Below are 121,896 nucleotides of genomic sequence, written 5' to 3'. Positions count from 1 at the left end.
GCCATTTCAGGGAGCCAAAAAAGAGAAAATGGATTGCAATTATGAGAAATTCTGCTTCAGTCACAGCCATATAAAAATGTGTTAATCTCTTAATGTATATAATAGGAAAGATGCAGAAGTAGGTGCAGGAATACTATGTTTGACACCACTCTCCTCCCAGAAAAACCTTTCTTGTGTTGTATCTGCTAAATACTGTCCTATTTCAGTTGCCTTAGGGAGTGAGAAATGTGTGAAGAACAGACCTGACCACTGACCACTCAGCTCTGCTTGTGAGGTCTCTGCTTTCTCTTTTCTCCTAGGTTAAGCTTTAAGCTTCTCCTCCTCACTCAGCACTGACCCACAGCCCCAAGCACAGGCACACTCTTGTTGGCATCAGACCGATGCCAAATTGTGCAACAGGTTCACTGGCAATAAAAGGGGAGGGTTAAACCTGGGAGTGATGCATAATTACTGACAGGAATAATTTCTTGTTGTTCCCATCCATTTTTTTCCCCCATAATGTGTTTTCAGCACATCCCAAAGAGGTAACTGCATTACAAGCTTTTGTTAAGAAGCAATGAGGAACCCTTTGAAATTGTGGGGGCATGTCCAGTGTGTGCATCTCCTTCCCAAATAGCTGAGCTTGAACAGCACAGAGATCCCTGCAGATGTGCTATCCATAGGAAACCCAGCTCAGAAATGTTCAAGCTGATGGCAGATACGGGCTGGCTCTGCAGTTTGGTCAGGGGTGACTCTGGTGTTCCTGTGCACACCCAGGTTTGATATTCCCACGGGAATACTGGGCTGGATCATTCGGGTTCCAGAGCTGTGCACCCCTCGGTCTCTCGGGCTGCACCATAGTGACACACACCAAAGGAGTCCCCATCTCATGTGGGCTGGCACATTATCCATGACTCCCTGGAGCAGCAGCTGTGTTAGGGCAGGTCTAGCCTGGCTGTTTGCAGCGGTTTTATCGATATTTTAGAAAATCTTATTTAAATTGGTGCAGTCTTTCAGGTTAGCTGCAGTTTTTGGAGCAAATGTATCTGTACAAAATTTACCTTCTCCTAAGCTAATGGCTCCACTTCAAACCCCATGGTTATGACATAACTGAATCAAGAATCCAGGAATTTCTTTCTTGGATTTAATTGTTGGGGGTTTTTTTGAAAAAAGACTAAGCTAAAAAGAGGAAAAGAGGGAAAACCTCAGGGAAGTCCTGTGTTTTAGCCAGCACTGGTTTTTTTGCACTCCAGAGTAATAGTGAAAATTCAGTTCAACACTGGCTACTGAGTTAGGTGTCAGTGTGGGGCTGGCAGAGCCTGTTTGGGCTTGCTTGAAGCAGCAGCCTCCTCAAAGAGAGAGATTTCTGGGGAGCAGGGCATTTTCAGATGCGGAACTGCCATGTCTCAGTGGCACCTTGGGGCTCAAAATTATGGTTATGTTGGCCACAGTAAAGCAGCTGGGTAGGAAAATGTATAAAAACAAGATTAATAATTATTATTAATTTTGATTAGAGTAATTAGTGAATGGCAGCATGCCTAATTAGCTCTTGGGCAGTTACTTTTTGCTACCCAAATTGTCCTTGCATTGCAATGACATAGTCTATGGAATCACTCTAAAAGATTACTTAGTCCTTTGGGAGCTCTATTTAGAAGACACAGTACACATTCCAGTTACTGATTTTATTTCAGGATATCATTGATAACCTTGAGTTAAGATAGGAATGGTTATCTCTGACGTGAAATCCTGAGCCCGTGAAGCTGGTTAAGAATTTTTGTCATCAGCTTCAAAGTGGCCAAGTTTTTGTCATTGATAATGACAAGGACTTTTTTTTTTAAGACAGCTTGGAAACAACTACTATACTACTATTGCTCAGACCACAATATTATGTATATGTGCTTGAATCAATTCAGAATGAAAAACAGGTGAAGAAGGGATTTTTTTGGCATTCATACTATTGTATATATACAGATATTAAAATTATAATTTGTTGGTTTGTTTTGAGCTGAGCACACAGAAGTTGGTTTGTTGGTTTTTTTTTTTTTTTGTGGTTTTTAAATAAACTTTAACATCTTCTCACAAGAAATAGCAAATTCAAACATCATTTGACATGAGCCTGAAACCTACCCGGGTGTTTTTACAGCCCTGCAGAGGCCCAGCCTTTGCTTTTAAAAGAGGTATTAGTCAGAAAAGCAAAAACCAAGTGTTATGGCTGAATTAGGAAAAATGCTAGATGACAGTAGCAAACATTGTTTTGTTTTTGTTGCTGTATCAACCAGTGCTGAGCACTGTGTGTACTTTGGTGCCTTTCCTCTGGGCAGGAAATGTTCAGGAAAGAGCAAGGAGGAGCAGGGACTGGGAAGAGCTTGTGTATGAAGGAAACCTGACAGAGCAGCACTGGAAGAGGTGGCTTAGAGGGGATGCAAGAGCAGGTTAACTGGCTCTGCTGAACAAGCCAAGTGACTCAGACGCAGTGAGGAGATCTCCAGCATTACAGGGGATGGAGTCTGCCAAGGAGGATGTTGCCAACTTCAGAGCTCACCCTGCCAGGGGTGACCGTAACTCTAGAAGGAGGGAGATATCTGATTTGTTACTTGGCATACTCCTGATGTATTGTCCCTGCTGCTGGCCCACTCCTTTTCCTAGTATTGGTAAGGAAGTTGAGATGCTTGATTCTAACAGATTGATTAGATACGAAATATTTTGTAACGAAGCCAACTAACGACTGGGATGTCTTTCTGATGGGCGTGAGAACTCAGGGTGTAACCTTTGGAGAGAAAACTCCTCAATTAGCTAAAAATGCCACCCTAGCTGAGTCAAGAAAGATACTCCTTCATCCTAAGTTAAAATCTAAATTACATTAATTGAAGAGTGTATAGTTCCTCAGTTTTATGAGTAAGTTTTATGAGTTTTATAAGTTTATGAAAACTTATTGAATTGCCATTTCTTATTCACAATTGTTTTCCCCACAAATATGTGGACTAAATTTGTAGATGCAGTAGTAAATGCTAGTTTGGAAGAATTCCACTGGATTTATTGCAATTATTCTAGTTGCGCCTTCCTTAGTGAGTATAGAATCAGGCCCTGTATGCACAAGTTTTCTACTTTTAGACCTGAGGGAATATAATCAGGATCCTGGCTGAGGTTCCATTCCAGATGAAGTCTTTCATATGCAGATTATAAAATCAGTAAAAAACAAGCTTAGTTTGGCAGGGACTTCAAAAGAGACCTTTGGATGATTTTATCAACAGCAGAAGAGGCAATTCATTCTTCAAGCTAGAAATCAACATATATCTCATTTTAGGAGATATATTTTGGTCTGTACTGACTGTATAGATCTGGTTTCTGTGTGTAGAGAAAAATACCATATTTGAGAGAATTTTTCTTAGGACCACTTCAGGTCTCTGTAAACACTTCTGCCCTCAAAAATCTTATCCCCTTATCTCAGAGAAACATTTTTACCCAATGTATTTAGATCAATAGTTTTGGTTTATTTATTTATGTTGTCTTGTCTCTTTGACTGCCTAAAGCTTCAAATAAGATTTTAGAAGCTTATCCCAAGTTTCTGTATTTATTCTGTGGGAAGCTTGAACATTCTGTTAAGGGTTGTGGTTTGGATTTGTAGATGCTAATGCAAGAAAGCTCCCAAGGAATGCAACTTCTCTCAACTCTTGTACTGCAAGAGACCTCATAACCTCTAAGGAAGGGAGTTAAAACCTGGTTTTCTCTTCAGCCCTTGCCAGGAAAGCTGCCAGCCAGATGGATGATCCATGGTGGATGGTCAACAATCATAGTTAAAAGGTCTGTGTGCTGCCATTGCTTTTCAAAACTTCATATTCCCCAAAAGAGCACAAATAAACAGAGAGATAAGGGGGTGGGCATGGATGTCTTCTCCAAAACAATCACAGAATATCTCAAGTCTTGTTGGCTTGCACAGTGTGTACGCAAGAGCCACAGTAAATGCTGCCCTAACATCCACTCTCCCAGTCAGAGGGTGCAAGCAGCTTCTCTCAGGTGTGTTTGAAAATCTCTCAGATGACATCTGATGTTCAAAAGTTTGGTGCAGAGGAAATATTTTACCAAGATAGTAAAAAGTAATATTAAAATAACCCTACATGCAGTTGATAGAGTTTGCATTAAAGGGAGATAACAAAGTATGGCCATTTTTCTCTCCTGCAAAAACAAAAGTTCTACCTTCCCCCCCTGCTCTACACCCAGCCTGCCATTTCAACAGCAAAATGTTTGGTCTGGAATGAGGTCCAGTAGAAAATCACTCCTACTATAAGTTACTAGAGGTGAAGGATCTTTTATGATTCTATTCTGAGGAGGGATGAGGGAGCAGGGCAAGCCCCTTGCTCTATCTGCTTGCCCCAAATTCAATGATGTTTCCACAGGGAGGTCTCTAAATGGTGCTTTCCCCTGTATTCCTAGCTTCCACATGGGTTCCTTTTCCTTTTTTCCTCCCACTGGTCCAAAGATGGTCACATTTTTAAGGGTTTGTGAAAGGAACGGCAGAACAGGCTCAGGCTCTGGAAACACACTGGTCACACCTGAAAGAAACAGTCAGCTACATTTATCCACATGTAAGGAGAGCAGAAAATCAGGGTCCCTGCTTCAAGAGCAGCTGAGCAGTAGTTTCTAGAAGCAGGGCTAATTCAAAGGTTATTAAAGGTTTTTCCCATTGCTGTGTACAGTTAATTTCACAGCTTCCACACTTTGAAGTGGATAACTTGTATTATTTTTAATGAATCAAGGTAAATGCTGTCAGACCTCCTAATGGTTGTTTCTATCTACTATACCTTAAAAATGTACATATGTATCCTTCTTGGTTTACTGCCAGTCAATCAATGTTAAAAGCGTTGACATATGGATGTGGGATTTTTTGCTGTCTTTAAAACAGGATCAACGATATTAAGGTTTGTCATGTAAGTAGTTGAAATAAAGCAGAAAAACCCAAGAGCTATTTATGTTTTTTTGGATGACATCTGTAATGTGGGTGGCATAGAATAAAAAGTAGAAAATTTCAAAGCTGTTCATAGTTGAATGAATTGACTGAGCATATATTTTTTAGCAGTTTAAAAGGCATTAGTTATGCAAAGTTCAAGCATGCAAACAAAATAAATACATGAACTAAAGATAAATCTATGAACTGGCTGCACAAATGTCGATCCATTTATTTGCTCATTTTCCATTCCCACCCTTTTTTCTCTGGACTGTTCACTCCTGAACAGACTTTTTGCTGAAACTTGTAAACTGCCTGAAAAAAATAATTTAAGAGATCAGCAGCTCCCAACAGAAGCCTCAATTGCTCTTCACAGGATGCTTTTTGTTGGCTGAGTCTCTGCAGGGACCAAGCAATCCTGATGGCCAGGTTGACCTGCCCTGGCAGTGCCCAGCTCCATACTGCAAATAGATTTTAGGCAAAAGAAAAGAACCCTGCATCTCTCGTGTTCCAAACAAGCGTTTGGCAGCAGTGACTCATGCTGCCATAATGCAGGGATAAACATTTGGAAGACATAAAGCTGCAGCTTTAGAGATGATGGCAGGAAGTTTGCTGCATGCAAATGTAAGATGCCACAAAGGAGAAGCTATCAAGGGGCAGGGCAGAGAGGTACCTGGCTTTCAGGTCCATCCTCTGCTCTGAACACAAGGAAGAGCCATGGAGAACATGCTGTGTATGTAGGGCCTTGGAAAGTGGTCTCTGGCAGGGCAAGATAAACCACTGCTCCCCAGCACTGGTGAGTATCAATTACTTGTGCCCCAGAAAAGGTACAGGATTAAAATCAGCAGCTCCTTTCCCAGTTTTTGTCCAGTTTTGTACGTGCTGGCTGTGAGCTGCCCATTAGCAGCTGACTGCTCAAAGGCAGCACACTGTGCTCAGGCTTCCTGCTGTGCGTGTGGGCTCAGAGCAAAGCTGACTTTTTCAGAATAATGGCTTTCTTGAAGGAAAAGGTAGTTGTAAAAAAAGAGTATTTCTCTGTATTTGATAATAATTACTCGAGAACTGTAACCTTGTCTCCGTTTTTACACTTGCTGAATGAGGATTCATTGAAGAGCCCATGCCAGGAGATGTCTCAGAATAAAGGAAGGATGTTTGCTCAGTTGTGCCCTTCCAGCAGTGCTCCTGTCTCTTCAGCAAAGGTGTATGGCCAGCCTGACCATTTCCAGGGGAACTGGTCATCCTTAGCAAAGACCCTCCCAGGTCCTTTTACAGGAATGCTTTACAGAACCTGCTGAATTCCCTTGTCTTTGTGCCATCCCTTCAGTGCAGGCACTGAGTGCTGTAAGCCGAGATCACCAGACAGCAGCATGGCAGTTGCTGCAAAAAGAAAAACCACTAAAAGCCCTTCCCACAGTTTCAACTACATTGAGGCAACACTCAGCCCACAGAAAAAAGGTTTTACTATTTTAAGCCTAGACTGTTGTTCCAGAGAGCTGGTATATGGTATTTTAAATAAGATAATCAGACAGGTCAATTCTTATGATAGTTAAGTTTTTAAAAATTCTTGGGGGTTAAGTTCAACATTTCAATACAACATTATTAATTCTTCTGCTGCTGTTGTTTCCTAAAGCACTGCAATAGCAAAGGTCTGGCATAGACAAAAATAACCAGAAATATTGTGAACACCTCTAGGAATTTCACAGTAGATATACATGCAATTGAAGTGTCCAAGTGATATGGTGCAGAATAATTATTTAAATAACATGCTAATCTTCACTGGAAATTAGCAATACCATTTCAAGCAATGCTAATCATAAGCAATTACATGGAATTATCTGGTTACTTGCACTGCCAACAGAAAAGTTAATTATTTCTACCCAAGACAGCAGCCGCAGCTTCAGCACATTCCCTTTCTCGCAGTTTTTGGAGCTGCTTTCATCTTCCCAAGCTCTAAACTTTGCTTTGCTTTTGTACTTCCTTTCTCTAAAACTTAAAATACAGTATCATATATATATAAAATGACAATAGTATAATAAAATTATGTGAGAATTTTTCACAAATAGCTCTACAGTTCCATTTTCCTCCATGTCTGAAGTTGTAGGATGCGATGAGCAGTTGGGAGCCCAAAGGACTGATGTATTTAACACACACTGTGTGCTGGAGCTTTGCATTTTCTGACCATCTGTGCAATGACAATTTCTGGGTGTTCAGTGCATTGAAGGCTGCAGGGGTATCACAGGCTCCATTCTTTCTGTATCACTCAGCTAAACTAATGAAGATAATAGGCATAGAAAAATCCCCTCTTAGTCATAAAAGGCCTACAAAATATGCAGACTTGACACCCATTACAGCTGTGCAGACTCCTGTTGTGATTCTTTCTTTATTGACCTTTCCTGAAATTTTTTCTCTCTAAAAACATTTCTTCAAACTGGATTTTATTTGACCTTTGATAAGCATTAAATCAAAACCAAAAAACTCAAGTGCTGTGGAAACCATAGTCTCTCATGTGTTGATTTCCAAGGGCATTTTCTACAGATTTTTTTCATCTCTTCACCATATTTCAAAATCTTCAGTTCTTCCAGCTAATCTGAGAAAGCTCCATTTTGCTGCCTGCAAGGTTAGTGGGTGGTTGGGTCTGACATTCAGTACTGAAAGTCTCAGATCCAAAATAATGTGTTCAGTAGCTTGTCAACTAAATATAATGAAAAAACAAGAGTCTTATAAAAAGAGTACTTGTAACTTGTGGTATTAAAGCATACACATTTTAATGGTTTCTTTCTCAGTATAAAGAGTAAAAAATGCAAATTACCAAAAAAGGGTGAAGGAAGATGAAAGTGAGAGTTGGGCTCTAAGTATGTTGAGAAAATGACTGAGGAAATGAAAACAAGTGGGAGAAGCTGAAGAGAAAATTTGTTCAAACCTGTTTAAATACAATGCTGTGGTACTTGATGAGTTGGTGGGATTCCTGTCTTCACTTCTTGGCCAAAGGATCTCTGTGTTTTCTGAGTTCCACTCCTCCCTCTGGCACACCCACATCTCACTGCCAAGTTCAGTGGTTCAGTGGTCCAAGTTCAGGGCTGTCAAAATGTTCCTCACCCCTGCAGGTATCAAAGATACTGCTAAGGACTCTCCCTGGTACCAGAGACATCTCATCATGCAGTGGCTCTCTTCCTACTGCAGCACTTTCAGCAGGGGCTTCAATTTGTTCATGTTCCTGTCATTTCAGTGTTTTTTTTGTTTGGAGAACTACAGTTCTGACAGTTGTGATTGTAACTAATAAACCACAGCCTCCTCAGAGGCATCTCAGCTGAAGTAACTTCGAGTGTGATCTTCCACAATGAAATGTGGCTGCTGTCTGTAGAGTGACAGTAAAAGCTGTGCTCATGTTTTGCTCCTCCAGACCCATTCCCTCAACTTATGAGGGAAAACAAGTCTTATCTGGCTGTCAGGATTGCAAACTCAGGCTGACATCTGAAAACTGAGCTGTGCTCTCCTAGCATCATCATCCACCCCCAGCCTGGAATTTGTACTTCACTCTTAACTTTGTTGATGCTGAAGGCAAAATTATCCACCATCATGACAATGACATCCGTTGTTGTTAAGGAAATGCCTTCAGCACAAGGCACTATTCTCAGCTTTCTCAAAAGTAATCCTTTGTATTCTCATCTTTCATGCTTTTCTTCAGCCCAAGGCTGATTTTCTTCCCTTGTGAAAATGTAGCTAAATACTGACCAGTTATTAGTTAGATATTTTGGCTCTGGATGAGGCAGTTTCACTAGATAAAGCTTTTAAAGCTTTTTTTTGGCTACTGGACAATTTATAAATAACTTCTTTTAAACACTTTCAGAATTCTACTCATCTAGTCTTTTGCCGTGACATTGGTTTCACTGTTTTTACAGAAAGTTGAATTTCTAAATATCTGGAAATCTGTATGGACCACACAAAGTGTGGGACAGTTCTCGAATTCTTTTAAAATTTTTAAATTTGGGGAGTTTTTTCTACTGCAAGTCTTTCAAGGAGTCAAATCCTGAGTATTTTTCTTGCCCATCAGGACTAGTGGGAGGTAAGTCTCTGGAAAAGACTTTAGAACATTGTTTCATAAAGGGAATAGAAGATGATAGATTCATACTCTGGCTTTGAGCAAGAGTATGCTGTTCTGTGAGCAGTAAAAATGGTAAAATAAGGTTCCTATAGATTTTTACATTTTCACATTACTAGACATTTACAGTCTTCTGCCCTTGTTTCTCTCCTCAAATCCTCCAACCTGCCCATGGCCCAAACACCTCCCACTCCTGTGCTGTGGTCCTTCCAATGACCCTCTGTTCCATCCTGGAAGCATCTCTATTTCCCTCTTCCTGGTCCCCCCTAACCAAGCTGCTGTGTCCTGCAGCTGTGTCCCTGTCTGTTCAGTACTGCATAGACAGGAGGGAACAAGTGTGTCCTGACTGGGGTCATCAGGCAGCTCAAGTTGTGTCTCTGCTGCACTGTCATTTTCCCCTAAAACCACACGAGCGCAAGTCTGGGGAAACCTCTGCTCCTGAGGTGGATGTGGTTTGTATTTGCAAGCTGGTTAAAAAATTCGTTGAGGGGAGGTGTTAGAGGCAGTTTGATTAGATTGATCATTATCTTCCTAAGAAAATGTCCAAAGGCACTAATGAGCTTTCTTTGTGTCCTAAACTTAAAAGATGGTGAATGGTCTAGCAGGGAAGCCATGTGAGAAACAGCTGAGTCACTTGGCTTATTGAGCCTGGAGAAGAGAACACTGAGGGGAGGCCCCATCACAGTCTGCATCTTCCTCATGAAGGAGGGGGCCAGGCAATGATCTCTGCCCTCTGTGCCCAGTGACAGGACCTGAAGGAGCAGCAGGAGGCTGAGTCAGGGTTAGCTGTGTATTAGGAAAAGGTGTCTCACCAGGGGATGGTTGAATACTGAACAGGTTCCCCATGAACGTGGTCACAGCACCAGCCTGCAGAGCTCAGGAAGACTTTGGACATTGCTCTCAAGCACATGGTGTGACTCTTGGGGCTGTCCCTGTGCAGGACCAGGATCTGGACTTCCTCTGAGTCCCTTCCAAGTAAGGATACTCCATAATTCTATGAAACTGCACCTGAAAAGTTTCCTTCACTCCAGACATCAGTTTATATTAGGAATGTAACTCCCGCAAATTCAACAGCAAAAAAGGGTCATAGATTTCCCTTACCAGTTCATGTAGTACTTGTAACCACTCATGTTGATTCCAAGACATGGACAAGGCATATTGAAACTAACAATAAGTAGAAATTTCCCCATTATTTTTTCTGTCTATTAAGTTTAGAGTAAGTTTGATTAATGAAACCTGAATTCTCCTCTGCTGGATGCTGACAACCTCACTGAGACCCACACCCACTAACCTAAGTGTGCACCTGAAGAGGAATTAGGGAGAAGCTGGCTGTGAATGTTTAGTTCTATTTTAATACCTGGGAAGTATTATAATGACATAACTATGTAGGCAGATCAGATAAATATTGACTTGTGGTTGACAAAGGGATGTTTTAAGATACCCACCGAGTGCTGGCCCCAGCCATGCGTTTTCATTCCTACCTTCCTGCTTTTCACTGTGCCCCTGGATGAGATCCTATCCCACAGGCATCAGTGGCAAGGCTCCCAGATGCACCAGCAGGGGTGTAATTTTACTCTTCAAATTAATATGTTACAGATTTTTGTGCATGTTGACACATAGGTGGACAAAATAAGAATGAAATAATTTAGAAGACTCTTTCTGCAACACAGTGAAAACAACTCTGAAGGGACTATTATTTGAATGCATTCAGCCTTACTGAAATCAGTCTATGTAGAAGGAATCAAGAAATAGAAATGCAATTTTTAATTAAAATTCCGTGCCTGTAGATTTTTCATATATCCAAGGAACAGGAAAAAGAAGACAAATGTTTCCCAAATACTTATGAGTGCACCTTTTAAATTTTACAGCTATTAAGAAACAAACTCAGAGGCAAACAATAAATAATTCCCCCAAGTAAAAGAGTACACATAACCTGCACAGGCTGCCTCCCTCCTCCGTCCCTGTGAGCTGGTTCTGCTGGCAGGGGAGCCCTGTCATCATGGCCAGGGCTGAGTGTGTGCACACAAACCAGCAGTGAGGAAAGCACGGACACGTGATGTCACCTGGAGGTTGGGCAAACCTCTACTGATAGAAGATTGTGTTTGGAGAAGATAAAAGAAAATGAATCACACAAGCAATTAGATGAGATCTATGGAGTCTACCCTGGAGTGTGGATTGGGGTGATGAAGAGCTGGGATTCCTGGGATTCCTTACAGAGGCCTCGTGCCCCTGGCCATGGGCTGGCCTGGCCCCAGCCCAGGCTGGGTGATGAGATGACTCTGCCATATCGAGAGCAGTGGCACTTGTGGGGTCTGGGTGAGCATCTCCCACAGACAGCCCAAACTGTGTCACAGGGACACAATGACTCGCTAAAAAGTGAAGGAACATGGCTTTGGTTTCCAAGTGCTCTGGGGAAAAAAAAGCCTTGATGAAATCTTGCATAAGTTAGGGTATTTGAGCATGGGGAAAAAATGCAACAAACTTTAAAAGAGTCTATGTTGAGCAAATGATGATTGTGCAATCCTTTTACAAAATACATTTCTGGGAATAGAAATGGGCTGTTTTAAAATGAAAAAAAAATGCATTGATGGAACTGAGGTGCTAAATATTTCAGAAGTAGGAATCGGCAGGTATCACCTGCGGCAAGGTTTGCAGCCCAAGAAATTGAGGGGCATCTTCCAAGTGATAACTCCTCTTTTTCTCTAGGAAATTCCATAGCTGTATTTAATGGAGAAAATATTTAGAGATGTATCCTTATAGGTGTACATGTATATGCGATGTATACAACACAGGTGCACAAATATTTGGGAAAATAAATAAAAGGTGATTCCAAAACTGGACAAAATGAAACTGGGGACAGCTCAGGGTGTATTTTACACCCGTGAGATGAATTAATGGAAGATGAGCCCATGCAGAATGGCATCCACCCCTGAGTGTTTTTCCCAAAGATCTTGGTGTGATTCAGTGCATTCTATCTTTACGTTAAGAAGATAGCAGGGAAAACATCCTGGCAGGAAAAACACCAAAGATAAGGAACACATTGAATGTCCTACCCTCGCCAGGGGAACCCGCGGGGCTGGGAGGAGGGGAGGGGATGGGCAGGGCCCGACCGGCAAGGGGCGCTCCCGGGCGGGGCAGCGCACCTGTGCGGGAGGGGCGGGGCACGGAGGGGCGGGACAGCGCACAGGTGCGGGGCGGGGCGGGCGCACCTGCCCGGGGCTCCGCGGCCGGCGGGGCGAGCTGCGCGGAGCTGGCGGCAGCATGGCCCTCCTGCTGGGCACCCTGCGCAGCTCCCAGCCCGTGGCGCGCTTCCAGCGCTCCTGCGGGCTCTTCCCCGCCGGCGAGGAGAGCGGCGGCAGCGGCGACCCCGCGGAGGAGCCCAGGGAGCGCGGCGCCTGCAATGGAGCGGGCGCGCTGCGCTGTCCGGCCGGCTCCGGCCGCGCTGCCCCCGGCGGGGAGCGGAGAGGCCTTGGCTCGCAGGTGAGTGAGTGAGTGGGTGAGTGAGTGGGTGAGTGAGTGGGTGAGGGCGGCGGGGGGGAGGCTGTGACTCAGCAGAGCCGCCCCCGGCGCTGTGCGTGCACGGACGCCCCGGGAGGGTCCCCCCGCATCCCGCCGCTGCCCGGGCCGGGAGGAGGGAAAAAGGGCTCGGGCTGAGAGCGGGGAGCGCTGTGCGCTGCCGCAGCCCGGCTCCATCCCGGCCCGTCTTTGGGCTCCCCGCGCTCCCCCGGGATGGGGCGGTCCGTGCGAGCGGGATTTGCCTGCAGAAGGGCCTGGGCGGCACCGCAGCCTCGCCCCGGGATGCGGCTGCGAAGGAGCAGGTCTGTTCCTCGCGGGTCTCTCGCCGTGCCGTGCCGTGCCGTGCCGTGCCGTGCCCCTGCCCTCCGCAGGGCTGTGCCCGGCCCCGGCCCTGCCGCCCGCTCCGCGCTCCGGGCGGCTCAGCTCTGCTGATGGAGACAGGCTCAGCTCCCTGCGCTTCCCGCTGGCCTGGCAGGTCGCGGCTTTTCCCGGCACGGTCTGTAATTCCCCTGTGTATCAGAAAGGAACAGGGAAGGGGATGATGCAACCCATGTGTACAGGTCGGGCGACCTGCTTTTTCTCTTACTGTAATGACTTGAATTCATTAGCAGATCCCTTTGTGGTGCCTTTTGGAAAGCAGGTGTGATAATGGGCTTCCAAACTCTGCCTGCAACATAAACCATTCATGGACCAGCCATGAATGTCACAAGTCTACCACTCCTTCCCTTCCGTGCTATTTTACTCTTCCCTTTTCCACATCCAGTGCTCAGCTTCCCATTTCAAGCATCTAAAGTTCTTCCTTAGCTGCTGCTTGACTCTTTCTCGATTAGATGTAGCTCAGTCTGTTCGCTTCTGAACTCATTAGCTCTGTTTTGGGTAAACTGTGCAGATTATTCACTAAAAGATTTATTGTCGCTCTTTGCTTTTGAACAGTGACGTAGTTCATGTAGCAGTGTTGATACTGAAATCCTGTCCAAGTTAATGCTCCATGAATGCAGCTGTTCACCTTGAGCAATTGCTTTGGGTTTCATGAAGTAAGGCACAATTACCTTTATGTGAAGGGCAAATATTTTTTGGGTGAGACTCTATGAAACTTGGAGATAGAAGCAGAAGGGTTTGTTTCCACAGAATTATGACATTTGCTTCTGAAACATGAAAGTTGGGTTCAAACACCCCCAAAATGGAGATGGGACAAATAGATTAAACAGTGTTTCAGTGAAGTGCTAGAATTACAAAGACAGGCTCTCTCTGTTCCTTTTTATTGAAACTGGAAGTGAAAAGTCCATTTTTACCAGGAGAGTCTTCTGTAACCCAACAAGAAATGTGAAAATGGAATTTGCATCTCCCTTAGGCTAAGGCTCAGACCCCCTGCTTTGTTGCTAAATGACCTGGGGTTACCCTGATGTATCTGCAAATAAGCAGGTTTAGGAGTCTCATTTACATAGCAAATTCTTTGGCCATGAATTCTCTATGGACAGTGGCATTTTCTTGCTGCAAGTGTTTGCAGAAAGGTGCTAAAGCGCTGCTCCTGTATCTCCCTCCTGGAGCCTTGTGTGGCTCTGTGTGCATCTATCCCTTCCTGAAACTTGGGAGTTATCAAGTCCTTGTCGTCAGGACAGTTGATTTCTATAAGGTAGTCACTTTCACACTGCTTTGTCTCTACTGTCACAACTGACTTAAAGGTCCTTTTTTGTAAGTTCTTGGACAGCCACTAGGTTATGCCTGTAAAGCCAGAGCATATTGCATGTAGTGAAGAAGCTGTGAATGGCTCACTGGACAATGAGACTGCCACAGCTCTGTGTCCCCAGGACATCCCCCTTCTTCCAGTGCCAGCTCTCAGGCCCCTCCATCTGACTTGGGCTGGATCGTGCACCAGGGTGGCCCAGCTGGAGAGGCTCTGGGGAGAGGGAGCTAAGGGCTGGTAGTTTGGCAGGGGATGGACACACCTGGTAGGGGAAGATACCATACTGCACTGGAGACAGGTTGTCTGAAAGGGCTAAAAAAGACAGAACAACTCTTCCTCTGGAAGAAGGAAGCTTTAAATTATTGCATACGTTTGTGCCAGGAGTGCTGCTCACAATTCATCTTCGTTTATGTATAACCTGGAGATTAAATGTGTGTTTAAAAGAAATAAAAGCCACAGGGCCTGATTACAATGGCCAGCAGAGGCATGAGTGGCTGTGTGTCTGAATCTTAGTAAATCATTCCTGCTCGCCCCATAGGAGTTGCCATGAGATGAGACAAGAAATGAAATATTTAGATGTGATAGCTGTGGCTGCGTGTGTTTCTTAAATAATGGATCAGTCACCTAGCCCATGTTCTCAATGTTCCTTGGTTACCAGATCATTTAGAATCACTTTTTAATACCTCAGGTGCAAACTTTAGTGTCTGTGGATGATACAAAATGGTGCTAGTCCAACACACTAACTGGATTTACAGCCTGGCTTGGACTAGATACTGAATCTATGGGCTTTTAGTGGAGAAACTGTCTGAGTTTATTACTACAGAAGACAAGAGAGCAACTTCTTGTAATTATCCTGTCTCTGGCTAATACTAATTTCTTTTCTGTACTGCTTTCTCTTATTAGTTTGTTTCACAAGGAATTTATTTTTGGAACAGCTGAAAGGTATCTTTTCCTGACGCTTTGTAGGAAATCCTCAAGCTGTGCTCTTAAAAGCACCAACTTACTACCTGAAGCTGATGTTCTGTGAGTGGCCAAATAAAGGCCACATAGACTTAAAAAGTGGAGCTTTGCTTATCTCTAATCTCCTGGTGGACTTTTGCTCCTGAAATTGATAGCCTGAATGAAAGGGTACAAAGGAAAGAAACAACCTTCTATTCAAAGTTCTTTGTAGAGATTTGTTTGTCTTTCTCCAGTTTTCCTTTCCCAGATGCTTTATCATTTTGAGATCTGTCTTCCTGCCTTTGAGAGAATACAGTTCATGTTTACACTGTAGTTATTCCTTAACTGTCAGAACTGCTCCAAACTGGTGCAATGTTTACAAACTGCCTGATGATTTTCAGTGGTTCTTGCTCATGCTGAAGGTGAGGAGGATAATAATCAGAGTAACAGAAACAGAGAAGGTAAGTACAAACTGCACATCCATCTCAGATATATTACAATTCCCAAAAATGTGATCACATACTTGCAGGATATAGATGAAAACACCGTTTTTGCTGTGATGGGATGGGTAATTTGAAACATGCTTGCTCTAGAGCCTGAGCCATGGTCTCTCTCCTGTGGTGATCCCTTGCAATAGATTTTTGCATCCACCTCAGAATCTTGATTTTTATTTTTAAATTGTTTTGCAGGCTTACTTTGTTTCGTGTTGTTTCCCTTTCCATGCAGCAGTAAGGTAGCTGAGGTAGGTTCAGCAGGAGAGGCAAACCCTTGTGAGAGAAGCCCATGAGCACTGCTAGGAGAACAGGCGGCAAGGCATTTCTGCCTCAAGTGCTAACACTTTGTCTCCCTAGAGAATACAGCCGAACTTTTGGAAGCTCCTCAGTTTGGAGCTGCAGCTGGGGAAACATGAGATGCAGTTTCCTGTTTCAATGGGCTGAGCACAAGGCTCACATTGCCCAGCATCGCTCCCGTGCTCTGGTGCTCTGCTCAGATCTCCCCTGCCTGGCGGGGCTGCCGAGGGAGCTGCAGCATCCTGCATGTGTCCAATTCTTGGCTTGAGGTTTGAGCAGCCAGTGAGGGACAGTGTTCATCTCTGTGAACGCGATGGTTTCAGCAGAGGGTTTTGGCCAGCCCTGAGTGACAGTAGAGCCACATCCAAGGTTCAGGTAGTGTGTGACAACCCTGTGAGAATCTGTTAGCACTGGGTTTGCTTGTCCTCAGGGAGCAGCTTTACATCCCCTCTGGAGAATAGGCTGCAAAGGCAAGTGCGTGCCATTTGTTACTTCAGGATCCTGCTGCAGAAACACCTGGAGCTAACAAAAGTTAGTGATTTATTGCTGATTGCTATAGATATCCTGTGTGGTGCCTGCTGCTGAGAGAGGGGGTGCTGGCACAGGGGCACATGAGGGGCCGTGCTGGCAGCCCAGGTCCTCACACTGATGATGATGATGATGTGCTTCATGACTCAGTGCTTCATGGCTCACAGCCTGAATCATCTTTTTGGAGGCCACTGGACCTCATAATGAGGAGCTGTCAGGATCGTGGGATTAATTCCAGTGCTTGGAGGTGAGCCACTTACTGCTTTATAATTCTGCTGAGTGTCTTGGGCCATTAGTTCAGATATCAACCAGAATAATAAAAGTTATTCTGCTGTCATTTTTCTCGCTTGGGTCTCTGGAGAACAGGAGTAGATTTAACAGACAAGAAGTCAATGTGTTCTGGAAAATTCCATTGGGCAGCCAGTTCTTTCAATTTACCTCATTTTTATGCTCTGCACGGAATGTATAGGGGTCATCTGGGCAGTGGAAGGTGACTAATGACTGCTATGGCAAGCAAATCTGAGGTCTAGAGGGTACAGGTAGTGTTTTCTAAACCATGAAATTTTTATTTAAAATGTCTGTTCATTTTCCTTCTTTGAAGGGTTTCATATCAGTCTTCTTTGGTTAGCACCTGTAACTTACTTTCCCAAGGTAAACTGCTATTGGTCTAGATGTGGAAGACTGTGAATGCTTTAATATGGAGCTAAATTGCTGATTTATTCTATTACTAAAATTTTGGAGTATTTATTACTGGATATAAAAATAAGAAATATGTTTAATCCTTCCCTTTGAAGACAGCTGGCAGTTGCAAGCTGCTGTTAATAGGGTTTCCTGAGCCTGTGGGTTCTGGCACTCAGGAAGTGGTCGCTATCACCCCAGGCCAGGTCATTTTTTATCCCCTTTATGGCTTACTCCACTGGATGGAGTTATGACTGATTTCTTAAATCAACCAATTTATGAAGTGTAGTGGCTTTAGTGTTCCCTATTGCCATTTCCCTGTGCAAAGTGAGAGTGTTGGGGTGCTTCATTTTACAGGAGGAGTCTCTCAGACCCCAGTTGTGCCACAAGAGCAAAGCCTGGATGTTTGCAGTGGACAGGGTTCAGAGGCATTAGCAGTGAGGAACCTGTTCCCTGGAAAATGTGCAGCCCACCCACCAGGATCTGTGGCATGAAGCAAAGGGCAGAGCAAGAAAAGACTGAAAGAAAGGTCTAGGGAGGAGAAGGGAGTCCTTGCAGAAGGGCAGCTGACAGCCATGTCACCTGCAGGTGTGAGGCGCCAGGGTGCATTTTGAACTGGGACTGACTGAAATGCTCTGAAGCTTGCAAGCACCTGGCAAGAAATGTCCCCAGAGCTGTGCCAAGCACTGCTGGCCGGGAGAGTGCCAAGGGGGCTGCAGCCACAGACTGCCTCATTCAGTGGGGTGGGGGATCCAGACCTTGGAGCAGCACTTGGCAACATCACGTTACATGTTGGTGTCCTTGTGTGTTTCTCCATCACAAACAGAGCTGACATGGGCATGACCCGCATTAATTGCAACTAATAATGAGGCAGCAAGAGAATGGAGAATACCTTATCTGCAGGTCTCCTCCCGGGGCGGGCTGGCTGCTGAGTTGTCCTCCCGTGTGCCTCTCCACAGCCACAGCTGCATTTGGAGCACATCCCTCCTCCTTACAGGGGTCTGTGCCTTGTGGGAGCGCATGGACACTGCACCTGCATTGCTGTGATGGTACTTAAGCCAAAGCTCTGTTTGGCACTACCTTAGGAAACTGCTCTTTATCTCAAAACCTGGAAATATCTGCTAGCAAAGAAGTCACTTCACCCTGTGCTGGTGCCTGATTGTAAGAAATTAAAATAGTTTAGTTGTCTGAAAATGGTACGATGTTACTATGTTTATGTTCCAGAAGCCTTGCTGCTCTGTGCCTCTCAGAACAGATCTCTGCCATGGAACTAATCTTTGTGAAAAATTAGCTGACTGGCTTCATGATGCTGCTGGGTAGAAATAAGTAATTAATCTGTGGTGTCAGACTTCCAGGCTATAGTTAATTTCTAAAATAAAATCTTAAGGCGAGAGAAAGCTTTTTGCTCTGAAAAGAAATGTGCCAGCAAAGTCCTGGTTTTCCATGGTCATTTGCCATTCCTGCACGTTCCTGTTGGGTTGGATTAGGTTAGGTTGAGTTCAGCTTCTCTTGAGGATCTCCTCAGACCTAGTGTACTGGGGCAAAAGTGAGTGAGAGTCTTCCCATTCCTCCTCCTCAGTATCCCTGCAGAACACCTTGGGTATCCAGCAGCCATGCAGGCCCTAGTAAGTCTCTGACTCATTTGGTTTTGGCAGGAAGTCAAAGCTCAGAGGTGGTGGTGCTGGAGGGAGATGGGTGAGTGTGTGGGCAGGGTGACCATCAAATGCTGTGCTGCTGGAAAACTGCTGCTTTGTGGCACATCCTTCTACCCAAAAACAGTTTTAGTAACACTGTGTCTTTGGAAATATGAAGTACAGTAAGTTACAGGGGAATCTGATATCTGCTTTGACGCTGGAATCCCCATCTTTCTCAACTGCCTAAAATTTTCTTTCTCTGTTTCTTGTCTCTTCCTCCCTCTATCCACAGATGCTGGTGCAACCTAATCCTTAAAATTCTCAGACATTTCCAGGTGCAGACTCTGTGTTGCACCCCACAAAATTGCAGTCTAATTCTTGTAAATTAAAATGCAATTAAATAAACCTGTTCTTCCACTGTAAAACAGGGAAGAAGGAAGCCTTTTCCTTCTGCCCTTCCCTCGCCTGCCTCTCTTGCCCTGTTGTTTCCATATTGCACAAATTTGCCAGTTCTTCCTGGATTGTGGGAGGATGCTGAAGTGCATGAGAAGCTCACCCACATCTGTCAGGGCTCCTGAAATAGCTGTGTCCAAGCTGCCCAACCTCTGCCTGGCAAAGCAGGGCTTAGGGAATGGAGGAGGTGTTCATGGCCCTATTTATGCTGCTGTTGTGCAGCTTTCTTGGCAGAAAAGTGCTGCTGACCCACATCAGCAATTCATAACAAAAGTGTCAGAGCTGGGCTTCTGGGGAGCTACTCCAGCAACTGGAATGATCATGAGAGGAACAGCTTTCCACAAAGAGCAGGCAAGGAAATAAATGCAGAGGTGTTACCCTCCATGTCAGAAAGGTGTGTTCAGGTGTGTGCTCAAAAGTCTAAGATCATGGTGGAAGGTAGACCTATTGGAGTTCCTCAGAATTATACTGCAAGAAAAGGGATGAAACACAATTCTGTCCTGACCCTATGACACCACTGTGCGAAGGAAGGTCAGGCTGTCTTGCCTTTTCAATAGCAACAAGCAAAAGCTCCAAAGTGTATGAGCTGGTAGGTTTGACTAGAGGATCTTCAAAGGTCCCCTTCCAACCTAAACTGTTCTATGATTCTCTGAATAATGGATGTCAACTCTCCAGGCATCTGCTAAGAAAGGAAATACAGGAAGTTAAATGGCCTACGAGTTTGAGTGTGACAATGGACACCTTTAGCTGGAGGGTGATGAGAGTCTCTTCAGAACAGGCTTCATAGTCATGTGGAAATCACTAGCTGGAAATGTAGGTGTGAGAGGCATGATGCCTGTCAGATGAATTTAGAAGAAGGTGCAGTTAGGCTGGAGGATGAGAACAAAAGTCAAATAATCTTGTCAAGCTGAAGGTGTGGTTAAAAATTGACTTCTATTTAATAGGTGCAGATACTTATTGAAAAAGCAGGTGTAGACTCAACTGTAGAATGGAAAAATAGATGTGGTAGAGATTTCATGGAGGACAAAAAGTTGTTTAAAATTACAGGTTTGCCATAGTTCAATTGTGACAAACCTCTGAAAACTGCCCACAGAATGAATGGCGTTGTGCAGGACTGTTCCTTCAGCACTGCTGAAGTGTCACATCTGGTCCTTGGGCTCTGTAATTCAAGACAGGCATGTTAGGTGTGCTGTGTCTGGAAAATGCTCAGTACCCCTTGTAAGAATTACCAGGTGATTAGGGAGTGGAAGAGAGGATGTTTGTCGTTTTTTATTGCTTGTAAAAGCCTTCTCCTGTGTCAGTCTTCACAGAAAGGAAACAATTTGTTCTTTGTCTGCAGTAGATAAGAAAATAGCAATAGGTTTCAATTTCAGCAAGAAAGTTTCATTTCAGACTGGGTGGCAGAAGAGCAAAGCACTTGGAGATTGCCTGGAGCAAGCAGTGGAATTTCCACCTCTGGTTCTGTAAGGACAGGTTAGACTAACTTCCACCAGAGTGGTGGGGTGTAAGCCATCCATCCCTGGTGGACAAGCTGGACCAGCCTCGGTTTAGGCTGTCAGGAAATGTGAAGCTGTTCTTTCCAGTGGCTGCAGGCATGGTCCTTCACAAACAATCTCAGCCTCCTTAGCAGCCTCTCCCCTTTCTGAGACAGACGTACTTTGGTTTCTTTAAGACAGCTTTCTTTAAGGAAGGCAATATAATCAATTTTTCCTTCCTTGATTCTTCCTATTAATTACCTAAACAAATGCTCTGTCAACTCTAGTCTTATGTTATTCCACTTTAAATTTAAATGACTCGGCAGATTCTGCTTCTATGTGTGTTCCTTCAGCACAAGGATGGAGGTTAATCATGCTACTTCTAGAGCAAGACACAGAAATAGACTGAATTTCAAGTTTTATCTCCCAAATGCTAATCAGAGTGGAAGGGAAATAATATGAAAGTTAAAAAATTAAATCCTACATGAAGTGTGAAGTGCCTGAACTGTGTTTGGGACCCATTCCAGCCTCAGTGTGCTGGGTGTGTTGATGTGCAGGTGTGTGTACCTGTCTCAGCTGACCTTCCTGTACAGGCTGAAGGGGAGACTTTAGTGAACACAGACTGGTGTAGGATGTGGTGACTGGATGAGCATTGTGCCCAGGGGGACAGCATTGCTGGGAGACCTGCATGGACCTTTCCCATTGTCTCTGGGTGGTCTCAGCCTTTGGTCTGGCAATGCATAGCCCCTTTCAGCCTGGCTGCTTCCAGCCATCCCCGCTGCTCTTGGCTGTGCAGCACTGCTCTTCTATTGCACCTTGCTGAGGGTTTTATCTACTGGCCTTTTGGAGTTAAGAAACTGCTGAAATACTGCCAGGATTCTGCCTGATTTTTAGGCTCCCCACTGGTTCTTTGACTGAGACCACTGGAAGTGCTGTGACTCTCTGGCTTGGAGCTTGAGCACTGTTATGCCTCTTGCAATGATTGTCTTGCTTCTGCATCAGCTGATGGTTCCAGGCCACATCCCTGCTCATTAGGGCAGGAGTGCCTGCTGCTGTCTTTGCTTGCACAACAGCTGGGGCTGGATGTGTCCTGGTCAACAACAGGACCAACAGCTCTTTGCAGCCAACAGCAGAGCTGGACAAAATGCTATAACATTTAAGGAGGACTTCCTTGTGATTTCTGTTTGTCTCCATTGCCACATTTCTGAGGTTTTGGTTGACTCTAGGTGTCCCTCCAGCAACACTCTGTAAACCTGGACAGCTATTGAAAACCATCTGTCTCATGTTCTGCAGAGACTAAAAAATTAATTACTTGTTTTAAAGCATTTAAACGGAGTGGAAGGCTGCACATTGTGTGAGCTTGGTTAGGTTTATTTTTGATGCCTCGAGGCTCTGTGTGTACTCTGTGGGCACTGTGCGCTGTTGTCCTGCCCCTGCTGTCTCCTGACATCTCTGCAATGCCTTCCATGACTCTGGATTGCTCCTTTGCTGGCTCCCCTCTCACCCTACCATGGGTGCTGTGCACCCAGCAAGGGGCTCATGGCCACACCAGGATCCCCCCTGGGGCACAGCCCCTGTTCCTGGACACCCGTTCCCTCCTCGTGGGGCAGTGGCTTGCAGTGCTGATGCTCTCAGGGAAGGTGGATGCACAGGTTCTGGAGTGGTATTGGCTGCTCTTGGCTGCTTGTTGGATCTTCAGGAAACTCAATGTGTTTGACGTGCAGCTGGATGGAAGAGATGAAGCCTTTGATAATCATGGGTTTTGCTTTTTCTTATTTTCCAAAAATCTCATTACCAATATTTATTTTTTGTTGTTGTTGTGACTTGGTAGGCTCCTTTTTTAACTTGGCACAGTTAATAAACATAAAGTGATGCAAAACTGACTGCTTATACAGAGTACTCCAGTACAGAAGGCTTTTTCCCACTGGTTTTACTGTAAACAGTACAGTCTTGTGGGGCTGAATTGTCTGATTTATATTGCCTTTGTGTACAGCAACATCTAGACTGGATTTTTTTGTTTTGTGCCTGATTTTTGGTGGCTTCTCTAAATTTAGAACACTTTCTTCTACCGCATTAAAAAAACTTCAAGTGAAAAGTATGTAATGTGTTAATTAGGGACTTTGGGAGGGAAACTCTTAATCTTTTGCAAGGCAATTCTGTTGGAAGGGGAGCAAGGGACTTCAAGAACTCCAATTAAGCATGTATATCTTCTGAAAGATCCGAAGTAATTGAGAGCTGAGAACAGAGTGTTGGTTAATGGGATCTCTGGGTCAGACTCTGGGCCTTAGAAGTCTGATGCTGCACAGCTTGTCTCTAGAGCCAGGGCAGGAAAAGCTGGGGCCTGTTTTGTTCTCTGACAAGAGACCTCCCAGAAGAATTGCAAGGAGGAGTATCTTTGCACAGTTCCTTTTTTTTTTTCCTAAAAATACATTTTTAATCTATTATGTTAGTGGCTCAGCTGCTGTTCCTTTGTTTCAGCTTTGAAGGCTAAACTACAGATATACATCCTTTCTAAAATGATGGATTCCTCCTATGCTGTGTCATTGTGTGCTATTGTATCCCCAGGGTCACCACGGTGTTGGTTTGCCCTGTTCTGCTGCCCTTGTAGGAATGTTTTGGGGATGCTCCCATGCTCCAGGGAGCTTGGGTGTGTGCTGTGGCAGCACCTGCTGTGGGTGAGCCACCCCTGTGCAGAGACTGCAAGTGTGGGATGACCTGCAATGGCCATTTTTGTGCCAACAGCTGGGTAGTTTATTCATGGAGACTCATACATCCGTGAGAGTTTCTAGTAGTCTGAGCACTTGAGGTTTTACAAAACAGATATTCTGTAGTTGATGAGAAGGGTAATTTTTGTCAAACTACCTGTGTCTGTGTCTGCAAATGTTGAGACTTATTACATCTTGTTTCTGAAATGCTCTAAAAATTCTGACTTTATCTACAGCCTTAATTGCTTCCCATTAAAACCTCTTTGATCCAGACTGAATAGCAATGGAGGTGGATGGAAGGGCTGATTTGCTGAAAGGGCTTCAGGCATTGTGGAAGGCATCAGGTCACCGCAGTACATTAAGAATAACTAAGTCTAAAGATAGGAGTTACTTAAAATTAGAGATTGAATAAATTTCTGGGAATGTTAGATGATGTTAACACAAATAATGGATTTTTCTGCACTGGGGTTAGAATGAGAATAAAAAGGGAAGACACTTCACAAAGCACTGCACTCTGTTTTCTGCAGAAATGGTTGATGGGGATAGTAAATGTGAGCTGACTGCAGTCTGAAGGTGCCTGGGGGAGGCTTGCCGTACTTACAGTGCTTTGGAATCATAACAAGTGCAAACACCACTTTTTTACCATGCACTACCAAGCATCAAGTGGAGTAATTCTGTGGTACCCTGCATGTCTGACATGTAGCTCTGTTTTTCCCCTGCCACACATTGGCTGTGCACAAATGCTGGAGTAGAGTTAAAGAAAGGGTGATGGAAACCCAACCAAATGTGTGTGTGTGGTTTCTGATAGAAAAGGAATGGAAGAAAAAAAGAAAGGTTTTAAGAATCATTTGAAGGACTTGGACCTGCCTTCAGCCTGGAAATACTTTTTTAACTTCACATTTCTTTTACAGCCTGAAAACCGTACTTTTCCCCACAGAACAGTTACTGGAGCTAGAAAGTTTTATCCCTCATCCCATGAGGTTGCAAGTCTAAAAGCTTTACCTTAGGGATGTGTCTGATCCTCTCTGAGCTAAAGCACACAAGCACATTATTCCCAGTACCTCGGAGATTAATGCTGCAATGATGAGTTGGTGGTGCCAGAAGAAGGCTTTCTGTGGGGCCGTGTTAAGTGTCACCAAATAGAGTTTCAGGATCTCAGACAGAAGCACTGGAGTTGCTAATTGAGCTGGGGCTGTTTACTAAGTGGCAGAGACTTGAAACACTCAGGCTGATTGCTCTGTCCTGCAGCCAGCCACAGCAGAGCTGTTTTCCTAGAGGGATGCCAGTAACTCATCTATGACCTGTGTGCCTGATAGAGGGGGGAATACTCCTCTGACCCTGGCATTTCAAAAAATGTTGACTCATCTTTTCTGTTTGTTGGTGTAAAAATCAATTAAAGTTGTGGGGTTTTAATGATAATTGAATGGATGCAAGCTCTTTCCATCTTGCTATTGTCATCTCTGTGCAGTTTGCCTCATCTCTGCATTAAAAGCAGATGAAGAGACTGGAACTTCTAATGGCTTTTTCAATGAGTCACAAGTGCGTGTCTAGACTCCTTAGGCAATTTTTATGCTTTCTCACTAGCACACAAGATGAGAGTTTCTCTTTAGTAAACTAGTTACACAGCCAGCTCCAAGCATAACAGTTTTCATATTTTGAGAGTTTTACAAGGTTATGTCAAAGCTGTATCTTATTGTGTCTGTGTGGAGACCTTCATGATCCCTTCTCAGTTCCCATCTTTAGGAAGTTCTTTTGTCTTGTATTTATATAACCAACTTCCATATTTTGATTTTTTTGGGAAAGATGGAGTGAGACTAAATTGGCTCCTTTGCTCCTCCCCTGAATCAAAACTCCTGTCTATTTGTCTATCTCCTTATTTCCTCAAGTGATAGGTATACCTACAAAATGTGATTCACTTGCCTGTTGCTCCTGCTAACAGTGTGAGGCTTCTTAGTGGTGTCCTAGTCCCAAATGGCAGCACCAGCAGAAAATCTTTTCTAAACACATTCAACATGTGGCCAAGTTCATGGCCTAAGCAATGTGTGTTCTTGTATGGTTTCCCAGCTCTGGAGGGCTGGGTGCCACCTTTTGGAAGAGCTAAAACAAACACTCTTAGGTGAGGTACATCCAATGAAATCATCCAGCTGCCAAATCCAGAGACTGAATGAAATTTCATGCTAAATAAAATGAATAAATAAAGTGCTAAATTGTCGCTGTTTACAATGTTTCTACTAGAAATGCTTAAAAAGACAACGTTGTGGTTAAAATGTTGGAGTGAAAATCTGATGGTGGCAGGTGCAGCTCTTTCCTCTCCCCACTCAGAGCCCTGTGTTCCCCTGGATCTGCTCGTGCAGCTGTGGTTGCTGAGCCCAGTCCCACGTAGCAGCTGAATCTTCCAGCTGTGGCACCTCAGTGTGGGGTGATCCCAAGAGATCCTGGCACAGCAGCACGGGGCAAGAACTCTACTGGCACAGGGAAGAACTCTGCTCACTCTGGCTCTTGCCAGCATCACCTGACAGCAAATTTCAGGGACTATAATGAGGCAAATTTTAAATGAAGTAGCTCAGTATTTGCAGTTTAAGTTTTTCACCCCAAAATGCATTTCCAGTGAAAGCAGTGGTGGCTTTGTATACTGATGTAGAGATTTCAAACTTAACACATCAATATCTTTTCTGAAAATAGACCTGGTTACCCTGGAGGAAAGGCTGATCCCATCTGTTGAAAGTCTTTGTCCATGTGACTGCTACCTAAGTTATTCTGAATAGATTTTTGCTCTGCAGGAAATGTAGCTGTGCTATCACTACAGTCTTCATTCCAGTATAAAAGTTGAACTTCATTGATACTTTTGATAACAAACGATTTGGTTTAAGGACTTTGAACTGTAGCATTTACAGTATTTTAAGTGTTATATTTTTCTACTTCACTAAAACAGTAAAATTCTCTCATTTCCAGGATTGCACACAGAAGTATATTGTGAAGAACTACTTCTACTACTACTTATTCAAGTTTTCAGCTGCTTTGGGTGAAGAGATTTTTTATATCACTTTCCTTCCATTTACCTACTGGAATATAGATCACTCTGTGTCTAGAAGAATGATAATTGTTTGGTCTGTAAGTATTTCTGTGATTAATTTAAATTTTAATTCTGTATCCATAGCAAATGAATATTTAAGAACAAGAACAACCCTTCAAACAAGGAAAATCCCTTCATACAAAAGAAGCACCAGCACTATTCATGAGTAGCTCGTGTTTAGGAAGAAAAGGCATTGCAATAATGAGAGAGGAGGCGAGAGGCATCATCTGACTCAGGGTTTCTTCATCTCTGCCACATCTTGGACTGACTTTTTTTCCAGTGCAATCACTGACTGAGCTGCTTGTGATACAGTTTGCACAGCACAGTTAGGAAAACACTTCCCAAAGTGTCATAGCATTTCAGGGACTGTTTTTCATCACTTTAGGAAATCTTTCTCTTATTCTCATTTATTATGTGTAATTTCATACAGTTCTGGCTTGGTAGAAATTACTACAAACCTGATGGTAAGGGGATATGCAGGCTGCAGTGGAATAATAAGCAGGGTGTTTCTGAAGTCACTTCAGGGGGGGAAAGATCAGATTGTCTGCTGAAGGCTAAGACTTGAAAGCATTGATTTGTATTAATATGAGAGCATTCACAAATTAACTGACTTCAGCATTGCTTCAGCATGGGTTTGGTGTACCTAGAAAATGTATTTCCATTGCAGAACTGAAAAAAAGCAGGAGATAACCAGGCACTTTAGGCCAAGACTGGCTGTTTTGTCACTGCCATTGCTCTTCTTGTTTTTGATCAATTATTACTGCCCAAATAAAACCATTTTAGGACAGAGAAGAGAGGTAGGGAGCACCTCTGCCAGGTGGCAGAGCCTGAAGGTTTAGCTATCAATCTACACTGATTTAAGAAACTGAAGCTTGGTAAAAATTTAAATATTATATCCAAGTTTATTTCTTTACAGTGAAGCTTCTCTGTGATCTAGTCAATTCTGGTTAATAGTATTTTGTCTCTTGACCAAATAATATGATAAGAAATAATGAAACAAACTTGAATTGGGTCATACACTTCAAATACACCTGGCCTTGGACAGAAGACATCAATAGCTCTGTGCCAGTAACCTTAGTCAATACATTTTATAAAGAGAACATGAAAAATAACTTGCAGATGAAATTTAGAAGTAGGTGGACACAGTATAACTAGAACTGGGTTTTGGCCAGGAGTACACCTACAGCTTCTGGAAACATGCCACAGAAGAAAATTCTTAGTCACTGCCTTCTGGGTTTGCATATTGCTCAAAAAACCCGAGCCTTTGGAGTTCTTTACATGCCTTTCTGTAGGCTTGCCTTGCCTATTCCTTGCAAGGATTTCATCTGAGTATTGGCCAGATCTAGTCTGACTTAATTAAAGTATCTGATATTATGATAATTAATATTATTTTTCACTTACTGAGTTGTGGAGTTTCACTTTATACTGAATGGGGGTAACTGTTTTAAATACACAGGCTTGCGATTTTTAAAACCTTAATTATATTATATTATATTATATATATATTTAAAACCTTATATATAATTGTGAAATGGCAAAAAAAAATGTCTGTGCAGGCCATGTGTTAATGTTGTGGCATGCTCAGCTGGGAGGATCTCTTGTTGGTGTTGGTCTGTCTAACAGAGTCATAAAATCAGAGAATGCCTTGGGTTGGAAGTGACCTTAAAAATCACCTACTTCTACAAAAATCACCTACTTCCATCCCCCCTGCTGTGGGCAGGGACACTTTCCACCAGAGCAGGTTGTTCCAAGCCCTGTCCAGCCTGGCCTCAAATGCCTCGGTCATGGATGTGACATTTGGCTCAGCTCCATGGGACAAAGCTGTGCTTTTAACTAAACTGGAGATTTTTGGTGATGGAGTTTTGAAGAAATGCCTCTGAATGCATGATGATGATGATGTAGAACTGTGTTAGAGGACAGTAAAAATCCAGGCAGCCTCACAGTCTCTGACAACAGCTGTGAGTGGAGGGCTGGGAAGAACGTGAAGGGATAATTGCAGCACACAGACATATTCTGCAGAATTCTCTTATCCATCTGGGGAAAGGAGCTGGAATCAAAGGGAGAGCCCTAAGGGAAAGGTAGGAGTAATTCCCCTTTAAAGGGGGTGCTCAGGATGAGGGGAGGTTTTAGTGAAGCTCTTCAGAAGGGAGAGAGTGTGGACCAGCAATGCCTTTTCCAAGAGCCTGGGGCAAAGCACACAGATATGCTGGGAGCATGGTTGGCAGGGATGATGATGACACCGAGGGTGACACCACTGGCCAGGAGAAGTGGCTCTGCAGAAGTGGTGCTGAGGGTGGTGCTTTTTGTGCTGTTTCCCACTTAAACCTGTGGGTTTCTGCTGCAAGCTAGAAATGACAATGTTGGTGTCTCGGGATGAATCAGGAGAGTTTCTTCCCTTAAAAATTAAAGCGGCATTAATGCTGTTTACAATGACTTCCTGCCATCTTATCTGTAATAGTTTATGTGGAGCCAGTCACCCCCATTTGAGGAAGATAATTTCAAACTGGAGCAGGGCCAGGGACGATTAAAGAACAGACTATTTTCTGGGCAGACACGGAAAGCTTAGATAAATCCTTAGCAAAATGAAGTTGGAGAGAGAATGGGGCTGGCTGCAAAAGCCATGGGAAGGAAGGAGCTTCTTAAAAGAAAACTGACACAAGAAGAAACATGCATAAGGCAGTCATAAATAGTTTCAGTTGAAGCCAAAGGTTGTGAAACAGCTCTAGAAGGGTGAAGGGCAGAAAGAAAAATTATAGATTTTATTTCAGCAGCAGCAGAGGAGTGGACTTGGAACCCTGGAATGTCTTCTCCAGCCCTGGATCCCCAGAGCCAGCTGCTTGTGCTTTTCTGTTCAGGTGGATGGCTGTGGGAAATACTGGCTGTTGTTTCTTCCAGATGCTTTGGCAGCTCAAAGCAGCACGTTGTTCTCCCATGGGAACTTTCCTCTGAGGATTCAGAGTGTAGTGCAGGCTTTACCTTTACCTTTGTGGGCAGATGGAGGAAATAACTGTATGAAACCTCTGAGCAAGGTGCTGAGTTAATAATGAAGGTGCTCTGGTGTCTTTGCTTCTCTTCTCCAGCAATTTGAAGCAAACACTCTTGAAACTGCACAGGTCAGGCTTTGATGCCTGTGTGTCTTGTAATTTCAGCCACGAAGTGCAGAGATGAAAAATAACTTCACACAGTCCCCAAATGTAATTTAAATTTACTGTGCATCTCAGCTCGAGAAATGAAAGCTCACTTTGCTTCTGTTTGTTTGTTTGTTTGTTTTGTTACTTTTTTACTTTTTGCACTGCTTCAGATTAGAAATCTTTATTTTGGTAGAAACCTGGAAAAAAATACTGTTTCATTTTGCTATTCAGCATGCCTGGAAATCTCTTTTTTTCTGAGGTTTTTTATTCCTCAGATCACATCTCTTTATAGCCTATAAAACTTTAATTTATGTGATGTAAATAAGAGCTGGCCAGCATGGACTGTGTTGGGGCAGGCGTGGAAGCTTTTGGCGTGTGACAGTGATAAGCTGCTGACTCGGGGGCAGGTGGCACCTCTGAAGGAAGGCAGAGTTTGGGTGACTGGTGATGCCAGGCTGTGTGTGCCCCTCGGGGCTCCCTGGGCAGCACTGGGCAGGGACACCTTCAGCAAATGTGAGAAGGTCCTGGGTCTGAACCCACAGCAGTTCAGTTTTGCATCCTGCTTTTCAGAGGAACAGTTTTCTAAAGGTTTTGTCAGCATTTAGTTACTCAGCAGTGATGAGCTCTGAACTCCCTGTCAGGGTAACCAGGAGTTTCCTAATCAGCAGGAGTTTACCTGCAATTGTGATGCCACTGATATTGCTGTGCAGTGATGGAAAACACACCTGAAAGTAAGCTTTGGGTTTAACAATTCTTATGTTTGTTAGTTTTAGCACCTTTGCAACACTTCACTGAAACAAGCCTGGAACTGCTGACAAACACAGTCACTTGAAAGCCAAGCTCTTTAAAGCACCAAATATTGCACTGCACAAGAACATGTATCCAGTGTATTCAGACACATAAGTAACTACGTGTCAGAATACAAAAACAAATGGTGTGTGCAAGTTGATAAAGTGTTGATTGAAAGGGAATTTTGCAAGAGCTGGTAGCTGTACTCCACCCTTGAAGAAAAAGTGCCAATAAGGCTTTCATAAGTGAGACAAACTGTGAATCATTTAAGGTGAAGTTTAAATTGGAAACCTTTTGTATTTCAGTAGAACTTCTAGTGTAACAATTTGCCAGTTTTAGATGTTAGATGACAAACCAGATCAATGTGACAGTACTTTTCCCTGCTACCAGGAGCCAAATTTCCTTCTCTAAGCCCATTATAAGATAGTCAACTACGTTATAGATTTTGTCTAAAGGCTTCTTTTAAAGTCAGAGTGACTGTGTTAGGGTGTTGGATGGTTGTGCTTCTGCAGGCTCGATGCTCTACTCATGTTGTTCTGGTTTTGTATTTCTGAAGCCTGAATTGAGACCAAGTCCTCCTTCCACACACACATATACATACGTATGTATATATATATGTATGAGGTTGGCTGGAGACCTGCCTGCTGGATTTGCTGTTCCCATGGGTTTTTCCAAGGGTCTACCCATCCCACCATCTGAATATCACCTTGAATGTCCCATTGACCCTGGCCAAACCCTTGGTAAATGTGAAAAGTTCCTGTGCAGCCAGCACAAGGTTGATGTATTTTCTGGGAAACAATACCCATGCTGGAAATGGCAGGTCCTGGAGCTGTAGGAGAGCCAGGTACCCTCTCCCCCAAGGTGTGTGTGCCTCGGGGAGGATCCCAGCCCTGCTGCTGGTGTTGGCACATGGGGAGCAGCCCGGTGCTTCAGGAGGGGATGGGGAGCAGGACACAACCCGAGGGTGGCTTAGGGCCCCAGGCTGGCAGTGTCTGGGGCTCCTCTGCTCTGCTTCCTCCACCTGGGCTGCTGCCAGGGCAAGGGGCCAGCAGCGCTGCCCAGTGACTTCCATGGTGTGCTTTCCTGAAGCCAAGCCTTAGTTCCAGGGGTTGGAGTACCACCTCCACAAAAACATGCTCTTCCTTGCCCTGTTCCTCTTTTACTGTGAACCAAGTGATGCTGTGGAGGGGGACAGTCATAGCTAGTATCTGCTGCAGTGTTTATGTGCTCACGTAACCTGCGGGATGCTGAGAATAGAACAGTGCAGGCTGGGTGCTTGGCTTAATTTCTGTATGGTAAATCAAAGTCACACCTGCCTCAGCAACCACACAGAGTTTTTGTTTCTGCTTGACTAATCTGCAAATATTTATTAATAGTAAATCCTTTTTTTTTCCTTCAGTATGCTTGGTCACTCCTATCAGTGCACAGTGCTTGTGAAAGAAACCCAAAGTAACATAATTTTCAAACTATAAATTTCCTGTCTGGGAAGATGACATGTTACTGCAGGCCATGGTTTCTAGAGCCAGGTTATAGAGTTTCTATTTTGGAGCTGAACCAGCAGATTCAAAGTCAGGCTGTCATGCCGTGAGTCTCAGGGAAGAAGTTGCCAATGCTATTTGACCACGTGTCTTCTCTAGAATTTTGTCTTGTCCTTTTAATAGATCAATAATGAAGATAAGGACAGCAGAAAAATCAGAAGTTGAAAACAAATATGATCTGGTTCCCTTCTGTTAGCTGAAATATTACAGAATACAAAAAGATTTGCTCCTCCTGACCTTCATATGCCAGTGGGAGCATCAGATGTGTCCATCCTGTGCAGAGGCTGTAGCAGGGCAGGGATGAAGGAGGATGTCCACACACAGCACACCTGCAGCAATGAGCAGGTTTCCTCAATCGTGCCAGGCTCAGGGTCTGGGCAGCCGCCATAGGAATGTTCCACAGGGGAAATTGCACTCTGTGACAGTGCTGCCATGCCTCTGCTCAGGGAACCGGTTTAGTTGTGTCTGTCTGCTCCGTGTGTCTGCACTGTGATGGTAAATCTGCTTCCAGAGCTCTTGCTTCCTGTCATGGGAGTGAGGGGAAACCACTGCAAATGCCAGACAACACCTGCAGGTGAGAAAAACCTCCTCTTAGATGGCTGACTTACATGCTAGAGGTATAGGAATGTCAGGGAAACAGGTCACTTCATGGCACTCAGATGGTCAGAGGGAGGGGAGCAGCCCCTCACCCTAGAGGGATCTCCAGCAGATGTTGGAACAAATGAAGAGGTATCCACACCTGTGTGGATGCTAATGCTCAAATTTGGTTCTATAGTTGTTCCCTAAAGCAAGATCTGGTAAAATGCCAAGATTTGTCCTGTTTTTCCTGGTGTAAAGGCTCAGGTGAAGAAGTATTTTTGGAGATAGACTGTATAGATGACTCAGAGCAAATTAAGAGGAAGCTCTCAGAAAAAGACTACAGAGGCTGTCTTGCTGCTATAGCAACTGCCAATTGCCTTTGTGTAGTAAAATGTAATGCTGTTCACACAAAGTGGCAATAAAGCCTTGCCTTTCCTGCACCTGGAGTCCTGGCTTACTGTAAAGGGTTCCTACTGCCCTCAGCACAGGCCAGCCCAGGTGTAGTGGGAGGCACCACAGTTTGAGGAAGGTCATGGGTTTAATTTGCTTACAGTTTTGGGGGGGGGTTGTTGGTTTTTGTTTGTTCATTTACTTGTTGTTTTTTTTTATTGCCGCTTACCTTTGTTGCAAAGATTTTACTTGGAAGAGTTCAGAGTAATTTTCATTGCAATGGGAGAACATGGATATCCATGAGAGAAGGGCAGGGGTGGGCACTGCTGGATGGGTCCCACTAGTGCTGCTCCTGCCGTGCCCTGCGGCACAGGGCTGTGCCAGGGAGGGCACCCCCCTGCCCGGGGCAGGCAGCTCTGCCAGAAGCTCTGTTTGCTTTGCTATGCTGTGAGCAAAGAGCCAGGGCAGAGCTGTGTCCCCTCATCCTGGCAGTGCCAGGGCAGAGCTGTGTCCCCTCATCCTGGCAATGCCAAGGCAGAGCTGTGTCCCCTCAGCCTGGCCGTGCCAGGGCAGAGCTGTGTCCCTTCAGCCTGGCAATGCCAAGGCAGAGCTGTGTCCCCTCATCCTGGCAGTGCCAGGGCAGAGCTGTGTCCCCTCAGCCTGGCCGTGCCAGGGCAGAGCTGTGTCCCCTCATCCTGGCAGTGCCAGGGCAGAGCTGTGTCCCCTTATCCTGGCAGTGCCAGGGCAGAGCCGTGTCCCTGCAGCTGCTGTGCACAACCTGTGGGGTGCAGGTGACACAGAGAAGCACCATTTGTGTAGGGTGGCCTTTAGCAATGTGCACCTGCTGTCATTCTCTCAGGGAGCCAGCCAGTTCAGATGCTGGGGGTGTTTTACCCCACCCACAAGTTTTGCTTCTGCCACATAATTCAGGGCAATGTGTGTAAAGTCACATGCACGATACCCAGATAAGATGAAGGCAAAGGTCTGGTGCTTCAGAGATCGGTGCTTAGTCTGAGATTATTCTGGAGTCCCCTGCATGTTTTATGGAGGTCGTTTCACCTCTCCGTACCATCTATGCAATGTGTTTCTAAAAAGTAGAAGGGCCAGAGTTTAGTCTGGGAGAGCGTTGTGAGGATGCCTGGTATTTTCACTTACCCATCCCACCCCCAGCACTCAGCCTGTTTTTCACCAACACAGGAGTCCTAGCATAGCCTTCATTTTTGAGATGACTCATTTCCTTTTCTGCAATGCTCCTACGTTCTAGTACTAATAATACTTCCACAAGTGGAAGTCATTATTATAGAGGACTGCTGATAAACTGGCTCATCCTACCTTACCTCTCAGATAGTATCACAAATGGCAGCCTCAATGTTTTATGTTCTGCCCGAGAGAGTAATTTTTCTTTCAACCCTGGAATTTAATTAACTTCCAAACATGTGCCTGCATCCATTTGGAAACTGATGGCATTAACTAAATAAACCCACACAGTAGGTTTTTCAAGGATGTTTGTTCCTTGAGCCATTGTTTACTGTGAACAGCCTGGGGCAGGGTATTCACTGTCTTCCCTGTGCTGTGTCCCACCTGCTGCTGATAATAAAGCAGTAATGTGATTCACATGGTGAGGAATAAAGGCTGCAAAAGCACCAGTGGTCACTTCTCCAGGCCCTGGTGCTGGCTGTAAGTTTAACACTCTCTGGTGTGTGCTTTGCTGTAGAGAGAGGGATGAAGGAACATGACTGGCTTTTTCCTGGTCCTGACTTGTCAATCCTGATTCCTACCATCTTTCTGTTAATGTGAAACCATTTTTTAAATGGCTAATGGGAGAGAGAGGGATGCAATGTGTCTGGTAACAAATGTGGCAGTGGGTGATTGTGTTGCTGTTCCAGCATATGGCCAACCCCAGCAGCAAAGGAAGGATGTTATTTTAAGCCCCCTCCTTTGCTGGTGGAAGCATGAGAAGCAGAAGAGCAAGCTGTCTCACACAGCAACTGAGTTTTCACAGTAGACACCAGTTAACCTGATTTTGTATTAAAAAAAAAAAAAAAGAAAGGAAAAAGCTTTGCTTGGCTTTGTTTTAAAAAGCCTCCTCTGCCTACATGTGGCTAGATTATCTAAAGGGGTGGAGGGCTACAACAGAAAGCAAATACATCCTGCAGGGGCAGCACGGTTAACTTTTCTGAGATGTCCCTACTGCGGATGCTGAGAGCCTGCTGCCTTTTGGATGAGGGTGCTAAGGAGCCAAGGATGCCCTGGGCATGGCTGATGGGCAGCACCTCTCAGGGATACTGGATAGCACTGCCCTTGCCTCTGCTTCCCTTGCTGACCTGAAAATGTGACATTTCTCCTAAAAGTACTGTGTTGCTATGCTCAGAGCTAATTAACACAGCCCTTTCTTAAACCTTTGGTGTCCCAAACAGGGAATAAAAGCCTTTTACTGGGGAGCTGGGCAGGAGAACTGGTACCTCATGTTGCTTGTCCAGTTTTCCCTCTGTGAGGATGCCAAGGCTGTCATTTAATAACCACGAGGGTGGTGCATCCCAGCAGGGCTCCTGCAGCACTGAGTGCTCTGGGTGGAGTGGGAGCTGCTGCCACTGGGGGAGAGCTGGGGCTGGGCACGGCTGGGCAAGGCAGTGATTCGAACGTGGGGGCTGGAAAAATTTTGCTTATGGCTACTTTCTTTGCAGTAGAGGGGTTGTAAGGGATAGGGAGGAAACTTAAACTTCTCTGGCATGGGGTGGGAGCCAGCTGTCTGTCTCACACTGTCCTGTATTGCTGAATCTCATCAGCCAACCCTCCTTTTGGTTCCTCTTCTGCTCAGGTTACCACGCGGTGCAGCAAAACCACCACTTCCTTTGCTGGCTGAGCTAATGGAAACCCCTTTAATAATTCAGGGAATGAATTCTCCTCTTGGAGGGGTGGATTCTGCAGGAAAAAGCACAGAAATACAGGTGGTTCTTGGGTGGGCTGCATGGGGATTGCCTGCGCTGACTGACAGCCCTGTGGCCTTTCCTGTCCCCAGATAGTGATGTACATAGGCCAGGTCTCCAAGGACATCCTGAAGTGGCCTCGGCCCCTGTCACCACCTGTCGTGAAGCTGGAGATGAGGACAAATGCAGAGTATGGGATGCCTTCCACCCACGCCATGGCAGCTACAGCCATCTCCTTCTCCTTTTTCATTGCAACCATGAACCAGTACAAGGTAGGGGTACCAAAAGAAAACAGAAGAAGGAAAAGAAAACACATTAAAAAGCGAAAGCCTGTGTGTGCTTCCAGCAAGCCACATAAAGCTTGCAATTCCAAAGATGTTGCTACTTCCAGAGGAGTTTTGTATTTATTTTCACAGATGTGTATTCTTCCCTGTGCTTACCAGTAGCTGGTCAATAATAGACACAAAAAAAAATTTAGTGGAAATGTCCTTTTGGTATTTTTATTTGCATGGCCTCCTCCCAGAGCCACTGGCAGGCTGCACTGTCCTGCTGTGGTTTGGTGGGCTCACTGTGCTTTGGCACGTAGGGTGACCACGGAGGGAAGCTGCCTGGCTGCCAGCATTTTGTGCTCACCCCATGCCCACCAAGTCAGTGCATCACAATGGGACAGCGCTGACTCGAAGGGAAGCCAAAGGAGCTCTGTGTCACATGGTTTCTGTATGAAAGGAAAAGCATCCTTGGAAGTTCCCTGGCTCTCATCTGTGTCAGACTAACAGCACACAACATGATTGGAAAGCCTGCTTTTGTCAGAGGAGTAACAGCAACTGCACTGCACTGCAGCTGCAGGCTGCTTGGGGAAGTCTCGTCATTTTTACTCATCTTCCTAAAAGGTTTATTTCCTGGAAACTAATTTCTCCATGATGATTATTTTCATTCCATTTAATGAATCCAAGCCTGTGTTTCCTGTACTCTAGCAGGAATAACTTCCTGGCTGCATTGTCTTTAAGAATGCTTCTCGGCCCTCTCAGGGCATAAACCCTTGTAACCAAGAGGGATCCTGCTCCCTGTGTGGTAACTGGTCAGAGCAGCTTGACAGTGGGATGGGGATGAGGAGCCATAAGAGGACATACTTGTCAGCCCTGGAAGGCCACATCCATCCCATGTGTCAGAGCTGCCAAGAAGACCCAGTCAGCATCGCCTTCTCTTCAATCCACTAATGACCAGTGGGACATGCAGCTCTTCACAGGCTGTCTTGTGCTTCTTGGAAACTGCCATGAAACAATAAAGCTGCTGTCAAATAATTAAATGATTTAATTGCCTCTATTGAGACGGAAAAATATCCCAGTACATTATGCTGCTATCTTCTCAAGGTGCCCTAATCATCAATTACTGATCTGGACTAGCTCCCATGCTGCCTGCTGTGGGAGGAGTCAAGTGGGTGTAAATGTTCCAAAGGCTTAGAGAAATGATGAAAAGTAGTGTTTTATGAATTGGGAGTGACATCTGCAGCTGGGTCTGAGCTCTCTGTTCAGAGGGCTGGAGTATGCCAGGGGAAAGGGTCAGAAGAGAGCTGTTATGGTTAGAATTTCCACAGAAGCATTTTTGTGTTGACCTGTGGTCACCCATGTCAGTTGTCAGCCTCTGGCAGAAGATGGAGACTTTTTGTCCAATAGGATGAATTAATTGCATTTATTTCTATTCTGAGTTGGTTTATTTTTTGCAGAAAAATCTCCCTTATGGACTGAGAGGACTCCAGCAGCCCATTCAGTTTCAGGGTTTGAACGAGTGGATTAAGAGCTAATATGTTAAGCTTATTCTTCACCAAATGTGGGGGTTTTCATTTTTAAATGTTGATTTATTTAAATGCTTCTTTCCATGTATTCAGGCTACTCAGAGACGGCATTAAGCAAAAACAGCTTAATAAGAAGATGACTAAGTGTCATGGGGAAGAGCAGTCCTGACTGCTGTAATAGCTGGATTGTGGTTTCAGCCCAGAGGTTGATTCTCCCCACTCAGCCCACTGCTCCAGGATTATTGATCACTTCTGGTCAGACCCTGCAGCTGTCTCAATCCCCTTGGCTGAGCTGAGACTGCAGTGCTACCTCAGGCGTGGCTTGTACAACATGCTGTGCCTTTTTCCTTAAGCTCTTTAACACTAACATGGTTTTTGCAGACATCTATTGTAAGGAACAATTCTGCAAATAGCCTCTATTTCAGAGTTCTCCACAGTGAGACCAGATCTTCCAGAATCGGGCACCACAGGTAATGAAATGACCTTCTAGCAGGTTGCGTGTTGATTGAGGGGGGGCCTTGTCTCAGGTCACATTAATCTCTTGAGGAAAGTACAGGAGCCTCTTGCTAGCACAAGACCCTTATGTCAGTCCAGCTGCTCGGTTTAATGGGTGTATGTAATTTTTTTTCCCCCCCTTTCACAGTATCCATTTGAGCTCGGCCTGGTAGCAGCATTTGTGTTTTCGACGCTGGTGTGTCTGAGCAGGCTCTACACAGGGATGCACACAGTCCTGGTAAGGATGTGCCTCCAGCTCTGCTTTCCCGCAGCAACTCCCATCTCCCGCTCTCCGGCTGATGGATCGCCCGCCTCGGCCGTGCCACCACGGCAGCGGATGAGCCGTGCCACCGGATCTGGGGCTGTGCACCAGAGGAGCAGTGAGGAGAGCCCGGGGCTATCGCAGTCGGAGTCCGCAGGGGAGGGATTTACAGCCCGGGGAGCCGGGTGAGGTCAGCGCGGCATCCCCGCGGCAGCTCTCCGTTTCGAAATGCTAATTGCGAGGAATGCGCTTGGGCTGCTCCTTGGCTCAGCCCTTTGTGCAATAGTATCGCTGTTTCCAGCCAGAAGTGCCGGGGCCGGCCGAGCCTGGGAGCGCCAGGGAGCAATTGCAGCTCGGTGACTCGCGGGGTGAAGCGCGGCGAGTGAGCTGCCCTGGAGGACCTGGGCAGCGGCAGGCGCAAGGCACTCGGAAATGACAGGTTTCTTGTTTTCAGCTGGAAGGAAACTAATTCTTAAGGGACTGAGATGTGCAAATACTTGGTCTGAAAATAATTATACGATGTCTGTGACTTTATATGACAAACTCGCTGGGCACAGTTGCTTAGAGACATCAGTGCTGCTTTAGGAACAAGTTTCAGTGTGCCTGTGATAGCTGCCTCTCTCCTGACAAGAGGAAACTTTATTGATCTGTTATATATAGTGGTCAGAGCTTCCCAAACGTGGATAAAACCTTCTAGCTAGAGTTGTTGGCTGCATATGCATAAATAATTGAATCTTTTTTACTAAGTAATAATTATGTTTGTAATGAGACTTGATGACTGTAAGAAAGGGAGCCCTCATGAGATTAAGGTTAGCTATAAAATATAGCTTGACCTTCCCTTTCAGGCCAGTGGATCAAAACATCTTACATCGAAGCTGCAGACACCCTTTCTGGGCTACTGACCTTAAGTCAATCAGTAAAAATTCTTTGCATACTTCTCTTGCTGGCCTGTCATAATGGAAGACCCCTCTAAATTTAGATGAATTTTAGGGTAAAGAAGAAAAAGACCATTGTGCTTTTGACATGATAGAAAAGGGCTGTAAAATAAAATTCTAAAAAAAGGTTTCTTAGCTGAAGTGTGAGCAATGCTGCCTTTCAAAAGGGCAAGTGTGCTTGGCTGGGGTCTTTATCCTGTGTGTGCCTTGGTGGGGATGGAGCTGGGGAAAAGCCCAGTGATGACAGCTTCCACATGCAGCCCCTCTCTCTGCAACAGCTTATCACCCACAATGACTGGCTCTGCTGAACTGATGCCTGGAAAGGCTGACCTGGAACAGACACTAGACAGATCAAAAGGAATAAAATAGGTATTTATTGAAAGGATACACTGTGGGCAATGCAAGAGCCTGGCCGGGGCTACACCCAAATCAAATCCAAGACAGCTCCTGGTCATGAGCCTTTACATTTTTTCTAAGTTTTGGTTCATTATATGTTGGGATCAATTATCCAACAACAGCCCCATGCCATGAAGTCTCAGCCCCCTGGCTTGCCCCTTTTCCCTCACTGTTGCCTCTGCTTTTTTAGGTTCCAGTTGTCCTTGATTCTCTAGCAAGGAAGGAATTGTTTTGTCTAACTACCCAGTGAAGAGAACTTACCAACACCTAATATCAAGTTTCAGAGTTACACACTAGGCAGCAGAGAATCTGAAAAATACAAAAGCTAAAACCCAAGGCACCAGTCCTACCTGCAGTTCTTTGGGGAAGAGGTGCAGTTCAGAGCTGTTTGTGACCCTTGGTGGGACAGCTCCTGGGGTCAGAACTGCTGTTCAGAGCTGTGATGTCACAGGGCTGAGGCACAGCAATGTCCAGCCAAGCCATCGGCTGGAAGAGCCACTGGGTTTTTAACTGAGGCCTTAACAGAAAGGATAAAATAATGTATTAAGTATATCATGTATTAGCATTTTAGTAAAGCAAAAGAATGGGTAACAAATATCCATGGACTTGGTGTAACTGGATTTTTCCTGTCTGAGGAACCAGAGGGCAGTTGCATTGTGCTTTCCTGCAGCTCCAGTGCAGAATCTCATCTTCTGTAGTTTCAGCTCTACAACTCTGTTTGCATTTCAGCACTGCTGGCCTTGTTTTTGAATGAGGAGTGGTATCAGAAAAAGCAGTGATGTCATTAGAAGAGATATTACCATTAAAAACCTCCTGGAGAGGCAGGCAGCTGGTGTGGGAGCTATCTGCATCCTTCCAGCTGTACCAGAATGAATATTATGCTCAGAAAAAACGAACAAACACCCATGGCTGGTCTGTAATCTGGACAGCACCACCCAGCCAGAGAATGGGGTGGCAGCAATGCACTCATACTGCTGACAGGTAAATTAGTTACAACCACCCATCTTCCACCCCTCAACATCAGAGTGGCCCATGTGCATGGAAAAATGGGGGAAATGCAGGGTCCTTTCTTGTGGGTACTAAACGGTGGAGTCTGACGACCTGGTAAAGAGGGGATCTGGAGTTACCTGGAAAAGGCAAAGTAAAAAAAAAGTAGAAATTTGGACACATTTTGAAGAAGTGAATCTGTAAATTTTTAGGGGTTATTTCTGAGAGACAAAAAGCAATCGAAGATGATAAGACTGGTAATTGTTGTTTCCCTTTTTTTTCCCCAGAGAGCTGTATTTTAGTAAATAAGACTTTGCTTTCCATTGTAAAACACTGGCCCAATTTTTGGTCCCTGACTCAAATCAGGGACTCACCTCTGCTGAAGCCATTCCCTCCAGAGCCAGAGCTGGTGTGGTGAGACCCTCACTGGCACTGCAACTGCCCTGAATTACAATAAATAATGTCCTGAGCTGACCAGCATGGTCACTTTTTATAATCATCTAAAAAAACAGCCCTGAAGGGTTTTTTTCCCCCTGAGATATACCCATTTAGTGTTGATGTATTTATTTCTGATTACACCTCCCATGGGGGACAGGGGTGGGTGGGGTGGGGTGTTCTGAAGCTCCCACCCTGTCCCTTTGCTGGGCTGTATTTCAGGTTTTTTCATACTACCATTAATACTGAAATTATCTTAGATGTTTTAAAGCTGATAAACACACAACATAATCACAGTACCTTACCCACTGTATAGTACTGTCCTTAGGAGTGGAGTTCAGGAGTGTGAGTAGTGTCTCACACTGAATGAAAGTGTAAGGGAACCATGTACCAGACAATAGGAAAAGAGTTCTTTTTGCCTGGATTAGCAATATCGGGGAAGCAGGGCAGGCGTTTGGCGCTGTGTGAGAGCAGGGCTGAGCTGCATGGCAGCGGAGGGGCTTTAGGGGAGGTAGATGGAACCTGGGGAGGACTTGTCTGTGCCGAGGGACCTGGAGCATCCCAGCAGGACAACCGGAGGTTTTAAATTTTGCAGGTATTACTGCACCTTGAGCAAAATCCGTGCCTGCCCTTATTTAAAAATTCCTTTATAATTGCGGGCTTGGCGAGAGGCTAATCTGTTTACACAGGCAGACAGGCAGGAATGTGCTTCCTGGGTGTGCTAGGAGCTGCTCCACCCTCGGGAAAAACTCGGGTCCTGCTCCGGGGGACACAGCAGGGACCCTGCACAGAGCAGCTGTTCTCGCAGAAATCGGAGCCCCCCCTCCTCTTCCCATCTTCTCCTCAGTATAACAAGCAGGGGGGGAAATCATTATTTCTGGAAGTGTTGGGCTGGATCTTGCCCACATCCTCTGGGTGTTCAAAAAATCAAACCTGCCCGTGCACACTGGGACTGAAGGGAGCCACCACAGCCAGCCACGGCATCTCCTGAGCTCTGCAGCAGCTTCTAGTGAGGAGTTTCCAAAATGAGAAGCCCAGATATTGGTGGATAGGGGGAAAACAGAGTAAACCACTGGCCTCCTATATATATAGATATAGATATAGATATAGATATATAGATATTTACTTACAAATTGTATACATGTACTACTGTACTGATAAATTATACATTATAAAATATATATTATACATTATATGTATTATATTATATCATAATATATATACATTATAAAATATATATTTTATTATACATTATACATTATAAAACACACAAAATTAACCAATATAAGACAAAGATGAAATAAGCACTGCTTTTAAAAAATGCACATTTTTTTTACTTAGGAACAGTGCAAAAAGTATGTTCTCCACCCCCCCAGCCCCATGGGTTGCTTTGTGCACCCAGTTTGGAGACCACAGGTACAATGCTGCTGGTCGAGGTCCTGGTTGCTGTACTGGGGCTGAGTGGGAGGATAACAAGATTCAGAAAACTTTAATCAGGTTTGTAAATAGGGACTGTTTGCAACTGCATCTGGAACTGCTGGAGTCAGCTGGGTAAGTCTGACCAAAGTTTTGTGAGGAAATGTGAATAGTTGGTTACATTTCTTTAATTGGAGCAGAAAAGTATGTGAGCAGCTTTTGAGTTTTGCTCCTTGATCAGCCATGGAGGGGTATACAGGACTTTTTCTTCTAACATGAAATGGACAAACATCTGTGTGGGAAATGGATATACAGAGTGGGGATGGGATTTCCAAGCATCAGTGCTGGGAGCAGCCCCCAGCTTTTTTGTGCTGAGGCAGTTCTTAGAGTTGGGCTAAAACATGCTTTTTGTGTAAAGGTATCATCTAGGAATTGACATCAAAACATGAATTACTGTAAAGTAAAGGTATATAATATAATGGTATTTTATACACTAGACATCCATGATCAAGTTTGTGTATTTCCATGGCCAGCCTCGTGTTTTGGATGAGGGAATAAATGGAAATTTGTGTTTGGAATATGCAAAATGGCTGTAAGAGTCCTTTGAAACCAAATGTGCTGTGAATCTAATGGAAGTTATAAACAGCTGAAGTTCAGCCATACAGGAGTAATGCATTTATCAGGATGTCATTAGATATTTCTGTTGTGAAAAACTCCCCTCATTCCTGCCTAGCTCAAAGGGAAGCTCACATAAATAATTTTCAGACTGTGACCAAGCATGGTAGTAGTCAGCTGTCAGAACTTGTGAAAAAGATACAATCTTAAAAGAGGACAATTCTGTCTGTGACTAACTTCAGCTTTTGCAGAGCATTTTGTGGCTGTACTAACACTGCTGCCTCTACGTGACACTTGAAGGGCAGCACAGGAAAACTTGTTTTATTGCTTTTTACCTGGCTGCTCTCATACAGATGGCTTTTGTTAGGGGTTGCCTCCTGTCTGTCAGCTTTGTGGCTGACAACAATCAAGTTCTCAAAACACCTTATTTGCCTCTGTTAATAAATTAGGGTTTAACTGTATGCTTGCTTCAGGCACTGTACTGAAAGCTGGAATTCAGAGACTTGGGCAACAAATTTCTCTTTGCTGTATTCGTGCCTGGAGGTGCCTCCCTCCCTCCCTCCTGGCAGAAACCAAGGCACACGCACCACGTCCCACTGCTCTGCACTTTCCATCCCTGGAGCTTGTGTTTCTGGGATGGGAGCCTGTCCCTGGCAAAGGACAGCATCTCCCCCTTTATGCAAAGCAAGCTAGGGATAATCACACGGATGTGATGAAGTTGCTCGTAGGGTTATGGGAGGGAAAGGGTTTGTGTGGAAGCAGCTCACTGCAATGTTGTCCCTGAGATGGAGTTGTGCACGTGCCTTTTCTGAGGATGCAGGTGGAGAATGCCCTCAAAACATGAGAGCAGGTGAGGAGAATAATGTGTGGCCACAGACACATGCATATGCATAGGCTAAGGTTGGGTTTGTGCATTGTCGTGTTTTGTTTAGCACAGGCTTCAGGTTGTCCCTGCACATGGATAATGCCATCACTGGATTTAGGGTGTTCCTTCACTGCTTTGCCCCACCAACGCAGATACTAGTCTTTTATTATCACCCAAATACCTGGTTTACCTTCTGGGCCTCACAAAGCCTTTTAAAATGTGATTTCCTTACAGGATGTGATCGGAGGAGCACTGATTTCGGCTGGGCTGCTCGTGCTCTTGTATCCTGCGTGGGACACAATAGATCACTTGCTGCTAACCAGCCCCTTCTGCCCGCTGTTTTCCATAGTTGTGCCTCTTGTCTTATGCTACAACTACCCCAAACTAGACTATTACAGCCCCACCAGGGGAGACACCACTACGATCTTAGGAGCAGCAGCTGGAGCAACTGTGGGATTTTGGTTAAACAACCAGTATGCTGCTTCAGCCTACACCAGCAAAAGTGTTCAGCCTGGCTTTCCTGCGATCACCAGTACAATGGTGTTTGTGCTGGCCAGGTTCCTCGTAGGGATCTTGGTTGTCCTGCTGACACGCTGGGTCATGAAGAGCGTGGTCCTTGGCATGCTGGGCTATCGGTACAAGTTCCCCATTCGTGACCTGGCAGCACGGAGACGCCTGGAAGTTGAGGTGCCCTATAAATTTGTGACGTACTCCTGCGTTGGCTTCACGGCCACCGTGATTGTGCCACTGTTGCACGAGCTGCTGGGACTGATGTGAGCACAGCTCCTGCTCGCTGAGCCACCGCGGCACCACCGCTTCGGAGACACCATCATCTGGGCTGGGGACTCCACCACAGAGGGTCTTGTGCTTTTCTGCACTGGGGTGGTGGGTTTGGCTCTGGCTGGATGCCAGGTGCTCACCAAAGCTGCTCTACACTCCCCTCTCTTCAGGGAGAGAAAACATGAGAGGGTCATGGCTTGATACAAGGGCAGGGAGAGATCACTCAGCAGTTTTACTGTCATAGGCAAAACAGATTCGACTTGGGGAAATAAATTTAATTTATTACCAAACTAATCACAGTAGGATATTAAGAAATAAAACCAAACATTACAAACACCTCCACCTACCCCTCCCTTCTTTCTAGGTTCAGCTTCCCTCCTAAAGTCTCTACCTCCTCCTACCCACCATCACAGGGGGATAGGAATGGAGATCACAGTCAGTTCATCACATGCTGCTGCTCCTTCCTCCTCAGGGGTAGGACCTCTCACTCTCCTCCCCTGCTCCAGCATGGGCTCCCTCCCACAGAACACAGCTCTCAAAATTCTCCAATGTGAATTTTTCCATGGGCTGCACTTCTTCACCAGCATGGGTCCCCTGAGGGATCAAAGTCCTGCCAGGACCCTGTTTCAGCTTGGTTTTCAAACCCTTTTTAGGACATCACTCTGCTTCAGTGGGGGGGTCCTCCATTGATTGCAGATGGAACTCTGTTCCCCATAGACCTCCATGGGCTGCAGGGGCACAGCTGCCTCACCACAGGCTGCACCTCAGGCTGCAGGGGAAACTCTGCTCTGGGTACCCAGAGCATCTGCTACTCTTCCTCTTTCATCTATGATCTTGGTGTCTGCAGAGTTGTTTCCCATATCTCCACTCCTCTGACTGCCTGCAGTTGTGCAGGTTTTTCCTTGCTTCCTAAGTCTGTTGTCCCCAAGATGCTGCTACTGTCACTGATGGGCTCAGCGCTGGCCAGCAGTGGATCTGTCTGGAAGCCAGCTGGCATTGGTTCTGCTGGACATGGGAAGTTTCTGGCACCTTCTGAGAGAAGTCACCCTTATAGCCACCCCCTGCCACTACCATGCCCTTGCTACACAAACACAAAGCAATGGCCTAAAATATCTGACTTGGAGGAGTCATGGGAATTGCTGTGCACAAGTAACTTTGGGTTAGAAATCAGTGACCCTGCTGTGTCCCTACGGTTTCCCGTAATTAGACACCCTTTGCCCAGGCCACTAAATATGACAAGTACACAGCCAAAATCCCTGCCAGAGCAGTAGCCATGGCTGTTTTGCTGTGGGGTTGCTGGGCAGCAGGGTTGTGCCTCTGCCTGGCTGGCTGTGGAGCTGCTCCTGAAGCAGTAGAGCAAGCTAAAGCAGGGTTCAGGTTTGGGGTATCGGGGAACAAGTTATTGGTGGGGTGGGGGGAGAGGTGACCAGCCAGAGCAAAGAGCCATTATTGGGCAGAGCTCACAGTGTCTTCTGATGGCACTGCCAGACCAGGCTAGTTCTGTGTGGATGGTTTTACTCATTATTACAATCTAAAAAAAAAAACAAACCCAAAATATAAAAGAGAAGGAAAAGCTAACACAAAATGTTTAATGTGATTTACAACAGAGCCTCCACTGAAAGATCCTCTGCCTACAAACAACTGAGTAGAGTTATTATCACAACACTGAAGCTTGAGTTCAAACTGTTTAACTCCAATTTAACTCCCCTGGTTAGGAGAAAGGAAAAAAGTCCTTCCTGTCATGCAGGGCTGACAAGGAGAGTCCATAAACTGCATTGTGGAAGATGCTGGGTAGTGACTCTGGTGACCACAGCATGTGACAATGATAAGATGCCACCATTCTCTGCTGCTGCACAACATCACAGTTGGTCTTCCATGCATCCTACAACACTGTGTGTACACTTGTAGAATAGCAGGGAGGCGTGTCCAGAGGAAGGTCACCCCTATAACTCATGCTGCTTATTTAAAACAATGTATTTCAGCTGTTGGACCAATGAGCTGTTGAGAAATACAGCAGTGAATGTGGTCTGCTTGGCTAGGAAAATGTACCGTGCTGTTGCTGCAGAGCTTCAAGCACGGCCCCTGTGCCTTGCCTGGCAGAATGTACAGTGACAACCAGCTTTCTAGCCATGGCCACTTGTCTTCCTGGCTGCGAGAAAAATGACCCTGAAGAATGGAAAGGAGGTGCTTTGCCATCCACTGACTGCCTGGATAAACATAATCAATTCCAAAACCGTAGCTGGGAGTTCTGTCTGAGGAGTGTGAAGCATGCACGTGAAAGAGCTGTGCCTCTCTAAACCCAGGCTGCAAATCTCCAAAAGAAATGCAGGCAGAAATTGTAAGCATTTTTAGGTTTTCTGAGGCTGTGGATAATCTGTTTTATATCAGGTTGTGTGGACTTCATAGGTGCATGCAAACAGCTCCAGCGAGCCTTTCAGCAGGGCCCATGGCCACTCACACCTGCCCCTGGGTGAGTGCTGGACGTGGGCCACCACAGCCATGGGGTTCTGTCCTCAGCCTCTCTCCCTCTCACACACCACAGAAGTGCTGCCATCAGGTTTAAAATACCTTTAAACCCCTTGTGTTAAGAGTGCTGCATGACACACAGGTGCAGTGCACAAGTGGAGCCCTGCAGAAAGGCCACATAACAAAACTGGAAAAAAACTTAGTAGCAGGATGAGCATTTAAGCTGGGGATTTGAATTACTCCCAAGAAAGGCACAGTTTGACAGGGACATTCATGCAGCTTTATGTGCAAAATTTCTGTTCTGATTCACAGCTATTTTATGCTATGAAGATTTTATAAATTATATATAAATGCTGCACAGGTATTTTTATAGTATTCACCTGAATGTGATTCATGAAATAAATACAAACTCTATTTGGTTCAAATTTTAAAATAAACCTATTTTGCAGAGTTTGGTGTCTGTCTGTTTGTTTTGCATCCTCTATTGATACTTGCAAATGACTGATGCAAAAGTAATGAGTCCGAGCTAAAAGAGCTTCCCAAGTGCACACACCCACCTCTCTTCCCAAGCTGTCCTGCTTGTGGCTTCTTGTCTCCTGCTCAGTCTAGCTCCATGCTTTGGCTCTTCCAAAATGATCCTGCTTTTTAAAAAACATTTTAAAAAGAGACTACTGGTCTACTAATGATTATTTGTCACAACATTTGCAAATGTAATTAAGCGAGTTGCATGTAATCAGTGCTGGGGAACTGGAATCTCCTTCACCTGCAATGTCTACTTCTAATAGACTAAACAGCTCACTGGAATCCAATCTAACACGTGCAATGATAGCATGACAACTGCAGAATAGTTTTCATTAATTGAGGAGCCTAACAAGGTTTGGTGGTCAAAAACTGTATTTGAAACCACATGGGGCCTCATCCTTCTCTCAGCATCACATCCTCCCTGGAAGTGGGGTCACCCCAAGTGCCCACGGCTGTTCAGGATAAGCCAAATTGCTGCAGCATCCCTGGGCCAGCTGGGTTAGGCAGGGCTTTCAGCTGGGCTCTGTGCTGAGGCTGTGCTCCTGGGATGCTCACGGGATCACAGCCACTCCTGTGGGACCAGGCTTGGAGAGGCAAATCTGACAAGGTGAGACACATCACCCTTTCTGTATTTCATTAACTGGAAGCACCAGCTCCTCATTGCAAATCCCCATCTTTGCTGTCTCTGGAAATGCTCCCCACCTCTTCACCCCTGCAGTGCAGATGCCCCTGCATTTCCAGGGTGGTGGTAGAGAGTGAGGTTTTGTGGTGGGCAGTGTTCTTTCCTTTGCAAGGCAAAGCCGCCAGCCGAATCCTCTCAAGTAGGCACACTTGTGCTTTAGAGTAAAACACTGTCTTTGATGTGAATGGAGTGGGAGGTAACTTCCAGAGTATCACAGCCTGGGCTGTTGTGCTCTCAGTACTCTGTGCTGTCTGTTCTGGCCCAGTGCTACAGCTCTCCCCGCTGTGCCTGCCCGCAGCTGGAGGGGTGATGCAAGACAATCTATGTTGCCTTTGTTATGCTGTCAAGAGGGATGTAGCAGGCACCTCACCCATATCTTAGCCCACTCTGTCCTGCCTGCAGGCTGCCTTCTCCTGACCTGCTTGCTTTGCAAATTGCTTTCTGGGCAGTGGAACTGACCCAAGCTCCCTCCTGTCTAGGGCATCTCTGTGTGCTGGTGCCCCAGTGCAGAACCAGCTACTCTGTCAGAAGTCAAATGGATGTTGCACCTTTTGGCAGGGATTAAGAACCAAAGCAGGAAGAACTGAATTTCCCTGCTTTAATTTTCCAGCAGTAACTTTGTCATTACCCCGGCCTCCTAATCCATCCAAGTTCCTATGCAAAATTGCAAGCAAACTCACGATTTGCCTTTCTGGATGTAGTTGATACAATTTAGGGAACAGAAGAAAACAGTTTCAGTTTTGACCCTTCTCAACTGCGCTACAAGGAGAAGTTAGAAAACACAGGTACCTCTCTGAACAGGGTGGAAGTGTGGCTGGGCACTGGGTGGGACCTTGCACATTTGCTGAGCCCTGAGTAAAGCAAGGCCCTCGTTTGCTTCCTGCTCCTGTCAGAGCTTCCCCGCTGTCTCACTGTCCTTCCACCTGCCCACTGTCCCACTGCACCCCTCTGTCACCCTGCTGCCACCCTGTCCTGGCAGCAGGCTCGCTTCCAAGGTCACTGGGCGGTCAGAGGTGTCGGCTGTGCCAGCCACGATCCCCTGGCAGCCTCCTGGCAGTGCTTCTGCCCAGCCTATTCCGTACTCACCTGCCAAACCAAGGCTGATTTAAATTTCAAGCGAGCACAGTGCCAGCCTGGAGATGGAAACAGTCCAGGCGTCACCTTTACATAAACACCCTTGTGCAATAGCAAGGGTAACCTGCAGGCACCGGGGCTGTGCTGGGAGCTGCAGCCAGGCTGTCTCAGGGTTCTGCTCTTTGCAAAATCGCCACCAGCACACAGCAAGGACAAACCCAGAGCTCAGAGTTCGTGTCCAGCAGAATGGGACCCAGCAATTGCCCCGACAGCACACTAAACCAGCTCTGATCTCTCCGTCACCAGCTCTCCAGCCTTTTCTGCTTGTGTTCAGATTCCCAGAAATGACAAAGTACCCACAGGGAGCAGGAGCAGACCAACAGTAATCCATAATTATGGAGCAGCAGTTAAAAATCCCACTCCCAACTCTTCTTTAAAGAGAAAAGCCAAGTTCAAAAGGTGTTTAAAAGCTGCTGAGAAGACCCCACCAGCAGCAAAGGTTTCCTTTGCCAGAGCCATGGCTACAGCAAAGGGTAAAAGCAAATTTCAGTGCTCACAGTGGCTGGCTCCAGCACAAAGCTGTGTAATGACTACCTCGAATACTGCACACAGCTATGAGCAGGCTGTAAATACCAGATAATTGCTTTGGAGGTATGAAAGACAAAGCCATGCAATAAATACACAAGACTTATGTAAAGTGTCCCACTCATCAGGAATCACAGTTAATCCTGAGCACAGCACTACAGCAGAGCTTGAATTTCATTGCAAGGCTGCTGGCACCACAGTTAACTGGAGGGGTCAGGGACTCTGAAGAGGCTTTTTAACCTTTCTCTCGATTCTCATCCTCTACTTTTAGCAAGTAATGGTACTTACCTGGGTTTTGAAGCATTTAGCTGCCAGTGCATGAGCAAAAGGTATGAAAAAGAAGAAATCTCTAAAAGCCTCACAACACATGCCATTGCAGCTCAAGCCCTTAGTCCCATTACATTCAAAGGACAGCTAAATTCACAGGAGAATTGGGACACCCAAAGAGTCAGAAAATCTTGTGTAGAGAAATATGTTTATTGCACACAAATATGCTTGCACGCTGCTGCAATGCAAATCTGCCTTATTGTCGTCCTAATCCCCGTGCATGACACACCAATAAACAAGGGGGGGTTAATACTTTCCATCTGCATTACAGATTGCTTCCCACACTGCGAGCCTGCTTGGTTACAGTTGTGTAGGCATCGTGGAGAGAGAGAGCCTGCAAACGCCAAGCTGCCTCATCCCCTGGGAGGTTTAAAATGTGAGCTGCAGTTTTCTCACTCTCCGTGGGCACTGGAGTCAGTCGTGCAACGTATGGCAAGAGCTATATTCACATTTCACGTCTGTCATGCAGAGATAATTAAAATCTACACTTCCATCTGAGGGGAACCGCAGGGTTTCCAGATGGGTAACTGTAGTGCATATTTCATACTGGATTATCACTTGCACCAAAAAGCCTTGCCTGTTGCCTTCCCACCTGTTGAGATTATTGATGGGGCTGCCATTGAAAAGCCCTCATGGGCTCAGTGATAGGGGGCTGTGCAGCTTGTAAAACTAAAGCTTACCTCACCACTTCACATCTCTCTGCTCAGTGGGGCAGTCATTGTGACACCCTTCTCCAGCAACTCCCAGATGTCCACTCTTGGACAGGCCCCTCCTGGCTCTCACAGCAGAAAGGAGCCACAGGGCAGCAGCCTAACACAAAGTACTGGCTGCTGTTAGCCTGCAGCATTAGCAATGGTTATAATATTGCAAAGGAGGGACAGCCAGCTCCACAAGCCTGCCAGTCAAGAGCTGCTTCAGCGTACTGAGCTGACCACCCACTTGGTGACATTCCTGCAGGAAGGAAGGATTGGGCATCACTACGCTGGATGGAGCTTCTCAGTTTCAGAGAGAGCAGAGGCACAATGCACCAAGCTGTGACACAACTACTGCCAGAAAGCCACCTAGAAGGAAAAGCCTGACCCATGAGAGGTTCTCATGTACCAGCAGGGTAGAAGTGCCAGAAAAGTAACGCTGCCCAAAAGCTGCGTGGTCCTGCTGCACAGCTGGGGTCCAGAGAGCCCTGGTGGGGCTGGGAGTGCAGCGGGCCCACGCTCACTTCTGCAGACAAACATGCCAGCTTCAGGCAGACAAAGGCTTTGATAGTTTTCTGCTACTCATGCAAAACACCACTGGCATATGCTCTTAAATGTACTTCCCCATTTGGTTTGGAGCTTCAAAAACCACTAGGCTGACATCAACAATGAAAAAAAATTAATTCCACCCCCTCCCCTTTCTGAATTTAGAATGATAAAGGGCCAACAGTTATGTCTGGAGCAGGGAAGCAGATATTACACACATCTTGCTTACAAAATAGCTCTGGTTTTCATGAAACAAGTTTATTTTCCTCCCCCAGCCATTGATGAGCACATGACAACCGTATAGAATAAAAGCTCAACTCCTTAGTTCTGCTCACATTCACTCAACATTTGCTCTAATCAATTATCTTATTTCATGCAGTAAGAAAAGAATGAGATTCCTGTTATGCAGCCATAATCAGTTACAGTATGAAGCTGTGTCTGTGGAACATTTCTGATTTTGAAAACTAATCATGTGCTCTGCCATTACATTTCTCTTGTAAAACACTGGGCTTTGACCCAACTTGCTTCTTCCCCCCTGCCCTTTGAAACATTGAGGGCACAGCCTAGCCCGAGATCCCACATTCCTTCCCTGCAGAAGCCAGCCAGATTGCACTGTAAAGAACACATTTACTCAGGGAGGCAGGATCTGTTTTTCTGGTTTATTGGAACATAAAAGCATAAGCGGATGTCCCCTGGGAGGGAGACAAAAGAGGAGAGGGTGCTGCATGTGACAGTAGACGGCTGTCAGAGCACAAAAGTCACATCTTCACACGAAGGGCTCAATGTTGATCTCTAGGACAGAGCAAGGCATGGTGAGCTCAAACTTGGTGATAACATCAGGGTGCACGACTCCAAGTTTCCCAATGCTTTGACCTTTGGCAAAGACCTCAGCACAGCGACCAGGAAAGAAAGCAGTGCCTGTAAAGAAAGTGAGAGAAAAATCAATATTTCTTTGGGCTGGAGGAGTCAATAGGCATTTAACATGCAGAACAAAGCTCTCAGTATTAAACAGTTCTCTGTGCTGAGATGCTCAGAAGAGGCTCTCACATTCTTGCATTAAGAGTTGTCATGATTGATAGAGAATGAGAAAACACTGAGTTAAAAATAAAATGTAAAGCCCAAAGCTTGGGCATTTTTCACACTCCAATTGTTTTGACTAACTTCCCCCTGCAATAGAAATTAGCACAGTTGAGTCAGAGGGCTACTGAAATGAAGAACTTTTGCAGCCTTTAGGCTATTTAACATCTGAATGTCTCCCACCTTAGTCTGTTTAAAGAAATAAAGCTTGCTGTCATCTAAAGGGTAAGCAGGCATGTCACCCTTGATTGCCTGTCACATAATTAAAAACAACCTGCATTCCCATCATCTGGAGAAGAACTTTTTAAGTCGTTTCCTATACACCATAAAACTGTGAAACAATGAACACTCATACAAAGCCAAAGATCATCTTTCTCTTACCTCAAACTGAGTCCCAGTTTTTAAATGTTACATGGGATATTTTTCCCTAAAAATGTAGGTAAATTTGCCATGAAGAAAGAACTTAAAGCAGCTGTGCAGACTTTTTCATGGAAAGACTTTCCTTCCTGGGAGTTTCCCCATGTGGGTAGCTCTACCAGCACTATGTTCAAGTTTGTTTGTTGCAACTAAACTTGCATTTTATTGGCCTCTGTCCTGAGGTGAGTGGCATTTTTATCTGATAGCCCTTCTAAAGACAAAGCCATACCAGACCAGCCACTTGCTCCTTCTGAAAGCACCTCTTTCTGGACGAGTGTGTGGAAGCAAGGCACAGTGTGTGGGACATCCCACGAGTAGTGCTGCAGGCAATGCTGCGACATCAAAGGGGAAGAGGATGAAACAAGGCCACTGAATCCTTCAGATTCTGAATCCTCAGAAAGCTCCTCCACCTTGATTTAATGCTGCTGCCTTCAGTGTCCTCTGCAAGAGGATCACAAGAATTTCCTGACAGCAACTTCCTCTCTGGTTGCATCAAATGCTACTTAAGGTTCAGAATCAGCCCAGGACATTTTCATGTGTGTACAAGGAGCTACCTAAAAAGGCAATAATGTCCAAATGAACCTCAAACCTCAGGAACATTTTCATGATACTCTGATCACTAGTGGTCAAGGCCAGAGAGATTCTCTGTTAGCTCCACAGTGGAAATAATTAATTTAAGAAGTATCTCCTATGAGGTTTGTAGCTGTAACTTGCAGCTATAAGAACAGCAATTAGGTTGTTTTCTTGCCCGAGTTGCTGCAAGTGCAAATTAACTTCAATGTCCACTTTAATTTTGGCTACCTTGTGAAATCTTGACTACAGTAGTAAATGACCACAATAACATTGCTTAAAGGCTGTCTTAAAAACATTTGGAAGCAGAATCTTTTAAATTATCCAGTTCCAGTCTTAGCTACAAGCACAAACCAATGACTTAGACTGGATGTACAACAGTGAAATTACCTCACCCTGGATGCTACTGGCACATGACTCCAGCCAAAGAGACACTTGCCACTGCCAAGCTGCACTATTCAAAACAAGATGAAACAAATTTAGAAAAGAGTCAAATGTCACACATACAGATCACTGTGCAGATTGTGGGTGAAAACATAACCTAAAAATAAAGATGCCTTTTCTTAGTGGTAAAGGCTTTCCTTTTTGTAAATAAAGCTGGTATTGTACCAAAGATGTGAGCAGCACACACAGACTTTCTTTTAGACACTTGACTGTAAGCTTGAACTGGCACAAAAGCAAGAACCAAGCAGAAGTTCATAATGCTGGCATGGTACCCCACTATAAATCTGTAGCAAAAAAAGAGCTTTGACAATAGGGTCAGTTAAAAAGCTGTGAGTCTGACTTGTCTGCTCTTCTGAGCTTCCTTCTGTGTAGTCTTGGGAAAGTTATTTTATCTTCCTGCACATCTTAGACCCAGCTATGTCATGAGACTTAACGGTTTTTGAACTTGTTGTAGATATCTGATGGGGTCTAAAATAATACTGTACTCAATCAACCTAACAAGGGCAGTTTCCCAGATCTGTGCCACTTCTCATTGTGTGAAACAATGGTGTTTTCATACACAACAAATGCTCTGCTATCCATCACCAGCTGTTGGTCTTCTAGTCCCAGTGAGTTCTGAATATGCTGCTCCAGGCTATGGTTTAGACACCGAGCAGAATTTTTCATCTCATGGAGCAGCTGATGGTGGACCATGATGTTACTTTTCTTTGCACTTCCTTGCAGCGAAGAGGGAAATATATAATTAATTTCAAGGGGGAACACTTAGGTCCCCAAAGTGCAGGGAATGGGACCTTCAAACAAAGTCTCAGTTTCTAGTTAAGCTGACCCTGAAATGTCGGCTGCTTCACAGGGCAGTCACCAGTGTGCCCCATGCTCTGCAGACATGGTAACTGCAGGGTATAATTCTGTGGCTGGAAAAGATCAGACAATAAGCAAACAAAAATGAAAGAACCTGTTAAAAACTTTAGGGCCCCCATCTGTCCAGCCAACACATGGCTCTTGCACCAAAGAAACATGAGCTGAGAAGCAGGTTTACAGAGAGTTTATGAACTCTGTTTAATAATGGAACTATTATTATGGTAATTGGCTGCACTACAGAATGCTTCAAAGTATACTCCTGCCTGCCAAAAGGGCCTCCAGACTGCATCCCACAGGGGGGATCTAAAGCCTTCCCCATCTTAGTGACTCTTCCTTTGACCACACAGGTGGTAAGGGAAGGAGGTTGGCTCATGCATTGGACCAGGTGGTCCATGGAACTGCCATGGAACCAGAATTCAGAGCAAATGTAAATTCCAGGTTAAAAAATTCAGACATTGAAAGGGAAGCAAAGAAGGAAAGAAAAAACCTCAGAAGAAATATGAAAAACCTGAGCAGAAAGGGGGCAAAGAAAGGGGGCAAAGAGAAACAAGCATTTGCAGCTGGGGGAGAGTTTTGATTGAGGGACCAACCACAAGCTCAAAAGGAGACCTGAGCTAGAGGAACCTGCTGTGTTAGGGCAAGACACAAGCTGTAGGAGGACCTGAGAAACCCATGGAGCAGGGCAGCAAAGGTAAGAGCTCTTTCCATCCTAATTTGTGTGTTTCTGGTATTGTTAAGTAAATAGCAATGGTGGTTAGGATTTCTAGAAAAACTTGTTATGGACTGGGCAGTGTTATGTGACTTCAACCCTTGAAGCAGAGTAAAAGTTTCAGAGTGAGAGTCAAGTCTGTATGAAAGGTGTGCTGAAGCTACTTGCACATGTGAGAAATCAGCAGAAAGTGCACATGCTGTTACCATGTTTGTGTTAAGTCACACCAGAAGCTGAAGCCCAGTGCACTTAAGCTTCAGTAAAGTCTTGATATCAAAATTAGTCTTTCCAGAGTCACTGGCAGCTGTGACCTGCAGCTTTTGAGCAGGGGGTCACCACAGTTTGTCCTGCCTTTCTGTGCAGTATCATCCAAGAGTAACATGGTTGTGAAGAGCATGGTTTTCCCAAAGAAACTGTCCCTACTCAGGGAGGTACAAAAGCACACCTGGAGGCCCCACTCTGAGCAGGTGTGTTAGGAAGAGATTGTGTTTGCTGCTGGTGTAATCATCCTGAGAGGCTGCTCTTGTAGGTCCAACTGGTTGGCTGTACCATCAACCACATTGAGAGTCAAAATTCATTTAAAAATTGTCGTTTATTGTACCTTCTGTTTTAAGGATAACAGATTTATCCCTCTTGACATAGCAAATCCTTTCTACTCTGCACACAAATAAACTTCACCTTGAAATCTATTCAGAGATTGTATTATCCTTGCTGATGGAGACCCAGACAATGCCAGAGGAAGCCTGAAGGTTTAGCAGTGGAAATCCACCTCTTAATATGTCAGGTGTGTAAGTGGTAGTTAGGAGAAGGGGTGGGGTGAAATCCAATATGTGTTCCTAAAAAAGGGCTGCCAAAGCCAGCCCTGTCTTATGCTGCCACGCTACACGCAAGGGAAAGACAAAAGCTGCTTCTCGTGGCTGCAAGTAAGAATTTAATTTCTAATGTTCAGTGATGTAGAAGTAATACCTTTAATTAAAGCTTCTGTAGCATGTCCTCAAAATCTGTAATTGCCTTTCTGTATTCAGGCAATAGGGCCACTCTGATTGCTTTGGGGTAATTCTTTGGCCAATAATCCAACAGAGCATGTAGTCTTTAGCACATTTTCTGGCTAATTGACCCTCAAAGAGCTCTGAGTTCCCTGCACTCTTTGTTGTCAAACACCTTGCACAGTTTCTTTTCTCTACCTACTCTCCCTTCCTTTCAAAAAGAAATAGATTAAAGTTGTATTATAGGCCTGCAGTTGCACTAAGCCTTCAAACCCACTTGTTTGTTCCTGTAATTTGAAAGAACACTGGAAGCTGAAGTTTAAGAAGGTAACAGAGCAGAGCTTATCTGGCCTCAGTTGCCTTTCATCTTAATTCTCCTCCCTTTAGTGACTCCAGCTGCCCTTTCACTACTTCATCCCAACTCACCTGGTGAAGTGAGTTCTTTTTGCCTGTGCAGCAGTGGATGGAATTTACTTCTGTAAGGTTAGATGTTGGTTTTAGGATCAAGTTCTTCACACATTTGACCAATTACTTCTTTTGGCAGAAAATGCAAATCAAATGCAGAGTCAGGGGGCACTGTCAGCCCAGGCAGTGTGTTGAAAGGCAGCCCCTTATTTTTGCCCATACACACAGCACAGAGGCTCCCAGAGCTTTATGCAAACCAACAGCAACCTCAAAATCAGATCTTGCTATGGAATGATTTACCTTCAGCTAATTCTTAAAATCAGACATCTTAAATCTTGCATGATTTTTGGAACATACTGAGAGACCAACTGTTCTCAAAAGGTGCACACTGTCAGCAGATCTTCTCCCTTATATTCTCAAGCCCAGAAAAAACATAGTTTGGTATCAGTGGGATATTTGTCAACTTTAGTCTCTTGATCTGTAAATCCTGACTAAAGCTGTGCCAGAACAACTGCCATTTCCTCAGATCACACAGAACTGGACTGACACACCAGGAAATTAAAATTAGTGCTATTAAATTTAAAGCATGTGCCTTAATTGCCCCTCTCAAGAAAATAATTAACACTTGACAAAAATCACAGAATTAATATCTGTGTGATGTGAATGAATATGTCCTTGTCTAAAGGGCATCTTTCAGTCTGATTTTGTCCTCTGTTTCTCCAAAAGCCTCCTCATACAGAGCATAGCAGAAGAGGGTAAAGTGACAATCAATTATTTACCTGGACTGCTACACTGGATAGTCAAAAATAGAACTGAATATTAGAGTCCTTGTGCAGACAATAAGGTTGAGAACACAGAGAATCATCCAGAGATTTGCAGTGGTCAGTCAGTAAATCGTGTTCTCCTATTACAACTAAGTCAATGGCTGAGTTTCTATTAATTTGTATTTCAGGGAGGGTGTGAGGAAAACTCTTCTGTCTTGTAAGAACTCTCATACACAACCCTATAAGCTGGATTTGTTTTTCATTCTTGATCTGGAGTGTCCCAGGAGCTTTAACAGAGGTTGTTTGGTGTTGCTGGATGTTAGAAAGTGGTTCAAGAATGCAGTAGTTTGAGGCACATCTTTATTCATCTGGGTTATCCTCATGATTGCAGCAGCCTCAGACACTTAAAATTACCTGGGCAAAATCACGGTGTTCCTGCCTTTCCTAATGGAAGGTATTACCTGGGTGGGTGCTGAGGCTAAGGAATGCAGGTATTTGGGGTTCTCTTATTAAATACTGCATGCTGGAAAAACAAAGTAGGAAACCTAGGGAAAAAAAAAAATCTATCAAATTCCATGTATTTCTCTAGAAATCAGTATTTGCATACAAAGCTGAAAAATTTGCCTTTGTGGGATAGTTGTGAGAAACAGCAACTCTCCACTGGAATTTAGTTGCTTTGCAGAGCTACCATTACACAGCTAATCTTTGCTGTTAGGCTGGTTTATCTGATTTATCCAGGTTTATCTGAAATGTTATACTTGTCTAAAAGTCACTAAACCTAAGCTGGTAATATGTCACAGCTATTTTGTCTATAAAACTAAGGAATTCCTAATCCCAAATAAAGCTCACTTTTTAAAAAAATAAATCTTGCTATTTCACTTGAGTTAGAGAGCACAAAGCTTTGAACATTAAAAAAACTTATTTGTGTTCCATGAGTGTTTTTATCACTCTCTGGATATCTAAATGAATGATTCATCCTTGCAAACAACAGAATCTGTCAAAAACTAGGGAACAATAAACCATATGCTTTCTGGCAGGGGGTAGGTATAACATACTCTGTGTGCCCAGCAAGGCAACAGGTTTTAGCTTGTTAGGCTCTGCTTTCTTACAGGCACTAGAGAATAATGAGAACCAGCACTAAACCAGTCTGCAAGTCTACTTCAGTGTGTCACATTTGGGTTGCATGTTGGTTAATCAGTCATGTCCTAGACCAAGCTGCCCTCCTCTCCCAGTGACCTGACTGAGATAACCAAGAGCCACCTGATGTTGTGCTTTCACAGCTCCCCCATTTCATGCCTTTCAGAAAATGATGTGACAAACTAGCATGGAATAATACATCATTAAACAATGAATCTCAGCAGTCACTGGAACTGTTCATCCCTTGCTTTTAGCAACTAAGGCTTATGTTGCAAAGCAATGCCTCGTGGCTGAAGCACACAGTGGCTCCAGCAGAACAGAAATGTCTCAGCTGAGTGTGAGCTCAGCACATCTCTCTGTATCTGCTCTTGTCTAACATATGCATCACAAACAATGATAAAGTCAGTTCCTCCACCATGGACAACTGGTATCTTTGGAGCCTGCATTCACACTGATCTCAACATTTCAGCCAATATCTTGGTAATTCATGTTTAAAATGTTATTGCAGAAATAAAAAAGGAAAAAAGTAAGATTAAATTTGAAGCACCACCCCTCTGCCTTCATATCAAAGTTGAAAAATCACACCAGACTGGAGAACTGCTAAACTATAAAGTATAAAATTGGCATGCTCACATTTGGTGGCATTCATATCAGTATGGTAGTGAAAATGAAAGCAGATGCACGCTCCGTTTGCCTCCAGCCCCAGCAGGCTGAGCAGATGAGAATGGAATTTGAAGGATGAAGGCTGTGGGGATGGGTAAATGTAGCATTTCTTCACAGAAGCCAGAACTGCCCCTGTGCCCTGAGAAAGGAGCTCTGCTATTGCTGCTATTTCTGCTACTGCCTTGGATGAAGTGTTTATTTTATAAAGAAGGCTTAGCAATATTGAAAATATCGTTGATGATTAAGCAATAACTTTCTATTTAAAAATGTAAAAAGTTGGAAATTACCTAAATCTATAATTATACATTGCAAAGCTGTGCCAGACATTTAAAATTCTTGATGGAAGGAAGACTTTTATCTGTTAAGACTTGTTACGATGTGTGATTAAAAAAGATAGTTGCCTTTGGGGGGCAAAACCAAAGGAATTAAAGTCTGGAGAGGCCTCTCCAGTAAAGGAACAGCAGAAGAGCAAAGAGTTGTCAGGAGAAGCCATTGACACCTTGAGCTCAAGGAACATAAATGCCAGTGATTTAGATGGTTTTAGTTGGCAAAAACTGATAGAAAATAAAAACACTTAACTGTCAGGAGAAATGCTACTATTCCTTGGAGCATGCCTAACCTGTCAGAATAAAACTCAATGGGAAGAAAAATATTGTAAACTTTAATAGTTAATACTTGCAAAAAGAGGTACTAGAAGACAGCTTAGCACTAGAAGATAGGTTTTGTGCCTCTTCTCAAATTGACTTGATGCCTTTCCTCAGTGTTTTTGCAATTGCCATAGTTTTCCCCCCCCACTATAGGAAACATACTTCTAAATGAGTCAATTAAAAGGCATTTCTCTTCAAAAATAATCTTCTGGATTTGAGAAACAAATACTTTCTTTGTTCTCACATTGAATTTCTTTTATTTCATAAGTGGGGGGGAAAAAAGTGTGTCAAACATTATTTGGTGATGAAAGTTTAAAAGGTAAAGAAGTCTAAGCCTGTCAAACCTTTTTTTATCCCATGCTGTGCTAAAATGATGTACTTGAACTCACACACCTTTTTGGGGATAAGGGTCAATACTTGAAGGATATTGAGAAGGAGCATTTAAGAAGTTTCAGAGAAGAGATGAAATGACAACAGGAATGGTAAAAGCCTTTTTCAGACTCACTTCTGAAAGCCTCTTTTTCATACTAAAAATCAACAGTGTAACACAAAGCTAATGAAATGAGACCAATTTCTAAAATCAAACTCTGGGTTTTGCCACGAATTCTGTGCTGCTTAGCCTAGCTGTATCACCAGTGCCACAGTGTGCTGCCAGATTTTGATAACCAGGTTCTTCTGGAGACTCCCACTCCAGCTACATCAATAATACAGGCAACCCTCCCATTTCATCTCTTTCTTGGGTACTTCCTTGGGTATTAATGGAGTTAAAATCAAATTTGAGGCATTAACACCAGAGTGGGAAGACATTTGATAGAATAGAAATAAGCTTAGCAGAAACTTACAGGGATTTAGTTCCTATAAATCTGAAGACCTATATTACAAAAAGGAAAGAGACCAGAGATAATAGACAATAAAAAGGACATTAAGTGAGCAGCCACACCCACTTTATTAGATAATTTAATGCAGCTTTGACCTGTTAGACCTGTCATGCTTCATGTAACTAAGTTCACTTGATGCTACAGAAAAATCTGTTCAAGAGAAAAGTATGAGAAATTAATTAGATGTCAAAGTAGTGGCCAACACTGGAAAAGCAACAAGAGCTAGTGACAAACATTCAAGTTTGCAAGATGATTTATAATCATGCCATTTTAATGATCATTGCTGGCACTTCTGAAACGTCTTGCAGAATTAGTGTAATACACTTAAAAGTAGTAAAATTGGTCAGGTTTAAACAAAAAACCAGCAGCTGTTCTTGCCTCTCACTATTAATTCATTAAGCTGTCTGGGACCTAGGGAGGGGACTAAATAGAGAAACAGGAGTGGAAGATGTTCAAGAACAATTTATTTGATAAATGAGTACTAGCAGTTTCACAGTAAAAAAGAGGAATGTTTTTGGCCAAAACCCTATCCATACGACTAGTGAAGTGAATGTGGTCAAAAATCAGAAAATACCTTAGAGATAAAGATGAGAGAAATATGCACTTCAGAAAATGTGATTAATAGCAGTGGCTGAAATTGATCAAGGAACTGAAAAATTTAGGAAAGATTAATTACTGGCTGCAGTAAAGACAGCATTTAAAAATACTTAAGAATATTAGAAACAAATTGTAGGTAGAGTACTTTCACTCACTAACAAGACTGGCTAAAGAGACAGAAATGTATTAAGTTTTTAATAAATATTTATTTTCATCTGGGTGGGGGGTAGATATTGTTGAGTAGAGTAAGGTGTTGTCCAGTCCACTGAGAAAATGAAGAATGTCTGGTTACATCTACCAGGATTAGGATGTTTCTAAAACATCAGGAGTCTCAGGCATCAGAATTGTGGTGCAATTCTCAGAGCAAATATCCTGCCTGCTCCTGTTAACTTGAAGTTACAATAGTGGGAATTCAGAAGTACTAGAAAAGCGTTAATGGGGTGCCAGCATTCCAAGATGGATGATCTAAATTGATCCTCGGTGATAAAAATTGTGTGGTATTGGCAAAAGTGAAACTAACAGGAGTGAGGTACAGTGAATTACCAGCTGATGTGTTTTATTAAGAATGGATGTTTTCAAACAAATGTGATTATCTACCAAACTGGTAATTTGAAAGACTATGCAATGGCACCTATAAAAATGCCAGTTAACTGGACTAAAAATTGTCTGATACCTCCCAGTATGTCAGAAGTTATATTTGGAGGCCTGGTAAAACTGGCACATTTCCTTTAGTTATCTATGAGTAAATAGACAATTATTGACATTTGTGACCAATGCAATGGCTGCCAAGACAGGCAGCTGGAAGGCCAGGATTTCCATTAAGAGCAATCAAGCTACACTTTCTTAAAATAAGGCAGATATTAATAATGCCAAACTCAATATGAGCCCTAAACATCTGCATATAGCTCAGTTTTCCAATTTAAGCTGATCACTGAGATTGATGCTGCAGTTCAGTTCCATACCTCTAACTTGGAATTAGTCCCAGATTTCCCTCCTCTTGTCTTGTGAATTGAGGTTCACGGTCTAAATCTTCTTTCAAAGTTGTTTATTGTGTAATTATTACTATAAAAGCCAATGTTTATTGATGTTCTTAGTTATGGAGGTAACTATTACACCTCTAATTTCACAGCTGAACCTTACTAAATGGGAAGCTATTACTATGATTTACTGTGGAATTAAAATTTTCTACACTTTACCACACCTTTCATTTAATTAAATAAGGGCAGTAAAAAGAAGGGAATGCAACTTCTTCTGTTTGTTTTTTTTTTTTTTTTTTTGAAAGACACCTGTCAGTTACTGAATGAAACAAGAGTCAGTATGCATTTATCATGTACACATTCAGCTGAACACAAACAGGCTGACCTCCCAGTTTTGCTAAACTGATCATTACCTTAAAAGAATGAATGGCATGAACATTTAGTTTAAAAAAGTAAATTAATAAATTCAAGAGTCAGCTGAAATCCCTGAGAATCAGTACTGTAGAAAAAGGAGGCTCATGTCACAAGCTGATTCTCTTTAGGGGTTGCTTGTTTTCATGAGATTGCTCTTTCAATTTTGTCACGGAGGACAGTAGAGCACATGGGGAACAGTAGCCATGCACTGATTCTCTGTAACATTTTCTGAGAACCTATCAAGTTGTTTCACTTTGATAATACAGGGATATTATCTTCCTTTTTCAAACACTCTGTGCTCAGTTAAATTCCATGTGCAAAGTATGGAAACTCCTGAAAGGTACTGCAAAACCAGGGGTTTCTTCCTTAAATAAGGGACTCTCAAATGTTACATTGGGAGCGAAGATAATTACACCTTCCACTTCACTCCTTTGAAGACTGTGATATATAATCCACTGTCAGGATTTCCTAAGCCCTTCTTTATTCTTTTCAGCCTAAGTAAGGCTTTACTATGGACCCAAACCCCGTGATTAACATCACCTCCTGTGATTGTTGTCCTGATTTCTGCAAGAAAATTGTCATCTTAGATGGTCATGCAAAAGCACAAGATAACTAAAATATTGCAGAAAATAGACCCATTCCTGATTAAAACTTGAAATTAAGAATATCTTCTAACATAAGAATAACAATCCCCCTAGTTTTCAGTTCAAGGGAACTGAAACCAATGAAAGTGAACTAAAAATTAAATAATTTAATGAAATTACCTGAAAACCTGTAACTAAATTTGTTGCCTCTTTCCACCTGTACTTTTATATTGTAAAAAATTATTTGATTACCTTCTAACCATACACTTCCATACTGATATTTACATTTTATTACTGGTATGGAATGGTTTAGTCTCAAAATTTTTATGCTTTTTTTTTTTTTTTTTTTTATTATGGAGCACATACAAGTTTGAGGATTGATAATATCTTTTCCATTTCTATTTGATTATGGATGCCTGTGCCATAAAACAAAGAAAAAAAAAAAAAACAGAATGCTTTTCTAGGCCAGTAGGATTCACTGTCAAAAAGTTAATTCTGTGCATTTTAAAGCAATGGGGAGCATTTCAGATTTCTGTCTTTAAAACTTGAATTTTGTATATTTAGTGGTATTGAGAAAATAAAAGGTTCCATTAGTAACTTTTAAGAAAGTGGAAAGCATTGAGTGTCAAATGTATGTTGAAATGCTCAAATTCAGTCACTCAAAAGCCTCTCTTCCTTAAGGCTGCTCTGAACAGCTCTTCTCCATTTATTACCTAGCTCAGATTACACCAAAGCACAGTGCAAAGGCCAGGGGAACATCACAATTTCACCCATATTTTCTAGCATCTGTACTTTTTCCCCAGGTGTTGCTAGAGAGGCAAAACCACTCTGACCTTAAGGTCAAATCTCAGGGCACTTAGGTGTTGGCAGAACAGAAGGAGCTCAAATAACCATCATGTGCACATATGGACCAAGCAGGACTATAGCACAGGCATGTCATTCTCCAGATGGAATTTGGAAAAGTGTCAGATAAGTGCCCAACACATCTCTACCTATTCTCTGCTGCTCATTTAAAGCTAGATTTTATTCCCTGTATTGTTTTTCAACAATCAGTTACACAAGGAGTAAAAACAACTGGCCTAAACCCTACCTTTACACTGTGCTGCTTACTGGTCTCAATCTTTATTTAAGATTATGGACAGAGACAATACCTCTAAATCAGAGCCCTAGGATAAACCCACTTCTCGCTGTACAAATTTGTAATTTGGCATAGGTGATAAAACAGCTTAGTGCAGATGCCTCTAAAAATCTGTGCCATGCTTAATGTCCTCCTGATTTCAAACCTCTGAAGTAACTGGCACTGTTCTTATGAATTATTTCAGTATCATGAGCTCTCTTTAAGCTGTTACAGGGTATCACTGAGCAGTTACCTTACTCCATCATCTGCTGACATGTCTCTCACACATGCTTAACTGACAAACTGTGAAGCAACTTTAAAAAAACAAAAATAACAAACAAGCAAACCAACCACTAAAAAAACCCAAAATTTCTCCAAGTTACTCTGACTTCCAGCCATGTCTGCAACGAAGGTCTCAAGCTAAGTTGGTGCAGTGACACTGCATTTGTTATGGCACTAGAGTATCAACCATCTGCATCGATAGCAAGGTTAAATTCCAATGTCATGACAACTGCAAGGAATCCATGTGCCATCCCAGGAGAGTTTCTGAATCACTGGTGAAACAGAAAGTAGTAGATACTTTTTTTTTTTTTCTATAACCAGCAGCCACAAACTACTTGTAATATATTGCACATGACAAGGCATAATCCACCCTCTGCACTAAATGTATTGTGGAGTAATGTCATGGGAATGCAGGGATTTTGAGTGAGCATTGTAAATCTCACAGCATCAGGAATACTGAGCAGCACTAATATCTAGAAATAACTTCTTCCCTGTGTTAGGATTGTTTTTGAGGTCTTTTTTCCAGTTTTTTGAAATCTGCTGTCATGTTACAGCACAGAATAGAAACCACTTGAAAATACTTTTCAGTACTGGAGTGAATTCTTGGTAAGTCTATTCAAAAACCAGCTACAGAAAAGTTTTGAATAGGAATAGAACATTTCAGTTTGATTTCAATGGCAGCTGAGTACCTAACTCCCAGAGGCTCTTCCTAACTCCCCACTACCACACCCCAACTTCCAAACAAGAGGTCTTACTATTACATGTTCTGTGCTTGACAGAATTAGAACCAGAAGTATAATTATATTCAACATTCTTCTTGTCAACCTGGGAATCCTATTAACAATATTCTAACAAACCCATTGAGGATCTGCCTAAATAATACCGAGCAAAATAGTACTTTCTGAAAAAAAAAAAAAAAAAAGCATCAATATGTCTGACACAAGTGTGTACTGAAGTGCTAGGAGACTACTTAGCTCAAGTGTGCTGCTTGGTATCTTGGCAGCACACTGCAGAACAGGGAGACACCTAACAAATTTTCATTCAAGTTCTATGCACAGGAGAGTTAGGTCAGGCTGCCAGGGACCCTGTGTCAGTGCCACTGTTCCAGGAAGTGCAGAATTGAGGCACTTCTTCCAGCTGAGTCAGTTTGAGTCAGTGTCTCATACCTCTGAACACCACTGCGTGACATGTAAGTAGAACCACAGCTGCCATCCCTGCCACCATGCTTTTTTATTCTCTGTTTTCTACACTGTCATTTTAGCAGAATAGATGAGTTGCTGGTGCTGCTCTCTCCCATCAACCTGTACTCTTGCAATGAAGGAATCAGGTCAGCCTGCTTGCTTTCTCTCTTACATGTACAGGCACATACACAGAGGAGATTCTGCACTTAAGGATGTTATTTTTAATTCATGTGCAGTTCACCCTGTATGGACAAGGAAGAGGGCTGTTATACAACAAAGCAGCAGGGTCAATCTCAAAGACAGCAGCTCTTTGATTGAAAGATATATAAGACACATATCTTCACATGAACGTATAAATAAAAGGGACTTATTAAAAAAAAAAAAAGCTATAGATAAAGCTAGAAACCAAAAGATAAGGTGTAAGAAATTGCCTTTTCCAGGCTCTGTTAGCAGAGGAAGATATAGTGGGTGTCTGGCATATTCATCAGTTGATTGAATTCCTACGTACCCTTGTACCCTATGTACCATCAGCAGATGAAATCATTATAAACAGTCCATGAAGCTCAGGATATACGCTGTATTTTAAGTTCCCTTGAAAAGATGTGAACTCACAAACTATATTATTCAGGACAGCTCACAGAAAGGGAGCAATCCCATTTACAATCAGTGAATGCAGACAATGCCTTTTCACTATCATTCCATCATTCTGCAGCATGACAGCACGTGTAATGATATTAATCCTTAGACTCTACTGCTAAGAACAACCAAAAAGTCTTCTCAGATTGTAGGGGAACATTTAAGTTCCAGAACAACCTCTGCTGTACACTGTAGTTCTTTTCTTCCTTACCTTCAGCTGCCTTGATGGTGTAGCCATTCTTTTCATTTGGTGGTACTTCCAGGACCTGCATGACCCTGTCCAGCAAACCATGGATGATCTCAAAGCCTGGGCTTTTGTTATAATAGACTGCACATAAATGTCTGTAGTTTCTTGCCCCCACATCTGCAGAAGAAAGAAGCAATTATGTTACCTGGGAAACTTTATCACACTTCTAACCTTGCCTTTTACATGACTTTTCTTCTGTTGCCCCATGAGGCACATGTGCCTGAAAGAAGAAATAAGTAAGTAAAATGTCTTCTCTGACAGACCTGAAATGTAGTTTGAAGAAATAACAGAATTCCTTTAACCCACTGGACTCTCATAATCAGAAATTTAAAGAAAGATTTTAAGTACCCTATGCCTTGAGCATAAAAGAAGGTTGTTATATACAAGTATCTTGTATGCAATGACAGGTGCCAAGTGTAAAGCTAAGTGTCAAAGAAATTTAAAATATACAAGACAAAACGCAAATATCCAGTAGGCATGGAGAAGCTTGTGATGCTGGTGGGAAATATTTATAGAACTCAACTGTAGAACAACTACCAGCACAAAACAATCAGCACACAACCTGAAATGAGTGTAATAATGGTGATCTGTGAACAAAGATTTTAATTCAGAGGTACCCAAATCACAAGTGATGCTTTCTGGGATCATCTGGGACATCTCTGCAACCAAGTGATTATGAAAAATGTGCTACACTGCACAAGTCCAAGACAGTGACACAAGTATCTCCCACTTTGAACAACTCCTTAAGTCAAACTGCTGTCTTATGCTTTCTGACATCAATGATATCAGCAAAATGTGGTTTTTTTTTTTTGTTTTTTTTTTAATTTTCAGAATGAGTATGTAGTAGCATTGTACTAGTTGTTACGCTTGTACCTTGAGGCTGCCCCATGCAATGCACGCTGTCTAGGACTAGTGTGGCTTTTGAGGCTTTACTCATCGTGGGTTTCAGCATTTTGATCAAGTCAACAGCAACCAAGCTCAAAGAAACAAGAAAAGGAATGGGTTTTGCAGGCAGCATAGAGTTAAGCAGTGGAACTCCTTCACCACAGGATTTTGTGGATACCAGTTTACACAGCTCTGAGGAGGCAGATGGAGTCCATAGCTGATAAATTCACTGCTTCTTACTACAAAGAATCACATTTATGCTGGGAAGTCCCCGAGCTGCTCCTGGCCATAGAACAGGAGAGCCCTCTGGCAGCATTATCCATTTCTACCTCAGAAGCTCTCCTGCTTCTGCCTTGACAAGCACTTTTAGCTGGAGTTACAGTCAGTGCATTAAAATCTGCCACATGAGAAATTAGAGATCAACTGAAATTTACATCTTGTTTATTTGCTCCAACTAAACATTTAGTGACAAAAAAATCTATAAGGAACTAAACAGGAAAGAATTTATCAAGTGACCACAAATACACAGGTTAAAACAGACAGTAAAACAGGGGAGCAGAGCCTATATTCAAGATGAAAGCTCAGTCTTTTTGAGACAGAAGTCAACACTTCTAGGGCAGCTACTTGGTACCACAGCTGCAAGTTCTCTCATCAGTGACTGAAAGCTGAACTTACTGTGGCAGTAAGTCTGCAATTTGTCACTCAGCATTTTTTTTCCCTGTCATTATAATAATGTTCAGTGTTAAATAATGCTGGAGAATCCAATCCTGAAGTTAAAATGGCAACACAGGAAAGTAAAGGATACAGAGAAAAAGATAAAAAAAAATGCAGAGTCTGTTTTTGGGTCTGAGCTCTCTGGCTGCTCTGTGTGTCACCTGCGTGTGTTTCCCAGCTCTACTAAGATACCAACAAGTAATGCAGACATAGATGGCCAGCGATTCATTTTCATGTTATACTGAGCAACATAATAGAAAAAGAATATTTTCCCTTCCCTAAGGCAGCATGATCTTTGGGCTAGAAGTTCAGTAGAACAGTTTCCTTTTATGTTTTTAATGAGTCATTACATTAGCAGATTTTGTGACAACTATCTGAATTTTAATTTCATCATGATTGAGATAGTCAAGGGTGCCTTCAGACCAGAATTCTTAACTAAAGCATCAGAAATAAGCATATACTTTTTTTTTAATACCTCATGTTTTTGATTTTAGGAATCTTTGGTAAAGGAAAGGTGTTTTTTTTCAAGTGTTATAAAACTTACTCCTTTCCAGAGTTCTATCACATGAGAGGATGTTCATTCACTACACGTGATAGGATGGAAAAAAGATACTGGGAATTGTAGGCAAAAGCTGGCAGATGTTAGAAATGCTTCAGTTCTTTATAAGTCACTTAAGAGCTCTCATGTCATGCCATGAAACATTTCTATTTTTCAAGTCAGCTTGCCAAATATGTCAACCTAAATTATACATAAATATATATATATGTATGTATATATTTCTGAGACTTCAAAGCACTTCCTGGGGATGTTGCTGAAAAACAATCCAAAGGATGGGCAGCTGCTTAGGAATATGTGAACCAAAAGAGTGCAGAGGAAGATAAAGCAATACTGTACACTGTTCCCTTCTAAATTAGAGCTGCTTCAGAAAAATGACCTGGTGATCTGAAAAGGGACACCTGCTCATGCCAGCCTGTCTTTTAGCCTCTCAAACTATTTTCTGCAGAAAACCAACACTTCAGACAGTTGCAAATATGCTTCAAAAGGTGGCAGCAGCTGTATTCACAGATGATGTAAATTGTCCTAAATGTGTGCTACCATAAGCTTGCCAGACTCTCCAAGATCACTGGTCAGAGGTGATTTTCTAATGGATTAATTTCTTTTGCTATGGTGAGAGAAAGGGTATTCACTCTTAGGCCTGGTGATAAAGGTGCTGATTTATACCCTAAACTAGTTTAACTATCCTACAGAAGTGATTACCTAGTGCTACAAATTACCCATACAAATGCTGTGCAACATATTCAGAATCAGCACATTTCTTTCTGCCTGGACAAAAGAACATTTTTGCTCAGATTTGGTTTATTTAATTATATTAAATCTGCCACACATTTTGCTAATTTAATATATCAAAACTTTCTGTCAGAGAAGTCTGAAGAAGAGCATGTTCAGTTCACCTTGGTAAGCACAACCTCTGTGCCAAAAGGTACTTTATTAAAACCCAGCATGTTTAAAAGAGTTCATTCACACATGGATGACTGCAAGATGCCATTTCAAATACACTTAATGTCAGTGCTCTTTTGACCCATACTTTTGAAATTATTAATTGGAAATTCTGCATGCCAAAATCATGAAATAATAAAATTCAATTAAGTCAGTCTGATGACATAAGCCTTGTGCAGGAAATCTTATTCCATATGTGAGAGGACAACCCTACATTTTTCAATACTTGCAGTTGCCTTTCTCCACACTCCCCCCCACCAAACTGTTTATTAGGCAAGTTTCATTTTGGAAGTCAATCTGGGGAAGACAGCAGTGATTCTAAACACAGCATTAAAACCCATTTCAGGTATTTTTCAGTCTGTAAGGGCTCAGTCCATGAGAGGGCTGCCTAAGAGCAGACAGCACAAAACTGCTGCCTCAGAAGTCTTTGTCTGTAGCAATGATTTCCATCAAAATTAAGTAAACCACAAAATCATTCTTTATAAAACTGTTAAGCAGACATCCACATCAATGAAAGCTTTCAAGGGCTGCACTTGACAAACATGAAATAATAAAAAGTAACAATTTAACTCACACATTTTATAAAGCCAGAGTAAATGTGCTCCTTAGTCCAAGATAAACAGCCCTACTCCCTTGGTTCTGAAAATGCTGATGCTATTCTGCCATCTGTCCCACGTTTTTTGCATTCTAGCTAACTGCATGCCCAACAAGGAATGAGCTGCACCACCAAACTGTCTGTATTTAATAAAAAAGAGCCTACATTGCTAAAACTGCTTGTTTTGCTTGGCAAGGCTCTTTTTTTTTTTCCTTCAAAAAGGAAAAAAGGTAATCTACCAATTAAATTCATCACCAAAGCAATTTACTTGCCATTTTGTTTAGGCCTTATATAAGCCTTTGTTTTGCAGATCCCAGATACTCTAAACACAACCACTAAAATCTGAAACCAGATAATGAAATAACAGAACAATTGCTACCACTGAATTTAAAGTAATGTCAGCCTCCTTACTGAGTCAAAACTCCATTCAACACCTCCCAAAAGCTGTAGCTTGGACATTCCTTTTCTCTCAGTATAGTGTAGAGAAAGATATGAATCAGTAAAATTTAGGCAAATTTTTAACATTAAAAATCCATTTTTACAGTTAATTTTACTGCAATATATTTTTCCAGATAAAGATAATTTGAAATTTTGATCATATACAGTGAAATCCCAGCAAAGAGGCCCCAAAACACAGGAAGGATTTCACTGAAGCTTTTGGCAAGTGAACCAGTTGCTTTGTCTGTTTCATGTACAACAATTAAGGCTACAGAACAATTCCAAGGCAGCCACACTTTCTTAGAATAGCTGGATGAAGTGGAAAGATAAGGATAATATTTTTATTAATGAGAGAAAATTTTATACTGTGGAGCTTTTTATTTATGGATACAGTTTTTTACACAGACTTGCTCCATTCTCTACCCTCTATCTCTGCTACCAATCTTATTCTTCATATTGGTTATCAGCTTCCCAGAAAATAATTTGGGAGAACAAATACAAGCAATCCTGTTTAAAGATGATGGAAAAGGGATTTATGTTTGAGACCAAAATCTTCCTCTGAGTAACTGCTCTCTGGGATAGAATCTGCCTGTGAATAAAATCTGCTTTTCCAAGGCTCAAGACATTTTGCTTTCCAGCTGGTGCAGCCCTGCACATCACTGAGATTGCAGTGGTCTAAACAGGCTCTAGAACTGTAACAGCAGCATACCTTTGGTATTTCTGCTTTTCAGGGTTTGTGCCACTTGCAAACTCTACCAGCAGGTAGTTTCTGTCATAAGATACATCCCTGGTAAGAATACAGAAGTGCACTAGATTAAGAGCACAAAAATAGGTACATCAACACCAGCAGTTTAGAGTAGATTATTTATTGGTGCAAAATTGTCATGTGTTTATCTCTGCAGTTTTTCAGTATCTGTGACAGATTTTAAGGAATATTTAGATGCCTAAAAATAGTTGCAGTGTATCTCCTTGCACTTCTGAGAGAACATTAAAATGAACAATGCTGCCAGCCATTCTAAAATCCAGCCTGTAAACCAAGCACTTAAATCTTGTGCTGTGCACATTAGTATAAAATCCCATTGTAGTATGGAATGACTATTATTATGGAAATGTCTATTTTAAAGGAAATGCAGATTTACTTACTATTACCATTTGGTATGTAAATGTATTTCCATTATCAAAGATCTGAGGAACCTTCTCTTCTTACCTGTATTAGGATCTTTTACTACAATGTCAGAAATCTCAAAGAGTTTGAGAGGCAAGGGCATCTTCCTGTTGGCAGCAATAGTTTTCAGCAGCCCAGGAAGGAGGGTTGTACGTGCCACCTGCAGGACAAACAGAGATGCTACAAGTCAAATACCTTCCAAAATACCTTGGTTTTTTTTTTTTTTTTTTGTTTTTGTTTTTGTTTTGTCCATTAGTAACAAGAATTCAAAAGTAGTCAAGTGCAAATACTGCACTTATCTCTTATGTTTAAGCAACTTTGATTTAGAATTATTAAACTCGGAAATACACATTCTTTCCATGTTCTGTATATTGCATTTTCTCAGAGTTTATATGTGAACTTAAGAACTGGTACCATTTCACAGGTGGCTGAGTTGCAGCACAGGGTAGAAAAATAATACAGAAAGTGAAAAAAAGTCCCATAAATTTACTCTCATTTATACCAAAGGCAAAGTCTAAGTGCAGTTTTGGAAATACCAAGTGTTATCTAAAATGTTATCTTTATACTATAGGAAAATGCTATGGAATATTCAGTCATGGACACATGGAAACCTACAGAAAATGTGCTCAAAGAGCCAAGCAAGAGACAATCATACCTGTGAATGTACCTATAAGAACAGTAACACTTCTGTGTTCTCCATTCAAATATTTCCTTTGAACTGCACCTTTTTTATTTGTCAAACTAGAAGAGTCTGATTGAGTAAGGCTAATATAAGAGGGTTGGCAGTGACTCTGCTCCTTGACTGCAGGTTAAAAATCACCATGTGCTCAGCCACAGTTACTTCTCATGCTTGTTCATGCAGCATTTCTGTCTATTTATCCTATTTTTCTTAACCAATGAGGAATTCCAGCTGCACACTCAGTGCAGGATGGACCCTGGCATCATCCTGCCATTCCCTTGCTGGCAGATGACAGGGGATGGGGAGAGTCATCCTGAGAATCTCATCCCAATTACCATCTAAAGCTGAAAGTTTATAGTGTATCACAAAGTGTAATCCTTCCCAGTTTTCAGGGAGGCCTACAGATTTTAAAAGATTGAAGCTTATTTTGCCATAAGGAATTATCTATCCAATAATAACCCTGCTTAGCAGCACTGCTACTGCAAAGGCCTGCAGAATTGCAAGAACAGGAGTCTGAAATTGTATCTGGCCAGAAGAGGAGCTGCCATGTTTTCTCATTTTGTTCACATTTTATTGTTTGTTGGGGTACATTCTATATTGCTCACTGTAATCACCATGCTAAATGATAGAAAGGAATAGGTGGTAATGGTCTAAACAGGTTCCAACAGTGTCTTGCCTGACTGCTTATTTGTAGTACCAAACAAAAGGTGTGCAAAAGTTCTATTCTTGAATCTCAGAGCAGCAGAAGACTCATCAGTATTAGAGATAAGATCTAGGAAGGTATTTCAGAAACTTAGAGAAAACTGATGTACTGAATATCTTAAGGAGAAAAAAACCCACAAAATATTAATACCTCACAGACTCCTGAAACTTTTCAAAACCTTTCTAAAGTGAGTTTGCCTTTGCATTTCTTAGGCTAGAAAGAAAAAAAAGGCAGGAGCCTCTAAATTTAAGTTCCTTGTAAACTGAAGAAAACATCTTAAAAAAAAACAACATTCTTGAAAAGAAATATAAAACCTATGGGTACACTCTTTAGTATTTTCAGAATTGTTGAGAATACCTTACTTGAGCTCTCACATTCTGCTCTAGCTAAGATCAAATGACCTAGAAAGGAGTATTAAAATACTTCAAGAGCAACACAGAATTAAAAAAAAAAAAAACAAACAAAACAAGAGTAATAATGATCAATATTTTAAAAAAACCAACCCAAATGTTTACTACCCAAAGCTCAGTAAGTTTAGAGATTGCCAGGTCTAATAGTTCCTTCTATGTAGAATAGGTTTTCTAGATGAGGGAGCTGATCAACCAGCTGGGATTTTCTGCAATAAGACTGCTCAGTTTTGCCACATTCTGCCACACAGAGCATAGTACTTAGCTTTCTTGAAAAGCTGATTATATTTCACACTGGAAGAGAGATTTCTCAGAGGAGTAACAGAAGATGACACGTTCAGCACGTAAGTATACACAAGCTCTTTAATGCAGGAAATGTAGCTTATAGGTTATAAATTTTATTTCCTGTAGGTTTCTATCTCTTCTTTTCTAAATATAGAATCCATGACAATATTGCTTTCAAAATGTAAATGATGTCACCTGAAATTCTGCTGTTTTGGGGTTTGCTATGAGCACCGCGTTTGTTGCAGAGATGTCTGTGCCAAGTTTATCTGCAATATCTTCTTGAGAACACTGCAAATGAGACAAAAAACTATCAAAGGTCAGGTAGTTAAAATAGACAGTAAGCCAATGATGAAATTTAATATGAAGAATGAACAATGGAATTGCAGCACTGCCCCACAATATATCCTCTCACACATAACACTCATAATACAAATTAAGGCCTAGTCTTAAGACTAAGTAGGCAAACTGGTTTATTTACAAGTGTGAGTTACTAAATAAAATAAAGCTGTAAGAGGCAAGTATTTATTTAGGCTTTTGTCACGGATTGTTGTCATTTATTTTAAAAACAGGCTCAGATTCTCCACCCTGATTTGCAGTGGGTAAAGTATTTTATTCTGAAAATAGCACCTGTAGAGGGACTGGTATCTGTGTTTTCACACAAAGTAAAACAATCCCTTGAGGGACACTTACATGAAGTACAGAACTGTCTATGAAAAACAGCTCATATGGCCAAGCCTACAATTTTCAGAGCTCCATAAGATTCTTTTAGTTTGTTAAGTTTTTGGGGTTGAGGTGTTTTTAAAGCCTGTACTCTAAAGGTTTATTTTTAAGCTGGTCAGTAAAACAATATGTATTCACTTTATCAGGCTCAGCCAATGTCTATGCACATACTGCAATAGATGCTACTCCTAAGAGCCACACTTCAGATTTCCAGAATTTACAGCTTTATTAGAGTAATAAAGAAACCAGTAGCAGACTAGGCATGTAATTGAAGATTTAGTTGTGTACTGCAGGCTCCCAGAAGTGTTCCCTTTGCACTGGCAGCCCTCACAAAGTGTGCTGATAGACCAACTGTGAGAAAAATGAGCAGATGATACCATCTGAAAAGGTGGATTATTGAATAATCATTTTAAAAATCCCAAATAACACAAGGAATGCTGAACTTAGGAGGAGAACTGTGTTAAACAGTTTTCAGATGTCTATCTAAACTACAGCATGTTATTGTGATTTAACTAAATGCATTCTGGCTAAACTGGAGCTCCTCAGAGAAGGCAACATTAGAGTGTACAAGTGTAATTTGGGGCTCTAACCAAGAAACAGACTGAGTGCACAAATACATAAGCACTGTTTGTCATATAACTGGGGTACAGAATGTTGTAGCATAAATTATATTAAAATTATCAAAGTCATAAGCCTCACACTGGTGTTTTAATGAAGTGTTGGGGACATAGCAGACTGTGAGTTTCATCCTGCCACAGCAGAAATACAAATATGAAATGTGATACCATGACACACTGCATGACCTTCCAAAATTCTGCTGTTGCAGTTCATAAAGCTTCTCAGTTGTAGAAATGTAATATATTAGATGTTCCAGACACATTACACCTATTTGGTGCTGAAAAAAACTAACTATGTGCTCAAATAACTAAGCAAGAGTGCAGCACTCAAAACTAAATAATGAATTAGGAAATATTAATTTTGGCTAATAATGTTAATGAATAAAGAAAAACTTTAAAAGCTTGACTATATGTACTGTTTCCTCAACATGGCAGTAATCACAGGCCTGACCTCTGTCAGATATTAGCACTGCAGGAGGTAACACTACTATTGTCCTGGTTACTTAAATGAGTTAATAACCAAATATTAAAACTGGAATATTTTTTCAGAATGAGACCAAATTTTGCTTTTGAAGCTCTGTGAAATCTGAAGGCGTTAAAATTTTATTCAGTCTATTCAAATTACCAAATCTGGTTGCAATACCTAAACTTTTTAACTGCCAAAAGTGTTTTAGGAGCCTGAAATGCTGCAACTAAAAATACTTGAGTAAATTAGTAAAAAATAATCTGTGAGCAGACCACTCTCTTTCTTAAGAGGTTGTGTACTTTCAAGGATTTGTATGTACCTCTGGCCATCTAGTTTTAGGTTCAGGAAGAAGCTGAGAAATTCCACAGAGATTTTAACAGAATATGTGATGGTAGCTCCCCATATGCCAAAATGTGCACAAACTGGACATTCAGGCAAAGGCTTTGAGCAGATCTTGCAATAGAAAGGATTTTGTAAAATGTATAGTATATTTTCAACAGCTGCCTGTGCCAGTCTCTAAATATGGACAATTACCATATACATTGGGATGGCATGGGAGCATATTTAACTTGTTTGGTTTTTTTAATAGTAGATTGGGTTCTCTGATCCAGTTCACAACTAAGGGGTATGAGCAAGTGGTCATGACAAAGATGTTGTTTCCTACTGTATATTCCATTTTAGCACAACAATCCTGCTGTATAATTTCCAGAGTACAAATTATGCCATCAGTACCAGAGTGGCACTTGCTGCTATAGAGTCCTAATTCTTGGCCAGACTATTGGCATGGCAGTAACAAATAACACCTAAAACCAGTGATAACAATTCTGTATTTTTATCTATATTTGTAACCTATATACTATAAATCTATCTGTTATCTGTATTCAAAACCCCACCTGTGGTGAGATTTACAAAGGATGTCCCCTTCATGTCTGTGCATTGGAACTTTTTTATGGGTATTCTTAAAATAAGTTCTTTGCAGACTGAATTATCCAATGCAAGGAACCATGGACAGGTGACAATATTAAAGAAAAATATAGAAACGGGTAAATCTCAATACACTGTAGGAATACTCACCAGAAAGCACTAAATTTTCATGTTGGTTTTCAAGATTATTGAATGATAATGAATTTACATCTGGTGACCAAAGTCTTGAGAGAGGTTTGCTGTTTTACAATTTCTGCTTATAAAGTTAAACTAAAACCAGTCCTTCAGCAGCTATTTCCCTCTCTATACTTAGAACTACATACCACATTAACAATGACTCATTTAATTTCTCTGACCTACAAAAATTATACTGTGATTCCAAAGCCCTTGTAAACAATCAGTTGCCAAAACTGTACTGGATAATACTGGTACATTGATACAACAACATATCCTCAGACCACCCTCTGCAGTTTTGATTGCATCACTGTTCAAACATTCAATTAAGAAAAATATGAAATCAGTCTAATATACCAGAGCAAAAGTGAGTGCTTCAGTGAATCCAGCAGCTGCCAAGTCCAGTCTCAGAAGTTCTGTGAGCTTATTGAGGGGGAGCTAAAATGAAACAGAACAGTTTTCAGCTTCCATCTAAAAGCATTTTGCTATTCTTTCCCGAGGTGATTCTGCCTGTTACATGATGATGAATTCACTAGGGAGGGACTGTGCTTGTGTGCTTAAAATTTTTGAAAGCATTAGCCAGCTGCCTTTAGGTTTGCCTGAGGAAATGAATCTCCCAATTAGAGATTTAATACGGGCTCCCTGCTTAAACCCTGTCTTTTTTCAAGTACCAGCAACCACTGGTCTTAGACTTATTCAAATCAGTAGGGCATCTGTTTTGTATCCCATCCATGGTAAATACTTCTCAAGGCAAAGCATGTCAAAATATTTAATTCCTAGGTTCTGTTTTCCCCAAAGCCCTTCTGGCATGCAGCAGTCATTTACTGACAACAGAGCATTCATTTGAAGGGGCAATCTTACTTGATTAGCTATGGTGTACGTTTTCGGAATCACCATCTGAATGTTGTTATAACCATAAGCTATTGCTGCATCTTCTACGATATCACAGGCATGGATAATGTCTGCTCTGGTAGGAGGGATTTCAATCTCTAGATGGTTCCCATTCCCTGTGACGTGTGACTTCAAACACATCCTGGTCAGCAGCTTTGCCAGGCTTGATGGAGTTTCACTGAAACAAAACAAGAGAGTGGTAATTTATGGATTTTGCACTGTACTGACGGGCTTTGTAAAGCAATGTTTGTTCTGCATTGCCTCATATCCTGAAGAATCTGCAAGTGTTTTATGGACTGTACACAGATTTAGCAGTCAAAGAGAACCAGCTCAGATTCTCACTCAGGAGATGGTCATTTTCCTTCACTTGGTAACAGTTGTGTGAAGCCATAAAGAATTATTCACTTTCTCTGAAAGCAGGGGACTCTGTTAGAGAGTCAGTCTTATTACCCAAGATTACCCCTGAAGTTTTGATAAATTAAAAAAAACCCACAGTCTAAACATTTTTAAAACGATGCACTTATCAATGTCTTGTAGTACCTTTGTCATGGTTAATAAAAACTGTTTTCATTTGCAGTAACACACCTGATTCCTACTTTCTTGTTAATGTATTCAGCTTTCACCTTCTCTGTTCGATAAGCCAGCTCCTAAAAAGAAAGACAAAGATTTTCAGCATATACAGTGCCTGTCATTTCTAAGAGGATTCAATCTCAGTAATCTAGCTTCTAATTGCCATACTAAAATGACACCCACAGAACACAAATGTGGAATATTAGGCTATATTTAGCATTCTAAAGTTAACAGGATTGTTGAAAATAGACTCTAGTATGTGATGCAAAAGCTGTTCTTGATTAAGCTGGAAAGGTGAATGCAGCATGAAATCCCTGTTATTGAAACTTCCGATAATTTCTGATATATGCAAGTAACAGAGTCACTGAAAGTTTCTGGTGAGCAGTTCATCCTAAGTCAAAGCCCTAAAGCACAGAATGGTCATGCATGAGATCTCATGGTCTTGTACAGATCAAATGACTTTTAGGAGGAAAAGGAAGGAAAATTTTCTATTTCTTTATTGGCATACAAACACCTATCACTATTTTACTTAGCAAGTGTGCATTGTAGTTAAGAAAGTTATTTTGTATGTATTTATGTATATCACGTGTTTCTAAACTTCATTATATACAGATCCTTACAAACCATAGCATCTGAGACTCGGGAATTTTTTTTCTCTACTTTAGGGAAGCTGCTTTGGTTACTGCAGAAATTTCTGTCTGGTTGGATATATTTTCAATTCTACATCATGCCTCTGGTGATTAAAACTGACACTGTGGAAAGAAAAAGCTAAAATGACGCTAGAAAACCTCTCAGCAAAACTAAGTTTCTTTCCCTCTAAGCAGTTTGTACTCTCTTGGTATATCTGATTTTATGAACTCAAGCAGATCTGTCTTCAGTTACTTTCAGGAAACAGGAGGAATTGCTTTCTTTATACTTATTAAGAGAATAAAAATGTAAGACTCCATTACTGCAAAGAGGTCTGTCTGGGGCTCTGAACTGAAGTCAGCATTCTGCCTTTTAGACCTTTACATAGTTGGTGTCTGTAAAGTGAAAGACTAAGAAATGCAGTGTTACAAATTTATTTCAACTGAAGGGCATTAAAACTTCCAGATCTGATAAGTACATTATGCTGAGGCTGATTTCAGTTGTCCATAGGCTTAAGGATCTCTTACTGCATTCATTTTTCCTGATTTGGAACATGTAGGTTTAAAAGCTTTAGACACAGATGATGACCTTTGATTTGTTCTGAAACAGTTCCTATCACAGGCACTCTAAATTATAATAGTGTATTTTTAACCTCAACATAATTCAGTGGAGCTTCAGCATGACTTTCCTAGACAAGGAGAAGCTGGAGCTATTTTTCACGGGGTTAGAGGAGGTTCTGATTCACTAATACAGAGAAAGTGCCAAGCTGGGGTTTTACACTACACCTCAGGACCAGCACATGCTGCCACTGCAGAAAAAGAAAACAATGTCACTCTTACCAGACTTGGTGTAAATAAAAGCCTCTCCCTAAGGACACAGAGATACCCCAATGCTGTGCTTACCGGATAGAGGTGGGTCTTCCCATTGGGGTAAACCACTTCTACTGCTTCGACACTGAGAGAGACAGAAAAATGTAAGTAAAACTGTTTTTAACACATGGCCCAAATGTAATGTCTCTCTGCCTGAAGATTTATACTCACGTGAATGGCTTCTCACAGTATTCACTGAACATCGTGACTATAATATCAAGAACAATTTTTGCCTACAAAACAAACATAATAATCATACTGAAATCTGTCATCTGCTTGTGTTTAAGTAGACAAAATATCTTAACAGAAAATGGAAAATATCTCATCTTACACCCTCTTCATTCTATTTTAATTTCCTAGTAGTCTAGAACAACAGACTGAATTTTAAAAAATATTTTCTTTTTGCTGCAGACATTTGTGCAAAAGCTTGAAGATCTTTGGTTTTCAAGGTTCTGAAGCCTTTGTATACCTTTTCTAAACTCTGTTCTTTAGAAAAATAGGGTTTTTATTACCATTTGAAGCTGGGTCTTCCTAACCTTCTGTGTAATTAGTCATTTTACTGAAGTTCGAGTGAGAATGGAGAGGCTGAAGGACTGCATTGTTTATCAACACATTAACAAATAACCTCGTTTGCAATTTTTTTTTTGTTTTACAATTAATATTTTAAGAGATGAGTATAATGGAATGTAATAATGAGATTCAGATGAACTTCTCAATCCACAAAGGGGTTTTTTGATGCCTGACAGTGTAATTTCCTTCGTGTAAACAGAACAACACTATATTTATTTTTATTATCAAGACAAGCAGTAGCAAGAAATAGTTATTTATTAGTTTGCTCAGAAGCCACTCCCCAGCATGCAAATTTATTTGTGTTGTTAACATACCATTTTGTAGTAGGGTAAGTTAAAAGCAGTTTTGCTCTTAAGCATCGAGTTACACATTTTAGGGAAACTATCAATGAATGCACAGCCTATATTCAAGAACAGGCAATTATAACTCCTCAGCTTTCATGCTTCAGCTTTGAGTTACAGAATTTGCATATGGAAAGACTTGAATTTAGCAATTATTTGCATGGCTTCCCTGCTTGATAAAGATAACTAAGTAGAAAAATCCTTGTCTTTCTTCCCACAGCCCAAATTTTCAGTGGGAGACAAAATGAATCTACACAAAGAGTATTCTGCCAAAACAGGAACTCTTAGTAAATTTTACTCTTTTCTAAGCCTTTCAGATTTAGAAAAAGTGCTCAAAACGAACAAACAGTCTCTAATTTACTTGAATTATTTTCTCATACAAGCTGAACACTTAGTGTCAACATAAAGATACAGTAAAATCAAAATTCAGTGAAAACACAGTGCTGTCTATAGAGCAAGCCTGAAACTGTTTCCAGGGAAGTCCACAGTCCTACAACTCTTGTATTGGAAGGCTGGCTCCATAAAGTAAATGTCTTGTTGCTGTAGGTCCTTCTATTTGAGCTCTATTATCCAAAGGGAAAACAATTATATTAAAGCATATCAAAACAAGGAAAGATTAATTTACCTTTGTAATATCTGTGCCTGTACATTCAATAAACACATTTCTGGTGTTTAGGCTTATTTTTGTATGATCTCCTAAAACATGTGAAAACAAAAACATGTTAAGAAATATTAATTCTATTGCAATAGCACTGATACTGATTCATTTTGTGTCATAAAGATCATTGTCATCTTCCACAACTTAAAAAAGCCACTATCTACTGCATCAACATTCACAGCTGTTGGCAGAATAGCAGCTCTTTTTATTTTTGAATTTATGAATCAAATAAAAGGCAGATCAGACACACTGACTGGGTTATGCTTTACATGTCAATACACAGGGATCTACAGGTATCCTGACACTCAGCTGGAAAAGCCAGCTAACAGAACAGTGGCCATCTGCTGTTAGCAAAGGGCTCTGCACTGCCACAGCATCCCATCTTCCCTGGGTTTAGTCTCACATTTGCATCATGTGTGTGATGTGTGTCATTTCCTTGGGCAGAACGACTGAAATGGTCTTTCAAAAGTGATGTAGACTAATGACTATCAATAGTCATTCTGTGGTCTCCTGACACCATCTGCTGCTACCCTGTAAGTTGCTCTACAGTAGTGTTTTAGGTCCTAGTATGGGTCCTTTCTAGGCATGAATTTGCTTTGTCTGTACTGGGAGTTATGATGTGTGCACCTAAGCACATCCCTGCTGCACTCAAAATTTTTCTTGTCTGGAAGAAGCACCTGAAGTGTCTCTTTTGCAAACTGGATGTGAAGGCCCCAGTAGCTGGCTCCCTAAAAAGTGGGGTCTGTTAGTATGCCACAAGCAATCTGGAGCAGCTGTACAGAGATCTCATTCTGCCTGTTAAGTACATACAGATGAGCAGTGCACACCTGGAGGGAATTCCATGACTGGGAATCATGCAGGAATGGGCAAACACAGTCCTAGAACTGTGTGGGATCATGCCAAATCCAGCCTCTTTGTCCTTCTTGCCATTCCTTGCAGCATTCATTAATGCAGATGCACCCCATCAGAGCCAAAGAAAGCATCTGTATGTATATGACAATTTCTGCTTCCTTTGTTTGACCCTGTCTTAGGAAACTAAAACAGAGAAGCTATCTGAGAAATTAGATCACAACCAAACTGGAAGTTAGGTGCACCAGAGATCTTAGGACTGAGGGATCTTGTACTCCCTTACAGCTGTGCTGTCTCTTTTTGCAAATGGAATGTATTCAGCATCTCTGGACTTACTTCAAAGTAAATACAAGCCTTCAGTGCTTGTAGATAATCCAAATAACCAATACAGATGTTTACATTGCATTATCTGTTTAAAAGGCACCTCTGACCTGAAAGCCTCTCTTAGATACTTTTGTCGAAAGCAGTGGCAGATGTTGAATTTAGCTCAACCTTTTTAACTGATAAAATATAAACTAGATGCATTACTTACACATGGAACACCCCCAAGCTGGAATGAGCCTAACAAAGAAGGATCAGGCACAGTGGTTAACACCACCATGGATTCAGAACAGTTACTATTACCAGTCTCTGCCAGGGAGTTTGAGCTGCCTTTTAAGAAGATTTGGGTTAGCTGGATAAGGTCCATTAGGAAGCATACATCCAAAGAGATTATCTCTGCAGATTTATTGATCAGTGCAGGCAAATTTACTGATTCTTGACCTATATTTCAGTATATAGGTATAATAAATTATCTTTCTTTGAGGAGTAATTCTTGTCACGGCATTATATGGCTTCAATAAACCTGGTTCTCAAAATCACCCATGGTTTCTTTTGCATTCAGAGGAAACCCATGTTTAGAAACAATGCAAAAAAAAAGTCAAGACCAATTTATTCTTTTTAAGCAATTAAAGCCTGCTGAAATCACTTAGTGTGACAGCAATTGGATCCATAAAAACTAGTTGCCATTACTGATAAGCTCCCAGCTGTGACCTCATAAAATGGAGTACAAAGTTGCAGTTATCAGTTACAGTTACCAGTTTACAAAATAATTTCTTACAAAAAGAAAAGGAAAGGAAAGCTAAAGAAAATGCTTTCCTAAGGAAAGTTCCTGTCACAAGGAACTTTATTGAGCCGGGGAAGAGTATGAGAAGCTCAATGCAGATGTTTGCAGTAGGATTTTTACAGCCTTCTGATGAAGATGAGAAAAGGGAACACTGGCAGCAATAGGGAGGGAGCAAAAAATCTGACTACCTTTAAACTGGAAGTAGGAAAGAAGACTTTACAAAACTGTAAGTGAAACAATTTTAAGAAAACATCATAATCCCTACGACACATCAGTGCTTCTGTCAGACACCAATTCACACACAAAGGAGCAGTACAAAGCAATCACAAATTAATCTTACCATTGATGATTGGTGGCATGGACAGAACAACCCCATTGCTGTCATAAATGACAGGATATCGTGGCTTGTTTTCAATCAGGTGCAAATAATGCCGAAGGTGGCTGTCAGTCTGGAGAAACAAAGCACAGGCTGAGTTTCACTTCAGCTCACAGGTGATCTTCCATAGAGCCACAATCCTTTGGGGAGTGATTAAGGGGAATTTTGAAGGTGGGAAGGATTGGGTTAGAGTTAGGTACTTCACTTAGCAAAGGATGTTTGCTCCCAGCAGCATGAAAAGCTTGAAATGAGAGAAATGGATTTTTGGTTTTCTTCAGAAGCGCTGAAGTTTATTTAAGGATTCTCTCAAACACGTGTAGGCCATGCTGTCCAAATGATACCCTTGTTCACCACATCAGATAAACTGCCAAATATCCTTAGTGTATAGGAACATTTCTTAAAAGTGATAAAAATTAGCACTGCAATACTTTTAGTTATAATTTGCTGGATATTGACACATTTATACCTAACTTTGAATCAAAATTTACATTTATTCTAATGACATAAGTATATGCTGTACAAAAACCCTAATTTCCTTCTTGTGTCTCTTGTTTCTGAGCTCTCTTACTCTTCAGTCAGAGATACTTGAGGATTTGTCTCTATGGCCAGTATGTGTATTCCAGCAGAGCTGTATACTTTAATGACAGTGATAAATAGTGTTATTTTCAAAGGCTCACATTGGAACTGGCCCACATAAACATTGTGAAATCAGACTTGATAGGATCTTTCCTAGCATTTGCCCAGTTTCATCAGGATGCTGAGCCACGAGCAGTGCCAGACTTAACTTGAGCTTTTTATACAGCTATGCTTGCCTAATATGCATTTGGGTAAATAACCCAACATCTTCCCCAAGTAAACTGGACAGATGAAGGTAATGTTAAAAAATCTGGTCATATCTACTCAAAATTTTTCCTACCCTTGTACACCAAATATTTATGTGTATATAAATACATAAGCCTTTTACAGTATTATTAAGAGCATAATGAAAAGCAATCTTCATGTGGATAAATCAGAAGTTTTCTACCAAACCCATTCTAAGAGCTGCTCTTAGCCCTAAAATACCACAATGTATCTTTGAGACAATAAAATATTACCATGATAAGCAGAATATGTTCAGAATATGTTCACTGGCTGTTAAGCTCCAGAAGATAACTGTGTTTTATTTGTAAGAACAACTTTGAATAACAAGGATATGAGAAATATTTAGCCTTAGAAATTAATCTTCCTCATTTAGAGCAACAAGTCTGAAAAATTCCACTTACCCTATACAGATCCATAATTTGTGAGGCTGTGTACTCCTGGGATTGACTCAAGGGCTTAAATTTAATTTCAGAAGGTGCTTTGGCTGTAAAAGTAAATGGACCAGTGATGGTGTCCAAGTCATGGGTGCCTATTGCTACTAATGCTCTTTTCCTAGAAATAAAGAAGGCAAAATAATGTTTTTACTAGTAATACTTGGAGATTTTTAGAGTATGATGCTCTGTACTTCTATGCATTCACAGAGCTTGCTGAAAAAGCAGCATAATTTTGAGAAGCCCAGAAATTACTTAATGAATAACATTTTAATAAATATTATTATAAATAACAGCACAGTTGTCAAGGCAAATCCAAATGGAATGTTGCTACACACTTTGGTCTCAACTGTTGAAATGAACTGTAACAGCTATTTCTCTTGAACAATACTGGCAGCAGAAAACAACAAGTAAAGAAATGCAAAGGAACAGAAGATTTTCCTTGGCATAACCACAACGCCTCTCTGCTATAATAAAGATGTGCAGTCTTAGCATGTGATAAAATCATACACACAGACACTATATACTATTTTAAATTTAAGTACTAACCTGCAAATATTTTGGTGCAGTTTCTCTTGGAGGTCGATGAAGCTGTCGTACCGGTCCTTGGTGAAGGTTAGATTTCGGAGGACGGCAGCTACAGCGTGAGGCCGGATCTGGGCAGTCTGCAATTTGCAACAGCAGCGTGCACATTTCAAGAGAGCACCTGAAACTTTGATTTGAGCTCCATCTAAAACTTTGATTTGATTTGATCTGCTACTAGGCTCACGTAAAACTATTTGTCTGTTGTTCCTCCCCCTCCTCATTCCTAAGAATAGACCCCAACAAGTAGAGATATATTTACATCTCTTTAGCTCTTGTTCTGCAAATAAGATTTCCAGTCTCACTGCTCTTACAAAATCATACTGATATGGATCTTGCTGTTTCAGCAACTCTCAATACATTTACAAAGGTGCAGTAAACACTTTTACCTGTTCAGTGATAATCAGCCTCTGACCTTTACCCTCAGCTGGTATTATCTTTTCAAACCTAGGGAGATTTATCCTAAAACAAAAACAGAAGTAAGTCTGTAGCTGAAATGCAGCAAACTCTAGAAATGTAGCAGCAATTACATTGTAGAAAACCTTATTGATAACATTTCTTGGCATGTAATTAGCTAACTGCAAAACTTGTTTTTTATGAGATGGTAAACAGATTACTGAACTAGAAAGGATAAACTTAGCAAGGTAGAGTTGTTGCAGAAAAGGGAAATAAATTATTTGTTTTGGTATTTATTACAAAGGATCACAAAGAAGTTTCTCTGCAGGACTTATCCTTTACAGAGGATAAGTCTCAAATGGAACAGCAACTGAAAACTTTTTAGAACAGATACAAAATGCAATAACATTCTAGTCTAATCTTTTTTAAGTTATGCAAGTTATGTTTAAGTTATGATCCTTTCCAGAGGAACATCTGATGAATCTGATCTACACACGTAACCATACTCAAAATCCAAGCAAGTAGGAAGTTCTATTTACTGACCAGAAGTGGACCCACATTTCAACAAATAACAAACAACACAGAAATCTCACAACTCTGCCCTACCTTTCCTTAAAGACCTGCAGTCCTCGGACCAACCCTTCCAGGCAAAGCAGATCATAGCGGTTGGCAGGGACATCAATTTTATAGAGAACGACGTCAGACGCACCCTTTGCCTTTTCTTCACCTTTTTCTTTACTTATAATGTCCTTCTCAGATGTCTGAAATTAAGCAAAACTGCAGTTTTAACCTGATACATCTAAACATTGACAGCAGTGTGACAGTGATATGATAGAAGAAACTGTATTAATTAGAAGTTTAACACTGTAATTTGTATTTATTCAGCAAATGGACACACCAAAGACAGGAAATAACATAAAACCTCACATTCAGAAACTGTAGAGCAGTGTACCTAAAGAAAAACTCAGTATTAAAATTCTAAGAAAAAATATTATAGAAGCAAGAACCTCCAGGTTGTCAGATCCCTGTAGAGATCTGAGACCTTGTTTTTGGCAGTAGATTGGCAAATGACTTGTCATAATCAAATTTATTCTGAAATAAATGTTTAGATGTCAGATGTTCAGATGTCTTTTCATAAACACCATTAAAAGGCCAATAAATTAAAATTGAATGGCAAAACTAAAAGAGATCTACTTGAACAAGATTTGCATAGATAAAGTTATTAGGGCTAGCAAATGTCCACAAGTAAAGAACCTAAATCAAAACGTTAAATATAAATTAGTTACAACTCAGGTAACAATGACCAGGACAAATACATTTTTTGTGGATATTGCATAGACAACTGTATATCAAACAAAACAAAACAGATCTTGTAAAATATGATCAATACATGCTTTGTGGCCTTATTTATGCTGCTAAATAAAATAGTGCCTGAGACTGAAGATCAAGCAGCACAGAGTGCTGACCTCCAGAAAGTATTGCAATATGCCATCCTGGTGTGCCTTGCTTCCAAAGCAGTAACTTTCGTACATCTGAGATTTTTCCCAGATTCAAAGCACCTGTGTTAGTACAGTTCATTACAACCCTGTACCAGGGGGTATGCTGAAAACAATGCTATACAAACTCTTACCAAAAAGCAATGCTGTCAATATGCCACTCAAGAAGCAACAAATAAAAACATTACTTACAATTTCATCAAGCTCCAAGCCAAATTCAAAGCAAAGCTCATCAAATTCTTCATCCGCTGTGAAGGAAGAGGGTGAATTTTGGTTAATAAGCAGACCTCTGACCTAATTTTTGTTGTGTGTTTTTGGAATGTTTTCAAACAAGACAACAAATGCTATTGGAAAAAAAAAAGTATTTTAAAGAATTTTCCTTATATTTGCATCTGACTAGCAGCTTCTTTATTACATATTCGATTTATTGACATGGTATTCTAAGAGTCACAAGGGAGGCCTTCTGATCTTTGGAGCTCAGCTCCTCCACCAAGTATGTCAGAGTAACTCTGGCCTGAACAGGTAATGAAAACAGAAGGGAATAACTGGGCAGCTTCTGCCAAGTGCTCCTATTCTGATCTGTCAGGTTCTTCTACAGAGGTTGCATCAACTGCGTTGTAACATGTAACACAGCCCCGATCTGACACTGCAGATCTGCACCGGGCTGTCCGACGAGCCACAGCTCCCGTCTGGTCTAAACCACTGCATGTCCTGAATGCTCCTTCAGCCGAGCACTTCTTAAATCTGCTTCCTGAGCCACGAAGGAAAGACTGAATAAACCCACTCTATTCACTGCTCGCTTTGCCTGATTCCCCCCCCCCCACTCTCTCTCCTTCGTTCAACAGATCCCAAAACAGGTTCCATGTGGAGACGCGTGGTTGCAATTTCCCGAGAGATTTGGGCTCAAAGCAGCGCGTGTCGGGGCAATGGGCTGAAGGGACCAGGGATAACACATGGCTGCGCCTTGCGTGCCGAGGGCTGGCGAGGAGCAGGCGGCAGGAGAGCCAGCGGCGCTCTGAGGCCCGAGCTTCTCCGAGAATCCCAGCGCAGCCACGGGACACGCAGGGCGCGGCCGCCGGCACCGTGCGCGCTCAGGGCTTCGCCCCGGCCGGGGCGGACAGCCCGGCGGCCGCGGTGCTGGGCGGGCGAGTCCCGCGGCACGGCGGGCACTCACTGTAGCTCCTGCCCAGCGCCCGGAACAGCAGCTCCCGCTTCACGCTGACGGTCGGCATGGCTGCCCGGGCCCGCGCTGCGCCTGCGCCGCGCGCCCGCCAGGCCCCGCCGCGCTCCCGGCGCGCTGCCCGCGGGCCGCCCTCAGACCATCCCGTCCCCGCCCGCCGCCCCCCGCGCCCTCCGCCCCCCGCGTCCTGACCCCGCGCCCGGGCGGCCGGGGCTGCTCCGATCCCGTCCTGCGGCTGGGGAAGGGGCGGGCGGCGCGCCGAGCCCCGGCAGCGCGGCGGGCAGCTACGGCGGTGACATCAGCCCGCGCCGGGACCCAGCGCTGCCGCCGGCGCTGGGCGGGGGGGCGCGGCCCGTGTGGGACCGCGACTGCCGGGGGTGCCGCTGTCCCCGTCCCGTCCCTGTCACCGCGGGGATGGTGAATCCCGGCCCTGCCGCTGTCCCCGTGGAGAAGGGGGGGTCAGCTGCGGCAACAGCGTGCAAGTTTGAGGGCATGGTTTCTTTTTCACTCCAAGTTTATTTTGATGATCCCTGTCACAGACAGCCCGGGCGAAGGGCCGCGGTCGGGAGAAGGCTGTGCGTGCGCTGGTTTAATTAAAAACGAAACGCTTGACGCCAAATACTGCACGAACTCTTAAGTTCTAGGTCAGCTCCATAAGCTCTTTAAGGGTAAGAGCCTTAAGCACGCCCCGGAGTGCCGGGTCTCCGGCCGCTCGGAGGGGAAAAGCCCGCCAGGGCGCCGCAGGTGCTGGGGGTGCGGACGCACCTGGGTCCGCAGGCGAGGGGCTCGCTCCGTCAAAGCCGCGGTGCCCCCGGCCGGTGCCGCTCATGCGGAGCGTTAGCGGGCGGGGGGAGCCGCTCCGGCCGCCTGTGCGAGGACGGGGTGTAGCAGCCGCCAGCCCCCGCAGCCGCGCCCGGGCTCTGCCCGCTCCTGCTCCAGGATCGGGTTTCCCGCGGCCGGGGCGGACGGCACCGCCTCCTCGTCCCCGCCTGCCGGACCCGCGGCCGTGGGCAGCGCCGGCGGCGGGAGGGGCGCGTCCTGCACGACCGGGGCCGCGGCAGAGCGGCGCGCAGCGGGCAGGTGCGGCGGCTGGGGCTGTGCCGGAGCCGGAGCCGGCGGGTCCGTGCCTCCCGCGCTGGTCTCCGTCATCATGAAGGTCGAGTTTGCTCCCATCAATATTCCCCTAAAGAGGAGGATACAGACAGTCGCCGTGCTGCAGTGGATCTTCTCTTTCCTCCTGTTGGGTAACAGCCTTCCTCCTTCCTGCCCTTGCCCCAGAGAGAAAAGGGCGAGAAGCGGCTTTTTCCTTGACCAGCGTTACCAGTGGGCATCGCTCGGTGCCAGTCCGTGGCTCCACGTGGGTGCAGAACCGGCCGGGGGCGAGCGGCTCCCCGGAGACCCTCGGGCGGGCAAGAGCATCGCACTTCTTTCTTCACTGAAAGCTTTGGATGAGGGCTTTTCCCCTTTTTTTTTTGGGGGGGGGGGGTCGGGGGGGTCTATTTCTTTCTATGGGTTCTTCTTCAAATATGCTCCTAAAAAGCTAGTGTCAGTGGCTCCTCATTGAGATGCCCTGTAGGTTTCTGACAGCAACTTTTTTTATCGAGCATGAGCATAAAGTCTGGTACATGACTAATGCTGTTTTCATTCATAATTTCGTAAAATAACTTTATATGCTGTAGTTCAATACAATTCTCATTTAACAATTAAAGAGCATTGCCAGTGAATTGACTCAAATGCAGACACCTCTGTAAATATATGAAAAATATCCTCACTGGCTTTAAGAAAGTGTTGCTAATTCTTTAGCAACAAAGTAGTAATATTTTTTCACTGATTTTTCCTCTATAATTAATGTTTCTAATATCTTAATAGACACCTATCACTAAATACCTATTCACAGCAGCAAATTGTATTCACATGGGTAGGTATCTCAAATATGATGAAATTAATCACTTGACAAGATAACCCTTAACTCTATGAGACTAAAGCTGTGAATTATATAAATTGGGAAGTGGTTATTGAATAGTCTGTTCTGAGGTAAAGAGTCCAGTGTATTTCTGGAAATCCCAGAACACTTCTTGATCACCTCTCCTCTAGGATTTGCAAGGAGGAAAGGCATGTGCACATATCTTCCTTGTATGTCTTGTAAATATATTATCCTTCAGATGGACTGATCTTTCAGATTTTTTTTTTAGGTTGTTAGCCCACACATGAAAGATTTGGGGGGAAATATGGAGGGTATGAAGCATCTTCACAGATTAATCAGCACATGTTCTGTTACCTCTATATCATATGTAGTTAAACGATAAGCAGTTTATATCTGTGGCTACATTGTAAGTAGTCTGTATTTTAATTTTCTGTTATTGAATTAGGTCTTGGCATGAGCCATTACTTCAGTCTCATAAGGCAGTGGAAGTTCAGGGGCAGTGGAAAAAAATATTTTTCCCCCATAATGTAGCAATACTGCTGCAGAAAACCACATCTTCCTGTGCTTGCTAGAAGTGATCAGGATGCAGAAAATCCCCTTTCTGTAGTTAACTGGCAAAATAGGGAGCTGTCATCTGCAGCTGGCACTGCCTGGGAATGACAAGGAAAATCAACTCAGAAATGGTCTTATGACTGGTTATGTTACCTATGGTGAGTTCTTGTGATCATGAAAAAATGGATTTGCAAGAATGCTTGATTAACAATTTGATTCTAATAATAATTATCTGTTTGTGCACCATGGGGATGTTTATCTTTAGAGCTGACCAAGGTGACCTTCTCATTTTGTAGGCGGACGCTTTCAGTGATATGGCAGCCAGTGATCTAGCCAAAAAGATTCGCTTAGCTGCAGGAAAATTCAGGTGGATGGATACTAAATTACTTAAAGCAGTGAGAAATGGGCTGGTTTCTGATGTTCTGGACCTTGTGTCTGGATTTTTCAGCTTTTTTTTTTTTCTGAACAGACATTGTTTGTTTGTAAGCTTTGGATTCAATAGTGACACTTTCAAATCAGGGAGGGCATGCCTCAGGACAAGTGAAATACTGTGTGAGTTCATCACAGAATAGGTTGGAGGTTTAGGTGTTCTTTGGGAGGTTGTGTGTGGCTGAAACTAGTTTGTGCCAAGCACGATCTAGATTGTCTTGTGTTATATATCTGCATGTGAAAACTTGAACAGGTAATGCCCTGTGACAACTAATGATTCATGATATAGATAGAAGGATTCTGTTTAGAGCAGTGAATAAATGGGGTATGGGATTAGCTGCTAAAGTTGTCCATCTAGGTATGTTGTAACATGCCATAGCTTAGTAAAATGAACTATAGGACTAACAGATGAAAAAAGATAACTCTGAAAATTAGTGCCCTGAATGGCAAAACCTGAATTGGTCTATGATATGTTTCAAATCTGGAGAGTAATGTATGAAAAAGTGATTTCACTCACTGAGTAAGCTGTAAGGGGAATGTGAGCCTATTACAACTTAGAATTCACAATGGGACTTGGACAGAAGACTCTTGGTTTTATCTTCCTGGCTGAAAAATGTAAAAAGCCTTTGTTCTCCAGGCTTGCTTTGTTGTAATGCTGCATGATTTTCTGAGACTGTGGAATTGATGACTGAAAATGCCCTCTTACTTGTGCCACTCACAAGCTGGCCTGAAATACAGATATGCCATAGTTGTTGAAGCCTAAATCTTATCCCCACTGTAGAAAGAGTGAATCAGTCTACAAATACTGAAAAAGTAGCAGCAGCAGCCTGGTACAAGCAAAGTTCCGCTTCTTCATGCAGTGTACCAGCTTGGGCTGGATTTGCACTACAGATCCATTGCTTCTGCTGTGCAGTGTAGGCAGAGTAAACATGTTTCTGTCTCAAAAAAGCTGTACAAATGTGCACAGAATTTCATTATATACAAAAGGAACTGCTTTAAAATTCTGGCTGTAAGTTCCTTTGCTTCCTTGCTCTGTGCTGCAAGCTGCCAGAGTTCACCCTCAAAGGGAAAAAGACAAGTTTTCATTGTAACAGTGATTTGCCTGTTCATTATCCAGGGGCATGACACCAGAAGCAAAAATAAGGTCTGTAATACTGGGATGTGTATGTATGAGTTTCTGGGTTAGATGAGAGAAGTGCCCAATAACAGATTCCCACCATGTGTTGGCTGATAATGCCATGTGGTTTTCTATTTTACATTCTCCAAGTGCAGCAGACCAGAAAAGTTTGGGTAAAAGTTCCATGAAAGAGAAAAATGTTTTAATTTGGCTTCTGTCTTTTGAAAGACAAGTGTTATCGGTCTTGAGTCCAGAAAACTAAAGCTGTTAAAACTGAAAACTGGCAAATGCTAAAATCCTGCTATTTCTCACTGTATTAAGCACAAATCCAAAACAGCTTCAGGCTGAAGCATTATGTTAAGCCATTAGTGTTTTACTGCTGAAACAGCAAATACATGAAGTTTTACAATGTGGTAGTATCTACCTTGGCTAAAAGGCCAAACCAGACAGTTTTTACAGATGGTAGTTTTATGCCTGTAATTGCAGTTATTAGAGATTAATTCCCTTGGCCAGGGGCTGACAGTCCTGGGGCAGATCTGGCCCTGTTCTGAGCTTGTGCAACGCCCACACCATGTCTGGCTGTGTGCTGCCTGCTCTTGATTGCTCTGTGCCATTGTCCAACCCATCCCCAGGCAGAAAGTCACCCGGAGAAATAAAATCTCCACGCTTGCAAGTGCTGCTGGACTGACAAAGCAAAGAGGTTACATAATCCCCGTTTTTGTATCATAGGTTCACTGTGCCTGTGCACTAATGAAATGGTCAGTGTCAGTGAATGCAATGGATGTGCCTGATGTTTGCAGGAAGTCTTTGTTTTTAAGTTTGGAAATATTTTTCTAAAGAACTTTAAATTAATTTTGCTGCATTTACCAGTATGTCTGATACCCTCCTATTGGGAACAGGTGTAGGTTTTCTGTTTCGCACACAGCAGCTGGACATTTATCCTTGGTGTGTGTGAGCTGTGTGCCTCAGTACTGCATATCTGTCAGTGACGTTCAGTTTGTATCTGGAGGTGAGTAGCATCCAGGCAAGAGGTAGTTCAAAGGGTTCATTTAAAGGCAAAACCATTAAAACAAAGAAAAATCAGTCAGGTTTGGTTGAAGTGCTGCTTTCCCAGTGCTTTAGCCTTTTGTTTTCCTTTCTCTCTAATATGCACAAATCAAAGGGCTTTTGAAGAAAGTAAAGCTCAAAGGTGAGTTGGTGAGCTACGTGCTCCTGCAAATTTCTGTGCCCCTGATGTGAAAATGGACAGTGGAGTTTGAGCATATACTAAATCAAATGCAAAACTGAGCAACTTGGGTGGAGTGGTGGTGTCTAGGGCCAGAAAATGAGAGAGGGAAATGAGAGTTTAACTCTCCAGCAGGGATACCAGGGTATTTCTCTGAAAAAAAGGTGATGGTAGGGGAGAATGGTGCAGCTTCTAAGGCCCACTTTGGGGCCCAGCAGTCTCCCTGGTCCCTCACTGGGGATTTAGGAAATGATTGTTGTGCAGGCACCCCTGTATTTATTTGTAAAACCCTTAATAATGCAAAATTAGTATATAATATAAGGTATACTTTAATATGCACAAAGCCACAAAATAACAGACTGAAGACATTGCTATATATTAAAGTACATCCTGTTCACTAGTGATTAAACTTCTGTGCATGCAGGATGAAGTAGTCTGGTAATTGAACTTGCTGGCGACAGTTTTGGGTTGTGGATCTGGCTTCTCCAAAAGAATAGAAATGATGAAACATTTGCCAGAGTGAGAGATTGCTGCTGGAATAACAAGTGGTTTCTGTGTTGAGGAAGAAGGTGTCAGTGTAATGTGCTAAAGCAAATATTAACCTTTTCTGCAAACATGCCATGATGGTTTGTTATCTGGTGCTGATTTAATTAATCAGCTATAGCTGGATAACTAATATGGTTTTGTTCTTCCTCAAAGTCTTTTTTTAAAAAGAATCTTTTGATGCTTAAGAAAACTCAGCTAAGCTCTATGAACCTTTCCTAGCAAGCTGGCTGGTATTGCTACTTGTTTTTGTCACTGTGTACTCATTTATCTGTGAACTTTATTGGTGGCCTATGGGTAGGACTGAAGTGTGACCACAGAGAATAACACAGTACTTACTGACTAGTATTTCTAGGAATGCTGCCTCTGTTACCTACATTTAAGAGAGGGAATTTAACCATGTGTCTGTATATATTTGTTTGTATCTCTCAAAAATAATAAGAAAAAAATGGCTCTGCTATGTCAAGACTAGAGAGCCTTGACAACCTCTGTATGAACATAAGCGGCAGAAAATGCCTAAGGAGAAAGAAAAGAAATGGGAAATACATAGACTAAATTTGGCACGCTGTCTTGGGATTTGGCAATTAGTGTTACATTGACAGAATTGCACAGAGCAGTGGGCTTTAAACAGGACAGTGCTAACATGTCTCCATTGTTTTTAAAGAGGCTTTCTATGTAAAAGCTGCAGAGCAATACTCTGCTGAGGCACGAGCTTGCTTACTGTTACCTTGGCAGCCTGCCTATTCTCAGATGTTGCCTATTGTCTCAGGTTCCCTTTGTTGGGAATACTGGAGTCCATTTGCTGTAGTTGTTCCTTCTTATGAATTTCTGTCATTTTCTTCATGATATATAAAAATAATTTAAAGAGTATTTTCAGAAATTAAGGCTAATTAATTTTTTTCCTGCAAGGAAGTATCCCATAAATGGGGAAAATAATTTATTCTAATGCCAAAATCAACTGATAAGTGGTAGCTTGAGGGATAACAGAGAGGAGCAAATGTTCATTAAGGATGAAAACATCACGGTACAACTCTTCTGTGTTCCCTCCAAAGTTCTGTGTTCCCAATCCAGCTCAGAGACCTTGCTGCTCTGAAAACTAAGGATGAGAAAAGCACTGTTGTAGATACCTCAACATGGTTGTTGAAGAATGTAATTTTTCTTTGTTTTTTTTCTCCTCATCCACAGATGTAAGAAATGAGATTTTCACCTTGCTGTGTGTATTGGTACATACATGTACTCATAAAGCCGAGGAAGGAGCAATAGTGAGAATCATTTCCCCACCTGTGTATTTGCTAGGATACCAGGGGGATAAAGATTTTTTTTTTTTACCACATCCTTGGTGGGATGAGTTTGAAATTGCTGAACTCTGAACGTCTCCAGCTCGTCTAAGACAGAGCAGCATAATGTGTTTAGAGAAAGCTTTGCTAATTGTATGTGAGACATGGCAGGAACTGGCTCAGAGTTCAGAGCTGTCCTGAGCTGCTGGGCAGTCCTAGGGATTTGGAGTGAGCTCCTTTGCATGGTTTTTGGAACGCTGAAGAGAGCCTGTAGTACTGCTTGGGGTGCGACCAGCACCCCTGGCACCAGGGACACACCTGCACTGCCCAGGCATGCTGTCCATGACTGCTCTGAGCAGAATGGGAGCCTTCTCTTCTAGAAACAATCTTGCATTTGATGGCTTCCACAGCAGATGTTAATCCAATGATTTTGATGCCTTAGTAACTCCAAATGCATTTGAAGCTTCCAATTTCCAGATTTAACTTGTGCTGTTTTCCTCCTTCCTATCTCTAGTCTTTAACTATTTTATAAACTTGGTGTCCCCAGTTACAAACTCAGAGCCTGATTAATTAAGACTGAAGAATCAAGTGTACAAACATCATTGGGCAGGATGACTACCAGTGCTGATAGCTAACACTACACAGAGTGGTTTCCATCCATTTGCTGCAAAATAGAGTATCCATGTGTTTAAATGGGAAATGGAGGAGAAGTGACACACCAACATTGGTTCACAAACCAAATGTTCAGAGTTCCATGGCAGTGATTTGTCTTTTAATCTATAATTCCTCCTTCCCCCTCACCCACCCCCAAAATCCAAAGTATCACAGAGATATTCATCAAAGCTCTAATTCAAGTTCAACCAAAAAATTGCACTTAGAATGTACACTGGGACTAACATCTAAGGACACAATGCAGCAGAGTGGCAAATCCCAAGTTATTCATCTTTTGCCTGGAATTTGTTTACGAATTCTGTTAAAATGGTTGCTATTTATTCACTGTCTTGTATGAAGGAGAAAACATCAGGTTTGTGCTTATAGGCTCATTGTTTTTGAGTCATCAGTGTTTAGCTCATCTTTCAGGCTGCTAATTCATTTAAATAATGAGGAGGTATGGTAAAAGGAATTTGCCTCACACTTCTCATTGGGAATGTAGTAATCAGCTTTGTCCTAGAAGATGCTCAGATCCACTTAGGAAGTGCTAACAGCATACTTACCTCCCCATACCTTGCAGTGCACTCAGGAATGCATCCTAGCTAAAGCAAAGCATGAGCTTGTTGATCTGGTGTATGTTTGTCTGCACAGGACTAAGTACTGCTATCTGGGCCTGCTCACTGATGATGTAATTAACTCTCACAGCAAGGATGCTTGGCTACAAAGCACTTTTCAGCTGTTTGCTAGCAAACTGATAGTAAAAAACCATGTGATTCTGTGTTTAAAAAGCCATGTGATTGATTCTGCCATAAGTCAAAAGTGCTTCTGAAAAGAAGGGTAGGAAATATAAATACTTGCTGATTTTTGCACAACAAATTAATTGATTTACAACAGCTAGAAAAAGCTTCTCATACTTGTTCAAACTTAAACCAGGAACCTTGACGCTCTGTTTTGCTTGCCATTGTATACATTTATGGTGGTAAAGCCTGGCTTCCTTGCAACCTGGACTTCAGCATCTGATCCATGAGCTTGATGGGGCTTGTTCAGGATGTGGCAGAGCAAGCAGGCTGCTGCAGGGATACCACAGGGCAGAGAGCAGCAGCTCCTACTCCTCAGACATCTCAGCCCAGGGCTGTTCAACATGCTGCAAGACTAAAATTCTGCAAGTTCTACGAAGAAGAAGTTTCCATAGGATTTCCCTGAGTAATTATTTCAGGGTTGAGCCCCAAGTAACACATTATGTTTAACCAAACAACTTTTTCTTGCTCTTTGAATTGTGTACAATTCTTATGTATCACTATTGTAGCAGGATGTTACAATTCTTAATTAATTGTGTTTGAAAGTATCAGGACTTAACCTCCTGTTGTGTTCCCACAGCAGTGCTGAACTTCCCCTTTGACTGACTCGTTTAACAGCTGAAATGGAACCTCTTCATGTTTTAGTCTTCTCTAGTGCATCTCCTTGGCCAGTGACAGCATTTTTGGCTGGGAGTAGGACTGCCACCCCATATTATAGGTAGAGAAGCTGAGAAAGAGAATAGAAAAATGCTGCCCAACATCCCTGTAATTAGAAAAGAGATGTTGCTATGGCTCCCTTTCCCTTCTTTCCTTTCTTCTCACTCCCTGAAGCATTACATCCCTGTTAGCTCTTGCTGTCTCCTTTTATTTTGCCTTAGGTAAAGCAGATGGTCTCTACGAAACATCCAGTTGGTCAGTAGAGGGAGAAATTATAGACTAAGGTGATCACCCTTGTGATGTTTCACCCTCACTGTAACAACACAATGTGGAATAAGATGAGTTCAATTTGTGTGCATTTTGAATAAATCTGTAAAAACATATCAGGGCTGGGCATTCAGGGTCTTAAAAGGACACAGATGGGATTAATGCTTGCTATGCTTTCACTTTTTGTCTCTTGTAGCAGAGTTTTGCTGTGGATTCTTCGTGATCCTGATCCTGGGCAACTTCTGGTTCCTTGCTGTTCTGTACCTGCTGTGGCTCTACCTGGACTGGGAAACACCATGTGCAGGGGGCAGACGATCCCAGTGGGTCAGGGGCTGGACTGTCTGGAAGTACTTCAGGGAATACTTTCCCATTCATGTGAGTAAAAGCTTTCTCACAAACAGCTTGAATAGCCATAAGCATGGGCAAACATCTAAGACTCACCTTTCTGAAATTCTAATACTCACTCCAGGGTGAGCTTAATTTCTTTTTAAAGCATGGGAAATCTGAGATTTAGTGACAAAAGGGGACAGGGCCTGGTTTTCTAGTTGGACTGTTGGGTGACAAGATAGTGCTTCAGCACAGTAAATGCTAGACATGGTGTCTTGACACATCTATTTAGGCTTTATTTATCTGTAAAGCAGGACAGTAGTTTTAAAGTGCTCAGAAGGAAATTCATTGTCATTGCTTCTATATCCTGTCAATGTGCAATCTCCATAGCTGTTGTTTTTGAGGTAAATATTACAATGCCCACCACTGACTCTATTTTTCAGCTTATAAAAACTTCAGAACTGAACCCAAATCACAACTACTTACTTGGCTTTCACCCTCATGGGGTCCTGGTAGCTGGAGCATTTGGAAACTTTTGCACCGATCCTCCTTTCAAAAATTTATTTCCTGGGCTTACTCCATATCTTCATATCATGCCCATCTGGTTTGGCTGTCCCTTCTTCAGAGAATACATAATGAGTGCTGGTAGGTAAAAGGAGAATGTCTCGGCTGTTGCTCTGTATTTTAGCTCCTGTTACAAATGTAGAGTTTCTCCTCTACTTATATATGGTAAGTAATTTCAGAAGGAATAAGTGTTTGCTTCTATATTATGATGAACTGTTGTGGCAAAAAAATTGGAAGGTTTTATTAATAGTGTTGTAAACTATATCACTGAGTTGTTTTTTATTTCTGAAAAGAAAATTCTGTTTTTCCTTTGAACTATCAGACAGCAGTCCTGAGTATCCATTATATACAAGAAGAGAAGGGCATAATAATTTGTAATTTTATTTAGTCATTAGCAGGTGCTTGTTAAACAAATTCAGGCTAATCTCCTTCCTGAAGGGCTTAGTCTTACACATTACAAATATCTTTACACTCAGAACTTAGTTACCTGCTCCTGATTGGAGTCCATGTTGCAAATTTGTGTAATTTTAATTGAGATGGAAACTCTAAAGAGAGGGATCTTTTTTCTCTGTTCTGAGAAGCATTTGTCATAAAGGGGTGATTTTCATGACTGGTACTACAGTAATAAAATACAAAAACAACAAGCAATCAAGTTGGGCTAACAGAAAAATGAGAAGAATTAAATAAGGACTAGTGCTTCTCCTCCACCACTATCTTAATACAAGATTTATTTTACTTGAATTCACTCAGCTGCAGCATTTAAGCATGCTCTGATGCACAAGACCAAGTTCAGGAGACAGAGATCTAACTTTATTCATGGCTGCAACACAGACCCTGCGATCTCAGAGAAGCTATTACACTGCTCCATTCACAGAAACATGCCTAGGATGTTGCCCAGATTAATATCATTATTACTTATCTATGTATACTTCAACATATCAGAGAATGCAAATGTAATTTCTGAAGGTGTTCTTTGAGGCTTGCTAACTGAGGGATTGGCGGTGGTAGAACACTGCAATTTTAAACACTGTCTGGAAGTCAGATTTACAAGTATTTAGCATCTTGACCCATGGGAACAAATATTTACCTGCAGAATGAGAAATAACTGCAGTAAAAAGCGCATTAAAGAACAGCCAGCATGGGAGCTCAGTTTTCACAGGTATGCAGCTGATAAATGAGAGGGGACCTTTGAAGTAATACAGGTCACCAGTCAAATCATAAAACACTTGCAAAATCTTCCACGTCCTGAAAGCCGTGCTCCTGGCACAGTGTTTCATGTCCCAGTCTTTTTCTGCCTGTCTCCAAAAGTGCAGTCGTTGCCTGTGGCAGTGCAGCTGCGGCACCCCTGGGCTGTGGTGTGAGCACAGAGCAGTGCCCTGTGTGCAGGCTGACAGCTCAGCTTCAGCAGCAGACACGTGTGTCCTGAGGAAAGGCTGCAGCTCCTGCTTTCCTTTCCAGGGAAAATGCATGCTGACATGAATGAGCATCACTGGAATTATCTGTGAGTCCCAGGTCAGCTGCATTTTCAAGAGTAACAGTGACTGTGAAGGCACATGTAGCAAATGGATGTAGCTTTTTTTTGAGGTCTGGATTTGCTCTAGTTGCAAGCTATTCCTCTTGGTGGCCTGCTCTCAAAAGTAGAGCACAGTCATCTTCCCTCTTTTAAAAATTTTTTTATAATCCACACTGTAATGTCCTTATTGGAAAAAAGACCAGGAAGGGAGCAGGACATCCAAAAGTGCGTTTTGATACCAGCTCTGTAAAACCAACAGCATAAACTAGACTTGATCTCTAAATTGTCACTTAGATTATATGAATTCCAAACAGTGTAATTAAACATGGCTTCTGGATAAATGGGACCACTATAAGTCTTTGAAATGAAACTTAGGGCAAGAAGGAAAAGGAATCTTTGAAAGATTAGGTGCATATCTGTTGGAAAAGGGATTTTTCAAAGCACCAAAACCAGAGCAAGACCTAAGGAGACGATAGAATCTTGTACAGCAGTGCACCTCTGATTAGAAGTATCAGGATCAGCAGGAGTACCAGAAAAGCTTCATATAATCTGCTATTTTAGCCTAAATATTGATGAGTGCCTGGGCCTGGTTACTAGACAATGAGCTGATGCACTTATTAGGAATGGTAAAAGTGAGTCTTCCCTGCTTATTCTAATGCTATCATGCTATAGCCTTAGATGGAGCTGCTGGTTTATAGCTTTGAAAAGAATGGAGGGGTCTGCTTGGTACTGTAGCTCCAAGTTTGAGTCAACAAGTCCTCTATACATTCTGTTGACCCCTCTGTGCCTGTGTTTATGTGCACCTCCTGTACAGTTTTAGCTGCTGCCTCTCAGTAGTATCTGCTGCCATTCACCTCCTCTGTTCTTGGGCTCAGAGTCTCTCTGAGGGGGAGTTCGGTTGCCAGAAGAGCACAACCTGAAGAACTCAAAACTCTTGAAATAGGCAACAGCATTAAACTCATCAGTGTGAAATCAAAGCACATACCCAAAACCAAATCTGTTGCAGAGTGAAGAGGTTCAACCCAACCCTTTGAAATCTGTTCTGTGGTGTTATAATTTTGAAATATCATTTATACATTTAAAAAAATTCTTAAATTCCACTGTATTTGTACATGAAGATCCAGTGGTCACTCTTAAAATGTTTCCTCTTGAAGGAATGGTTTCTGCATCCAAGGAAAGTGTCTCACATGTGCTGAACAATAAAGGAGGTGGCCATGCATCAGTCATTGTGATTGGAGGAGCAGAGGAATCTCTGAATGCCCATCCTGGAAGTCTGACCTTGAACATCCTCAAGAGGAAGGGCTTTATTAAAATGGCCCTGAAACATGGGTAGGTCTTCCATGTAGCATGCTTTGAATGCAGATTCATTCTTAACTATAATTTATATTATATAAAATTGGAGAACCTGAAAGAGTCAAAGTGTCTAAGAACGTGCAGGTATCTGGTACAGGAGCCAGTCTGTCCACCTAGATCCAATCTGGGAGTGTTGAAAACTCCCTTCGACTTTCATAATTTGTAACAGTAGGTGTTATTAGCATATCTTGTTTTATTTCAGTTGTTTCTTGCACTAGCAAAGAGTAAGAATTAAGAAACAATATTAGTAAATCTTGGCTGGTTTTTCTGAGTAGGGCAAACATTCTGCTTTCTGTTCTGTAAATTGAAGATACATTAAGGTAGAATTTTCTTATCATTTTAAACAAACAAACAAATTGGATAGCCAGACCCTGTTTCATTAAATCATTGAAAATTATGGTGTAAGAAGATTTGTTTTCACTATTATTCTAAACATTTTCTTTTGAAGATTGCCATTTGTAAAAGTAAATTCCTGGGATTTTTTTGGTGAAAATCTCAAGAAAAACTAGATAACTTTTTACTGCCATCAATGTGTAATTAAGCAGAGATTATATCAATATCTTTTGAGTGATTTACGCAGTATAAGGTACTGTGTTTGTTCTGGACTGGTCTAGATGGTTTGTATATTAGAAATATTGAAACAAATTATCTGTTCTGGCTACTCTTTCTGAACAGCTCCCAGGATTATACATTGACATGTGAAGCAATGAAAAAAAATACTAGCCTTGAGAAATCTGCAAGAGTTTTTAAGGTATTAACTGGAGAAAAAGTGGCCTCTGAGGAGCTCTCTGCTTTTCCACAGAGTGCAAAAAACTAGAAACTGTTCTTTGCCGAAATTCCAAGGATATTTCTTACACATACCATTAGGATTCTCACATTCTATTAGCAAGCAAATTATTTATAACATTCTAGTCTAATTTGTACCCAGAAAAAATTCTTGTGTATTTGAATTAGTAGTGTACTGCCTAAATGAAAGTTCAGTCAATTTTTGGTGAACTGTTGATTAATTCAGTGGGATCCTCAACACTCACTAACTTTTATTTGTTTTAACTATAAAGATTAGAAAAATATTTAGGTACTTTTTTTTTTCTGAGTATGTTGATAGATGTCTGGTCTGTCATATCACAAAGTTTGGTGGTGGTTATCTCTCATCTAAATTGGTTTGGATTGAGAAATCAGATACACCTGTGCCTCTCATGATATTGATTTCAAAAGTATCTCTAACACCAGACAGCAGGAGTGGGACACTTACAAAACACAGGAATGGTCCCTTTACCCCTTCACTTACTTAGGTTCCAGTGATGGTCCTCACCTTTCTGAAAGGGTCATGGCTGTCTGGAGCCCCCCACTGGGTGACTGTGCCTGTCTCTGCCTGAGAGGCCAAGAGCTACAACTCTCATGATCACTGTAACTAACAGGTTCCAAGTCATTCCTACAGACAGCAGCACAAAAACCTGCTTCTGTGTGAAGCAGAGGAATTCTGACATCTCAGCTGTCCAGCAGGGCTGTGGGACAATGTGAGCCTAACAGAGCTCATGCCCAAAGACATCCAGTGATTGCTTCTGGTTTTGATGTATTGTTTTTAACAATTAACAAAATGGGAAGAAAATTTCCAACTCAAGTGGAAATGAAAGGGCAGGGGAGGCTTGTGGGATGCAGATGAGAAGACCAGTCTGCCACCAGTGCCTGCACACATTCCTGGTGCTCATGATCTGCAGCAGCAAATACCAACACAGGAAGGAAGGGGCAATGCAGAGGCTTGTGCTCTCTGGCCCTGGCTCCTGTGCTGCCAGCACAGAGAAGCTGTGTTTCTCAGCTAGGAGCTTGTCAAATGTGGCCTGAATATGTCAGCAGAAGTCCTCTGCACTTCTGCAAAGGACATTTTGGTCCAAGGTAGTACAAATATCTGGTATGAAGTGAAGAAATCCTAAAGACACAAAACAAATGATGAATCAGATAACTTATCTTTAATTTCACAATCATAAGTTACTTATTTCTCTGTCTCAGCCTCCTACATAACATCTTGCAAAAGCCTTCACTAGATTAAAACAAATCCCACAGTGTCAGGGCACCACAGCTATTGCACCACAAGACGTGCCTGTTTGTCTTAGTGTTGTAGTAAAAAGTGGAGTGTTTCCACAGCCACAGTAAGTACCAGGCTTTATGATATTTCTTTTTCAGGTGGCAGGGTGATAAACCCTCTGGAGAAAGAAACTTTGAGCAGACACTAGTCAGAACAGAATGTAGGAATGATAGTCTGTGTGAGTCCCCAGGCTAAAGAAGCTGTTGAAACAGTTGTTTTTTACTGTACAGGTGTATTTTGACTGTCCACAATACTTTCCAGCGAGCTCTGTCCTCAGTGCATCCTCCTCAAGCATTCACAACTCTGCAGAAATTAATTCTGACAATGTTCTAGCAATACTGCTGTTTTACAGTAAGGTTTTTCTCAAAATCAGTGGGGACAGAATAGAGTTAAGATACAGAAACTAAGGTTTAAGTAAAGAAAATAAGACATCCCTGAATCCTTCAGAGACTGCTTAGGATTACCCTGCCTTTCCCCCCCCCCCCCCCCCCCCCCCAACTCTGTAGAATAGTTAATGAAACTAAGCATTAATCAAAAACCATACTGCAGCCAAGGTTTTAAATACAATGATGGGTTTACCTGCTGGAGACAGCTGCACTGTCTCTATCCACTCAAGTAGTTTGTCCAGGAGCTTGTCAGTGCCTTTCCTCCCAGGCCAATTCATGAACTGAATGAGAATTCATTAGGCTGTGCAAGAGCCAAAGCGGGTTCATGTAATTTCTGTGGGTAAGATGTGACCTCTGGTAATAATGGATTAAGGCTACTGTTTTCAAAGAAGTCCAGAGGAAGTGGGCTTTCACTGGGAATTGGACAGCAGAGGTGGAATTTGGCATTGCACTCATGTCTGTGAGGGTGTCTGGTTTTTGTCGTGGTTTTTGTGCTTGAATCAGGGCACGCATTACTCTAGTCAAAAGACAAGGGAAAGCCAAGATCTTGTTTTGATGTCACCCAGCTGGGAGCATTATAAGGTTAACAATGAGACTTCCTTGCTTGCCAAGGGAAAAAAATGTAGTGTAACACGGGTGGACTTGCTGAAATAGTGGTGGATAAAGACATACGTATGATATATGCAATTACTCATTTTCATAATTCCAAACAGTCACAAATTGCAATAGGTACCAACCAACTAAATACTGCCAAAAGCAAGTTGCTAGCTGTGTGCCAATCACTTTATTTTTTTAAACACCAACCAGCCAAGGCATCCAAAAAGCCGCTGCACATGAGAAGAGCTGAATGCCTGTTGCTGATGAAATCCAAAGCTGCTGAAACTGTCTGTGATGGTTATTGTGAAACTGTTCCCATGCTGCTGATGTGAACTGCGCTGCAAGTGCAGGCTAATGTAGAATTCTCAGTGTCCTCTTTGTTTTACAGGGCTCATCTGGTCCCCGTGTTTTCCTTTGGTGAAAATGAACTATTCAAACAAGTTGCAAACCCCAAAGGTTCATGGCTCAGGAATGTACAGGAGAAGTTGCAAAAGATAATGGGCTTTGCTTTGCCACTATTTCATGCTAGAGGAGTATTCCAATACAGTTTTGGCTTAATACCTTACAGGCAACCTATTCATACAGTTGGTAAGTTCCCTTCAGTGTGCTGCTAGTATCTGTAAATTTATCAATCTATTCTAGCAGAACTGATTACTGTGCATCTAAAATAAGGTTGTGAGATTTACTGTCATTCCCAGTTAAAGGGGCAAGTTCTTTTCTCCCTTTCCCCTTTCTGTCCCAGGCCAAATCTTTTCATTCTGTTATCCATAGTCTTCTATCCTTGGCAGTCCATAAAGAAATCCAAGAATTGTCCAATTTTTACGAGAGGGCTGCCACAGCTCTGCAGCTGTTGCTGTGGGTTCTGGATGCTGCAGTTGTTTTGTGAGAAGCCCAGAACTTTAATTTCTTAGCTCTGCAGAGAAGTACCAGTTGGATATTCCAGATGGACAGCCACCCCAGCAGAGCTCTGGAGCAGGGCTACTGGAAGGAGCTTGTGTGGTCCTGACCTGGTGTTCATCAGGACAGAGGGAAAGATGCAGGAGGAAGGGGAGAGGACATGTTGTGGAGCCACAGCCCTTGGGCAGACTGCCACTTAGTTGGCTCTGCAGGTCTTTAGGGTGTTTACTTCCCTCTTGGTTTCTTGCCTTGGAAAGATCCTGTCATGTTTAATTATGAGTGTGCATGCCACGTTGACAGGCAGTTTGGGAGAGGGTTTTTCCCCAAAATCTTTCATTACTGCTCATCTTCTCTCACTGGAGTGTGGAACTGAACATATTTTTAATGGTTTTACTAGACCTATTGACATCCACACCTTTACAAACTAGGTGATGCTGGGTCTCACACAAAGGCAGTAGCTGACTGTAAATTTTTTGATAAATCATTTTTAGCCAGATTCTGACCTGAGTGAACTAAAGAAAATTGAGATTTTATGTTATTCCACAAGGGACTTTAAAGGTGCTCCCTCCCTTTTTATGGGGTTCATTTGATTATAGTATGAAACAAAGTTTAAGACAAAAACATAGCTCTTTTATGTTAAAATTCAAGTTGATCTGTGCTTTATCAGTTCATGCAGTTGAATATTTTGAAAATATTAAATTTTAAAGCCCATACTGTACACAGGCTGGCTAAAAATGTCACTTATTTCTAAACCAAAAAGTTTTCAAATGAGATGTATTGCATGAGATTTATAATATGCTTTTTTTTGGGGGGGGGGGGGGTTGATGATACCAGGACTGCTCTGAAGCTTAAAATGTCTTATTCATTGAGGCATTTCTTCATCGTGACAAAAGCACAGAAGTGCTACAAATTAGCAAGACCAGAGTCTTGCAACAGGACTTGTAAGATCTCATGAGGTAAAGGACCTCGTGTCCTTTGTGTCTCTTTCCCCATGTTTGAGAACTATCACAATGTCCCTGTGTCCTTGGAAGTGTGTGGGGTGTTTGTGGTATGGCTCAACATGGCTTTGAAAGCATTGGCTCAGCTCCTGAGAGCTGCAGAGGCAGAGTGAGCTCACCTGAGGTGATGAACTGTGCTGCCAGCATGGCCAGGTATGGCTGATTTCAGTCCTGGTTCAGAAGCGATTGGTCTAAGAGCCATTCAGCTAAGCCAAGATGTGTGAAGTTTGTTTTGGGCTTGATGAGTGAAATACTTTCTTTTACCTTTTTTTTTTTTTTAAATATTACTGCTTTTCAGAAGTAGAAACAACTCTAAAATATCAAATCAAGCAAGTTCCTTAAAACTGCACATAATATTAGAGAGATTACTGTAGTTTTCAATTCCACAATTAATCTTCACTCTTGGGAGCAGAGACTGTTGCAGAAGGACTTGGGGGCTGCTGGCTGTTTCCAGTCTTGCCTCTGGAAATCCTGTTTTGTATTTATATTGATTTCACACCCCTCTAAAGGTATTGCTCAATCCAGGGCTGGGTTCCCACCCCAGCCACGTAAAGTCTGAGTTTCAGCACTACTCAGGGCCTGAGAGCTGATGGCAGCTGGAGCTGCAGCAGGAAAATGCAGGCTCAGCTCTTTGTGGTTCTGGCTAGGCTTCCCTTTAGTCATCACCATCCAATCTGAAGTGGCAACCTGTTCTAAAAGGAATTTTCAGGTGCCTTTGGAAAGTCCTGAGGGTGCTTTTAGCTCTCTGTTTTTTGAGACTTCCTCTCTAGTCCCAGTCGGGTCTGTTAAGGTCTTGGTGCTTCCAATGCAAGAACAGCCGTCAAAATCTGGTGTCTGAACAACACAGGAAAGGCTGAGATCATGGGAAGCTTCTCTTAGCAATCCACTCTTTAGCCACAGCTTTTTGTGGAAGAGAAGGCTGCCCTCTGGATTTCCATGGAGCAGGTAGCAGGCTTTGCACAGTGCCTGGAGAACATTTTGGTTCCAGTGACGTTTGTGGGCAATGGATGGTTCAGAGACACCTCATAGGGTTTAGGGGATTTATGTTCTACCCCTCCCAAGGCTGAGGTCACCAACAACATTTCTGGTGCAGTGATATCTATTTTGAATAAATTAGAAGGTAAATATTTCCTTCAGTCCTGTTCATGTGACTGTGTGGTTGAGAGCACCACTGTCCTCTTAAGCATGTCCCTCACACTAAGTAGTTTTACTATTCAGAACAGAAGACAGTGAGAAAGAACATTTTTTTAATACTATGTTGAACTTGTAGGCAGCACATAACCCATAGGATTGCATCTTGAAGTGTAAACTGCTCCTTCAAGTTCTCATTTGCTCTTTTGCTGCCAAATTGAAATGTTAGGAGGAGGTTTAATTCATTTTACCTGAACTTCAGCAAAAGGAAATGAAAAACCAGACTCAGGACTCAGGCTTGTGAAAGGCAGGATCAGGCCCCAAAAAATGGTGCTGTGATTCTGCCATCTGGATGGGAGCTGTGGTGGAGCACTTACAGAAGGGTCAGCAATTCTTCTTAAAAGGAGATGTCAATGAAGTTAATGGTGTTGTGTTTGATTTACAGTGGGAAGCCCCATCCCTGTAAAACAGAACTTGAACCCTACCACTGAAGAGATTGATCAGCTACATGCATTGTATCTACAGAAACTAAAGAAATTATTTGAAGAACACAAAAGCAATTATGGTATTCCTGCACATAAATCTCTCATCTTCGAGTAGCAAATTACAATTTGTTATTCTGAATCTCATGCAAAGAAACAGTGTCTGCTGAAAGATGTCTTTCTTGCAATACATATTTTGCAATCTGTAATTATCCTTATGTAAGGAATACTTTTAAGAAGGGATTATTAGATGATTTATTGATTTTTATCTTATTCTTGGGTGGTGGGAGGAGGGATCATTGGGATGTAAGCCTTGAAGCCAGTGCTGTTTTGAGTTGTCCTTTTAGGTTCATGTGTGCCAGAAATGTGAGTGAGAGACTCCACTCAGATGTTCTTACTACCATGGTACCTACCCACAGCTTGAGCATAGGAAATTGCCACAGCTTGAGTTCAGCAGCAGAAGTATAAACCAAAGAAATCTTTGATTAGAGGTTGAGAGATTTACCAACAGTTGTCAAACATGACATCAGATTGTTCTCTGAATGTCAGAAATCATGCTGCTCTTCCACAGGAATGAAGGTATATGTTTTCAGCAGATGGCTTCTGTAAACCACTTACATGAGAATTCAAGAATAAAAAGGAGCCTTCAGCCCTGAATCGTATATTTGCAAAAATGGTTTGTCCAAGTCATGGAGCAGAGCAAACCTGATTGGAGAACAGTGTGTTGAGATTTGTGTGTGCTGGGAAGCACTGAATGATGTGACTTTTCTGGACAATCTGTGCTTTGGATCGTAAGTTTGGAAGATGAAGCAGCTTTGGTAGTTTCAGCCTCAGAAGAGATGACAGGCACAGGACAGGAGAAGTGAGGGAATCATGTGAACTCTTCATCTTGTAGAAGTTAAAAATGATCCTATGTCAAGCACTTGCACAGAAGGAAAGGGAGCCAGATTTGTTCAGTCAGTTCTGAAATTTCACCAGTGAAAGTGTGCTTGATAATGCCTTTTTTCCCCACTGACAGATGTGAGGAAATATGTGTTAAACTGATGCTGCATGATGACACAGTTGCAGTGCCAAGGCAGTGTGAGCATCGCTGTAGAGTACAACAGGTTAAGAGGATGCATTGTATATAAAGCAGGGGGCTGAATTTGAGAAAAGATTTATCCTAAATGTAGATATCCACTTCAGAAAAGAAAAGAAAAGAAAAAAAAATCTTAGCCAAATTCTTTGTCAGTGAAAAGGCCTAGGTCTTGGAGATTATTGTGTATGTATGGGAAGAATTGTAATATATTACTGAATTTTTATGAGATAAATTCTTGTATTTGTACATGCTTTCTGTCTGCCTACAGACTTTGCAGATCTGATTCTTTTAGTGAAGACTTTGCTCTGCTTTAAGCAGTTTTGGTGCCTGAATATTATATCAGTTAGGTGCTCTGACAGGTCATGCATGGGCTTCTCAGGTAGCCTGGTCACCTTCAGTTGTGCTCAGTTGAGCACTGAGGTGCTCCAGGAATAGCAGCACTGGCCACATTGTGTATTTGATGGGCTGGAGGCTCTTAGAAGAAACACAGCTGGGGCTTTGAGAACAAGGTAGAACTCTGGAAAGAAAATATCTCAGCAAGATGAAGGTGTTTAAAGACAAGAGTGGAAATTACTTCTATGGAGTGAACTCTGACTGAACCAATGCCCCAAAGCCAAACAAGTGTTTGCCAGACAGAGCAGATTTATGTGCTCCAAAAACCCTCCAGCCACAAATTGGTTTCCTTAAGAGGGCTCTTCCTTCTAGTGCCTATTTGTCATCCGGATGTAAACAACACTGAGCCAACACTGAGTCGTGCTCTCATTTTCTCTACAATGACACAATCATTCTGGGAACCAGGGCTGGAATTTTCAGTGCCTGAAGCCCCTCTTCCCCAACAGGCTGCTGTCAATGTGCCCACAATTCACCTCTACCTGAGCTTTCTTGGTGCCATGTGTGCTTGCCCTCCCTTCCCACACTTTTGTTGATCACTGATGATTACTGTGGTGTAGGCATCTTGCTTCCTCACTTTCTGCCCACCTTCCCCTGGGTTGAGATCTCCGGTCTCTATCGTGGAAAATACTAAGTGGTGGCTCATCATTCAGCAAAAATGGGGTTTAGGAGCAGGGACTGAGAAGAGGAAGCACTGTGGCTGTGCATGTTTGACACCAGCTTAAGATCAGGACTGTTTTCAGTTCTGGAAAGGGCATGTTTCTAGGGAGGTCAGACATAGCAGGTTTGTTACCTGGGAAGAGGTCTCAGGGTCCTGAGGATTGTACAAAGAGATGATCCTTGAACAGTTGCTTTTTCTTAACCAGCTATGTGAAATTTTCTTTGAATTTGACTATTTATTGCCTGCTCTGATGAGTAGTGAGGATTATTCATGAAAGAAGAATTTGGAATCTATGTCAGATTGTTCTCTCCTAGATCATCTGTTCTAATGAGATATTTCCTCTCATTCTCAGTCTGTTCTTTTTCCATTACCTTAATGATACAGACGATCAGGCTGTAAATTTTAAAATATTACCATTAGGTTGAAGATGGAAAGTAACAATGTTTGGGGTATTTTTTCTTTTTTTGTTTGTTCTTTTTGTTTGTTTGTTTTGTTTTGTTTTGTTTTTTTTTTTTACTAAATTAATCAAAATTTCTAGGGAATATGTGGATACTGATTTTGGGCCAATGTTTGGTCCTAAGGGTACCCTATAAACAGGCTTTCCTCTGCATTCCATGAGGAAGTTATCTGTGGGCTCTTTGTACCATCTGTAACTGGTTCAGGTAGGACAAGTAGGGATTGTGTTGCTGTGGCTAATGTTGTCATCATTGCTTTGTAGCAATGGAGGTAGTAAAAACTCCAAAAAACTAAAACAACCCAACAAAAAATAACAAACCAACAAAATCTCCAAACAACTAAAATATTCACTGTTGCTCAGTTACCACTGCATGTTATGATGGTCCTTCCAAGCTACCTTTTGTTAACTAATTGTCTAGTGTACCCAGGACTATTTTAAAATAGAACATCTGTCTCTAAATATAGTAGACATGGTGTCATCTAAAATATTTACTTCTGTGTTAGTGTGTGGATCTGTAAAGCAGCCCTGCAATCCTGAGCCTAAAGGCCAGAGCTCTGGCAGCCACAGACCCATTTTGGCTACCACAAGCACCAATCCCAGCAGTGCTGCAGGCACAGGGAGGCTGCCCATGTTTGTTGGACCAAGAGTCTCCAGTGGCTGTTGATGCTGGACAAAGCAAGAGCAAGGAGCTGGTAGGAATGGTGACACACCCTCCCCCATGTGCAACTGGAAGAACTGGGCAGCATTCACATTCCTGGGGGGATGCCACACTGCCTGGGGCCTGCTTCGTGGGGTATTTCTCTTTGTGCCTTCTAATGTCACAGGTAATCCCAGGGAAGGCAGCCATCCATCAGCAGGAGAAGCTCTGCTTCAGAGCCGTGCCAATACTGCCTCCCTGACGTGCTCGGGATGAAGTTCCTGCCTGTTCCCTCCTGTGTGAGTGAACACCTCTGTGCCAAATTCCACTGACAGAAAGTCAGTCCTCGAGTATTTTTACTTTGTGAACTACACAGCATAGTTTACACTATGTAACTTTTTACAATACCTGTAAAATATGAATGTCAGTTGTTTCAATGATAGCTGAGGCAAGGAGGTGTGAGATAATAAAGGTTTGTACTGAAGTGAGCTTGTGCTGACTGGAACTAAGATACTGGAATTCACTGCAGTTAGGTGAGGGTTCTGGCTGGACTGGAGGAGTCACATTATCCTGGCTGTCAGGCTGTGCTCATATCCCACTGAGAAATCTGGATGGATTGCTTGCTGCAGTCTCCTGAGGAGAACCTGAAGCCAGGTTCCTGGTGTGGTTCCAAAGGGTCTGAGGAAGAAGTGACCCACAGCAGGGAAGGGCTGGGCTGCAGCAGCCCTCAATCACTGCCAAAGGGGCACAGCAGGGATGCTGGAGCATGGGAGGGTGGGCAATCTTCTGAGGAACTAATGAAATAACAGCTTTTGCATGAAGGAGTCCAAATCTTAGTAACAGTACCCTAGCGAGAACAAACCCTGCAGAGGCTCTGCTTCATTCTGGGAACTGGGGAGCTTAATAGCTGCTTGGAGTAAAAAATGAGTTCCATTTGTCTGTTGGGAAGAGGGAAACCACCCACCTGACAACAGTGATGTATTTAATGGGATTTGTTTGTTTGTTTTTTTAAAGTATGGCAGCTTAATGCAGCTGTAGTGACAAGTATCAATTCCAAAGACTGGCAAAAGTTAATTGTATTTTGTTACTAACTTAATACTTTTTTTTATGGAAGTATGCCACTTTGCATCTCAGAAGAGTATAAAGAGGAAAAACAGGTTAAAAGTGGCCTTGGATCGTTTTGAAGTAACCCCATTATGTATGTGCACATGTGTAAATTGGAGGTGTGTCATGGTTCATCAATGGATCAACATCACATCCTGGTTTTGCTGAAATAAAAAAAAAAAAAGAAGCAAGTTATACCTGTAAAGCAAGGAATGGAGAAAAACAAGGATGGGAGAGGAACTGGACATTCGTGCTTCTCAGGGTGCTGCAGCAACACTTATCCTGATCACCATTGTTTGTGCTAGGTAGGTGATGCGACCTCCTCAGCCAGGTAGTGGATTCTGAAGGCAGTTGGGTGCTATGAGGGATGTAGATGGTGTTTCAGCTGAGGATTCTTAAGGTTGGTATCAATTCCATGTCAGCTGAACTGCTCAAGCAGTGCTTACAGTGTAGATCCCACAATTCCCTTGTATTTTCCCAGTTTGACAGGATAGAGCTGCAGAAAAGGATGAGGAGAAAAGAAAAAAAGAGGAAATAGATTTGCTTAATGTAGTCATATCCTGAGAAATACATCCATTTAAAAAAGTAGCTAAGAACCATAGGTGAGGAACCATATCCTTTATCGTTGCTTTTCATACCTTAACATTAAATTTCACAAAAACACAAGTTCAGGAAAAGCCTTGTCCAGTGCAAAGAGGAAGAGACTCCTTTAAAGCATTCTGGGATCCAGAAATAGTTGTTGCCTAATTTGGTGGACATTTAGCCTGGATTCTTTTCCACTTTGGACAGCAGTTACAACTAAAACTGTTGTCCAGCTGACACCTGTTTGTCCAATTTATTTTCAGTTAAATTTCCCACTGGCACAAATGGAGCCCCGTTGCTTTTGGAATGGCTACGATGAATGTAAGGAGCAGCCCAAGAGCCTGTCACATTGGCTGTGAGCCTTTCCTGGCTAACATGAATCAACAGTGGGCTCACCTTACCCTTCTGCAGACAGCAAGCAGTATTTAATCCTATGGAATAGGTGTGTTAGCTGGAAATCTGGCATTGTCCAGATTGTTTACAGAACAGAGACTGTCCTCCAGAGAGGTGAACTACAGTGTTTTCCAAGGGAAATTGTTTAGGACTAAGTCTTACAGGCAATAATAAGGATATGAACGTGCTTGAAAAGGCGCTGAGGTACACGTTAAAGCAGAAGGCGGGTGACCGATTTATCGCTAAAACGCGCTCTGCTCCTGGTCAGGGACACAGCGCTGCCTTTGGAGGCCCTGAGCCTGGGGGAGCGCGGTGTCCGCCAGGGGGCGCTGTGGCGCCGCGGTCCCGCCGTGAGGGGAGGGCGGGGGCCGCTCGGGGCCGGCGCGGAGAGCGGCCGGTGCTCGGCTCCGGGGGACGGGAGAGACTGCGATGGTCTCCAGCTCGCGTCCCTGGGCTCAGGATTTAGCCGCGTGCTCGCTCACGCTAACGCGGAGGGACGAAGTCGGGCCCTACAGTGAGCGCCTTCAGAGTGCGTCCGTGTGCCCCCGAGCAGGAAGGGGAGGCGGGCGGGATGAGAGGGGAGCGCGGGGGAGATGAACGAGTTGTTGCTGCTGTTGCTGCTGTTGCTGCTGTTGCTGCTGTTGCTGCTGTTGCTGCTGTTGCTGCTGTTGCTGCTGTTGCTCCTCGTCCTCCTGCAGCCGGGCGGAGCTGTGGCGCGGGCGCTCGCTGCCTCAGTGCAGCCGGACGCGGGCTGTGCTCGCCGCTGCCCGGCCCCGCGTGTCCGTGCTCTGAGCTGAGCGAGGTGCTGCTGCCGCTCCGATGCCTTCATTCGCTGCCTCTTTTCCTTCTGATTCGCTGCCTCACTGGAAAAAGTTCTGTCCAAGTCTGGCTGCGTATCCTGACATTTCAATGCCTGAGGCTGGGAGGAGGGCACAGAACAAGTACCGCAACCGTTGTTACTGCAGAAGCTGTTGAAATATGTAACTGCTTTTTGATATTCAACAAAAAGAAAAACAAATATCTGTGAAATAAATGTTTAATCTTTTAATCTCTCATCTCTTTTTCTTGAAAATCTAATTTTCAGAATACAAATGACTTAGGTTTCTAATACAAACAAAGGATTGACGTGATTTAGATTTGATTCTACTCCTTTGAAAATAATGACTCAATTTTACTGCATCTGTAAGTCATGTGGAAAAAAAGGGCTTTTAAAGGAAGTTTAGTGTCCCATGCCCTGACTCTCAGACAGTGGCAGACCATCTTATTGCATATTGTCATTATGACTTCCCTCAGCCCAAGTTTTATCAGCCATGAGCCAGAAAGAGAAAAATCTGTAATTTGACCATAAAACCTGCTGAGATGGAAAATATTTGCTTAACTGTCATATAGTGCATGGGTTGAGAAAATGGATGTAGCTGGGTTACCAGTGGTATCACATGAAATACTGTACTCCTCGCTATGTCTTACAAATCAAGACAACCCATATTATTTCAGTCTTTAGAACAGGAAAAGCTGAAATCCTGAAATTTGATATACCATTAATTTTTGGGATGAGCCATCTGAACACAGTGTATTTGCACTCTCTTGGGGAATAAGCAGACCCTTTGTAAACACACCTTGCTGCCAAAGGGCATTTCACCTGAGTAGTGCTGTAAATTAATCCTATTAGATTGGTCTCAAGCTGAGAGAAGTGGGAGTTCCCAGGAAGGCCTCTCTCCACCTTTCCACCTTCTCCTGCCCAGAGGGTCAATAGACCTTTCCAACTGGATGCTCTTGCATGACCTCTTGGTATTCATTTTGAAGGAAACATGTATTAGGACTTCTTGTTTAGTATGTAAGTAAGGTCTAGTGGCTTGAGTTCACCATGGCTCATGTCTCCATGTATTGTTCATGTCTTGTATTGTACTCATGTCTTGTGCATCTGTCCTCTGGAACTTAAAATTTTTCATCACGAGGTGCAGAAGTGGGGCATGGGGTCAGAGCTGACGATTTCCTCTTGAAATGAGGGAGATGGTACCCTTTCTAAACTTTTCATATCCAGCTTTTGTGCCCAACTCCTCCATCCTGACAGCAGCTGGGGAGCAGCACAAGAGGTTTTTGTTCCCAGCACTGGTCAGCATCTCCTCACCCTCGAGGAGAGTGGTTTCCCTGCGGAAGGGCCAGCCCTGTTACATCAACTGCTCTCCCAACAGTAGCTGACAGCACTAATCTGCATTACATGGAATTAAACAGGCACAGTAATTAACTTGCATAAGCGCTTTAGCAACTTTTGGCCTTTGAATTGAAGACTGTCCTGTATATGTGGAATAGGGCCTCTATAGGTTGGGCACAGCAAGGGGGGAAGTTGGGGAGAAGCAAAGAAAGATGAAATTTCAGCTGGAAACAATGAGCAGGAGAGAGGAAGTACACAGGGTCACAGTGAAATAGCTGTTGTCATTTTTTTATCATACAGGTGTTGAAAAGGTAGGATGGGCACTGTGAGATCCACAGCTCTCACTGAATCCACACAACTATGGAAGAAATGTCCCTATATCGAGTCCTATGTTATGTTATTCCTATGTGGGAAGTGAAGCTGTACCTAGGAATTTATTCCTTCAGTTTTATAGATTTTACTCATCAGGAATCATACCTTTAACTAATTCTTACTGCTGTGCTTGTGAGACTTAGTTCAAATGTGCCGAACCAAACGTAGGTGTGTCCATAATCTCTACTGTCCTCGAGTGCTGGATTCTGGTCAGTGACCAAATGTCTGTAGACTTTTAAGGCATCCATCCCAAGAAGCACTGTAGAAATAAGTCCAAAGCAATTTGTCTTTTCTCTTCACTCTTAAATATATCTAACTCAGCCAATTCAGATCTGCTTTGAATCAGGGAAGGCTGAAATGCATTGGCCTGTAGCAATTTCTGTTTCTTTGAAAACATATGGTGCCAGGGGAAAGGTCTCAAAGTAAGCAGGGAAACTTGAGATTTCACTTTCCCACTATACAGTGTGTTATCCTGGGTCTCATGTGTCAAGCTTGTTTTACTTTTACATGAGACAAAAGTGAGAAGTCACCAGCAGGTCAGCTGAAATTTCTACACCTTGAGAAAAATGGGTTGATTCAGTCTGACTCGAAGACCATGTGGGTTTCTTGATTGACCTGCAGACTCAGGGTCCTCCTGCAAACTTCACAGGAATGTGTTCTAAAGACCTTTTTGCCTTTCTGGGTGTGCTGTCTTCAGACATTTCAGAGCAAAGCACTGCAAATTTTCTCCTCACCCAGACAGTCCCATAGCAGTGCAGATGCCCAAGGAACTATTGAGAAATGTGCACTGGTGAAGTAAACAGAACCCTTAGGTATGATGGACCTCAGAGCAGTGTCACAAACCCTGTGGGTGTGAAGCACATCAGAGAGGGATTCAGACTTGAAAACCTATAGTGAGTGACCTTGGAGAAGTTACTGCCAATGAATAATCAGCTCGAGAGGATTCTGCTTACAGGGGCTGATGGTGCAACAATTTGCATGAAGCATGTAAAAGCAAATACAAAAGGGAAAATTGTCCTCAATCCTTTTAACCAGCTAATAGCAAGTCTGACCCAGCAGTCTAAACATGGTCTAGAAGTCAGGACAGTGGGTTGGCAAACAAGGAATAGGTTGACAAAGGACCAGCCGTTTTGTAATAAACAAATCAGAATTCATTAACTGATTGCCTTGGGATTGGGAACGGGCCCTCATCCTCTGTGCCTGGGTTAAATTCTGTGGCACAGCATTATTACTGCTTCCCAGATATCTACTGCTGCAAAGTGCTAAAGTTTACAGCCAGATCTCAAATCCTGCTGGCACTCACTGGCAGGAAGATCTGTGTCACAGCTGCTTCCCCCGTGGCACCTGGAACCCCACTTCTGACAACCAGTCTGTACAAAAACTGCTGTAAAAACCAGAAGAGACTAAGGTATTTTAGTGGCTGAATTTGCTTGTCTCTCAAAATCAAGTGCTGAAACCCTGACCCTCACTGCAGGGTGAGCCTCTGCCTGGAGCATCTTGAGAAGCTCATTCCCCTCTGAAGAAAAGCACTCTTGGGTGTGAAATGCTCTGATTCTTATCTCAGTCTGAGCATGCTGTCAGTGGAGGTAAAACTAGTAAGTGATACTGTCATCAATTTGTATCTTCTTTTTTGAGCATTGAAATTTGCCTTCATAAAAGAGAGGGTTCCTAGATTCCTCTTTTAGACCATAATTTTTGTTTTAGAAGCTGGTATGAGCTCCATATATGCTCTTTTCTGTGAGAGATGGAAAAAATAGATAGACATTATTTATATTAGTAAAATTAAAAAGTACAAGAAAATGATCCCCACTTAAAAGAACAAAACCAAAAGTATGAAGGTAATAACATGAAATGACTTTGAAGCTCAACTAATGTTTTAGAACTGGAATACCAAACACCATATCTTGTTTCTACAAGAATCTCTTCACCTGGTTTTGTTTGATGATAGCCTGGCACTCTGAATCTTTGGGAAAAACCAAACTGGATTGGATATCTGCAGGGAAATTGCCAGGTCTAAAACTGTTTATTACACCATTTGTCTTACGGTGGCAGTTGAATAATAACGATTGATATTTGTATGGCATTATTACCAATTTTGCTAACATGTGTGACATATCCTGTTCAGTATTGGAAGGATATTCTTCTAATATTGCTTGACTGTATTGCTGTTTACTGTCTGGGATTTCACAGTGCAGGATAGTAAGAGCTAGAAAATACAGAGAAGAACATGAAATGGATTCTTTCCCTGTGAAATTGCTAATCTCATGCTGTTTTTACACAGTTACATCAGGAACATCTGATATTGCTTCCAATGAAGATTTATACTGCAGGACCCCTGTGACCCTTTCTGATACAAATACAACTTCTTTGCTTAAGGCAGAGTGGTATTTGTGAGAGGGCGTCCTTTTAGCTGTGTGCTGAGGTTGAAGGTGCTCCTCAAAGTCCATGTTGGGTTCGATGTTTTCTGCTTCGTTCACAATTCCTGTTCAGCTTGCTGCCACTCCTGACCCACCTACGCAACGTGAAGTCTGCTCTGCCCTGTGGTGGTGGAGAGGTCAGGCACAGCCTCCCCAGCTTGGGCTGCCTGACAAAGGCCTCTGGATTGCCCTTGCCCTGGGGGCGTCCCACTGGAGTCCCCTGCTGCTCCCAGTGGCTGGGTGGTGCGGGAGTGGGGCTGAGCCAGGCGCTGACATCAATGGGAAGTGGCCTCAGTGGGCTCTGGACACTGACTGACTTTACCTAATCTGGGAGAAGGCAAAACCAGCTGTCATTGGGCAGTGCAGAGGGACAGCTGTGCTTTTAATCGCTTGCATTAAAAATATATATGAAAATTAATCGGTGTATAGTGTACAGCAGTCCTCGGCTGTGGTTCCTGGGCTCCACTGCGGCCACCTGCTGGCTTGTCCCCTCTCCAGCCCTGGCTGCAAAGGAGGATTTGATTCCTTCTCTGTTTTAAGCTATACCCTTGATTGCACAAGAAAACTGCTCTCTTGGCCACTGTCCAGAGTTGTAACCTTGTTGCCAGAATTTATTTAAAAAGCCCCAGTCGTCTCTTTGTATCGCTTAATCTTTTCTCTGATCATGAACAGCACAGAGGCGACTTTGTAATGCACCAGCACTGTTTGATGTAATGCCAGTGCTGCTATGGGCTTTCATTATTACTTGGGATAACCTTCAATTAAATTTTCTACAGGAAAAATAGCTTTCTATTATGTGTTCACTGGCAATGTATTTGAATTTATCACGTATTTAAATAAACAGTTTTGTTAAAAAAACACTCTGAACTTGATTTCTCTACAGCACAGTCAGCTAAATCTCCTATTTTAATAATTTATGAACATTTGAAACACAAAGAATTAGAACATAATTCCTGGGTCTTTTTAATATTTGAAAAGGTGTGTATAGCCACCCTAATTTTGGATTAGGGGATTACAGAAATGGGGCTACAATGGATGGGATATAAAAATCTCATTAATTAATGAGTAAATAAGTAGTTCTACATGCATGTGTGTGTATATATGTGATAAGATGACAGAACTTTCTGTAGCTGATTTCAACTCCTAATAGCTCTTAGAAATTTTGAATGATGCTTTTCATATCTTGGGTTCTCTTAATTCTCTCATGCACTTAAATCTAATTTTTTGGAATTTGAAGCTATCTGAGGGCTGTGATTCCTTTACAATAGCTTAGATCAAATTAATACTGAAGGCAAGGTTTTTCTTCTTTAAGTGTGCATTAGTTCCATCAGCACTCTCATCATCAGTCCCAGGCTTGTTCCATCTTTTTACATGAAGTGCATATCAAGATTCTCAAAACTATTGCACTTAGTACAGCAATACTGATGACATTAAACTGAACATTAAAAAATTTATATATATACACAAAATTCACCTGGATTTCTGTTCTGCTCAGATACCTCAAACATTGTCTGATTTATCAGTAATTTCAAACAAATCTCTGCAACAGAAGAAATAGGCACAAAGAACTAGAAAGGGGTCTGACAGAGGTTTTCTGATTTGAAGAATACATACCTGGAATCTGACTCCACATCTGAAACCCATGTGTAGTTAGGTGACCCAATGCCATGATTTCAGCTGCTTTCCAATTAATCCCCTCCACTAAAAGCAAGTGAATGAGGACGGAACAAATGAATTCAATGTGACTGATTTGTGGCTTTAATTATGTGTGGTGTGAGGTAATGACAGTCTTGGGTTGTGACAGCAGGTTGCTGGTATTCTCACTGCTCACCTGCTGCTCATGCCTCTCCCCCAGGGAGGAAACACCATTTTGTTTATTCCCTGAACTGAATCATTCCAGAAATCTGGCTGGGAAGGCAGCCATAGCCAGAGGAGCTGGAGGAACTGAGAGGACTGACCAGAGCTGAGGGCGCAGCAGCTGAGCAGGGTCTCTCAGGAGCCCCGCATGCTGGAGGAGAAGCTTGGTGGAGCTGCAGCCTCAGTTGTGGGCCGGGAATGCTGTGAGGAAACTGAGGAGCACCGTCATGGATTTCAGCAAGACATGAGAGCCAGCCCTGGATCTGCACCCACCTCAGCTCACTCAGAGGTATTTGGATATAGAGTGAAGTCTTCATCCAACAGATGTTAACAGAGGTGCTCTGACTTGTGGGGGAAGGGGGTTTACTCATCCTGATTCTAATGCAGCAGTGGGAAAACGAGTGCCTAGCTTCACTCTGGAGCTGGCCATCACGGCCCAGGTGTATATCTAATGTCTGTCAGGGGCCCTGGCTGGTGCTTAGTCCTACAGCCCAGGAAGAGGTTTCCTGAGCTAGGTCTGGAATCCTATAAAGGTGTTGGGATTTGGTTGTTACCAAGTACGGTATGTCTTTTTGTTTTGGTATGTAAATATTTAATAGGCAGTAATATTGCATAGGGACCTAGCAATGAATTAAAGAACCC

General features: G+C 42.6%; 3 protein-coding genes across 3 annotated transcripts; 2 read left to right on the top strand and 1 right to left on the bottom strand.

The window, feature by feature from the left end:
- Positions 1 to 12,281: 12,281 nt before the first annotated feature.
- Positions 12,282 to 44,825, top strand: SGPP2 (sphingosine-1-phosphate phosphatase 2). The gene is made up of 5 exons (XM_062499353.1): positions 12,282 to 12,500; positions 26,376 to 26,534; positions 35,943 to 36,122; positions 38,286 to 38,375; positions 44,283 to 44,825. The coding sequence occupies exons 1-5, from the start codon at positions 12,282 to 12,284 to the stop codon at positions 44,823 to 44,825; spliced, it is 1,191 nt and encodes a 396-aa protein (XP_062355337.1).
- Positions 44,826 to 52,367: 7,542 nt separating this feature from the next.
- Positions 52,368 to 89,436, bottom strand: FARSB (phenylalanyl-tRNA synthetase subunit beta). Its single transcript, XM_062499169.1, has 17 exons — positions 89,379 to 89,436; positions 88,397 to 88,452; positions 87,315 to 87,469; positions 86,702 to 86,774; positions 86,280 to 86,395; positions 85,701 to 85,851; positions 84,403 to 84,511; positions 82,076 to 82,146; positions 80,711 to 80,772; positions 80,573 to 80,624; positions 79,059 to 79,120; positions 78,444 to 78,651; positions 77,940 to 78,020; positions 74,877 to 74,969; positions 72,650 to 72,767; positions 67,277 to 67,429; positions 52,368 to 52,640 (listed from the first exon to the last, which is right to left on the bottom strand). Exons 1-17 carry the CDS (start codon positions 89,434 to 89,436, stop codon positions 52,489 to 52,491), a joined length of 1,770 nt encoding a protein of 589 aa, XP_062355153.1. The 3' UTR covers positions 52,368 to 52,488.
- Positions 89,437 to 90,534: 1,098 nt separating this feature from the next.
- Positions 90,535 to 109,272, top strand: MOGAT1 (monoacylglycerol O-acyltransferase 1). The gene is made up of 6 exons (XM_062499092.1): positions 90,535 to 90,628; positions 99,020 to 99,198; positions 99,594 to 99,795; positions 102,382 to 102,556; positions 106,035 to 106,234; positions 109,118 to 109,272. Exons 1-6 carry the CDS (start codon positions 90,535 to 90,537, stop codon positions 109,270 to 109,272), a joined length of 1,005 nt encoding a protein of 334 aa, XP_062355076.1.
- Positions 109,273 to 121,896: the final 12,624 nt, after the last annotated feature.

The sequence above is a fragment of the Cinclus cinclus genome, chromosome 10 (assembly GCF_963662255.1).
Source record: "Cinclus cinclus chromosome 10, bCinCin1.1, whole genome shotgun sequence".
In the NCBI taxonomy this organism is placed as follows: domain Eukaryota; kingdom Metazoa; phylum Chordata; class Aves; order Passeriformes; family Cinclidae; genus Cinclus; species Cinclus cinclus.
Note: the sequence above shows the minus strand (reverse complement) of the source record. Positions and strands in the feature narration are given on the sequence as shown.

Coding starts and splice junctions, on each gene's coding strand:
- SGPP2 (XM_062499353.1), top strand. CDS start 12,282: ATGGCCCTCCTGCTGGGCACCCTGCGCAGCTCCCAGCCCGTGGCGCGC. Junction 26,535..35,942: donor GAATGATAATTGTTTGGTCT/GTAAGTATTTCT, acceptor TCCTGTCCCCAG/ATAGTGATGTACATAGGCCA. Junction 36,123..38,285: donor CAACCATGAACCAGTACAAG/GTAGGGGTACCA, acceptor CCCCTTTCACAG/TATCCATTTGAGCTCGGCCT.
- MOGAT1 (XM_062499092.1), top strand. CDS start 90,535: ATGAAGGTCGAGTTTGCTCCCATCAATATTCCCCTAAAGAGGAGGATA. Junction 90,629..99,019: donor CTTCTCTTTCCTCCTGTTGG/GTAACAGCCTTC, acceptor TGTCTCTTGTAG/CAGAGTTTTGCTGTGGATTC. Junction 99,199..99,593: donor GGGAATACTTTCCCATTCAT/GTGAGTAAAAGC, acceptor TCTATTTTTCAG/CTTATAAAAACTTCAGAACT.
- FARSB (XM_062499169.1), bottom strand. CDS start 89,436: ATGCCGACCGTCAGCGTGAAGCGGGAGCTGCTGTTCCGGGCGCTGGGC. Junction 86,396..86,701: donor GGCTGATTATCACTGAACAG/GTAAAAGTGTTT, acceptor TGCAAATTGCAG/ACTGCCCAGATCCGGCCTCA. Junction 78,021..78,443: donor CGTACACCATAGCTAATCAA/GTAAGATTGCCC, acceptor GTTTCATTTTAG/CTCCCCCTCAATAAGCTCAC.